This window comes from Pinus tabuliformis, chromosome 7 (genome assembly GCF_031772625.1).
Source record: "Pinus tabuliformis cultivar Carrire ecotype Pingquan chromosome 7, CPIR1, whole genome shotgun sequence".
NCBI lineage: Eukaryota > Viridiplantae > Streptophyta > Pinopsida > Pinales > Pinaceae > Pinus > Pinus tabuliformis.
Genome location: NC_142293.1, coordinates 1,152,713,433 through 1,152,857,611, shown reverse-complemented (window position 1 = coordinate 1,152,857,611; position 144,179 = coordinate 1,152,713,433). Strand labels below are relative to the sequence as shown.

The 144,179-nt window shown below is 38.3% G+C and overlaps 1 protein-coding gene across 1 annotated transcript; it reads left to right on the top strand.

The window, feature by feature from the left end:
* Window positions 1-95,674: 95,674 nt before the first annotated feature.
* On the top strand, window positions 95,675-98,224 carry LOC149251574 (transcription factor bHLH95-like). Its single transcript, XM_089456543.1, has 3 exons — window positions 95,675-96,395; window positions 97,235-97,636; window positions 97,878-98,224. Exons 1-3 carry the CDS (start codon window positions 95,886-95,888, stop codon window positions 97,950-97,952), a joined length of 987 nt encoding a protein of 328 aa, XP_089312669.1. The 5' UTR covers window positions 95,675-95,885; the 3' UTR covers window positions 97,953-98,224.
* Window positions 98,225-144,179: the final 45,955 nt, after the last annotated feature.

Below are 144,179 nucleotides of genomic sequence, written 5' to 3'. Positions count from 1 at the left end.
ACACCATCAATAAATAGTAGGATAATGTCACGCATTCAATCAATTGCTTCTCCAAGCACACCACAAAGTGCAACACCAAGTGACATATCAAGCCCATCTTCAGCAAGCATAAGAAGACCAAAATTCAGAAATTTGAATGAAATATATGAGCAAGATGAAGTTGATAGCAATGCTGGCTTGAATTCATTATTTGCTATGTTTTGTCATGTAGATGACCCAATTCACTTTGAAGAAGCAATCAAAGATGAAAAATGGGTTGCAGCAATGGAGGAAGAAATGGAAGCAATAGAAAAGAATGACACATGGGAGTTAGTGGACTTGCCGTAAGGAAAACAAGTCATTGGAGTGAAGTGGGTCTATAAGACCAAGAGCAATGTTGATGGAAGATTGAAAGGCACAAATCAAGTCTAGTTGTCAAAGCATACAAGCAGTAGCATGGAAGAGATTATGAGGAGACATTCGCACCAGTCGCCAGGATGGAGACAGTGCGTACAACTGTGGGGATTTCCGCGCAACATAAATGGAAAGTGTATCAAATGGATGTAAAGTCAACGTTCTTGAATGGAGTGCTGAAAGAGGAAGTGTATGTTCCGCAACTACCTGGTTATGAGGTAGAAGGCGAAGAAGACGAAGTGTATCGGTTGAGGAAAGCTCTTTATGGGCTGAAGCAAGCACCACGTGCATGGTACAGCAGGATAGATGCCTACTTGTTGGACAATGGTTTCGACAAGTGTGACGGTGAGCCTACTCTCTACATCAAAGAGAATGATGGTAAGATTCTCATTGTTGTCTTATATGTAGATGATTTGATTTTTACGAGCAGTGATGATTTTCTCATCGCTGATTTCAAACAAGTCATGAAGAATGAATTTGAAATGACTGACTTGGGATTGTTAAGATATTTTTTGTGCATAGAAGTGAAGCAAACAAAAATTTGCATTTTTATTTCTGAAGAAAAGTATGTAGCAGACATTTTGGAGAGGTTTAAGATGCAGAACAGCAAGCCCACACCAAATCCAACTATCATGGGGTTGAAGTTGAGCAAAGAAGATTGCAACAACAATGTCAATCCGACATTATACAAAAGCATAATAGGCAGCTTGATGTATTTGACCGCCACTAGGCCAGATATAATGTATGCAGTGAGTTTGATGTCAAGGTTCAAGGAGACACCCAAGGAGACACATTGGTAAGTAGCGAAAATCATTCTAAGGTATGTCAATGGGACAAAACAATATGGCGTTTTGTACACTACAACAAATGATTTCAGGTTGGTTGGTTACACTGACAGTGATTGGGCAGGGAGTTTTGATGACAAAAAGAGCACGTCGGGTTATGTTTTTCATTTGGGCTCTGGAGTCATTTCACGGGCCTCCAAGAAGCAGCCAATAGTGTCACTGTCAACAATAGAAGCTAAATATGTCGCTGCAACAGCAGCAGTGTGTCAGGCAGTTTGGATGAGAAAGATGTTGAGGGATCTTCACCGCGACCAAGAAGAAGCGACAACTATTTTTTGCGATAACACATTTGCAATTGCATTATCAAAGAATTATGTTTTTCACAAGAGGACCAAGCATATTGATGCTAAATATCATTTTATTAGAGAGTTGATTAACAATGATGAAATTGTGTTGCAGCACTGCAGGTCAGAGGAACAATTTGCTGATATTTTCACAAATCCATTGGCACGAGAAAGATTTGTTTATCTCAGAGACAGTTTGGGAATTGTCAATTGCGGCAATTGCGATTAAGGGGGAGTGTTGGAAATAATAATCCCAACCACCACCTTAACACACTGACAAACACCATGCTTTCCTAGTCAACCACTGCACAGTTGTCATTTTGTTTGCAGGTAAAAAGACAGAAGTCAGAATAGAAGTTTAGAGCGGACCATTCCGCAACACATCATAGAAGTTAAGACATTTAATGAAGTTTATTAAATAGATATGGGCAAACATTCATTCCGCGACTATTGCCCACACTCCACAACACCTGCAAGTTCAAAAAATCATTTACTATGTAAAATCACCCATGTTGTGTATTAAATATTTTGTCTGTCATGTAATTAATGTGAAATTCCTATGTTAGGATAAATATGCAAGTAAAAGTCATTTGTAATGTTGGGCATGTTGGGCATGTTGGGCAAGTTAGGAAGTGAGAGTCTGTGAGGTAGTGAGGAGAAAATCGTGGAGGAAATATTGGTGGGCACGTGAAAACCAGTTTTATGGAGTTTTACAGAAGTTTACTCTGCAACCCAGTAATGCGTAAATCGCAGTAAGTTTGTTGTGTTTTTCACTTGGAGCTACAGCCTCCATTTATCAAGCGAATGTAATTTCTTTATGTTTTGACATATAATATAAAGTGTGGTCAATTGCGTTATGGTTTTAATTTTACTCAAGTAAATTTCTACAACCTCTTTTATTTTAGTCTGTTTTGTCGTGTGTGAACTATGTGTTTTAATTAGGTACAAGTGTGGTTGTGATATTCTCACCGCAACCTAATATTTACCTTTCCACAACTAAAGTTGACTTTGCCTACTTGTCACAACCGATTTATGAGCTCCTCTGCCCCCTAAATTCATTTTCTAACATTTCTCTTCCTAGCGGGGGTGAGAAGTCAAAGAATGGGAGGAACCATGTGAGGAATAAAAGAGAGTAGCTTGGGCCCTTTTCTTCTTGTTACTTGTAGGAGGTTGGGCAGTGGCTACAAGTTTGGAAGACTGAGCAACTAGATTGGCCGGTATAGTAGGTTGCTTTGAAACTTGGCCAGGAGGTTGATCAATAGGTATAGAAGGTTGAAGTGTTTCTTGTGAAAATGTATAATGGATGAAGTGGTAGAATACAAGTGGTGAGATATGTTCACTTTAGGAGGAGGAATAGTTAATAAAACAATAGGCCAACCTTTAGTAAAGGTTTTGTTGGAATCGCATTTTGTCATCCATCATTGTTGGAAACAGCGAGATGTACATACATGTGAAATGGGACAGGAATTTTGATGCTTGCTATATTATAAACAGAGGGTTGTTGGGGCTGAATCATAGGCTGAGGGATAGGCTAGCATGCAAGGTTAACTACCCTATCCGGTAGTAACTATCTTATTTCCTTTGAATCTCCATAAAAATGAACTAACACTTTGGGCCTACTTTCTCTTCTTATTCCCCAGTTCTGTCTCTATTTCTTTTTCCTCTATGTCTTTCTATGAAAGAAACTCATGCTGGAAATATATTTATAATAACTACTTGCATTTAATAAATGATAAGAAATTCATAATCAATAAATTAATAAATTATCTGAGTAAAAAAAAAACACAAACAAAGGGAAAAGAATTTGTGAGGAAAAAGGAACTTGCATGGGTAGGTCGACAAAGTTAATCAACTCTTTTATTTTTTTTAAGAAGTGCAAATACTTGTCGTGGAGGCTAAAAGAATGGAATTTGAATTTTATATATATATAATTTTACAGAGATAGAACAGAAAATAGATTTTTGCACATATATACGTTTCGATTCTTTTCTATCTGACATGAAGTAGAAACAATGCCAAAATAAATGAGTATGCTATGTGCACTGTAAACATCACGAGACACAAATGTTTTTCCTACATAAAGCAATGCTATCTTAATGTGCTTTTTTTAAAGGTTAAATGGTCTATAATTGTCGTAGGTGCAACAATGTTTCCTCCTAATAATTGTCTCCAAACAAAAAAAGAAATATTCATTCATCGAAAGGAGACTAAAAGCCTTATAATGCATGGTCGAACGTGCTGAGGGAGAGAAGCTTATGCACCTTTTTATAATTATTTTATTCAAAAGAGATAGAGACAAGGAGCATATATATTCTTTATAAAGCCCGTGTATACCAAATATTTATGTAAGATGGACTGCAATGTAATAATAAGGATGAGTGTATTTCCCAACTCGTGTATGACAGAGAAAACAAATCCTTGCACACTAGTGGTGTCACATACTTTTTTTCCCAAGACAACGCAGTCTCAAAGGCTCCCATGGACAAGGATTAGGTTAGGTAATCATGATTTTATGGTTTTACTAACAAAATTCCTGTAATGAAACCCTTATTAATGTTAATTAAGATTTTAAAGAACATAAAACTAATTTCAACTTTAAGGAACCCCTTAGTAAAGATTTTGTAGGGACAAACGCATATTAATTTGACGAAAATATGATACTGATTGTCGCATAAATAAAAGAGGAGTTTAAACCCTTTTAAAACAGATAGAGTTCTAACCTTTTCACGAGAAACCACAAGTAAAGATTATAACGATTTGTGAGAATGCATGTTAATTCTGGAGCTTTAAAGCAGGTGTCAGGTGTTTTGTTCCAAAGGATTAACATTGAAAGCTAGCACCATAATGTGTAAGGAGACGAAGCGAAAAACCTAACTCTGGAACAAAAGAGACATGAACATTTTGACATAACCCTCCCGTTTTTTTAGATGCGGGTAGACTTGCAATTTTATGAACAAGAAAAACATATTGTTAAGTCTCAGTGCATTTGTTTGAATTATGAGGCGCAGAAATAATTTTGGACCAAAACCACAATTATGCCAAGTAGCATTAACCGAATACAAGGAAGAGGGTAATGCAGGGATGAGCAACCTAGAAAATATTCCAAATTCGTTAATGCATGAAAACCAGTTATGGCATACTTGGTAACCTGATATGCAAAGGAGAAAAAATGGCTGCAACACAATAGAGTTCAATTCTCATCTCGTTCTCCTATTCCAGAGCAAGGGTTTCAAAAATTTCATTGCAGAATAACTGAACATGCAAATTGAGGATGCAAATTGCCCCTGAAAGCTCAGGAGAGGGTAAAAAATGAAGTGTGAAGGCCAAGGACATCGACGTGGTGGGAGAGTTAATGCAAGAGTAAAGCTCCGTGCAAAGGGTGGTGAGTTGTATTAACAGATCAATATTCAACATGGGTTATACCTTGTCATGTTAGACTTGACAATGAATGCAATGATGCCACGTTGGTAGGGATAAAACACATGAAACAAACAACTCAGTAGGGAAATAAAAACAGTTGGGGCATCGGGTCGTCGGGAGGAGTGAAATATACCTTTAAATGAGGACCTTGAACAATGGGCTATGCATTTAGCACGAAGCACGAGTTATAACAATGTGGAATTTCATACAGCCTTGGATGGAAAATGACAAGGTTAGATGGACCAAACCCGTTGGAGAACAATACATGCATCAATTGTCAGATCGACTGTTATATTGATCGTCATAACCAATTTGCATCGCACTTTAATAATAGTTATAAGCATCATAATCTACAACATGTCAACATTACAGACGCTTGTTTTCTCATTTAATACTATTGCCTTGGCTAATATGCGCATAAATAAGATATCAAATAACTGATGAACATTGTCACAGATTATACAATGGAAACCTTAATAAACCATCACCTTTGTTTCCACTTATTCCACACTGTCCAACATTATTATATATATATATATATATATATATATATATATATATATATATATATATATATATACCCATTTATGCTTTATTTATTTTATATGACATATTTCAACCATGTATTGAGTAGTATGAATCATGTTAATGCTCATTTCATAATAAAACATGTGACCTAACAAAAATGGGACTTCAACCTCCTTGCATACTTCGCAAAGCACATATGCACAAGTGTATTTTTGAAATTAGCATGATGGGAGCACAGGGCCCATTCTTTTTTACTTCAGAAGAACTCATAGTAGTAACCTTCTAATGCATTCATTATATAATTCTATAGATGACAGGGTTTCCTTATGGAAGCGTCCCACCTACTAGTTTCTATATATATATATATATATATATATCTTTCAGAACTTGGGTTTTTAGGGAATGGGAAGACACTCACAATGAATTGCGAAAAAATTGAATATTGATGTCCATCAACACTAAGCATGTTATCCATTGCGTTGATTTTATTCTCCCGCATCGGCTAAATGTCTTTTTATTCAAGATGCTTCCTCAGCATGATAACCTCAACCTCAACCTCTTCAACTTGGCCCTCCTTCTCTTTCAACTAGCTTCCCTTCACATCTTCAATCCTTCTAGCCTCCTACAACTGGACTTTTAGATTGGGGATACCTTCTCTTGGCTCATTCTCCTTCTCATCAAAAATATACAAAATATTTTCTTGATCTTTACATGCATCTATCATCCTACTTCATTATTTATTTTATCAATAACCACCATGGTGGACTCAAGTTTATCTTTGAGAATCATAATATCATCCTCATCATCACTATGCAACACAAAATGACTAACATCAGAACCATATAATACACACTTAAAAATTGACGCATGATCATTATCACCTTCAGATCTACTTCGTTGGAGCACACCAAGTTCTTTTCAGTCTTCAATTTTTTTATTTGTCTTCTTGATGATCCACTGCAACATTTTCACTAGGGGAACGAATCTCATTGGGTTGAGACTCTTACTTCTATAAGCCCTTCTTATTTTTCTTCTTCTTACTCTTCTTCTCGATCTCTCCATTATTTCTATTGGTATCTCCTCCAATCAATATCTGCAATTTGTCCCATATCTCTTTAATGGATGTCACATCCACTATCTTTTCTAGATATGTGTTATGAAGATTCTCGTATATCATGCACTTTGGTTGAGCACTCTACCACATCACTTTTGCTAGAATAGTATCCTTTCCACAACCTTCGCAAACTAACTTCCAAGTGTCAAATATATAATCCAATAACTAAGATTTAAATTTGTATTGCCATACTTAGAAATTTGTAGCAATGAAAATAGGGACTCATTGATGATCTACTTAGAAAAAAAATTTACCTAGATCCACTTTCCATTGGTCAAGTTGCACCTAAAAAAACTGGCTCTCATATCAATTGTTGGAATCGCTTATAGAACTTTTTGGGAGCTTGAAAATATTAAGGAGGGGGAGGGCAGCAAGAGGGGGGTGAATAAATATTGTGTGGATTGATCAATTTCACACTATTTACCCTTACACTTTCACATTAACTAAATATACAATGAGAGTAACACATATGAACAATTGGTCACATGTAAATTATATGAAAAACAATGCATGTATACAATAAACCATAAGAAACTTATAAATCATCAAGGCACATAAGAGCAACCATCAACACATGAAACAATGATATAAGGTGGAAACCCTTCCGGGAGAAAAACCACCATTTATTTGTCTTTTTCTACTTCTTATTTATTATTAAAATATTGTTTACATCATATGATTGGCCACCACTAGTGTGCAAGCCATGACTTATGATGCATGTGAGAAGCAACTCACTCTAGGCAACTACCTGATGCAAGCCACCACTTCCTAAACTTTGCAATCAATCACCTTTTGGAATCCACCACTCCCTCAACTATGCAGGTCACCACCTATTATAGGGCACAACTTGTTGGATGCTCCAACACCCAATAGTTTTTTGGAAACCACTAGAAGGAAGCCACCACTTCCAATTTCTCAAGCCACAACCTAAGGAAGCCACCACTTCCAATTTCTCAGGCCATAACCTAAGGAAGGCACTACTCCCTAAATCTACAAGTCACCAATTGTCAGCAAGCTACCATTCACCCACTAAAGGCCCAAACTTTCAAGATCTTGTGGACCACTTTTCATCCATTTTAAAACTAGGATCCATGCAACACAATATAAGTAATGTAGGCCATGTTTCATCTATTTTCACGTTGGACCCATGTATAACTCTAATATCATCAACTGAATACAAAAAATTGAGCAAACATCTCTCTGTAACAAACAATCAACCTCTAATCTCATACTCAACAATAACTCAAAAACGCACTCCTCAAACCCCTAGCATACATGCACTCAAAAATACTCTACCAACAGCATACTCATAGCCATGACAATAAATCTGAACCATACGCAGACTCAACAGCTAACAACAAAAATCTCTCACTCTGACTCAAATAATACTACAAGACTTCAATATAAATATAAGACATGTATTTAAACTTTGCAGTATGGAATAATCAACCATATATTCAACATTTTCTTCCATACAAATATGTAAGTATCATAAACATCTAGCACCAACAACTCATAATTAACTTTTCCTTTGCAACCACAAAAATTAGCAAAACCAAAACTCAGTTACATACCACTTGGTCTTTATTCCAATGCACTAGCATGACATTGTATCTCTATTTAACACAACAGTTGTAGGCATTGATCATGAACATATAACTTTGTCTCTGAATCACATCAAGGATGGATCAATATTGCATCCTACAACTACACATACCATTGATATGCATACACACTTTCATTCCATATGCTCACACACAACATCTAATCCTCTGTCTCTACCATTGCTAACACACAGATGTATATTCAGCTTCAATTTCACTTTCTCTAACCTTAGATCTAACCATAGTATGAAAATTTAAACTGATTTCCTAATCAATCAAATCATACTAGATCAATTGAAGAGGGCCACATCAAATAATCAATGCATTCCACTTTTCTTTAATGACCAAATTAATCATGAATGTTTTAGTCTAAATAAAATGACTTGATCGATGACAAAACTTTGGGAAAAAATCATGGAAAATCCCATTGTATTTTATTGTGCACATGATCTAGGTGGATATTGGTGGCCACCCTCCTTTTCCACTTGGACCCCCACCATTGTTTCTTTCAGTTTTTCAGTTTCCTTAATTGTAGCACAATTTACTATTTTTGGTAGTTTTTTGGGTCCTAAACCTCCGGAGTCGTTTTGAGGCCCTAAACGACATTTTTTTGGAAACTCACCAGTGGCTAATATGAGTTTTCAACTCAATATTTTTTGCCAATAGTTGTAGTCCTTGGATAGATCTTTCTAACGAGGTATTGTGTGCATCAAACGAAGATCGTATGCCAAAGTTACGACCCCGGGAAGTTGATGTACCAATTTATCCCAACAGGGCCCATAGTTTGGGTTTCAACCCCTAGGGTTAGGTTTTTGGATATTTGGTGTTTTCCATTGTTTATCAATAACAAATTGGCCCTCAAGCCTCTTTGTAACATAGTGAAGAAGCATGTAGCCACAACATCTCTTCTCAAAGATAAGCTACCATCGCCCAAGCTAGTCTTATTTCCATTCTGTTTGTAAGCATATTTCAATATCTTATATTAATGAAATGAAATATGATTTCTGCTACATCTCTATATTTATGGTTATATCTATAATTTGTTGTGTTACTGTTTAAATTTGGATTTTTGGTATCAGAGCGGTCTGCTCTTTCTCTTTTTTTCTTTGCATGTCCCCAATGAGGTCGGGATATAAGGAGTTAGGACTTTAACTAATCGAACCTTTGAAAGACCAGCCTCGCAGGAGATCCTTTCAAAATCTTGCTTGAAGAAGCCATCGACCAAAGAGGAACGCGATGATGGACAACTTCGCCCAAATCCTTTAGCAGCTACCCAAGGGCGATGCATCTACTTCTAGCGGCTACTCTGAAGTGCCACATCCTTTAAGGTATAAGTTAACTTTGACATTTCCATATTTGAGGGTCAGATAGATGCGGACACTATATATAAATGGTTAAATTTTCTAGAAGGATATTTTTTGTTCACATTTTTCTAGTCGGGAAAAGATTACTTTTGCTCTGCTTAAAGTCGTCCCCCGTGTCAAGGACTGGTGGGAAACCTATTGTGAGAAGAAGGATGAAACTATGCCCTCACTATTTTGAGTCGCACCCACTTGGGATTCGTTCTAGGATGCTATCAAGGATAAGTACTACCATGTCAGGAGCTATGAGGATAAATATATAAAATGGACCAAGTTGCGATAGGGAAGGGACCAAGATGTGCTGGAGTTTACAATTTTTTCATACCCATCGCACGAAGTTGGGTATCAAATATTCTGAGAAACATTTGGTACTCAAGTACTGCGGTTTCCTACATAGGTACATCCAAGATGAGATGGAATTCCTAGAAATATCCTTGCTCTGTAAGATGTATCGATATGCTGTCAAGATCGAGCAAAAGTTTAAACAAAAAAAGAGAGACTTTGGATCTGTGAATCTGAAGAAAGGAAAAGGCACCCCCAAACCACAAAGCAAAGGGCAGAGCCAAGGCAGGATGACCCAGGATAACCCACTAAAGTTGTAAGAAAATAAAAACACCATGAAGACAAAGAAGGACATGGGAAAGTGGTGTGAGTTTCGTAAGATCTCCACTCACAACACAAGTGAGTTTCGAGACAAATAGTCATTGGTGGCTGAGCTGAAGGCTTCTAAGTATGATGCATGTTCTGACTCTAAGTTAGAACTCGACAAGGGGAATGACAAAGGGAAGCAAATCATTAATGTGGAGCCCAGTGCCATTGTGGCAACCACCAAGATCCAGAAGATTGAGTCTGAAGATCCAGAAGAGGGGGAATGCCTATTCCACTCACATATGTGGGTGAAGGGTTCTCCTCTACAGTTCATTGTCGACAATGAGAGCCAAAAGAACCTCATTTCAGCAGAGGTCACGAAGCGGTTGAGCCTACCAACTACAACACATCCACAATTGTACACCATCGGGTGGCTTCACCAAGGACATGATCTCCGCATGAGCCAGTAGTCATGCCTTCCCTACAACATCAAGCCCTTCACGGATGAGGTATTTTGTGATGTTGCTCCTTTTGAAGTATGTGATGTATTATTAGGTCAACCATACTTATGGAAGTGGCATGTTCTATATGAGTCTAGAACCCACTCTATTATTATTTCTTTGGGTACTAAGCTATACAGGATACCATATTGGGGGAATTTTGAGGTCTAAAATGGGCCTCCTAAGGAAATTATAAAATAATAGTGGAAATAATAAAATAAGATTAGATTACATCATCAAAATTTATAGGAAAAAAAGGAAAAACTATTTTTTCAACTCGTATTCTCAACTTATCTCCCTATGGGTTTACTCAAATTTCAAGCAGCAACACTTATTGGATGAAAAATTGGATTCCTCATCCAAGGAGTACCCATGTTGCATACTTTCGATGAACCCTACTACATGAAAAAATAGAAGTACATGGAAAATGTGATTGCAATCACGTTTTCTCATGTATTTCTCATTTTTCGTGTAGCAGGGTCCATTAAAAGTATGCAACATGGGTACTCCCTGGATGAGGAATAAAAATTTTCATCCAATGAGTACTCCCACTCGAAATTTCAGTAAAACCTTAGGGAGATAAGTTGAAAATATGAGTTGAAAAAGTAGTTTTATTATTTTATTATTTTTTAAACTTTTTACTTTTTTACTCCAAAAATGATGAATCATCCCCCATGGTTGACATCATCATACTGAATCCCATTGATTCTTATAAAGTTTATTTTAGTTATACATTTTTCGTAGGAGGCCCATTTTAGACCTCAAAATTCCCTTAATGGAGGTAGCCCCACCTACCACCACCTCTTTGATCTCTTCTAAGCAATGCAGTAAGGTCATCTCCCAAACTGAGAAATTTGTTTTCTTTCTGATTCACTCTCAAATTAAGGGGAAGGTCATAGCCACATCCATGGACCCCGATAGGGGTTCCTCCAAGCAGTAGAAGCAAGTGGATGCGGCCATGGAAGAATACAAGGACATCTTCCCCTCACCCACAGGGGCACCCTTGCATTGTCAGGTCAAGCATCCAATCGATCTAACTCTTGGAGCACCGCTACCCAATGGGCCAATATATCACCACTCCATTCTAGAAAATGAAGAGATCAAGCGGAAAATCTAGGATTTTGTGCAAAAAGGGTACATCTGACCAAGTTCCTCACCTTGTGGGAGCCTGATTGTACTTCTACAGAAGAAGGATGGGACTTGGAGGAATTGCATCGATTATCGAGCAATAAACAAAATCAATGTCAAGAGCAAGTATCCAATCCCACAGATTGATGACCTGTTGGACCAACTCAAGGGGCCCAAGTATTTTAGCAAGATCGATATGAAGTCTGATTATCACCAGGTTCCAATCAAGCCCATGGATGTATGGAATACCACCTTTAAATCCAAGGAAGGGATTTTTGAATGGTTGGTTATGCCCTTCGGGTTGAAAAACACCCCTGCCACTTTTATGAGGCTAATGGATGACACCTTGGGGCCCTTCACCAACTCATTCGTGCTGGTTTATCTGGATGACATCCTCATCTTCAACAAGAGTTGGGAAGAACACTTGTAACAAATTCGGTGGGTCCTGCAAACCCTTCGGTGGCATAAATTGTGTGCCAAATTAGAGAAATGAAGCTTCGAAATGAGCCAACTCCAATACTTGGGTTACATCATAGATGAGCATGGTGTGCATGTGGACCCGACCAAGATCCAATTCATTCGGGATTGGCTAGCCCTGACCACTCTAACTGAGCTTCATAGCTTTTTGGGCCTTGCAAATTTTTATCGAAGGTTCGTGTTGGGATTTTCCCATATCACATGGTCGTTGAGTCATATTACTAAGGGCAGGGTGAAAGAAAATTTCTCCTAGTCTGAGTCCCAATAGAAGGAATTCGTTGAGTTGAAGCATCGCCTCTGCTCTGCACTGATACTCACATTGCCAAAACTGCAGCATCCATTTGAAATCGAGACGGACACCTCAAACTATGTTATTGGTGTAGTCCTCACCCAACACGGGCATCCAGTGGCCTACCATAGTGAGACAGTTTCCGATACAATTTGAAAGTACCCCACCTATGATAAAGAGATGTATTCCATCATGCAGGTTTGCTGATAGTGGAAGCATTACGTTTTGGGGAAGGAGACAGTCATCCACACCGATCATTGACCTCTTCAGTTCATACAAACACAAGGGAAGTTGCATAACAATCACCATCCGAAATGGTCTACATATTTGCAACAATTCCACTTAAACATTTAATACAAAAAGAGCAGCATCAATCATGTTGTGGACTACCTCATCCGGCCCCCAGTTGCAGCACTGACTACTATTCTCAAATCTTGTGGTCACGAGACCTCTTGATGGTCGCAACTATACAAAAATGATCAATATTTCCCCTCCATATACCAGATGCTAGTAGATGGAAATAAAGTTCATCATTTCCACATCCATGATGCATTATTATGCTACCTGAGCCACATTTTTGTTCCTTCAAATGAACGTGCCAAGTTAATCTGGGAGGCACACTACAGTCAGGTAGCAAGACACTTTGGTGTGGAGAAAATTGTGGTTGTATTACAAAAGTGATTTTATTGGCCCAAACTCAGACTGGATGTTGGGCAATATATCAGGTCTTGCACTGCCTGCACCATCGCCAAGCCAACCATCAAGAAGCAAGGCATGTACACTACGCTTCCTACTCCCAGCCAGTCGTGGGAATCCATCTCCATGGACTATATGTTGGGCCTCCCTTCTCCCAAGCATGGTAACAACTGTGTATTTGTGGTCATGGATATATTTTCTAAGATGATATATTGGCAGCCTACAAGAAGAGTATCATAACAGAGGACACTACCAAACTCTTCTTTGAACGAGTATGGGTACATTTTGGGATCCCGCATACCATTATATCAAATCGGGATAGCAGGTTCCTAAGCATATTCTGGTCAAGCCTCTAGACACGATTCGACACCAAGCTCACAAAATGGACTGCCTTCCATCCTCAGATTGATGGTCAGACGAAGGTCGTTAATAGGATGATAGTGCACATACTCCACATGTACAACTCCAATCATCCTCAAACCTAGTATGAGAGTCTTCCATATGTGTAGCATGGTTATAATAGAGCCCTCCATAGCTCAATTGGTCGCAGTCCCTTTCAAGTGGGTCTCGGATTTCAACCACTGTCTCCAATTGATGTTTCCATGCCTCATGCAACTACGTAGACCGAATCCACACATGTATTGTCTGAGGCTAATAAAAAGGCCATATTTATTGAACGCATCTAACACATATTCCAGCAAGTCCACAACATTCTGGAGAAATCAAATGCCAAGTATAAGCAGCGACATGATCAACATCGAGTGCCAGACAAGTTTTAGGTGGGCGACAAAGTCTGGTTGCATTTGCAAAAGGAACGCCTTACTTGATCCTATCAAAACTTAGACCACTCTAATATGGTCCTTACATCATTACCAAGGCTGTGGGAGACAATGCATTTGAGCTCAGCATTCCCCCATTCCTTGGCATGCACTGAGTGTTCAATTTGGACCGCCTTCGACCATACTTCCCACCATTGGTGGACACATCAAACATTGCAGAACAACTCACACCTACAGAGTTAAATCCAGGCTGCATGGAACAAGCCACAACTGATCAGATCATGGACACATATATCAAGAACACTTGACAGCAAAGAGTCCAACTATATCGAGTTGTCAAAGAAGGCCAACTCCTTCACCAAGGCAAGTGGCTCACCAGGGAACAAGTTTAGCAGAAGTTTCCTCATCTCATGGAGGAACTCAACGCAATGGGGACCATTGCTTCCTAAGAGGGGAGGAATGATCTAGGTGGATATTGGTGGCCACCCTCCTATTCCACTTGGACCCCCACCTTTGTTTGTTTCAGTTTTTCAATTTCCTTAATTGTAGCACAATTTACTATTTTTGGGAGTTTAACGGGTCTTGAACTTCCGGAGCTATTTTGAGGCCCTAAACGACATTTTTTTGAAAAATTACTAGTGTCAAAAAAGATTAATATTCATTGTCGGTAGTTTTATTCCTCGGATAGATCTTTCTAATGAGGTATTGCGTGCGTCAAATGGAGATCGTATGCCAAAGTTATGACCCCAGGAAGTTGATGTACCAATTTACCCCAATAGGGCCCATAGTTTGGGTTTCATCCCCTAGGGTTAGGTTTTTGGATGTTTGGGGTTTTCCATTGTTTCTCAATAATAAATAGGCCCTCAAGCCTCCTTGTAACACAATTGAGAGCCATGTAGCCGCCACATCTCTTCTCAGAGATAAGTTACCATCGCCTGAGTTAGTCTTATTTCCATTCTATTTGTAAGCATATTTCAGCATCTGATATTAATGAAACGAAGTGTTATTTTTCCTGCATCTCTATATTTATGGTTATATCTATAATTTGTTGTGTTCCTGTTTAAATTTGGATTAGCACACATAGGCTTCACAGACGTGGATTTCTTCACCTATAGGACTACGAAAGCTGGTTATGAAATGATAATTTGGGTTACAAATGCAAGTTTTCATTGGTTAATCTATGTCCATCCCTTAAGGATGTGAGTTGTGAATGGCTAATCTGAGTCTATCCTCTAATTTGGAGGAAACTAAAATTTCTTTGCTTAGATCTGCAACAATTTCCCTTTAATAGCTTCACACACCATTATAGCACCCCCAACACTCATCACATAGATTAAACCATCATGGATAAGATCATCTAGCCTATTGGCATCAATGCCAAATTGGTTGAATCCATGTTTAACATCAATTCCAACACCAAGTTTCCAATAATGAACCAACCTGTTTGTGTTTCCCTCCTTATATTTCATCACTAAATGATTTTTTTCTAGAAACCCCATCCACTTGTAATGTATGGTCTACTATAGCTTACTCTAGGACAAAAGGTATTGTAGTGGTTGGTGATCTGAGTCGATTGCAATCTCCTTTCCCATCAAATGTTGTTTCCACTTATTCATAGCTTGCACTAGGGCATAAAGTTCCTTGTCATAAGTAGGGTAGTTAAGAACTGCCCCATTAAATACTTTAGAATGGTAGACTATAGGCCTACCTCACTTCATGAATACTACTCACATAGCACACTCACTCACATCTGTCTCCACTTTGACTGGTTATTGCAAGCTTAGTAATGCTATAATTGGTGCTTGACTGATATTCTTCTTTAACTCCTTAATTTCCCTCTACTACCCCTTTCCCCATAGAATTACTTATCATTCACTGTTATGGCATGGAGTGGTTCATCTACCACTAAAAATGAGGCTATGAACTTCCTCAAAAATTGTGTTGTCCTTATGAAACTCCTAACCTTAGAAACATTAGTAGGAAATGGCCATTTAAGATGGCCTCCATTGTGGTGGGATCTAGCTTCAACTGTCCTCCACCTATCACATACCACAAATACACCAAAGATTATTGTAAAAATTCACATTTCTTGAGATTCACTAACAACTAGTGTTTCTTTAATGTCTCCAAAACCTACATCAAATGTTATATTTTCTCCTTCCAACTAGAACTATATACTAGTATATCATCAAAAAAATAATCAGATATAAAAGGGAGCAATATATCATTCATTAACCTCATAAACATAGCTAGTGCATTGCACTAGACAAATTGCATGACTAACCACTCATACCAACCTTTCCTGGTTTTGAATTCAATGTTACAAGTATCTTCTTCTATGTCTTGAACTTAGTGATATCTCGAATTTATTACTAGCTCAGTGAAGTATTTTGGTTGCTCCACCTCATCTAACAAATAATTTATTCTAGGAAGGGGGTACTTATTCTTTAGCGTAATTTTTTCAACACCTTGTAATCTATACGCATTTTCTAAGTCCCGTCCTATTTGGCACATGGATGATGGGTGAACCACATGGTGATGTACTCAGTTGAATGACACCTTGTTCTAGTAGTTGTTGCAATTGTTTCTTCACCTCACTTGCTTCTATAACAAAATTCCTATATAACCCAATCTTTGGCAATGGGAGTTTGGAAATAGTTGGATCTCATGCTCCACTTTTGTTTTAGGTGGTAGCCCTTTAGGCTCCTAGAATACATCCATATATGCCTGAAGCAGTTATTTCAATTGTTATTTCTGTTTCTTTGTACACCCCTCTAGGGATGCCTTTTCTCTCACCACCTCTTCTACAGATTGATTTTCTCTAAAAAAAGGTAAAATGTACTTCTTGCTAGAACTCGTTAGTTCCTTGGCTTGGTTGGCACTTACCAGCGAATTTTTTTACTTTCTCTTGCATATGTTGATGGTGAATGATTTTCCATCCTTGACAAGGAAATGTTAGTTGGATATCTGTATGAATATTTCCTCTCAAATGTACATAGAGGGACTTCTAAACACCAATCCACATACATCAAGGGAAACTACATCTAGTTCTACTTAATCAATAAAATCAACATTGATAACAAATCTAATTTTGCAATATTTTGTTACCTTTATTTCTTCATCCTTATTTACCAATCCTAATGGATATGGGCTTGGATGATCATGAACATATATTCCTAGTTTGTTGACCAGCTCTACCAAAATAATATTTTCCTTTGATCCTGAGTCGAATAGAGCATCAATCTTAGTCTTTTAAAACCTATTTCTTTATATATAAGAGTCTGGTCTTTTCTTTCTATTCATGTTACTAAAGGCTACTCATATTCACCTTCTTCTGCACTAATGTACATATGACCTTCTCAACCATATCCAAGTTACTTTCAATATGATTTCTTAAATCAGTAGTGATGATATTCTTCTTCTTATTATCTTTCTTTTTGTTCTTCTAGTTAAGATTTGGATGCAACTTCTAACACTTCTACTCTGTATGACCATTAATGTTATAATGGTTGAAGTTATTGTTGGTATCTTTGCACTCGTGTGTTGTTGTTGGCATCCTTTTATATTTCCTCCAATTCCACTTCTTCTTCCTCTCCTTAGAAGAATCTTGACGCTCCTTCTACTTCATCCCATTTGATTGGCCTTTCTTTTGGCCTATTTTCTCCACGTATTTTGCCTCTACACAAGCCCCTCAACTAAAGTAGGTTTGAACAACTTCACTTGATTTTGTAGATGGTTGTGTAGACCCACTAGATGTAACATTCCCCTATTCTATCCCTGCTATTATGATTGCCACACTAGTGTGGAGAAAGAGAGCCAAAACTAGTCGAAACTGTAAACTAATATTTGATATTAATTAATTTTAGAAAATTAATTAATTACTGAATTCAGGATCCTGTCGTTCATATTTTCTCAAGAAATTATTTTCAGTAAAACTACATTCAAAAGAATTCTATCGACACATTTCGAACCATAAAATGTGGTTCATCATCAGGACTAAGATGGTTCAAAATGCATCAAATGAATTCTTTTGAATGTGGTTTTGTTGACACCTAATCATTAGGATTGGGTGAATAAATACAATTGATGTAAATAAATAATAAGAAATATGAACAGTCATCGGGAGATGAAGTGAACAGTCTCCCTCATGTATATAATAAAGACCAACCTGAAGGAATAATATGAATTGAATTCGTGGAGTTACTACCTGGCCTAACATGGTATCAGAGCATAGGTCCCAAGTTCCTAAAATTAGTTGTAACTCCTTGTCTGTGCCCTCTGCGCTCCCTGGGTTGTGCATAATTGTCCTTTCTGCATTCGTTGGCACGGTTTTTCTGAATGGTCATAATAGCCCTCTGTCGTAATGTTTTCTTTACCTGTTACTTGCTCCTCTCGTTGGCCTGGCCCGGAGGAGAAACAAGTAAGCCCTTTCAAGATTGCCTCTGTGCTTGTCTGACCGGCACTTAAACTCCCTTCTCTCTTAGAGGCTTTTGCTCCAACCATTGATGCCGTCGAGTAGGGGCTTGATGAGGTTGTAGAGCTGGACGGGCGGAGGAACAATCCATGTGGGAGTTAGGCGTTGTCTTATGAGAGACCCCTTGTGCAATTTAAATTTGATTTCGAAGGCAGAAATGGCTTCCCATGCGACCTGAGTGCTGTGAGAAGTGTTGCCGCTAAGGATTGTGTATGGTATAGAATGTGTGCCTGAGTCTGCTACGTGAATGGTGCTGGTGAAGGACCACCTGTATTGGAACGTTGCTGTGTGAATGGTGCTAGTGAAGGACCACCATACCTGCATGAAGGACCACCGGTATTGGAACGCTGCTGCGTGAAGGATCACCATACGCTTGGTATTGCATAGAATTGGCATTGAAAATGTTGAATGCAGTCAAAGGGAGTTGCTAGATAACATTTTTGTGTTTGGATGAAAACATAAGCATGTTAATTCTTGTACAGTTGTTTTTGAGAGTAATTGCTTATTTATATATTAGCAAATGTTAAGCGCTATATATACCTCAGTTGAATGCGTTGTCTAGTGGAGCACTGTCCAGTTGAATGCGCTGTCTAGTGGAGCACTGTCTAGTTGAATGCACTGTAAAGTTTTGTGTATTTACGTTGTCCAGTTCAAAGCGTTGTCCAGTTGAATGCACTGTACAGTTTTGTGTATTTACAGTCTTGCATATTGACATTTGAATTTGTTGTCCAGTCATATCAGAATTATATTTTTTCCCATTAGGAGTAAAATTTTGCAGCAGAAGTTTTTGTTACAGTATGCATTCAATCATATCCATTGTGGGAATAGTTCTCACTGGCAAGGAGAACTATCCTAAGTGGTCTCGGATGATAAAACACACCCTCATTTTCAATGAGTTGTGGAAAGGAGTGTGCATTGAAGATGGAGACAAAGATCCAAAATAGCCTAACTCAGATAAAGAGCTTTCCATTTGGGAAAATAAGGACAGCAAAGCTTATGCATTAATCGCAGCATCTGTAAATGAAGAGGTGAGTCACCATATTTCGCCATTTTCAACTACTTTCGAAGCCTTATAAAAACTGAAATAACTCTATGACTCACATTCTTCACTTGAAGTTGTTCAACTCATGATTAAACTCTGCACTCTTGAATTGCAAAATAATGATCCTCTTTCTCTTGCATCCGAAGAAAAATCTATAATGCATGATATCAAATCCATTAAGGTTGAAACGGATATTCCTCTTATCACTTTTCTCAAGGCACTTTATCCTACTTACTCCAATTATCTTGAGTCATTGCAAGCAAGTGGAAATCTCAAAGATATTACCTTTGACTCTCTTGTGAAAAAATTTGTTGAAAGAGAGGAAGCTTTTGGAAAGAAGACAACCCCTGAATCTTCTGAAGAAGTTTTGTGCCTTGCTCATAAAGAAAAGAATCTTGCTCAATATTCTTCCAAAGGAATAGGTGGTCGAAGAGGAAGAGGAAGATACAGCAGAGGAAATGGGGGCAGACACCCTCAAGGAGAAAAGGCATATTCGCTCTGCATACGCTACAAAGGAAATGGATCACACGATGCCTCTACATGCAAGTTACCATGGGACAAAATTGAGCAGAAAATAAACCAACAGAAAGGTAAAACTAATGACACAAACAAAGGTAAAGCACTTGAATCTGCTCATTATGTGGTGGCACAATGTAATATTGGAGTAAATGAAGATTTATTTAATGCTTCACTTGCTTATTGGAAAAATGATTGGTTTCTTGATTCAGGAGCAACTTGACACATGACTCATAGAAAATATTTTTTTAAAGAATTTACTGACAATGTTGATGGAGCAGTATACTTTGCAGACGAATCAAAAATCAAGCCATCAGGGCTTGGCACAATCAGGCTTAAATTGCCTGGTCTTCCAAACTTTCTTCTGCATCATGTTCTATATCTCCCACAGCTGAAGAGAAACTTGTTTTTTTGGTCCACATCCGCCAGCAAGGTCACTCCATTCATATGTTTGATGGCAAGCTTGAGGTGAGAAAAGCATCTGACCACTCACTTGTCATGAGGGGAATAGAAGAAAAAAGGCTTCTCAAGCTACAAGGTACCTCTACTCGTGCACAACATTTTTCATAAAATTCTCATTATGAACAAGGTACACTTCCATCAAGTTTATTATGGCATGCTAGATTTTGACATTTGAACTATGACAGCCTCCGCTTGTTGAAGAAAAATGGTGTTGATGGTTTGCCTACAATTCCTAGGAAATTTAAGCAATGTGATGCTTGCATTCTAAGAAAGCATAGCAAACAGTGTTTTCATGATTCACATTCAAGAGCACATAGAAAACTTGAACTCATTCATTCATATTTATGTGGTCCAATGCCTGTTCCTTCTGCAAATGGAAATAAATATATGATGACATTTATTGATGACTACACCAGAATGTGTTGGGTTTATTTATTGAAGAACAAATCTGATGCTTTTCAAACATTCAAGAACTTTCATAAATGGATTGAAAATGATGCACATTCTCAAATTGGGTCTATTCACACTGATAATGGAAAAGAATACACATTCAATGAATTTGAAAACTATCTTTGCTAACATGGGATCAAACATCAAACAACTGTACCTTATAATCCCCAACAAAATGGTGTAGATGAAAGAATGAATAGGACAATCTTAAATATGGTACGCTCCATGCTCTTCTTCAAAAATGTAAAAATAATGTTTCAGGTTGATGATGTTCTATGTGCTGCATATATAAAGAATAGATGTCCATCTAATGCTATTAGAAACAAGACTCCATATGAAATTTGGTATTGGCAAATTCCTTCGGTAAAGCATCTCAGGGTCTTTGGTTACACCTGTTATGCCTTGATACCAAAGGTACATAGAAATAAACTTGGTGCAAGAAGTCGTAAGTGTATCTTCCTGGGGTATTCAAACACCTCCAAAGCATATCGTCTATATGATGAAGTCAATAAAAAGTTTGTTGTATCTAGAGATGTAATTTTTCATGAATCATCCAAAACTGACAATGTTGTTGAGCGGCAACTTGATCGCTTGGATAGATTCGCAAATGCAAAATCATTTCAAGAATTTGATAATCATATACCACATCTCGAAGGGGGGATTCTTATACTAGATCAACATGTGGAATCTTCTTCTGAAGAACACTCTCCCTCGCATGAAACTCCAACAACGGATGATGCTTTAAGTGAAGTGATTGATAGAATTGGGAGACTCAATCTTAATTCAGTCCCAACTCAATCAACGGAGCAACCTAGACCATCTGAGAAAGGTCCCCCAAAGTGGCTAACAAAGACACTTGAAAGTGTTCATCCTGATGAGGTTGGAAAGACAACTAGAAATTCAAACTGACAAAAATGGAGGTGATGAAGATGACTCTAATTCACCTATTGATATGGATGTTTCTTATGATTGTGAATTGAACTTGTCTACATATTTTGAACCAACTTCCTTCAAAGAAGCTGCTTCTCATGATGAATGGAAAGAAGCAATGCAAAAGGAGTATGATGCTCTCATAAAGAATGGCACTTGGAAGCTGGTTGATCCTCCATTAGGAACCAAACCAATTGGCTACAAGTGGGTCTACAAGAACAAGTATAAAGCTGATGGCTCACTTGACAAGCACAAAGCCAGGCTTGTGGCAAAAGGTTTTGCACATAAGGAAGGGGTTGATTATGAGGATACTTTTTCCCCCACAGCAAAATGGGCTACCATCCAGACACTCTTTGTCTTAGCAGCTCAGAATGGTTGGAAATTCCATCAAATGGATGTAAAAACTGCTTTCTTGAATGGAGATCTAAAGGAGAATGTTTTTATGTCCCGACCTAAAGGATTTGCTATGAAAGGACATGAACATAAAGTATGAAAACTTGTGAAATCCTTGTATGGCCTCAAACAAGCACCACAAGCCTGGTATGAAAAACTAACTGAGCATCTTTTGAAACTCAAATTCAAACATTATGATCTTGATTATGCAACTTTATTTGTCAAGAAAGTTGGCAAACAGTTGTATATCTTGTGGTGTATGTAGATGATCTTTTGATGACAAGGAACAATGAAAGCTACATTGCATCCATAAAGAAGGAATTGGGGAAAAGTTTTGAAATGACTGACTTGGGCTATGTTCATTACTATCTTGGTATTGAAGTAACTCAACATCTGAAGTCGATATTTCTTTCTCAAAAGAAATACATTGGAGATCTGTTGAATAGGTTTGGCATGAAAGAATGCAATCCTCTTACTACTCCAATGGAACAAAACTTAAACCTCACATCTATTGAAGGAAAATAATTTGAGGATGCAACAAAGTATAGACAGCTTGTAGGAAGTCTCAACTACCTAACTACTACTAGACCAAACATTTCGTTTGCTGTTGGAATCCTCTCCAGGTTTATGAAAAAGCCTTGTGAAGGACATTGGTTTGCTGCAAAATGAATTCTAAGGTACTTGAAGGGAACTCAAGACTTTGGAATCAAGTATACACAGGTGGACGACTTCAGTTTGATTGGATACTCTGATTCAGACTTCGATGGAGACAAAGAAACTGGCATATCTACTTCAGGATATGCTATGAGTCTTGGATCAGGAGCTGTCTCATGGAGATCATGCAAACAATCAGTTCCAACAGATTCCACAACAGAAGTAGAATACGTGGCAGCAGCTGAGGCAACAAAAGAAATTGTGTGGCTCAGGAAAATTCTTGAAGATTTGCAGGTAAAACAAGTACAATCAACTCCACTCATGATTGCCAATACCTTTGCAATAAAGTTGGCCAAGAACCCAAAGTTCCATGATCGAGCGAAGCACATCAATACTAAATAGCATCTGATTCGACATCATGTTGAGGCTAAGACAATCCATCTCCATCATTGTTCCACTAATGAGCAAATTGCAGACATCTTCACCAAAGCGCTTGGAAGAGAAAAGATTGAACGATTTAGAATGATGCTTGGACTCACCAACATCCCTTCAGATTAAGGGGGGGGAATGTTGACACCTAATCATCAGGATTGGGTGAATAAATACAATTGATGTAAATAAATAATAAGAAATATGAATAGTCATATGGAGATGAAGTGAATAGTCTCCCTCATGTATATAATAAAGACCAACCTGAAGGAATAATATGAATTGAATTTGTGGAGTTACTATCTGGCCTGATAGGTTTTACTGAAAATACTTGCTTGAGAAAATAATTAATTAATGCAATTGAAGGTTTGATTGCCTTACATATCCTTAGTCTAAGGGATTTTTTCTAGTTTTTCTTGCATGCTATCAAAAATTCATAACCTTTTCCTACCATATTTAATTCTGGAACCACTGGCAACTAAGAAAAGCCACTTATCCTATCAAAATTTTAGTGAAATGTGGTTGGACCAATTTTTAGAGTCGATAGACTCAGCTAATTTTTGGAATTGTAAAGGGATAGGTCCATTGGGCGGTGCTTAGCATTATATATGTCACTAAGTGCTTACTTTGGCTATGAAACCACTCAGTGAGCTAGACTTAAAGACAAAGATAGATAAATAATGTGTGGAGCAATATGTTTTCCACTAAGTGCTTGCTTCAGCTATGAAACCACTCAAAAAGTTGGACTTAAAGACGAATTTGACCCAATACTGCATGGAGATAAGGAGCATATATGCCACTCAGTGCTTTTTTTTTGTGAAAACACTTAATTCATATTAGAAAATTAAATCACACCACTAAGTTCTTGTTTGGTCTGTTAAACCACTTAGTGCTTGTGAAGCTAGAGGAAGCAAAGAGTAACTATAGAGATAAGTATTCGCTATCTATTTAAATAATTTTTATGTTGAAATTGTGGTTAGGTGAGCTTATGAACCATACAACATGAATATATGAAGCATTATCGGCATGGTAATATTAGAGTGCTTTGCAGAAACATAATGGAGTTAAATACCTTAGAAGTTAGGCCATTTCAATGGCATTGGAACCCTATGATATGCATTGATCATCATGAGAAATGTTGTGACTAAGATGTTGTGTTATTATAACAAGCCAAATGGATGCCTTGGCTATGAAGACTCTTCCTATGTGAGGAAGTATTGCCAAGTAATGGATCACCCAAAGAAATAGGGAGGAAAAGAAGGGGATGCCTAAACTTGGAAGGTGTGTGACTACAAGGAAGAGGAAACCAAAGTAATTTGGTTTTCAAAATTTCATGTGCATACCTTGTGGAATCTTAAATTCATTAGATATGTTCAAGGAGTAAATGAGTTTAATTTGTTCATATGAAGACATTGAATGACATGGTTGGGCTTGATAAATGCAAGACATGGAAGTTGTCACTAATGTAAGGATATGTCACTATATGGCTTAGTTATCTTTGTTCTCTATTAAATAACATCAAGGACAATGTTCCTTTAAGGGGGTGGGGTTTGAAATATTCCCCTATTCTACCCCTGTTATTATGGTGGTTGCACCAGCATGGAGAGAGAGAACCATGATTGGATGAAAACATAAATTAATATATGCTATTAATTAATTAAAAGAAATAATTAATTAACATAGTTAATGGTTGGAGTTCCTTATGAATCCTTGGTATAAAGGAATATTTATGGTTTAACTTACATGCTCTAAAAAGGCCATAACCTTATTTCGTTGTATTTAATTCTAAAACCACTTGCAATTAAGAAAAGCCACTTCTCCTGTCAAAATTTTAATGAAATATGGTTGGATTGATTTTTAGAGTTGATATACTTAGTTGCTTTCTCGCATTGTGAAGGGATAATTTGGTTGGGCGGTGTTGACACTCATTTTCCCTCTTTATGATTTAAAGACACGAGGTGTAAAGGTAAAGGAACTAGGAATCTTAGGCTAGTGCCCTCTTGGTATATGCATTGGATGCGACATTAGAGAAATTTTGAGGTCTAAAATGGGGCTCCTAAGGAATATTATAAAATAATAGTGGAAATAATAAAATAAGATTAGATTACATCATCAAATTTTAGAGGGAAAAAGGAAAAAACTACCTTTTCAACTCGTATTTTCAACTTATCACCCTATAGTTTTACTCAAATTTCAAGTGGGAGCACTCTTTGGATGCGAAAGTTAATTCCTCATCCAAGGAGTACCCATATTGCATATTTTTGATAGACCCTACTACATGAAAAATGAGAAATACATGAAAAAAATGTGATTGCAATCATGTGTTTTCATGTATTTCTCATTTTTCTTGTAGCAAGGTCCATAAAATGTATTCAACATGCATACTCCTTGGATGAATAATTAAATTCCATGTCCAACGAGTGCTCCCACTCGAAATTTGAGTAAAACTATAGGGAGATAAGTTGAAAATACAATTTGAAAAAATAGTTTTTTTTATTTTTCAATTCTTTTACTTTTTTACTCCAAAAACAGTGAATCAACCCCCATGGTTGACATCATCAACTTGAATCCTATTGGTTCTTATAAATTTGATTTTGTTGTACATTTTTGTTTTGAGGCCCATTTTAGACCTCAAAATTACTCTAATGAGAGTGGTATAAATACACACCCACACAACAAATGGTGGTAGCCTTTGTATCCTCCTATGCTAGCACTAGTCCAATCTTACCATATATTTATCTTGTATTGGCACCAACCCTCTCATAGCTATGATCTATCACATCATTTCTTTTCGACGATGCTTGTACTAACTCAGTGCTCTAGTGTGTCCACCTAGCGCTCACTCAAATTGCATGCTTCATCTCTTAAAGTACTAATTGGCAGGCCTTTATCATGCTTTCTATCACTTTATATTTGGAACTGAATCATGGACTTGAGTGCTCATCCTTTGTAAAATATTTGATATATCCCTTACTTAAATCAAAGTTTGTCAGTGAGGAAAGTAGAGACTAAATTAGGTGCTTGCTAATTTTCTTTCAAACCCCCTGCAATTTCATCAGACCTTGTATATGGCTCGACGGTAGTCAGATGCAAGAAAGTTTACATTGCAGCTAGTCTGCAGTTCGGAGGAGAGTGGAATTCCCTAGTTTAGTTTCCCGTAAAACCATTCAGATAAGTAAATTAGTCTATGCTCTTCAATTATGAAACTTCAACAATGTTTAACAAGATGACCATTGTATCTATGTATGTGTGAAATATGATTGAAATTTTATTAATTATATAATTTCTGGTGGTTATCAAATTAAGTTATTCATGAATTAATTGAATCATATTGTCTTGTGAAATTCTATTGAATAATTTAGGATTACAACTTCTATATCATGTTGAGCAAATGACAAAACGATGTAATATACCTTGTGCGCCTAGGTAAGAAAAATTGTATTATAATTATAAAATTTAGGACATCCCAGATTTAACATTTGAAATTTCTAAGTGTACATTTGAGAATGACAGGATACAGGCCACTAATTCATGGCTATATTGAACACTCAACTTGTGAAAATATCTACCACCATATGAATTCATAATCAAAGTTAAATAAACCTCACTCATTTATTTTATTAAAAATGGATTGTGCACGCCTAGAAGTTAGACCAAAGCTTTCCTTTTTTAGCACTAATGGTTTATGACGCTTGTTAAATAGTACATTATAATAATGGTATAACATGTTGTTAGCCTATTGTATTATAGCATTGTTATTCGAATTTAAGTGTATAAGTGCTCACTATATTCAAAACAAATGTCCCATGAGAATTTTATATATTAATAGGGTAAAGTATTTTGGGGTCATGTCTTCTTCACGGCTAAACAAGACTACCAAGGTGATTATCATCACCCTAGATTACACACATCATTGAGTTTGGTGTCTCATTATGAATATGGGGTCACAAAAAAATCCTCCTTCACAAAATCTTGTGTAATTAATTTTTTATATCACCATCCTAATCAACTTGTTAAAATCTTTCCAACAATATAAACTTTTCCTCAATATGATACCTAGATTGAAAGATATGTTCCTTCAAGTTGGTCCAATCATATGGCACCACATCAAAACCACACTACAACATGAAGCCCATGTAGACTCAGGGACATATGGTCCCACCAAACTCAACCTACAGTGCTTTGCGTAGCTATACTTTATATCATATCTCACAAGAAAATACAGTGTGCACAATATTTACTATGGTTCATTATTTCTCGAAACCTGGATTTCTTAGACTCCATATTTCCTCCCTCACGAGACATATTGTGGAGCCCACAAGCATCCACATAACCTTCCCTTCTAGTATGGAATTCTCCAATTCAACTACCTTCGCAGGTGCCATAGCATTTGCGCCTTTCACGCCTTGAATATTTTCCATGTTACACCCAAATTATAGGATATATTTGGTGTGTACACAAGAGTACACCTTTGTTACACACCTAGATCCCCCAGATCCTAGATAACCTATCTGCTAGTTTTGACATTCGACTTCGAAAAATTTGTGATATGCATGAACTTCTAGATTCTTTGAGTCTCAAATTCTATTTCTAATGATTATCATTGAATTTTCCCAAGCGAAGCCTCACAATATGTTTCCACTTACTTTCCTTTTCTGGGAGACATTCCAATTTTTTCAAATCTAATGCATTCCCAAAATGCATAGGATTATATCTAGTTGGACTCCTAGATTCCTAAATACATCTTCTAGATTTAAGTACATCATATCGTTTTTCATATCTAGATGCACTAAATGACGAAAGCCTAAAAATTTATTCGACCATGATAGATGGTCTTTCCAATAAGCCATTCGGCCCTGAATACAAAATCCAACCTCTACTATACTTAAACCTAAATAAAATAAAATGAGAACTTCAAGGAACATTACCATAATTTTCCTTGGAGAAATGCATTTCTCAGAACACGAATTCTATAGGAATGAAACCCTTAGCCAAATATTGAATGTTCTAAATGTTATACATAGCCATAATGCAATTAATAGATTCAATCAACATACGTAATATGAAGCATTGAAACAATCTATTCCATGGCTAATACTTCTCTATAACTTTAGATATAGTAGCATCATACCAACAATAGAATGGATCCTGAACAAGAAATATCAAGTATATTGATTCATAATACATTGCACCAGTTCCATTCCTTTAGCGTTAGGACAATCAATAGTCTTAAACAAACAGAGATATATGTTACTCATAGCATATCAAACAATGGTAATCACACAATATGATAGTTTAGTTGAGCACATCAAGAAATCATACATGTCCATATAATTAGCCCTACACTCATGAAAATATTAGCAAACGTAGAGGCCTCCAAGCCTCTCATAACCATGAAAACATACATATAAAGACTCTCATCATAGACAAGTAGGAATATCACATTCATACATCAATAATGTTGAATACACTATCATAACACATACCAATCATTATTCATCATTCATAGTGCAATATATTTACAATTAAATAAATTTATTTGTTTAACTTGAATAATTGGAAATTGAGGGAGGGACTTCAACTCTCCACCCAATCATAGGCCAGCTACCACTACAATATTTCTTGTAGCTGACCACCCATGAGCTAGATTCAAAGTAAGAGGAGTTAAGTTCTCAAGGAATGTAATGTGCTTATGATGTATTATATTGAGAATTTTTGGCACAAATCATGAGGATATCAAGTAATAGAAACTTATAGGACTAGTCCCTAGTTGTAGCAAGATCAAACTCAATTGGCTTGAAGCACTAATTACTCTTCCATATAGCTATGAGGTCACTGAAGGAGCATGATCTTGTTTTTTAGGAGTATTGGAGGGCTCAAGTAGTTGGTCGGGGAGTCAACAAAAAGTGAGAATATGCTCGTAGTAGTCGAGTTAGTACAGCCATTATATTAGAAGTTCTAGTTTTCATCTTTTCATGTAAAAGCACTTTTACTGATTAATGAAAGACATCGTTGGTTCTTAGACAATTGCCCATTTAGGGATATTAGCCTCCTTGGGTTAGGTCCCACCCTAGGTTCTCAAGACCCTATTGCGATATTATCTTTCATGCACATGTGTTCATTTATTTATTTCTAAAAACTCATTTCTAAATATTGTTTTATGTAGGGTTAATTATTAGCTTGTTTGCAATTATTTCTTGCATAGTACTTTGAAGAACTAGATGAATCCCTGGAAGTGATTATTTTTTTCAGTTAACACCTCTTTTCATGCATTAAAGTTCACTTTGGTTCCTCATCTGTAGCTTTTATTCATCATTTTTGTGTTTTGTAACTATACAGTTTCTTGTTTTGCAGAGCTACAGGAGACTCTACAGTCACTCAATCATTAACATAAGGACATGGAAATGAATGTTTTATCATCCTTTATCCTTCCCATAGATAATTTTTCCATCAAACCACATCCTTAGTGCATTTTAAAACTCATTAGACTGTCTCTTGTAGAAAAATAGGAACTCCTGTAGCTGTTTTCGTTTTGCATCCAAAACTTATATAAACATGCATCCAATGTCCAATGCATATTTCATCTTATTTGATGAGTTAAAACATCCCAAATACCCTAAAGATTAAGTTTAGAAGCCAAGAGATCAAGAATATTTCTTGACATAGTTGTTATAGAAAATTTTCTTTACCTACAAAATTAAGGTTTGATATTTACATGCTTTATTTAAAGTGTGAGTTTTCTCTTTACATACTAGCTTATACATGCTTTTATTTCATCACAGTTAAAAACATAGTTACCAATCAAATGGGAACTATTACCTCAAAACGGGTACTCGAGCCCAAAAATCCCAAAAAAACATTAAAAAACAACCCAAAAATAAAAAGTGTTGATTCTGCATCACCATTTTTTTTTCAAAGTAAAATTTCAATATTTTTTAAAGATAATAGTAAAGAACAATAAAATCCATTTTGTTTGGTGCAAAAAACACCTTGAAATCGAAAAGTGTTGATGTCGGAATAACATCTTTTTCTTAAGGGTACATTTTCAACATTTTTTAATAATGACATTAAAAATAAAATATCATGACTCTAAAAAACTTTAAATCTTCAACAATGTTCAAGCATGACATTAACGATAAAATATCAAGTCTTTGAAAAGTCCTGAAATTCCAACGATTTTTAAGCATAACATTAAATTTAAAATATCACTTCTTTGAAAAACCTTAAAATTCCAACAATTTTCAAGCATGGTGCTAAGAAAAAATATTTTTAACTATTTTTAACCATAATATTAAAGATAAAATATCATGACCTAGAAAAATATTAAAATCTTGACAATTTTTCAACCATGGAACTAAAACCAAAGATTATGACTACAAAACAATCTTAAATTTTCAAAATATTTCAAGCATGACATTATGGAAAAAATTTATGACTAAAAAAACTTTTAAAATGAACACTTGAATGAAAGAGTTATTATACCAAGAGTAATTTTTTTTAAATGCTATATGTATAGCGATTTTAAAATCTTAGCCTAAGACAACTTGATACAGTGCAAAAAAATAAATAAATAAATAAAATTTAATTTAAAAAAAAAAAAAAAAATCAACTATTAAATTAACAGGCAATGTAGGTGTGTTCAACCCATTGTAATGAAAACTTAAAGACCAACCATGAAATTAACACATTGTGAGGCAGACTCGATTCATTATAATGAAAAATTTAAAATCAACTATCAAATTGCACATAATGGGATCGGGTTGCTAGACAAACATCGACATGGACCCTACAAAATGATGATATATATATATAAGAAAGATACATAAGAAAACAAAAAAATCAAATATTGAAAAAAAAAATAATAATAACAAGTAATAAAACATGAGAAAAAAATCAAATATAAAAAACACATAGAAATGCAAAAATTCAAATATTGAAAAAAAACACACACACACACACAAAAAATTCCAAAGAAAACAAAAATTCAAATATTGATTAAAAAAAATAATAATAATAATAACAAGTAATAAAATATGACAAAAAAATAATATAAAAAATATATAGTAATGGCGTAAAATAAACTATAAAATGTAAAAAAAAAAAAAATAATCATACCATGTAAAATTTAAAAAGTGACGAAAAAAAGAGTTAAATTAAAAAAAAATAATAATAATAATAATTAAAATTACAAAAATAAAATACAACATTAAAAACAAATTCCTCAGCCACCCGAGGCCCAACCAGCCATGGGTTGCAAGGGGACGATTCGTGACACAAAACAAATTAAATTTCAAAAAAACAAAAAGCAAAACAAAACAAAACAAAAAACAAAAAACAACAACAACAACAACCACCATAAAAATGAAAAATTCAAGTAAAAAACAAAACAAAACAAATATATATTTAAAAAAAAAATCAAACAAAAAACAAAAAATTAAATATATATATATAATTTAAGGAAAAAAACAAAAACCATTTTTTAAAGTTAAAAATAAAAAATAAAAATATCATTTAAAATAAAAGTTAAATAATTAGCAAAGAAAAAAATCTAAAATTACAAATAAAAATTAAAAATAAATAAAAAAAATAAAAAATAAAAAAATTGAATATATATATATATATATATATATAAGTTATTTAAATTAAAAGAATATATAATATATATATATATATATATATATATAATTTGAAAAAATAAAAATAAAACAAATTAAAATAAAATAAATTCAAAACAAATTATTGAAAAATAAATAAATAAATAAAATTAAAAAACTAAAAAAATGAAAAAACGAAACAAAACAAAAAAAAATAAAAAAATAATTAATTAATTAATTAACGGTAAAACCCCTCCGCCTCCCCTGGCCACCCCACCTCCTCCCTCCCTTCCTGGCCCACGCCTCGCTCCTCGCCCCACTTACCCTTGCCCCCCCGCTCCGCTCCCTAACCCCCCCTCCCCTCAAAGAGGGGAGGGATGGGGGGCAGGGAGAGGGTGTGGTGGGGAGGGGAGGAGGGCGAGAGGAGAGGAGAGGAGAGGGCCAGGTGGGGAGGGGAGAGAGGGCAGGGAGGGGGAGAGTGAGGGGAGATGCGAGGGCAGGGGAGAGTAGGGTGGGAAGGGGAGGGCGGGGGGAGTGCGGTGGGCAGGAGGGGCAAGGGAGAGTGGAGAAGGCGGGCTCGAGGAGTATGAACGGTTTTTTTTTTTTTAATCGTTTCATTTAACATTTTCTTTTATGGTTTTTTTTTTTACATTCTTTTAATTTTTTTTAAATGTTTTTATTAATATTTTTTTTAATGTTTTGAATTTTTTATTTTTTACGTTTTTTTTTTTATAACTTTTTTTTTTTTAATTGTTTTGAATTTTTTTTTATTATTATTATTTTTTTGTGTTTTTCTTTATTTTTATAATTTTAATTTAAAAAAAAATAATTCTTAATTTTTTTTGTTTATTTAAATTATTTAATTTAAATATTTTTTAATTTTCTATTCTAATTGATTTTATTTTAATTAATTTTTTTCTTAATTTTTTATTTTTTATTTTCTTTTTGGTAATTATTGTAAAAAAAAATCTAATGAGGTTTTCTTCATGTGATTTTCACCGAAACTCTTCTTATAATTGATATGGATCACAGAAGCCTCAATTCAATAATCTAATGAGGTTTTTATTTTTTATTTGTTTTTAACTTAAAAAAATGTTTTTAAATTTTTTTTTGTTTAATTTGTTTTTCTTTAAAATATATATTTTTTGAAAAAAAAAAAAAAAACATTTTATTTATTTTTTATTTTTTTCGGTTAATTTTTTATTCAATTCTTTTTTTTTTACGAGGTAATTTTGGTAGTTTTTAAACATTTTTATAGTTTTTTTTCTTCTTTTTTATATATTTTTTGTACTTGATATTTTTTTGTCATGTTTTTTTTATTTTTATTTTTATGTTTTATTACTAACATGAAAATCACCAACATTTAAAAAATATATATCCACACTTAATTCATTAGAAAATTTAAAGTGTAAAAACTAAGCCCTTTAAACAAAACGTGTTGATGCTCATCAGCACTTTTCAAAATCTAGATGAAAATCACTAACAAAAACAAAATGTTCATACTTGATACATAAAAAATTTAAAGTGTCAAAAATAAGCCCTCTAAAAAAAGTGTTGATGTTGCATCAACACTTGTCAAAATCGGCATGAAAATCACTAACATTTAAAAAAAATGTTCATACTTGATACATAAAGAAAATTAAAGTGGCAAAAATATGCTCCAAAGAAAAGGTGTATTCTGAATCACCATTTTTCAAAATCGAGTGATTTTTTGCTCCCTAAAAAAAAATGGGTACTAGGTCATTTTCTTGTTTGATCGGTAACTATGTTTAAATATGGTTTGATTAATTTCCATGAAGATAGCATAGATTTTGTTATTTCCTTTCATTTCCTGCAATTCTAAATTTTACCTCTAGCATAGAATAGTTAGTATAGTCTCTCAATAACTAGATATCATCTCACTGTTTTCATAGTATTCACCAAAGGAAAAAGATAAGTACATGTTAAGTTTGTACAAACCTTAGCTTGACAATTAAACCCTTGTGAGTTGTAGTTTTCTTGTTGCAATACTAAGGGCCATCATTTTGTGGCACTATTGCCGAGGAGGTGTCAAAGTAGGTATTGTCTTATTCCTAGTTGATTTACTCTTTCTCTCATTTCACTTTCTACAAAAGCATCAAAATTTTCATTATAAATTCTTTATTTTAAAAACAAAAAATTGCATTGCATCAACATTTCCATTCACCAAAAAAAAAAAAATTATAGAAAATCATTTCTTTATTTACGCCTCAAAGAAAAAAGGAAAACGCAAGAATTTTTTTATCAAAAACTTTCACTTCCACAAGTAGTCAGCCTTATTTTGCTTACTATGAGCCTCTTATCCTGTCCATAGGGCATATTGAGGCTTTCTTCAGTGAGAAAGTGAGGATCTCTTAGGAGCTTGTAAAAGGAGAATTACCTTTACAACCCACCAATACCATGGTTGGAAATAGGCAACCTAAAGTTTTCATATCAAAGAGACAAACAAAGAAGACCAAATGAAAAACATCATCCTTCGTCACTTCTATGGTTTGACCACTGAATACATTGACACTTTTATGTTTGATTTTGTTGTATTTTGCAAGAAATATGATTAAATAAAAAATGATAAGAATCTCAAAATTTTCCCTTACACTCTCAAGGATGGAGCCCGTTGTAGCGGCTACAACACCCTCCAAAATTTTGGCCTGCATCCAAATTTTGAAGCCTTCCTTGGTTTTTCCCTATTGGTTGCAAACACTCAAGCTCATTCCACAAGCTCTTGTCGAGTCTTTACACCATTTTGCTTAATTGACCACGAGACGTATTTTGGCATGTTGATTGCTATGTCATGCTTGCGAGTTTGTTCTAACAATTTTGAAGGTTTTTCTTTGTGTGCATGACCTATTTTCTCTTTATGAACATTGGTCATACTCACACACAAAGTTGCAAGCACTGACGTGAAAGTGTCATCGGGGTCGTTTGAAGATCTAACTCAAGTGTCACACTCGTCGCTCTTAACCTTTAATTCAATCTCACGAAGCACATGTTTTTCTTGTTGGTTTGAGGTGTCTTGTCATCAATTCCTGCTAAGTGTGTGATCACAATGTCATGTATCCACACATTCACTTGCTTTCACACTTAGCCATTTTTCTTGAAAATCTTTCGACCGGAAAACCCTCCTTCAACTAGACCCAGACTGAGCTACACTGCGTAGTCTCAGCTCTCAGTGACCCTGCTCTAATGCCTAGAACTACGCAGAGCTTGAGGTTGTCCTTCGGGGCAGCCTACACTGCACAATCCTAGAAGTGAGAAGGCTTACTGTCTCCCAGAATTGCACAGAAGTTGTCCCAAGTCTGATCTAATCTGTACTTCCCGTAAAATCACTCATCAAGCCTCCCTCTGGTCTACCGGAAAACTTGAACTGCATTGTGACCTGGGGCTACACTTCTCCCCAAAACTACACAAAAGTTGTACAGCGGCCTGCCCTGTACTGTATGCATAAGCTGCACAGTCATGTGAGTCAAGCCTCTGTTGCTTGTCACTGCACTGTTCCAAGGAATTGCGTAGATCTAACTGGCATGCCCCCCTGGTAGCTTGCCCTAATCTCCCTATGAAAATTGCACAGTTTCGACTAGCACTCTCCCCGCTGACCCACTCTACACTCATCTTGGAAACTGCACAGTTATGACCAACAACTCCACGCAGCCTGATCTAGCCTTGCTTTGGAAAACTGCACAAAAATGTCTGTCAGTGCTTCGTACTTCCTGCTCTGTCTTCCTAGTAGAAACTACATAGATTCCCAGCTAGACCTCGGATGACCTGCCCAGTCCTCATCCTAAAAACTACACAGAATTTCCCAACAGTTCCTCTCGAAACCCTGCCTTTCCTTCCTCCTAGGAACTGCACAATTCTACCTAGCTGGGTTCTACCTTGCAGCTGTCACTGCTATCCTGGGTTGTGCAAATATGCCTCCCAGTGAAATCTGCACAGTTTTTCCTGACAATGCTCCAGAGCCTCTCATCCCGACCGGAGCTATGCTCTACACAGTTTCAGTTCCTTGTCCTCTCTCCCAGTCACCTGCACCTGAAACAGAAAAAAATGCATCATGCTAGACTAGGATATTTTTGGATTTTATTTTGTCTCGTCATGAGTAATTGCAAGAACAGGTACATTGATGAAACATGGCACGACAACGAACATGATGAAGGAGCATAATCTAGAATATTTTTCACAGTTGAACGAATGTATGAAGCACATCAAGAAGCAAGTGAAAGGGAAATAAACATGTGCACCATCAAGAAAAGACCAAGACCATCAAAGACCCCCCCGCACACTTCCATGCGAAGGTGAAGACATAATACACCGAGATCACACCCATCACTCAGCATCATAGTAGCTCGACATGGATACCACAGTTAGCCAGTATATGTCAGCAATGTCATGTTGGGTTGTGTCATGAGTTGTCTCGGCCACATCAGTACTATGGGACACACTTGTTGTGATCAAATGTAATGTAATGTGAAAGTCCAAGAGACACACATAGGAAGTCAAACAATCATGAGGGAAATTGAAGAGTCAGAAGGGTTAGTTATCCCCCTTAGCTATATATACCCCCTCATTATATGAGAAAAGGACTTTTCACCTTGGCTCCTCCCACATAGTCATGAGAGTTTGTAGTCTGTTCTTTGAGTTGCGTGGGGTGGCTCCAATGTCCCACTATTGGGGCTAGTGATGTATGGTGTACAAATGTGTCTTGGAACATTTTCTTACTTCAGAAGCCTGTCTCAGGCCAGCATGTTTTCACACATGTTTTGTATCCGTTTGTAAGACTATTCTTTAAATGTTTGTAATGCATGTTTTCTTAACATGTACTACTTCGGTTATTTTAGTACTTACATTGTTGAAGATTTGTTGTATTGTGTATCACTGTTGTCTTGCCCATGTGGACTACTCTGCCAAAAATTAGACAAAACATCCTTGTGTTTTCTTGGATTTAACGACCGTCATCCCCTTGTGGACTACTCCGTTGGACGGTGTACGTGTTTTCCCTTGAACTTTGGTTTTAACGACTATCGCATCTGTTGTAGACTATTTCGTTGGATGTTGGACAGACCCTTGTTATTTTCGCATGTGTCTCTCCCTGAGTGGTACTACTACCTCTCATCTAGAGGCTCACTTTTACCCTCTCCCTTATAGTAAGAGAACTCGGACACAAATTTACATTATGCACTCACCAGACGTACTCACCTCACCTTCTTGAAGTTAGAAGCATAACACTCTCATGTGCTGAACAACAAGAGCTAAGGCAAATCTCTAAGATAATGGAAACCAGACCATCATACCAAATGGGACTCATACACCAAACTCTGTGAGGTCTATTTGGGACTTCATACCAGGGAGATCCCCTGAATGTTGCGAGTCCAAAACCATCAACATTTTCGGTGCTAGAAAGAGGGTCTCGAGTCATTTATGGTTGAATGTATTCTCAACCCCACTTATATCATCATGTCTGTGTTGTCCATCCCATCACCCCTCAGTTTTCTAAGGTTGTTGGACTGATTCTAGGAGTACACACTCTTCCCTCTTCGCAAAGGAAGCAAAAGACTACACCCATAGGAGTGGTAGTCTCGTCTGTTGAAGAAGTAATCCTCACCACTCTTGAAGAGCTGGCAGAAGTTGTTGAGAATGAAGAAGAACCTCATGTTTTCCTAGAAGGAGAAGAAGTTAACAATTTACTCTCGGTCTCAAGTTCTTGCGGAGGTAGTAGAGGAGGTGGATGTGGGGACGAACCAATAAATTCGGAGGTTGAATTATCAGATTCAAAAGAGGAGGAGGACGACGAAGAAGAGGAAAATATGGTTGATCAAAATCTGGAATGGATGACACAGGGCCCATCAGCACTCTAGAGTGTCTTGTACAAGATGCTAAGACACGTAGAGAAGTTTTTAATGAAGTATGACCCTGACAGAACAGTGAAGGAAGAAGACCATCTAAACATGTTCTACCTACGTCTACAGACACTCGAGGTACATTATGACAATGTTGCATGTAGATTGTTTCCATGTACCTTAGATGGTAGAGTAGTCGTATGGTACCATAGCCTTCTTGTCAACTCCATTCAGAACTGGGGGATGTTCAAGAGAATTTTCCTTGATAAATTTGTTGAGGACAAAACCCCCACCATGTTGTTGAAAGAGTTTAACTGTAAGATGGAGCAGAAAGAAAAAGTGAAAGATTTTAACCAGAAGTTTAACTGTATCTTGAATAATTTCACTACAAACACTAAACCTCGTGAATCCATCACAATTGACTACTACACGTCTGCGCTTCCAACCAGTATTGCGCAGTTCGTCAAGCGAGGTGTGAAACCAACACTGTTTGAAAATTTTGAAGAAGCAATTGATGTGGAGAAATACCTGCATGCGATTGGAGTCATTGTAGATGATGAACCAGCTAAGGACTCCAAAGACATGGGCAGGAGGTCTCAGACTGTTGTGAGTAAGGTAAAGGAAAAGGAAGCAAGTGAAATTGAGAACCTTACTCATATCCTCAAGTCCTTGATAACCGAAGTAGTTGAAATCAAGAAATGGATGACCGAGACAGCAGTGAGTAGCAGACCTCCCAAATTTGCACAGAAGAATAATGTGAAATCAAGTAGCAGCAGTAGCCACCTGACTAAATCTGCGCAAAGCTCCAACGTTATGTTTCAAGTGGACCAAATTTCGAAGGATAACTTTTGTGCGATCCACAAAGAATGACATTCAGAGAATTCCTATCTAGAATGGAATTCAGCAATATGGCTTCAAGGTTGAATGATCATTTTAAAGCCAATGAGCAGGTTCAATTGGAGGATGAAGATGAAGAAGAGGATGTTGCATCTAATGAAGATCCAAGTTTTGGGCATGTAATTAACATGTATCAATGTCTTAATGTTGTCGAGAAGAAAACAACCACCTAAAGAAAAACAGTAGATACAACTTGAGAAGTCAAGGGGCTCATGCTGTGATTGAGATACCGAAAGAAAAATTCAAACAACTGCTCAGAACAATTGATCCACTGGCATCTTCAACACATAAAGCACAAAGCAAGTCCGAGAATATAGCTACAGTGAAGGATACGCTCATGAGTTGCAAATTTCAAAACTCTCCACCGGACAGTAAAAACACAAGTATTCCCCTGGACAACTCGGTGAGTCTTCCTGCTTTGAATTACAATATTGTTGAAGATATGAAGAAGACATGTGTAAACATTTCTTTGTACGAGCTAACCAAACTCACAGGTCAATGGGATATTCTTTTGTGCACACTGCGGCAAACCTCCACAGACAATGTTGCCTCTTCTAGAAAGGGACCAAGCAGGTCTCTCGGATCACTCACATCTCTGCTCAATGCACTTCGCATGGAAGAAGCAAACTCACTTTTCCAAACAATTTTTGTTATCATTTGAAATATTCAACTTCAATGTCCCTTGTGCATCAGTCAATGTCATGCCTCTCCATTGTTAAACAGATAAATGTGCAAAGGAGTAGTACAACTGCACAGATCATCCAACTTGACCGAACACGTGTACCATCCATTGGTGAACTCTGGGATGTGATCATCTTGTTATCATCCAACAGATGAGTTAACAAATGCATTAACATTGTGATCATGGACATCTCAGAAGCATATGGCGTATTTCTCAGCAAACACTGGTCTAGTAAGTTGCAAGGATATTTTGCTACAGACTGGTCACACTTATGGCTTTCGTACTAGGGCAGAAACAACTAGATCCGGGTGTTGTCGGAGAGATATATGAAACATAATGTTACTCCCTTGAATGGTTAGAATGAACCATTGCCTTTCGCAGAACTTTTGTTTGGCAATTGCTTTCTATAAATGTAGCTGGTGTGTTTTCTTGCACAGTCGATCCCCACCCCACCAGATACACGTTTGGGTCTCCTTCCTTGCCCAACTAATGGAAATGAAACTTGTACAGTACATTGTAACAATAGTACCAATAGTGTTAGAATTACTAGCGTGACAAGTGGTCCTTGTACGGATGACTTGTGGACCTTGTATTTCGATGGATCCAAAACACAAGATGGCTCTAGAGCCGAGTGTGTTTTGATAGACCCAAGTCAAAGGAAACACTTAACCTGAAGCCGCTTGGAGTTTGAGTGCACAAACAATACTATCGAATATGAAGGACTCATTTTGGGTTTACAAAAATCCCTCAGCCTCAACGTTGTTAAGCTGAAAGTGGTAGGTGATTCATAGATTGTGGTACATCAGGTACGTAACACCATACACTGTGTTTCACCTCGTCTTAAGAGTTACCAATAAGAATTATGGTGGCTTATGTCTAATTTCCAAGCTTTTAATATCATCTTTTTACCAAGAACGCACAATGCAGCTGTAGATGCTCTGGCAAATGTAGCTGCTAGGATGACACCGCTTAGGGATATATTTACTATTGAAATTTTGTATAAGACATTTATCCCTAACAAAATCACTAATTTGTGTGTTTTTATGATGATGAACAGATACTGCATTTTATGGCCAACACTGACGTCTTCAAGGATGTAGCGATAGACGCAGAAACTCGGAAAAGTCCATCCATCACTTGAACCCCTCATATAGAAGAATTGACTAAGTTTTTGGATGCTCAGATCATTTATAAGGTTCATCATTCTACTTGGGTTTCAAACTTAGTTCCTATTAGGAAGAAGTCCAGGGAGATCCGCCTATGCGTAGATTTCTAAAATCTGAATCAGGCCTCGAAAAAAGACAATTACCATATGTCGTCTATGGAGCACATCTTGTAGACAGTATCTAGAGAAAAAATGTTTTCTCTGCTTGACAGTTTTTCCAGATATAACCAGGTTTTGGTAGCAGAACATGACAGACTTAAAACTACATTCTATACCAAGTTGGGTATGTTCAAATATCAAAGAATGCCATTTTGGCTGGTAAATGTAGGCACTAATTTTTAGTGCGCTATGGAGGTCGCCTTATGTGGGATCATCGGACAGAGTGTGCTGCTTTACCTTGATTATGTGACAGTCTTTTCTAGAAAATGGTCAGACCCCCTGCACCATCTCAAGAATATCTTTGAGCGATGCCACAAGTACGGGATATCATTGAATCCCAAGAAGAGCGTCTTTGCAGTGTCTGAAGGGAACCTCCTTAGGCATATCATCGCCAAGATTTAGATAAAGGTCGATCCAAGCCGAGTTTGGCCTATCACGCAGATTCCTTGCCTAGTGAACAAAAAAGTTATGCAATCCTTCTTAGGGAATAACAACTTCCTCCGGAATTTCATCTCAGATTATACATAGATTGTCAAACCTACACAAGACATAATCAAGGAGGATGCAGTTTAAAACTGAGAAAATAAAGAAAAAGTTGTGTTCGCCCATATCAAGCAGGATATAGTAGAAGCACCTGCATTGTACAACCCAAATTTCAATAGAGGTTTCTTGCTTCACACACTTGCTTCCAACAATTCACTCGTTGCAGTGCTCACTTAGAAGGATGAGCTGAACAACAAACATCCCATCTCCTTCATGAGCGCGAGCATGTAAGGACCTGAGCTCAACTATCCTGGTGTGGATAAACAAGCATATGTTGTATACAAGGTGATGAAACGTTTCAGACCCTACCTACTAAAAAATCATTGCATAGTCTTTATGCCACACCCAGCAGTCATATCACTGCTTGTTCAGTAAGAGTTGGGTGAAAGACATGTGAACTAGATGACAGGACTACAAGAGTATGATTTTGATATCAAAGATAGTTCACACTATCAAGGGTCATGATCTCTACATACTTGTAGCAGAAGCAGTACATGCACAAAAGCAAGAAGAAGAGCTCGTTGGATGGGAGGAAGAAATGTATAATGTAGAGAGAGCACCACCCACTTCGTACAGAAACTCTTGGTACAAAGAAGTGCACCAGTACCTTGAGTACAGCACCATGTCCTCTCACTTTTCCATGCGGCAGAAGAGAGCACTCCAACTCAAAGCCTTATCTTACCAGTTTGTGCAGGGAGTGCTTTACAAAAATCACAACAATGGAATTTTTCTCAGGTTCCTGAAAGCACAGGATTCAGAGAGAGTGTTATGTGATCTACATGACAGACTAGCCAGGGGTCACTTCGTGGGTAACACAATAGTGCATAAATTCATGAGAGTTAGTTTCTACTGGTCCACATTGTTTAAAGATGCACGCGCTTATGCCAGCAAGTGCACGATCTGTCAGTGATGCGCCGACAGAACTCGAAGGTCAGCAGCCCCGTTGTAGCCTGTTGTAGTGGACGAACCATTCCAATAGTGGGGCTTAGACATCATTGAGGAAATTTCACCACATTCATCAAAGTAGCACCACTATATCTTGACTGCTATAGATTACTTCACGCGATGGACGGAAACACTTCCACTCAAACAAGTGAATGACCAGGAATTCATCAGCTTCCTTCAGCAGATCATCATTTTGAGGTTTAACATTCATGTATCACTTGTTTTTGACAATGTAACTTACTTCTCTTCATTTAAACTTTAAAATTTTACGTTGCAATATGGTATTGTGCTTAAATATTCAGCTAACTACTACCTGCAAGGAAATGGTCTTTTCGAGCCTACAAACAAGAATCTCATTCACATCATAAAAAACACCATTTATTCTAAAAAATGAAACTGACATTCTGCTCTAGTGAATGCTCTTAGGGTTGGCCGAGTTATACCCAAGCCCTCTTTGAACACATCTCCATGCTTCCTTGTATACGGAAAAGAAGCAATCCTCCCACCAAATATCTACTTGCCTGTTCTCCAGTTATCCCAAGAATCCCAAGGCAAGCCATGTATATTGGTTCAGCATAGGATGGACACATTACACAACTTACAGGAAGAACGAATGAAAGAAGAAGAAAAAAATTAACTCCACCAGAACCGTATCAATAGATGGTTCGATCAAAAGTATATAGGGAACACCAACTTTGTTGTGGGTAACTTAGTATTGAAGTGGGATAAACCCCATGAAGACAAAGGAAAACACATGAATTTCCAGTCCCTGTGGATTGGTCCTTTCACGATCCACAAAAAACTTGGCCAACACATGTATTGTCTACAATCACTTGACGAGAGGATTGACAAACTTCTTGTCAATGGCCAATATTTAAAATGTTATTTTCAATGATCTAGGGCCACGCCCTGCCCTATGTACATAGTATTTTCATTGCTTCTTTTGTTGTTTTACTTTGTTGTTTTCACTTTGCTTTGCTTTGCTTTTATGTCTTGTCATTTTCTTTTTGTAAATAAGTATAGTCCTATACTGTGCTCTGTATTTTAAATAAGTATGTCGTTGAAGTCAAAGAGTCTTGTGACACTGCAGCACTTGGCGATTCATGTGTTCATCTTCTATGTGCTTGTTTGTAACTTTTAGCCGATGAAGTCTAGATGGAAAATATGATCCATCTATAAGGGAAGCTCTGGTCAAACCATGAACCTATGTCCAAACTAGGAAACCCCATGTCTGTACTCAGTCTTCTGCTCTGTGTGTTCAAGCTTATCCAACTAGTAGAAATAAAGAGGGGGGGGGGAATCTAAACGAGCAAACCTAAATCAAAGGTATTACATGCTTCTCTAAAGGAACAACCTCTTATGTTCTCAATAACTCAGGATCCCTCTTCCACCCAAAAATAAATAAGTGCCTATGCACAGTTCTCTTTCACAAAAAAAAAAAATATAAAGGCGAAAGAAGAGAAAGGCTTCCTACGCAGAGAGGTGAAGTAGGCAACTCCACTGGGGTACTAACCAGGCTCTCTGTAAATGGAGCAAGGCTTGTGTTCTTGCATGACTCTGCCAGGGTACTATTGAGGCCTACTGGCATTAGAGAAAAAACAGAGATGAAAACTTATACTCTGAAAATCTTAAGCTCGCGAGCCAAACTACCCTTCCCGATTTTGAAACATTGTGATCTAGCTGAAAATTTCGTTGTGTTTGACTGAGTTGGCACAAGGTGAACCATGTTTGCACTATGATGTAGCCTTGCTGATCCGGATTTAAATAGGAATGCAATAGATTATATATATAACCATACATATAGAGATGCAGCAGAAATAATTCTTCATTTCATTACTGTAAAATATTGAAAAATGCTTACAAACAAAAATGGAAATAAACTAGCTAGGGTGATGGTAGCTTATCTCTGAGAAGAGATGTGGGGGCTACATGCCTCTAAATTGTGTTACAATGAGGCTCGAAAGCCTATTTATTGTTGAGAAACAATGGAAAACCCTAATCCAAAAACCTAACCCTAGAAGATGAAATGCCAAACTATGGGCCCCGTTTAGGTAAATTGATACATCAACTTCCCGGGGTCGTAACTTTGGCATACGATCTCTGTTTGACGCGCACAACATCTCGTTAGAAAGATCTATCCGAGAAATACTACTTTGGGAAGAGAAACATCATTCCATGGACCCATGTTTCTCCTAGTTTTCCCAAAAAAAACATCGTTTAGGGCCTCAAAACAGCTTCGAAAGTTCAGGACCCGAAAAACTGTTAAAAATAGTAAATTGTGCTACAATTAAGGAAACTGAAAAGCTGAAAGAAACAATGATGGGGGTCCAAGTGGACTTGGAGGGTGACCATCAAGATCCACCTGGATCATTCCTCCCCCCTTAGGAAGTAATAGTCCCCATTGCGTTGAGTTCCTCCAAGAGATAAGGAAACTTCTGTTGAACTTGGTCCCTGGTGAGCCACTTGCCCTGGTGAAGGATTTGGCCTACTTTGACAATTCGATACAGTTGGATATTCTGCTGGCGAGTGTGCTTGATATGTGTGTCCATGATCCGATCAGTTGCAGCTTGTTCCAGACAATCTAGATTTAACTTTGTGGGTGTGAGTTGTTTTGTAATGTCAGATGTGTCTAGTAATGGTGGAAAGTATGGTTGAAGGCAGTCCACATTGAACACTGGGTGCAAGCCAAGGAATGGGGGAATGCTGATCTCAAATGCATTGTCTCCCACAACCTTGGTAATGGTGTAAGGGCCATATCATAGTGGTTTGAGTTTCCGATAGGCTCCGGTAAGGCGTTCCTTTTGCAAATGCAACCAAACTTTGTCACCCACCTAAAACTTGTGTGGCACTCGATGTTGATCATGTCGCTGCTTGTACTTGGCATTTGATTTCTCCAGAATGTTGTGGACCTGTTAGCAAATATGTTGGATGTTCTCAATGAAGTTGTTTTCCTTATCTGTTTCAGATTGGACATGAGCCGAATCTCTGTGAGTAGCTGCAAATGGCATGGCCACATCAATGGGACATAGTGGTTGGAATCCCAAACCCACTTGAAAAGGGTTATGGACAGTCAAGCTGTGGAGAGCTCAGTTGTAGCTGTGATGAACATAGGGGAGGCTCTCATCCCACGTGTGCAGACGCTTTGAGTTGTACATGCACAAAATGTGTATGATCATCCTATTGACAACCTCTGTCTGGCCATCAGTTTGAGGATGGAAGGTTGTTGACTTAGTGAGTTTGGTGTCCAGCATCGACCAGAGACTGGACCAAAATGTACTGAGGAACCTGTTGTCCCGATATGAGATGATAGACTGTGGGATTCCAAAGTGTACCCACACTCATTCAGAGAAGAGTTTAGCAGTGGCTTCTGCTATGATATTCTTCTTGCAGGCTTTCATAATGGCCATCTTCAAGAACCTGTCGACAACCACAAAAACATAGTCATTTCCATGCTTAGTAGAAGGAAGGCCCTATATGTAATCCATGGAGATGGATTCCCAAGGTCGACTAGGGGCAGGCAATGAGGTGTAGAGGCCTTGCTTCTTGATGGTCGGTTTGGCAATAGCGCGGGCAGTGCATGATCTGATATACTTCCCGACATCATGTCGAAAATTTGACCAATAGAAATACTTCTGCAGTACTGCCACCATTTTCTCGACCCCAAAATGCCCAGCAGCCTGACTGTAGTGTGCTTCCCAAATCATCTTGGCACGCTCGCTTGAAGGAACATAAAGGTGACCCAGGTGGCATAACAGGGCATCCTAGAGGTGAAAATATGGGACATGATAACCCTTCAAGAGCTTCTGGTATGTGTGGCTAAATTCTGGGTCACTTTTGTAGAGAAGTGGCCAATCAGAAGTCTCATGCCCACAAGAGTCGAGCACGGTGGTTAATGCCATGATTGATGGTCAACTGAGGCAATCTGCAACATTATTGGTGTTGGCCTTCTTATACTTGATATTCAAATGGAACTATTGCAGGTATGTGGACCACTTCTAATGGTGATCATTATGCAATTTCCCTTGGGTCTGTATGAACTGTAGGGGTCGGTGGTCTGTGTGGATGACTGTTTCCTTCCCCAAAATGTAATGCTTCCAATGTCGACAAGCCTACATAATGGAATACATCTCTTTGTCATAAGTGGGGTACTTACAGACTATGTCTGAAAATGTCTCACTGTGATATGCTACTGGATGCCCATGTTGAGTAAGGACTACCCCAGTAGCATAGTCAAAGGCATCTGTCTCGACCTCAAATGGTTGTTGCAAGTCTAGTAATGCAAGCACTGGTGCCGAACAGAAGCAATCTTTCAATTCTGTGAATGCCTTCTATTAAGATTCATACCAAAATAATTTTTCTTTCGCGCCTCCCTTGGTGACTTGACTCAAGGGCCAAGTGATATGAGAAAATCCCAAGACGAACCTACGGTAGAAGTTGGAAAGACTTAGAAAGTTACGAAGCTCTATCAGAGTGGTTGGAGATGGCCAATCTAGAATGACTTGGATCTTGGATGGATCCACATGCACCCCCCATTCATTAATAATGTAGCCTAGGTATTGAACCTAGGTCATGCCAAAAGTGCATTTCTCCAAATTTTCACATAACTTGTGTTGTCGCAGTGTTTGGAGAACCTGTCAGATGTGGTGGAGATGCTCTTCCTAACTCTCGCTGAAGATCAAGATTTCATCCAAGTATACCACTACAAATGATTTGGTGAATGGCCACAAGATGTCATCCATTAGCCTCATGAAGGTTGCAGGAGCATTTGTCAATCCAAAAGGCATAACCAACCATTCGAAAAGGCCCTCCTTGGCTTTGAAGGCAGTATTCCACACATCGGAGGGTTCGATTGGTACCTAGTGATATCCTGACTTCAAATCGATCTTGCTGAAATATTTTTCCCCCTTCAGTTGGTCCAGGAGGTCATCAATCCATGGGATTGGGTACCTACTATGAACAGTGATCTTGTTCAGCGCCCGATATTCAATACAGAGTCTCCAAGTCCCATCCTTCTTCTGTACCAATAATATCAGGCTCCCACAGGGCGATGAACTCGGACGGATGTGACCTTTCTACAACAGCTCTTGAATCGACCTATTGATTTCATCGTTCTCCAGAATAGAGCACTAATAGATTGGTCCATTGGGAAGCGGTGCACCTGGGGTCAGATCGATGGATTACTTGACCTGATAGTGCAGAGGAACCCTTGCGAGGGAGGTGAAGATGTCCTCGTACTCCTCCATGACCTTGTCCATCTGTAGTTGTCGTGTAGAGGGGCCCTGTCTAGAGGTCTTGGCCATCGTCTTCCTCTTTCCTTGAGGGCGTATCATCAAGAAAACAAATTTCCCGGTTTTGGAAATGAGCTTACTGCATTGTTTTGCAGTAACTAAAGAGATGGTGGTAGGCGGTGCTACCCCCGGTATCATGTACAACTTATTTACCAAAGTAACAATAACAGCACAAGGCCTTGACTCATACACAGCATTTCACTTCCACAAGTATGGTTGTCCTAATAATACATCACAAACATCAAGGGTAGCAACGTCACACAATACCTCATCCATGAAGGGCTTGATGTTGTATGGAAGGCGACACTGCTGGCTCACGCGAAGATCGCGTCCTTGGTGAAGCCACCCGATGGTGTATTATTGTGGATGTGCTGTGGTCGGTAAGCCCAACCGCTTCACAACCTCTGCCGAAATGAGGTTCTTTTGGCTCTTGCTGTCGACAATGAAGTATAGCGGGGAGCCCTTTACCCACATCTAGGAGTGGAAGAGACACTCCTCCTCCTCTCTATCTTCGGGTTCCTCCTTCTAGATCTTCGTGGTGGTAACAGTGGCGTTGGGCTCTGCATCGATAATTTGCTTCCCTTTGTCATTCCCTTTGTCGGGTTCTGAATCAGAGTCAGAACATGCATCTGATTCTAAAACCTTTAGCTCAGCCATCAGTGACTGCTTGGCCCGACACTCACTTGTGTTGTGATTGGAACTCTTATGGAACTCACACCACTTTCCTGTGTCCTTTTTCAGCTTCGTGTGCTATTCTTTGCTTGCATCTTTGGTGGGTTGTCTTGGGTTGCCCCGCCTTAGCTTTGTCCTTTGTTCTGCGGTTCGGGGGCACCTTTTCCTTGCTTCAGATTCGTAGATCCAAAGTCTCGCTTCTTTTGTTTAAACTTTTGCTCAATCTTGATGGCATATCAGTATGTCGTGCCGAGCGAGGGGATGTTCAGGAATTCTATTTCTTCCTGGATGTACTTGTGCAGGCAGCCACGGTATTTGAGTACCAAATAATGCTTTGAATCCTTAATACCCAACTTTGTGTGAAGGGTATGGAAAATATTGGTAAACTCTGACACATCTTGGTCCCTTCCTTGCCACAAGGTGGTCCACTTTATGTATTGATCCTCATAGCTTCTGACAGGGTAGTACTGCTCCTTAATGGCAGTCCAAAATGAATTCCAAGTGGGTGTGGCTGAAAACAGTGAGGTCGTACTTTCATCCTTCTGCTCATAGTAGGTTTCCCACCAGTCCTTGACGTGGGGGGTAGCTTTGAGAAGAGAAAAAGTAATCTTTTCCTGGCCCGAAAAATCATGAACAGAAAAATACCCTTCTAGCAGATTTAACCATTTATCTACAGCATCTGCATCTACCTGACCCTCAAATATGGGAATGTCAAAGTTAACTTATACCTTAAAGGGTGTGGCACTTCTAGAGTAGCTGTTGGAAGTAGATGTGTCACCCCTGGGTAGCCGTTGAAGGATCTGGGCAAGGTTGTCCATCATCGCGTTCCTTTGTCGCTCGAGGGCCTCTTCAAGCAAGATTTTGATAGGATCTCTTGCCCCCTCATCTTTCTTTTCATCTACCATGGGAGGCTGTCGGGATTTTTGAGCCTGGTCTTGCAAAGGTTTGACTAGTTCAAGCCCTAACTCCTTATATCCTGACCTCGTTGGGGACATGCAAAGAAATATAGAGAAAGAGAAGACCACTCTGATACCACTGATTTAGATTTAAAAAAGAACGCAACAAATTACAGATATAACCATACATATAGAGATGCAACATAAATAATTCTTCATTTCATTACTGTAAAATACTGAAAAAATGCTTACAAACAGAAATGGAAAAAAACTAGCTAGGGCGATGGTAGCTTATCTCTAAGAAGAGATGTGGCGGCTACATGCCTCTGAACTATGTTACAATGAGGCTCAAAGGCCTATTTATTGTTGAGAAACAATGGAAAACCATAAACATCCAAAAACCCAACCCTAGAAGATGAAACACCAAACTGTGGGCCCGTTTGGGTAAATTGGTACATCAACTTCCTAGGGTCATAACTTTGGAATATGATCTTTGTTTGACATGCACAATATCTCGTTAGAAATATCTATCCGAGAACTACTAATTTGGGAAGAGCAACATCAATCCATGGCCCCATGTTGCTCCTAGTTTTCCCCAAAAACGTCGTTTAGGGCCTCAAAACGGCTCTAGAAGTTCAGGACCCGAAAAACTGCTAAAAATAGTAAACTGTGCTACAATTAAGGAAACTGAAAAGCTGAAAGAAACAATGGTGGGGGTCCAAGTGGACTTGGCAGGTGACCACCAAGATCCACCTGGATCACTTGCTCTAGAAAACTGCTCAGAAATGTCTGACAGTGCCTCTGCTTCCTGCTCTGTCTTCCTTGGAGAAACTGCACATATTTCCAGTTGAACCCCTGGATGACCTGCCTATTCCTCATCCCAAAAATTGTGCAAAATTGCTCAGCAGTTACTCCCGACACCCAGCCTTGTGATGCAGGAGCATTAAACAAAAGGAAAATCATTGTAAATTAGTAAACATAGGGGGGTCATGTATTTTAAGGAATTTGGATATCTAAGTGATGAATTATGTAATATTTAGGCTTTTGAGTGCATAGAATAGAAATTAATTAGATAATGTGAGATATCGTGTAAATGTTATCGAATAAAGGAGAACATGAGTGGTTAGTAATGAAAAAAGAGTTAGAAGTCAATTATAACTCTTAAAGAAGTTCATGATTCGAGGAACTAGAGAGAGTTCTTAGGAATTAAATGAAGTTAGAAGTGAACATAGAGGATAGAGGACATTTAGGAGTCAGTTCAGTAGATATAGGGTTTGAACCAGAATTAGTTCAACAGAACCTTTCTGGTATAAATGTAAGCCTATGGGCAGAGTCAAAAAAGGAGGCCATTGATATCGAAGATCAGGCCTGAGAGACAGAGAGTCTCGACATGTAATCAGTTGTTCATATATATATAGAGAGAGAGAGAGAGGTTCATTCGGGAATTGTGTAATGTGTGAAATAAGTATGTAATGATTGATTTATGCGTGAATTCGTAGGTTCTGTAACAAAGGTTGTAGGTAGAGTTCTGTAGAACTACGTAGAGGAGAAGAGTGATTCAGAGGAATCATAATGGATCATTGAATCCACTTGAAGGATCAAGAAATGCTCTGAAGTGACATCGATCAAAGGAGCATGCAAAGTTAAGCTCAGGAGGAAGAGTGCGCAGCAAAATAGCAGAAGACCCAGAACCTTTTGAAGAAACCCGAACCACAGAGAAAAATTGAAGAAACAGCGTAAAAACCAAGTGAAAGGGACGAACAGAGAAGTGAGGTGCCAGTACACAGCAACCATTGGATCTTATAGATCAACGGTCTAGATCATGTCACATGGGGTAGTGTTGAAATATCACATCGGTGAATTTTAACAAAGAAAGGCAGGTTAAACACACAAGTGGTATTTCAAACGAGTGAGAAGTGGTAAGTTGCATTGAGGAATGAACACCCAATCCCACTAGCCGAGCAACACATAGCAACGAAGGAGAGAGGGAAAATCACTTTTTCGAGCGGTTATTCTTCATGCCTATTGTCTATCCGAAGTCATCGTGGACCGTTGGATCTACTAAGTGTAGATCAACGGCAGAAGACCGTCAAGCGACTTTTGGAATGGGGAAGGATCTCGACTGTTGGATCGATTGCTAGATCAACAGTCAAGATTTAATCGGAGCTATTGGAACGAGGTTGGAACGACCCTTTTAAATATGGCAATAGTGATAGTGATTTAATCGCAACCATCGGATCGGAAGCTAGATCTATGGTCCTGATTGGATCGGAGATCGGAGGAAGGAAGGAGCAGCGCTTTGGAAATGGTTGAAAGGCGCGGACCCAAAAGTTTATAGAGGTGGACTCAATTCCATTTGAGTTCCGGCCTTAAGCGTTGGAGCGGGGTTCCATGTGTTTTCTGTGTAATGCGGAGATCGGAGGGGAAATGCAACAAGCGATATGAAGTGGACCCGACAGGGTTATATGGGCGTGTTTGTTATATTTGAAGTCCGACAGTTTAATCACATATCAGATGTAGAGGAGGTGTGTATTAATGTGACCCGCAGAGGAGCCGATACCCGATTGCGATAAAGGTGTACCTCGGAAACTATGCAAAGGCTTTAAAAAGGCAGAAAAGGTAAGTTTATGTCGTTTATGTGTATTTCTATGTATAATAGAAATAAAGCGTCGATTGAAGGTTTGGTGGTTAAGTCTGCATTTACCAAAGGTTAAAGAGGGGTTTGTTATATATATGCAGCAACAATGCTATGAAGGCCTAAAGTGTGGATAAGGCTTAAACTAAAGTTTATAAGGGGTGATTGAGTTCTGATATAAAGGAAAAGGTGAGTTAAGGGTTAGACTTTATTAGTCTATAAATCATTCCACTTGAGACTATGAAAGGGGCCTAAAACCTTAGTAAATGAAGATTGGACTCCTTAGAGAGTTAAATTCCTGGGACTAATGTGCTTATGCATTTTATATGCATACTGTGGGTGTAAGTGGGGGTAACCCTGCGTCACCTTGTCTTCCTCCAAGGAACTACGCAATTTTTCCCAGCTAGGTTCTACCTTGCAATTGTCATTGTTGTCCTGGATTGTGAAAATTTGCCTCCCAGTGACATCTTCACAGTTTTCCCCGCCAGTGCTCTGGAGCTTCTTATCTTGGCTTGAGTTGTGATCTACGCAGTTTCGGTGCTTTTTCCTCTCTCCCAATCACCTGCACCTGAAACGGAAAATAATGCATCATGCTAGACTAGGAGATTTTTGGATTTGATGTAATCTCGTCATGAGTGATTGGAAGAATAGGTACCTTGATGAAACATGGTGCGACGACAAACGAGATGAAGAAGGAGTGCATGCTAGAAGATTTACTCACAGTTTAACAAATGTATGAAGCACATCGAGTAGCAATCGAAAGGGACACAAACACATGCACCATCAAGAAAAGACCAAGACCATTGAAGGCCCCACGCACTTTGCCATGTGGAAGTGAAGACATAATACACCAAGAGCACATCCATCACTCAGAACCATAGTAGCTCGACATGGACACCACAGTCAGCCAGTACATGTCAGCAGTGTCATGTCGAGTTGTGCCATGAGTTGTCTCAGCCACATCACTACTATGGGCCACACTTGTTGTAATCAAATGTAATGTAATGTGAAAGTCCAAGAGACACACATAGGAATTCAAACAGTCATGAGGGAAGTTGAAGAGTCACAAGGGTCAGTTATCCCCCTTGGCTATATATACCCCCTCATTGTATGAACAAAGGAATTTTCACCTTGCCTCCTCCCACATAGCCTTGAGAGTCTGTAGTATGTTCTTTAAGGAGCGAGGAGTGGCTCCATTGTCCCACTACTAGGTCTAGTGATGTATGGTGTACTGATGTGTCCTGGAACTTTTTCTTAATTTAGAAGCTTGTCTCCGGCCAGCACATTTTCATGCATGTTTTGTATATGTTTGTAAGACTATTATTTAAACATTAGTAATGCATGTTTTCTTAACCCATATTAAGATAGTTGAACTACATTGGTTATTTTAGTACTTACATTGTTGAAGATGTGTTGTATTGTGTATCATTGTTGTCTCACCCGTGTGGACTACTCCACCAGACATTAGACAAACCATCCTTGTGTTTTATTGGTTTTAATGACCGTCACCTCCATGTGGACTACTTCGTTGGGCGGTGTACGTGTTTTCCCTTGCACTTTGGTTTTAACAACTACCGCATCCATTGTGGACTATTCTGTTGGATGCTGGATAGACCCTTGTTGTTTCCATGTGTGTCTCTCCCTGGGTGGTACTACTGCCTCTCATTTAGAGGCTCACTTTTACCCTCTCCCTTACAGTAAGAGAACCCAAACACAAAGTTACATTACACACTCACCAGGCGTACTCACCTCACATTCTTGAAGTTACAAGCATAACACTCTCATGTGTTGAACAGCAAGAGCTACAGAAAATCTCTAAGATAATGGAAATCGAGCCATCCTACTAGATGGGAATCCTACACCAAATGGTGTGAGGTCTAGTTGGGACTTCATACCAGGGAGATCCCCTTAACGTTAGCGGGTCTAGCACCATCAACAGAGCCCTTCGTCAATTCATGAGCCTAGAATGGGTTAGCATCACTGCATGGGGAAAGATGCAACAAGCCTTCAACAACAAGTACCAATACCATCACAGAGCAAGATACATCAAATATGAGATATTCAGAATGTATCAAGGAGTAGATGAATCTCTAGAATATTTCGAGGAAATATTTCAGCTAAGTTACATAAGAGAACATAACTACACACTTGATCCAGAACACGGAGGCTTCACTAGGAGAGTAATACCATACCACATACATTCATATTAGGGGATATATATTGAGGAAAAAATTACATAATATATTGAGCATATAATAGGGGTAAAGGGTTTTTATATTGGCGGGTATAAAAAATGGAGCTCAAAGTTAATGAAAAAATATAAAGGGGTATAAAAAATGTTAATGAAAAAATGGATACCTACAATATCTAGTGAAATTAGGGGTTTTTTAAATTGGGAAGGTGTATTGGGTTTGTATTGTTAGGGTGTTAAATAATGTTACTTTTAGAGGTATTTTCCAATATGTAGTCAAATTAAGGGTATTGTTTAGTATGCCACGAACGTACATGATATGTCATAGGTTCATTTAGTGAAGCCTCTATGATCCAAATTCCTTGAAATTAGTATTTCTATTGGAATTCAAAGAATAACTTATGGAAACACTCAACCTTATGGTGAATGGAGACATTTATCAACTCAGTTATGATGACATCAAAATGGTATTCAAAAATAATTCTAGAGATGCTAAGAAAAGAGGTAGAGCAAACAAAGGTTTGGTAAGTCCCTCTTCCTCCTCTATAATTAATAAGAATGAGATAGAAGGTATGTTAGAGGACCTAGAAACCAAGATCTTGCATACCTTTTCTATGCAAATGGACACACTACAGATTAAGAGAAAACAAGAAGAAGTAGAGAGGGAATTAGTTATATGTTTCCTTAGATGCACTAAATGACATCCTAGGAATGAGTGTCCTTTAGATGCCATAGAGATATGTTTTGTATGTGAAAAAAATCACTCTGTTGACAAATATCCATCTTTTCCTGGTTTGAAAGTTACACAAGGGTTTTACTCAATGAACCTCTGACATAGCATGTGTGTTTGTGGCATACTAAACAATACCCTTAATTTGACTACATATTGGAAAATATCTCTAAAACTCACTTTATTTAACCCCCTACTTATTTGAACCCAATACACCTTCCCAATTTAAAAAACACATACTTTCACTAGGTATTGTAGGTATCCATTTTTTCATTAACATTTTTTATGACCCTTTATGTTTTTTCATTAACTTTGAGCTCCATTTTTTACACAACATATAAAAACCCTTTATCCCCTATTATATTCTCAATATATTATGTCATTTTTTCCTCAATATATATCCCCTAATATCAATGCACGTGGTATGGTATTGCTCCCCAGTGAATCCCCCATGGAAAGTTGTATACCAAGGATAAGAAGGGAGCATGGAGCAGCCTTTTCTTTGTTAATAAAAAAGGCCACAAGACTATAGGAAGTGTCAGAAAGGTACGAACTACCCATCTTCTTTAAACACAAATTACAATGCACATTTTTAACCTTGGTGTCCTCCTAACACTTCACCCTGGTCTATGCCCACTCCATGGCCTTATCCTCCCCAAAATTCCTTTCCTCATTTTCAGCAATATATACACCAACTTCCTCATTAGGATAATCCACCTTCTAGATGGAGGTCTTAGGCATCCCAACCACCTAATTTTATGCCTCCTCCTCGTCAACTGTAAGTACCCCAAAATAATCTTCCAAAACAACATCAATTCCTTTCCCAACCAAATGTAAATCCTAACAACAAGTAGGCTCAACCAATCTGCAGTGGAGAAACTACTTATCCAACAAGGATTATTTTTCACCTCAAGTCACAAAGTCTCCCTATCCTAAAAGGTTGACCACTCACATAGCACACAACCCACAAGAAGCTTAACTTCTGGGAGAATTAAAAAAATTGTGAGTCAAAATTCCTCTCCATCAAGCTCTTAAGGATGTTTCTATATACAATAAATTCATCAAAGAGGAAAGTCTTATAAGGCCAAGGAAGATAAAATAGATGCCCCTACTATCATTACCATAGTGTAGCTAGTTGATCTTATGCTTGGGAAGTTCATCATCCCCAAGTACTTGGATCCTAGAAGCCCATTAGTAGATGTCCTCATTAATGGTATTGTAGTTCCTGACACTCTCATTGAGTGTGGAGATGCAATAAATATCATGACAAAGGATACTATGATTAAACTTAATCTCCACAAATCCCTTAGAAAGACCACCATAGTTCTACACTTTTTTGATACATCTATAGTCGAAATTGATGGCATCATTGAAGATGCCATGGTCTCCATTGTTTCTTTGGAATATAATGAATATTTTCTTGTTCTTCATTCCAATACCAAGTTTAATGGATACCATCTTATCTCGTGAAGGCCTTGGTTGGCCATTGTTAATGCTTACATCATCTATAGGGATGGAAATATGACTATCACTAATGGGAAATCTAAAAAATAGCTTGGAATTTATCACCCTTCTCAAACCATAATTGAGCATGGTTCTCATGTTTAGGTAGAAGAGGAAGGAGAATAATACCTTTATTTTCCATCCCCTTACCCCGTATGTACATTTGAAATTACCATTGGCAGCAAACAAATGGATGAGGATAATCTTACTGATATTTTTTTGCAAAATAAGTACGTTATTGCCATGAATGTTGATGGCTTAAATGATGAATATACAGGACAACCTAGTTGTTCTCAAGATAGTTCATGGGAATATTTGATAATTGTTGGTTCTAAGAAAATAATGTAAAAACCATAGAAATCAACCCTTCCAAAACATTGAAAATCAACTCCTTTCTTTATGTTGAACAAGACGACAATTTGCTCACTATTTTGAGATAGTGAATGGTAGTCTCCATTAGTCAATGTCCCTAAAAGAAATGGAAAATGGAGAATTTGTGTCAATTACAGAGAACTCAACAATGCAACCAGAAATTACCATTTCCCCTTTCCTTTTATTGACCAAGTTTTGGATGTATTTGCAAGGAAAAAGTTGTTCTCATTTTTGGATGGATTCAATGGGTACAATCAAATTCAGATCAACCATGAGGATCAGGATATGATCATATTCACATGTCCATGGGGAACCTTTGCTTACTGGTGTAATAGCCCTAGTGAAAATTCCATGTAATAAAAGTAAATAAAGGAAAAATAATAACCACAGTTGATGGGACACTTATTCCAAGCTAAATATTGGGAAAAATCCTAGCGATGGGGATCACTTGTGATTGTTTATGGCTAATAAAGTTGGAAAAGGAAATGGCTAATGCTTTGGAAAGGAAAAATGGCATTTTTGGCACATTTATTTATGAAAATAATGGAAATTAGGAGAAAATGGAGGTGAAAGGTCACAGGTTGCATGTGAGGAGGAAATTGAAGGAAAATAATGGAAAATGAAGAAAATAGAGGCCTCATTCATAAACTTCTGAGGATTAGTTGGTCACCTATTTTCAGTTCAGTTTTGGAGATCTCTCATTATTCTCTCTCTCACACATACTCTTGGAGACTTAGATTTTTCTTGGAGCACTCTTGGTGGGTGTGGCATACTATGATTCTTGGAGCAAGAAGGCAAAGGAAGAGCAGGAAAGCACAAGAGGGCATCAGGATCAGAAAATACATCATATTTTCTTGCAAGTACCGAGTTGCATGTATGTTTTCTTCACTAGTTTTGGCATGCATGGCAGATGCATGTGGATTCTTGGTCATGATCTATCATTAGCATGGAGGATTACCTAGATTGACAGTGGATTGTCGAGCCTTTCCATTTCCAGTATAGCCATGGTGATTGTGGTTTTACTTTCATTATTTTTTTTTGGTTGGTTCTCATGTTTTCTTAGGTTGGGTTGAGTTATTAGTTCCTGGAAGCCCTGGTTGGAAAAACGTTTTGGAAGCCCTGTAACAGCTTGGGTTGAGTTACTAGTCCTGGAAGCCTTGGTTGGACAAACACTCTGGAATCCCTTAGTGAGTTGAGTTGCTAGTACTGGAAACCTTGGTTGGACAAACACTCTGGAAGCCCAGTGGCAGTTGTGGGTTGATCCGGATTTAAACAGGAATGCAACAAATTACAGAGATAACCATATACACAAAGATGCAGCGGAAATAATACTTCATTTCATTAATGGAAAATATTGAAATATGCTTACAAACAGAAATGGAAATAAACTAGCTAGGGCGATGGTAGCTTATCTCTGAGAAGAGATGTGATGGCTACATGCCTCTGAACTATGTTACAATGAGGCTCGAAGGCCTATTTATTGTTGAGAAACAATGAAAAAAAACCTTATCATTCCAAAACCTAACCCTAGGAGATGAAACGCCAAACTGTGGGCCCCGTTTGGGGGTAAGTTGGTACATCAACTTCCCGGGGTTGTAACTTTGGCATATGATCTCCGTTTGACGCGTACAATAGCTCATTAGAAAGATCTATCTGAGCACTATCAAAAAACGTCATTTAGGGCCTCAAAACGGCTCTAGAAGTTCAGGACCCGAAAAACTGCTAAAAATAGTAAATTGTGCTACAATTAAGGAAACTGAAAATGCTGAGAAAGACAATGGTGGGGGTCCAGGTGGACTTGGCAGGTGGCCACCAATATCCACCTGGATCATTCCTCCCCCCTTAGGAAGCAATGGTCCCCATTGCGTTGAGCTCCTCCATGAGATGAGGAAACTTCTGCTGAACTTGTTCCCTGGTGAGCCACTTGCCCTGCTGAAGGAGTTGGCCCGCTTTGACAACTCGAAACAGTTGGATATTCTGTTGGCGAGTGTTCTTGATCTGTGTGTCCATGATCCAATTAGTTGCAACTTGTTCCATGCAATCTGGATTTAATTCTGTGGGTTTGAGCTGTTCTGCAATGTCGGATGTGTCTAGCAATGGTGGAAAGTATGGCCGAAGGCGGTCCACATTGAATACTGGGTGCAGGCCAAGGAATGGGGGAATGCTGAGCTCAAATGCATTGTCTCCCATAGCCTTAGTAATGGTGTAAGGACCATATCGGAGTGGTCTCAATTTCCGATAGGCTCCAGTAAGGCATTCCTTTTGCAAATGCAACCAGACTTTGTCGCCCACCTGAAACTTGTGTGGCACCCGATGTTGATCATGTCGTTGCTTGTACTTGGCATTTGATTTCTCAAGAATGTCATGGACCTGCTGGCAAATATGTTGGATGCGCTCAATGAAGCTGGTGGCCTTATCTGTTTCGGACTGGACATGAGCTGAATTCATGTGAGTAGCTGCAAGTGGCATGGCCACATCAATGGGGCATAGTGGCTGGAATCCCAAACCCACCTGAAAAGGGATATGGCCAGTGTAGCTGTGAAGAGCTCGGTTGTAGCTGTGCTGAATGTAGGGGAGGCTCTCGTCCCATGTGCGTGGATGCTTTGAGTTATACATGCGCAGAATGTGCACAATCATCCTATTGACAACCTCTGTCTGGCCATCAGTTTGAGGATGGAAGGCTGTGGACTTCGTGAGTTTGGTGTCCAGCATTGACCAGAGACTGGACCAAAAGGTGCTGAGAAACCGACTGTCCCGATCTGAGATGATAGACTGTGGGATCCCAAAGTGCACCCACACTCGTTCAAAGAAGAGTTTAGCAGTGGCTTCTGCTGTGATATTCTTCTTGCAGGCTATCATAATGGCCATCTTTGAGAACCTGTCGACGACCACAAAAACACAGTCATTTCCATGCTTAGTGGAAGGAAGGCCTGACATGTAATCCATGGAGATGGATTCCCAAGGTCGACTAGGGGTAGGCAACGGGGTATAGAGGCCTTGCTTCTTAATGGTCGGTTTGGCAATGGCACAGGCAGTACATGATCAGATGTACTTCCCAACATCCTATCGAAGATTCGGCCAATAGAAATAGTTTTGCAGTACTGCCACTGTTTTCTCGACCCCGAAATGCCCAGCAGCCCGACTGTAGTGTGCTTCCCAAATCATCTTGGCACGCTCGCTTGAAGGAACACAAAGGTGACCGAGGTGGCATAACAGGGCATCCTGGAGGTGAAAATCTGCAACCTGCCGACCCTCCAAGAGTGTCTGGTATGTGTGGCCGAATTCTGGGTCGCTTTTGTAGAGAAGTGGCCAATCAGAAGTCTCGTGCCCGCAAGAGTTGAGCACAGTGGTTAGCGCCATGATCGGTGGTCGACTGAGGCAATCTGCAACATTATTGGTGCTTCCCTTTTTATACTTGATATTCAAGTGAAACTGTTGCGGGTATGTAGACCACTTCTGATGGCGATCATTCTGCAATTCCCCTTGGGTCTGTATGAACTGCAGAGGTCGGTGGTCTGTGTGGATGACCGTTTCCTTCCCCAAAATGTAATGCTTCCATTGTCGGCAGGCCTGTACAATGGAATACATCTCTTTATCATAAGTGGGGTACTTCCGGACTGTGTCTGAAAGTGTTTCACTGTGATATGCCACTGGATGTCCATGTTGAGTAAGGACTGCCCCAATAGCATAGTCAGAGGCATCTGTCTCGACCTCAAATGGCTGTTGTAAATCTGGTAACGCGAGCACTGGTGCCGTGCAGAGGCGATCCTTCAACTCCCTGAATGCCTTCTGTTGAGATTCAGACCAAAATAATTTTGCTTTCGCCCCGCCCTTGGTGACTTGACTCAAGGGCCAAGAAATATGAGAAAATCCCAACACAAACCTGCGGTAGAAGTTGGCAAGACCTAGAAAGTTGCGGAGCTCTATTAGAGTGGTTGGAGAGGGCCAATCCCGAATGACTTGTACCTTGGCTGGATCAACATGCACCCCCTGTTCATCAATGATGTATCCCAGATACTGAACCTCGGTCATGCCAAAAGTGCATTTCTCCAAATTGGCACATAGCTTGTGTTGCCGCAGTGTTTGGAGAACCTGTCGGATGTGGTGGAGGTGCTCTTCCCAACTCTGGCTGAAGATCAGAATGTCATCCAAGTATACTACTACAAAGGAGTTGGTGAATGGCCGCAAGATGTCATCCATTAGCCTCATAAAGGTTGCAGGAGCATTCGTCAATCCGAAAGGCATGACCAACCATTCGAAGAGGCCCTCCTTAGATTTGAAGGCAGTCTTCCACACATCTGAGGGTTCAATTGGTACCTGGTGATATCCTGACTTCAGATCGATCTTGCTGAAATATTTCGCCCCCTTTAGTTGGTCTAGGAGGTCATCAATCCGCAGGATTGGGTACCTATTACGGACAGTGATCTTGTTCAGCGCCCGATAGTCAATACAGAGTCTCCACGTCCCATCCTTCTTCTGTACCAACACTATCGGGCTTCCCTTTTTCATACCCCTTATCGGGTTCTGACTCAGAGTCGGAACATGCATCTGATTCTGAAACCTTTAGCTCAACCACCAGTGACTGCTTGGCCCGACACTCACTTGTGTTGTGAGTGGAGCTCTTATGGAACTCGCACCATTTTCCAGTGTCCTTTCTCGGCTTCGCGGCGTTGCTCTTTACTTGCAGCTTCGGCTGGTTGTCTTGGGCTATCCTGCCTTGGCTTTGTCCTTTGTTCTGTGGTTTAGGGGCACCTTTCGCCTGCTTTGGATTCGCAGATCCAAAGTCTCGCTTCTTTTGTTTAAACTTCTGCTCGACCTTGACGGCATACCGGTATGCTGCGCCGAGCGAGGGGATGTTTAGGAACTGTATTTCTTCCTGGATGTACTTGTGCAGGCAGCCACGGTATTTGAGTATCAAATGTTGCTCTGAATCCTTGATACCCAACTTTGTGCGAAGGGTATGGAAAAGATTGGTGAACTCCGGCACGTCTTGGTCCCTTCCCTGCCGCAGCGTGGTCCACTTTATGTATTCATCCTCATAGCTTCCGACAGGGTAGTACTGCTCCTTGATGGCATCCCGGAATGAATCCCAGGTGGATGCGGCTGAAAATAGTGAGCCAGTACTTTCATCCTTCTGCTCGCAGTAGGTTTCCCACCAGTCCTTGACGTGGGGGGCTGCTTTGAGAAGAGCAAAAACAATCTTTTCCCGACTCGAAAATTCATGAACAGAAAAGTAACCCTCTAGCAGATTTAACCATTTATCTACAGCATCGGCGTCTATCTGACCCTAGAATATGGGGATTTCAAAATTAACTTGTACCTTAAAGTGTGTGGCGTTTCCAGAGGAGCTGCTGGAAGCCGATGCGCCACTTCTGGGTAGCCGCTGAAGGATCTGCGCAAAGCTGTCCATCATCGCGTTCCGTTGTCGCTCGAGCGCTTCTTCGAGCAAAATTTTGATGGGATCTCCTGCCCCCTCGTCTTTCTCCTCCTCCGCCATGGGAGGCCGTCGGGATTTGCGAGGCTGGTCTTGCAAAGGTTCAACCAGTTCAAGCCCTAACTCCTTATATCCCGACCTTGTTGGGGACATGCAAAGAAAAACAGAGAAAAAGTAGACCGCTCTGATACCACTGATCCGGATTTAAACAGGAACGCAACAAATTACAGAGATAACCATATACACAAAGATGCAGCGGAAATAATACTTCATTTCATTAATGGAAAATACTGAAATATGCTTACAAACAGAAATGGAAATAAACTAGCTAGGGCAATGGTAGCTTATCTCTGAGAAGAGATGTGATGGCTACATGCCTCTAAACTGTGTTACAATGAGGCTCGAAGGCCTATTTATTGTTGAGAAACAATGGAAAAAACCCTTATCATTCCAAAACCTAACCCTAGGAGATGAAATGCCAAACTGTGGGCCCCGTTTGGGGGTAAGTTGGTACATCAACTTCCCGGGGTCGTAACTTTGGCATATGATCTCCGTTTGACGCGTACAATAGCTCATTAGAAAGATCTATCCGAGCACTATCATTGTTGTAATGGGCAACACCAGTCCATACCATGGACTCGTGTTGCCCTCGGATTCCCCAAAAAACGTCGTTTAGGGCCTCAAAACGGCTCCGGAAGTTCAGGACCCGAAAAACTGCTAAAAATAGTAAATTGTGCTACAATTAAGGAAACTGAAAATGCTGAGAAAGACAATGGTGGGGGTCCAGGTGGACTTGGCAGGTGGCCACCAATATCCACCTGGATCATGGGTTGAATTACTAGTCCTAAAAGCCTTGGTTAGAAAAAAATTCTCTCGAAGGCTTGGATGGAGATTGATTAGATGATTGTTTTGTGATTTCCAACTGTGAGGTGGAATCATTGTTTGATGGGTTAAGGTGGATGGCATATGGAAGCCCTGGATGAGCTTTTATTGATGTGTTCTATGAGATCCCCACATTCATGCTTGGAATATGGTACGGGGGTGAATGGTTGAAGAGAGATTTGACTCAGTGATTCTACGATTAGGTGGAATGTGGAAGTCCCATCCCGGGTTTGGATTTTTCATCATTAATGAAAGGTTATTTCTCCTTGTATTTATATGAGCACTTTGATGGATTATATGTGGTCTATATGGTTATACTTTCATGAGTATTTTTGTTGCTATTATGCTAGTTATGTATGCGTTTTATGACAGCTTCCATGTATGGCTTTCATCATGTTTTTACTTGTAGCTGAATGATTAATGTATCTATGACCTAATGGAAGGAATGGAAGTTAATGTATTAAGGCATTAATGGTTCTTAGCGATTCTCAGCTAAGTATGAGACCCCTATGCTCAAAATTGTTATTTACACCTGTAAATTACATATTCGTGATATGTTTGAAGAAATGCCTTTCATTGCTAGTAGGGGTCCAATCAAGGTATTAAACAAGAATTTTCTTTAATACTATCATTTCCATGTTATTTTATTATTCTGAAGATATGGTTCAATTCTGGGCAGTGACCTAGGCTCTGGGCCTGAAAAAGTGGCTCAAATCTCGAGGTCGTTGGCATAGAACTGATAAATTTAGTCTCTGGTCGCTAGAAGACAAGCCTGTGAGAGCGAATTTGGGTTTCTGGATGTTTTCATGCCTATAGCATGAGAAAGAATGAGGCTTAAGTTTTCCAAAAGTTCAGTGGTACCCAAGGGAAAGTTTTCTAAAGTATTGGATTGGTTCATGAGGGTCTTGTAGCTGATGTTGAATGTCTGTAGGATGTGTTTCCATCAGTTCCACTTCCTTAATGTGACTTAGGAAGTCGGATCATATCATAGTGGACTCTTATCGCATGTTTACCCTGGCTAGCTTTTTGCTTGGGTGGATGTGGGAGGAGGGTGTTACATAGTGGTATCAGAGCATGGTTCACCCCTCAAACTAGATGGGCTATGTGTTGGTCATGCATGTGTGTCTCTCACCCTTTGTTGGGAACAGGTCCCCTAGGGTCAATTTTGGGGTTAAATCCCAAGTTTTGGGGTTAAAGGCCCAAGTTTTGTATAAAGAATGTAAAGTCTCCGGATTTTGTGGTCACGGAGTGTGAAGATGTAAAGAGTCATCAAGGGTTTCCACCCTTAGTTTAGGTAACTTGTGTCAGCTTTATGAGATCCACCCTTGGTCCGTGGACCATGGATTTGTATAAAAGGGGAAGTCTTAGAAGAGTTTAAGGTAGTCTTGGAGTTCATGGTTGATGTTGATTAATGTAATGAGTCTGTGAGAGCGAAGAGCGAAGAGTCTTAGCATAGGAAAGAGGCTTTCCAGCTGAGTGCACAGAGGCCTAGGGTAGAAGTCTGCAGCTGAGTGCACAGACCCTTGCAGCTATGTGCACAAGGTAGTTAGAGTCTGTAAGAGAGATCTGAACAATAATAAAGAGAAGTATTCTGGAATTACCTATGTATGAGCTATTTTACTTCTGCTATGAATGCAAGTGATTATGTTATGTTGAATACTAGGTTTATGATTTAATGTTGTATTGATGCACTAATCTATATGTGTTGCTTCGTTATATGGATGCAAGTAAGAATATTTGTTTACGTGAAGATAATCATAATGCATGTAAAACTTATCCAATACTTAAGCTAACTTGCGTAAATATAGAAGTAAGAGTAATTACAGAGGCGTGTAAGTGCCTGATCTACCCATTTAGGGTACGCGAGGGACAATCGTAGACCTTTGCAGAGGTCTGAAGGGCGATTAAGAGAAGTATATCGATAAGCCTTAAAGGGCTTATCATTCTGTGTGAAGGAAAAGCTAGGGTATAAAACGATATCACAGCCATCTAAGGGTGTGGAAACTTGGTTCCTGCATCCCCCCATACTGCTTTGGGTGAGACTTCAGTCCGCACTCCGTGGATTGATGCCGAAAGGGACAGTAGTGTAGGGATTTGCTTGACTAATTAATGTTGAACCTAGGTTAGGGCCCATCAAGCCAACCAATTGTTCCGTTTCCAGGACCAAGATCAGCATAAATGAGGTGTGATGTTGCATCACTGGAATCCAACTAAGAAGGAGATCGAAGACTGGTTGGATAGAAAGATCCATGAATTCATGGAACAAGAGAATAGGAATCCGCGATTGATGAAAGAACAGTGGTTGGACAGATATATGTACACAAAGATACACAAAATCTTCTTCTGTTCCTTCCCGGTTAAGTTATACGAGTGGATCGCGAAATTGGCAGACGGACAAGGAAGGTGGAGGCTTGATGGTCCAATAGTCTGGACCCTAGAGTTAGTGTGGAGATTAGAAGCATCTAAAGATAAGATCGCACACATTTTCAATTATTGGCTTGATCGTATCATAGGAGGGTTTGTGACAGAGTTCGTAGTTGACACCTCAATCAGTTACAACGAGGTAGAGTGCTGCTTCTTCAAGGAGCCGCAAGGTAAGTATTTAAGGTCTTTAAATACCTAAATTAAGATGTTATTGTGTGAAAAGTGGGTTATGAAACTACCCTATGTTTTGGGCTGCGTGAAGTGGAAGGAATTTCAAGAACAAAGGAAATATAGGCCCTGAATATAGCCTGTTAATTGAACCTCCTTTGAGTGATGACGAGGGAGCAGCACAGGTTTCTCCACATAGAGTTGTTCAATTGATTAGGTAGGGGTTCACACGAATACCCCATCCACCCACACCACCTCCATATTCACCTCCACCACATACACCTTCGCCTACACCACCACCACCTCCGCTACCGTTCAGTATGGCGAACTCAGTAAAGCTACCTGTGATCAAGGACTTGGGAAATGAAGATTCGAACCAATTTTGGTTTGTCATGAAGGTTGTATGGGAAGCTCAGGGTATCACAGATGATCAAATGAAGAAATAAATGTTGGTTAGTGCTTTGCAGGAATGCGCGCTAACATGGTACATTAAGTACTCCATTGATAACCCGACGTCTGTGTTGGCAGATATTCAGAACGCGCTAAATAAGGAATTCAGTAGGCCTAAGTCTAAAGCGCGATCAATCATTGGATTCAAGGAAATCACGATGAGGCTTGGCGAGACGCCCTAGGAGTTGGATCAGATATTGAAATGTAATATCCGTGAAGCTAACATGAATCTGGCTGATGGACAGCACCGCAAATGGTTTGTGGCTTCGCTCCTGCCTCATCTAAGGGTTGCGCTATCACAACAAAATATTGGGACTCAGGCAGAAGCTCTGGAGATTGCGATGAGATTGCATGAGACATTGATGCGATATGCTAATTTGGGGGTTCAGTAGATTCATGCACAGTTGCAGAACCTTTGCCAAGAAATGCAGAGTCTGAAGAACGATAGAACAGTTCGGCCAGAGGTGTGTGAAGAAGTTTGGTTCCTAAAATGCAAAGGTCAGTGACATGAAAAAGATCACTGCCTAGTCTTCGTGAATTATGTTGCGGCAGGAGGACCAATGCCTTTGAGGCCGGAAGCTCAAGCAGGGCCAAGTGCAGGACCTACGCTATGGTGTGAAATCTGTCAGGTAGCGAGAAAACATGTGACAGATAATTTCCATTTGCTGTAGAAATTTGTACAGACACTGCAATAGCTCTTCTGCAACTTCTATCAATCGGTGGGTCATGATGAGCGCAATTGTTGTAGTTACAAGTTAATGATGGATAGAACGCCCACATATAGGTTGCAGGAAGAAACCCAGCCTCAAGAACAAGGCAATGTGGGAGTGCGAGGCGAATATCAGGGGTGCAGACGAGGCTGAGGTGGAGGAGGACTTGGTTGAGGTTGGGGATAGGTCATTTATTACAACTGTGGAGGACAGCGACACTATGTACGAGACTACCCGAATCCGACGCGTCCATCATGCCGATATTGTACTCAGTTTGACCATGCATCTGAAGATTTCCCAGTATTGCTAGCTAAGATACGTGAAAAGGGGGTGTAGCCCCCGCAGCCGACTCAAAACCTACAGATGATGAGAGCTGAGCCTCGTGAAGAGGATCCCAATGTAAATATTGTACTACAGAGTGGGATGACGACTAGCGAAGATAAGGGGAAGCAGCCTGAAGAAACTAAATGGATCCATAGAGCTCTAGAAAAAGAGGTCGATTTTGATCTGAAGTGCACATGGTAAACATTTATGGAAGCAAAGAAAAGGTTCGCTGAGGCCTCTACTTCAGGAAGTCGAGATAAGCCAACTGAAGAGATGGATCCTTCCATGCTTACTACTTTCTTGGAGACCTGTATGAAGTTTTTGTCGACAGCAAGGCTGTGAAAGGACTACAAGAACTGATAAATAAGTGTGTCGGGAAAGAAAAATTTCCTGATGGACCGCGCGTAGTCAAGAAGATTGGTAAGCATAGGGTAAGAACAAGGCGTGAGATGAGGCTCACTGCACAGATAGGAGAATATGAGATGGATCAAGTAATCCTAGATCTGGGGTCAGACACGAATGTTTTGCCTAAACAGACATGGGAAAGGATGGGGAGACTTGCGCTACAGTGATCTCTGATTCAATTAAGAATGGAAAATCAGCAGAAAATCATCCCCATGGGAAGATTGCAGGGAGTGATAATGGATATTGAGGGTGTGAGTGCATTAGCTGATTTTGAAGTGATAGAGATTTTGGATGACAGCAATCCCTACCCTGCGCTCCTTGGGATCGATTGGGCCACTGACATGAATGGGGTAATCAATTTGAAGAAGCGGAAGATGATATTTGAGAAGAAATCGCTTCGCGTAGTAGTGCCCCTAGACCCTGCAGAAGGACCACGCTATACTGAACCGGTCCATGATTATGAAAGTGATGATGATTTGGACTAGATTTATAAGATAACGGCGCATGATCAGGATTGGGTGAATCCGACAGCAGATGGACGCATTTCCTGGGACCGCGAAAGCTCCTGCAATTCAGATTTAGATGAGGAGTTGGAACACTAGCAGAATTGACTGCATTAAGTATCTACACTGCATTGTAATATGATGACCAAGCCGTTGTTTTGTGTATCATCGGAGGTAAGGAACCTACCCTATTATGATTGTTTAACTGATGTCGATAACCTTTTGGATGCATTCGAAAGGGAAGTTCTAGAGAAGCATCGCTTCCAGGCCTTGGATTGGGTGTTGCTCGCTACCTGCCAAATGGTGGGGTACGCTGGTGAACTCTAGTATCACAGCAATAATGTTGCAACTCCTGGGGCTCCCTACTTTACTTTTATCAACCCGGTAGTTCGTAACAAACTTGGAAGCGATGGTGCTATATGCACAAATACTAGCTCTTACTACAAGCTGTCACTTGATCAGTTGGCACAAGTTCACTAGGTGCTTAAGCCAACTTCTATGAGTTCTCAGAAGAAGTTTTTAACTATGATGGAAGAAAGCTAACTCGAAAGAGGCTATTCTACTTGCAGAAAGAGAATGAAAACTGAGGTGAAACGCAAACCCTAGTTTACCCATTAACCCTACTTTTGCAAGAAAAGAGATGCAAACTACTGAAATGGGTACCATTGACAATAGGAAAGGAAAAATGCATGTATTCAAGCTACTTTGGAAGAGAAATGAGAAGAAATCATCTTTTTGTACTTTTGAGCAATTTTATGTGGAATTATTATGCTTGTGTTTTAACTAGTTGTGATTGTGCAAAGGTTTGGTGGTGAAGGGAGATGGAGTTGGCTTTTGAAGAAGGTGAGGAAGGTATGGAGGGGTCCTAAGAAGTCCCTAGTACCCTTCTGGAGACTTCCATTGCGATCAGACTTCGAAAATCACTCGCATTCAACTTCTACAGGAGGAGGCCGAAAGTGGTTTTTGGAGATCTGAAGGTGGAAAATGATGGGAAAAGGGGAATGAAGGCTGCATGATGGTGTGGAATGGTCTAGGACTCTGTTGATGAAGATCAGGAATGAAGGAGATGGTTGGATTTATTCAAAGGTCGAGAAAGCAACTTTATGGAAAAATGCAGGAATTAGGGCAGATTGGAGAAGTGTGACGAATGAGTGGGGAAATCTTGAGAGATAGACTAGTACAGGCTATGCTATGGAGGAATGATAAGTTGGAGTGTTCTACAAGTGAGCCACACACTTACTTCTCAAAATTGACCCAAGCAAAAACCAAAAAAACAGAGTTTGTTTATTTTGACCTAAAATCTGACCTAAAAACAGAGAACTGTTGAACATAACTTTATGAACAGAAAGTTATGTGAGAAAGCCATGGTAAATGAACAAGAAAGGATCTAAGCATGTGAATCCAAACTAATATCAACTCTTCCAACTCAAAACATCACACTAGCAATTGCATGGGCAAAGCAAAAACAGTGTTTTTTGTGGCAGCAGCAGTGCCTTGACCTCAAATCATGGTCCCAAGGAGGGAGAAAGGAGATCAAGACCTGTTGGTAGCCTTTTTTGGATCTTTCTATGTTACTACAACAAACTACTTAAGCAAATTGAAGCAAGAACAACTATTCTAACCATTAAAAGCAACCTAATTCACCAAAGCAAGATTTAACCTAAACAAAATGATCTTATGAATGCAAGAAAAAAGCATATAAATACACAAAGGAGGTGTTGGGAACTTGGGTTGGGCCCTACCCCAAGAGCTTCAGCCTTCTAGAAAATATTAGTGCTGGTTCAAAACTGGATTCATCTTCATTGATCAACAAAAAGTAGTTACATCACAAAATTGTCTTCAAAAAGAGCTCGAAAATGAGCTGAGTACAAGGCTGCACAAAAGTGCGAAAATATACTATGAAATGGCTAACCTACTGAGGCTTGAAGCCTTCTTATTTATACAAGTGGGGACTCCCAACAGTCCTCCTAAACTTAAGGAACTCGGCTACCTAAAACTAAAGATAACAACAACTTTACTAGACTTGCTCGATTGCCCCTTGGAATCATCATTGTGGGCCTTTGTACTCCGAGCTGCTAATGGAGAACTCGAGGAAGGGGTCATTAATGAAGGAGACACCCCTCCTATAAGTCCTTAGCCCTGTTTCCTCGAGTTTGGCTGCCAATTTGCTCATAAATTCCTGGTCTTTGTCCAAAAATGTCCAAAAATCTGCAATAAACACTCATTAGACTATGTGGAAAAGTGACTATCCCCATTCACTCTATTGACATAAATATATTCAATAACATGCACAAAACTATGGAGAATGGTGGATTAAATGAAAATAATGGGCAGAATGAGCCCATATAGTTACCCATTTCTGGGGCTCATCATACGCACAAAGATAGCTTTGATGGATGGTGCATGTACAGAAAGATGATGAGATTGCGATTTGGTCACCCACAAGTACGACTAATAGAGAAATATGATGGAAGGAATGACCCGCGCGATCACCTGGCCAAATGGACTAAGCTTTATGGAGAGGAGCCTCGGCATGAATGGGTGCATCTGTTTTGTCATACTTTGGATGTGATACCGCTGAACTGGTACTTCGAAATAGAGCTCTACCATGGCACAAAAGAATGGGATGTTTTGCGACAGGGATTCTTGCTTATGTTTAGCTTTGAGGACGGGTTTGATAGTATTAACGAGGCATTGCAGGAATTTTAGGCAGCAATCTTGAAAGTACTGCAGGATCCCTTGGACTTAATTCAACCAGATTGGACCATCCAGCTGAGCCACGTGCTGAAGTGCTATAATGTGACTGTCGAAGAAGAGGACGAGAACCCAAGGAACATTAACATCCCAGAGACTAAATTTCACCGCAAATTTGAAGGACCACAAATTGAAAATCCATATATCACCGCGCCGCTAAAAACACAACAAGTGAACATTGGGACAGAGGCGGAGCCGAAGTTTGCAAAGATTGGGGACTACTGGGATGACGCAATAGTAGATAAGGTTGCTAAATTGCTCCATGAATACTAAGACTTGTTCCCTATGAAGTTCTCAGACCTAAAGGGGATAATAGGAGACCTAGGGGTGATGAAAATTATGTTGAAATCGAACACGAAGCCGATCAAGTAGAGGCCTTACCACCTCAATTTGAAGTATAAAGAAAGGGTCTGCTTAGAGTTGGATAAAATTCTTGCGGCGGGCATCATTGAACCAGTAGAAGAGTCTGATTGGGTAAGCCCAATGGTAGTTCAGGACAAGAAACAGAAGGATGAAATAAGGATATGCGTAGATCTTAGGAAGTTGAATGACGCCTACGTACATGATCCCTTTCCAACTTCGTTCACTGACAAGGTGCTGGATAATGTAGGAGGACAGGAGGCATATTCATTCACGGATGGATTCTTGGGGTACCATCAGATCAAGATCGTGCTGGAGGATAGAAGTAAGATGACCTTTGCCATGGAGTGGGGGTGCTTCCAATATACAGTAATGCCTTTTGGGTTGAAGAATGCATCGATGATCTTTTCACGCATGGTCATCGCGGCATTCAAGGACTTCATTCACAAGTTTTTGGAGGTATACTTCGATAATTGGACAGTGTTTGGATTGGTAAAGTGCCACGTAGCTAGTCTATGCTTGATGTTGGATACATACCGGAGGTACCAGATCGCGCTCGGTTTGAAGAAATGCTTGTTTTGTGTCCCTTTTGAGATCTTGCTGGGTCATATGGTATGCAGAAAAGGCTTGATGGTAGACCCTGCTAAGATCACAATTATAATCAATTTGGAGGCACCAAGAAGCGTGAAACAGCTGCGCGCAACGCTGGGGCACACTGGATATTATAGGAAGTTCATCAAAATCTATGCCTAGATTACCGCACCAATGGAGAAGCTGCTAAAAAAGGATGCTATGTTCTATTGGAATGAAGAGTGTCAGCAAAGCTTAGATGTGTTGAAGGAAAAGATGGTCACTGCGTCGATCCTAGTCTTCCCAGATTGGAAGAAGGAATTTCATGTGCATGTGGACGTGTCATGTATTGTGCTCAGGGCAGTACTGACACAGGCTAGTGAGGGATAATTAGACCATCCTATAGCATTTGCAAGGAGGAAGTTGTCTAAGGCTAAGAATATTATTCAACAATAGAGCGCGAAGGGTTGGCTATGGTGTACGCGCTCCAGAAGTTCAGGCACTATTTGTTAGGCGGACACTTTAAGATGTATACAAACCATTTTGTGTTGAAATACATGGTCAACAAGCCTGTGTTGGGGGGGAAATATGCAGGTGGATGTTTTTGTTCCAGCAATATGATTTGGAAGTTATCGTGAAGTCAGGACAATTGAATGCGGGTCTAGATCATCTGTCGCACATTGAAACAGGAGAGGAACCTACTAATTTGGAGGAAGGACTACCTGATGCACAGCTCTTTGCAATGCGCGTCGCGAACAAACACTTTGAAGATATTATACACTTCTTGACGACAGGAATAGCTCTAGAGAGGTATACTTGCCAACAAAAGAAGGAATTGGTGGTGCGTGTGGAAGACTTTTCTGTCATTGCAGGTTATTTATATAAAATGGGATCAGATGAAATTTTGTGACATTATGCACCTGACTTTAAATGGAACAGCAACCTTGTTGAAGCTCATGGAGGAGCCGCGGGAGGACATTATACAGGAAAAGCTACACCGTAGAAGATTTTATGACTGGGCTACTGGGCTATGGTGGCCGACGCTTCATAAGGATTCCAAGGCTTATTGTAAGGCATGTGATGCATGTCAAAGGATGGGCAGGCGATCATGAAGGGATGAGATTCCTCTGGATCCGCAGATGTCATTACAGTCATTTGAAAAGTGGGCAATTGAATTTGTAGGACCAATTTAGCCTCTAGGAAAGAATACGGGTGCGCGGTACATCATCACCGCGACTGAGTATTTGACCAGATGGGTAGAGGCGTAGCGTGTGAAGGACTGTATAGGGGCAACAGCAGCAAAGTTCATCTTTGATTATGTACTGACTAGATTTGGTTGCTTGAACATTTTGATGAGCGATCGCGGTACGCATTTTCTTAATGAAACTATCAACGTGTTGACGGAGGAGTTCTAGGTTTATCATCAGAAGAGTATGCCATATCACCCGCAGGCTAATGGGATGGTGGAATCATTTAACAAGATATTGGAGAATGCACTAATGAAGGTTTGCAATGCACAAAGGAATGACTGGGATGTGTGCGTACCCGCGGTGCTATGGGCTTACAGGACGACTTGCAAAAAGTTGACTGGACAAATGCCTTTCAGGCTAGTTTATGGCGTAGAAGTTGTGATGTCGATGGAGTACATTGTACCTAGTCTGCGCATAGTGGCATTCACAAGAATGGTGGATTGTGGAGCCCTAGAAGAAAGGCTCGCGCAGCTGACAGAGCTGGAAGAAGATAGGTTTTTGGCTGGATTCCATCAACAAGTTCAAAAGGAGCACGAAAAGGCATGGCACGATCAGCACATCAAACTGTGCACCTTCAAGGTAAATGATTTAGTGTTATTATATGACAGTAAGTTTGATAAATTTCCAAGAAAATTTCGGATGCATTGGCTGGGGCCCTATGTCATCAAGGAGATTACCGATGGTGGAGCAGTTCAGTTGGTGAAGTTGAATGGAGAGCCATTTCCAAGGAGGTGAATGGTAGCCGATTGCAACCATACACCAGGGATCCATCCAGATGACTATATGGTGGAAGTACAATCTCAGCGCTCCAGGTAGCTGAAAGGAGGTGCAAGACTATAAACTACACTGCCCAGGTTGTGGAGCTGTGTGACTGGGTGACAATGAGAAATGAAGGAATGTTACAACGTCAGCAGATGTGCGAAGGGAGTTGTGCTCTTAAAGGAGAGATTGCACAGAACAGCCAGAAAGTGACCGTTATGGTCACTATTCATGGTTTGACAGTGGAAAATGGTTAAATGGAGCAGTGGGGTGGCATTTAAGTCGGAATTTAAGAGTAAGGTCCTTGAAAATTTGTCGCCAATCTAGCAGGTTAAGCAGGTGACGACGCAGTGTACCGCCGAGGTTGCAGTAGTACAAGTGAAGCTAGGAGGTATTCATGACAAGATCTCCGCGCTAGCAGAGTGACTCGAGGGTGAGTCACCAGATTTGTGTTGGGGGCTTGTTGAGAATGGGTCCCCTAGGGTCAATTTGGGGTTAAAAGCCCAAGTTTTGGGGTTAAAGGCCCAAGTTTTGTATAAAGAATGTAAAGTCTCCACATTTTATGGTCGCGGAGCGTGAATATGTAAAGAGTCATCAAGGGTTTCCGCCCTTAGTTTAGGTAACTTATGTCGGCTTTATGAGATCCAACCTTGGTCCGCGGACCATGGATTTGTATAAGGGAAGTCTTAGAAGAGTCCAAGGTAGTATTGGAGTTCATGGTTGATGTTGATGGATGTAATGGGTATGTGAGAGCTACGAGCAAAGAGTCTTAGCGTAGGAAAGAGGCTCTATAGCTGAGTTCGCAAAGGCCTAGGGTAGAAGTTCGCAGCTGAGTGCACGGACCCCTGCAGCTATGTGCGTAGGGTAGTTAGAGTCTGTAAGAGAGATCTAAACAACAATAAAGAGAAGTATTCTGGAATTACCTATGCATGAGCTATTTTACTCCTATTATGAATGCATGTGATTATGTTATGTTGAATACTAGGTTTATGATTTAATGTTGTATTGAAGCACAAATCTATATGTGTTGCTTTGTTATATGGACGCAAGTAAGAATATATTTTTACTCAAAGATAATCATAATGCATGTTAAATTTATCTAATACTTAAGCTAATATGGGTAAATACAGAAGTAAGAGTAATTACAAAGGCGTATAAGTGTCTGATCTACCTATTTAGGGTACGCGAAGGATATTCGTAGACCTTCACGGAGGTCTAAAGGACGATTAAGAGAAGTATATCGATAAGCCTTAAAGGGATTATCGATCTGCATGAAGGTAGAGCTAGGGTATAAAATGACATCACAGCCATCTCAGGGTGCGAAAACTTGGTTCTTGCATCCCCCCATACTGCTTCAAGTGAGACTTTAGTCCGCGCTCCGCGGATTGATGCCGAAAGGGCCAGTAATGTAGGGATTTTCTTGGCTAATTAACGTTGAACCTAGGTCAGGGCCCATCAAGCCAACACCCTTGCAATCCATGTGTTTGTTGCATTTGCATGATGTTGGTCATGGTTGTAGTGATGTCATCATGTGAAATTTGAGGTTTTTATTGTAGAATGCATCGTTGTGAATGTATGACTAGTTACATGTTGATTTATGTCACTTACATGTATCGTTGCAGTACGCTTGTTTACATTCTTGCATGTTTGTTTACATTCTTGTATGCTTGGTTGTGTGTATCATTCTTGCAGGTTTGATTTCAAGTATCATTCAGTCATGATTGATCATATGTGCTTATGCGTATGTGTAGTTGGTTAGGTATTGCTTATGCATGTTCATTTTTGCATGTGGTCAAGATTACAATGATGTAGTGATTGTTGTTATGCATGAGGTCGTGGTGTGTGTTGTTGTTAAGGTCATGCATTGATGACGAGACCCTAGCTAGAATGACGGTTGCATGGTCATATGCTTATGTATTAAGTTTCTATATATTATCATGATTATGTTACACATGTATCATGCTAATTGTTTGATCTTGTAGACAAGGTATCCTCCCCAAGCTATGCTAAGGTACGTTGGTTTATCGTGACTTGGTTTAGCTGACATGATATACCTTGTAGGAAAAAATATCAAATGGCTAGCAAGATGGTTGACTACAAAGACTCTCCCTATGAATCTGAAGGGTAGTATGTTGTTGGGAACTCTTCCGATTTGGCAGTTACACTAAGAATCTTAAAGGAAGAAATAAGGAGTTGTAAGGCAGATAATAACATAATCATGCAGGCACAGGAGAAACAAGTAGAGGTAAATGTAGTGATACTTCAGAGTTTGTTATATTTGTAGCAACAGGGACCACATCGGATCAGCTATGAATAGGAGGATATAACTAAAGGGGCATACGGCAATAAGTTGTATGGTGGTCATAGATTAGATAGAGATGACACAATTAGAGACGGAAGATTTTTGGACACTCCGAATAGGAGAGGGGATAGACATAGGTATTGTTCTAGTTCTGATTCAGTTAGGCATCATGACAGTTATTGTTATCATCCTTACAAGAGGAGTGATAGGGGATATTTCCTGGATGAGTTTAAGAAAGAAAAGCCACCAACATTTTATGGAGAGATGAAGGAACCGCAAGATGTAGAGGAATGGTTTCTTAGCATGAGGAAATTCTTCAGATTGCATGACTATTCAAATAACATGAAAGCTAGAATGGCTACATTCAGTCTCAAAGGTAAAGCATACATTTGGTGGGAATATGTGAAGAATTTTAGATGAATTCATGAGGAGGATTTGACTTGGAGTGAGTTTGAGCGGCTATTCAAGAAGAAGTATTTTTCAAAGAGATACTTTGATGCCAGGGCAAAAGAATTTTATGAGCGAAAGATGGGTTCCATGACAGATGATGAGTACACTAGAAGATTCTTGCAGTTGCTGAGGCATGTGCCTTATCTCATAGAGAAAAGGGCCAAGATTCAGAGGTTCATTAGTGGGTTACCAATTGCATTTAAAGACAAGATTGAGTTCGATGAGCCTAGACCATTGGAGGAGGCCATACAAAAGCTAAGGCATTGCTATGAAAAATTGAAGTGCAGAACTGAGACTAAGATAGACTAGAGAGGTAATGCAAAGAACAAAGGAAAATGGGACAAAAAGTGAGCAAGACCTTAGGATACAGGTAACAAGGAGAATTTTGCACCACCTAATAAGTTTAATTCATCAGATAAAGGATAGAGATTCTGATCACGAGAACAGAACAAGGAGACAGGATGGAAGCCCATGAAGTGTTGGATTTGTGGCAAGGATCATCACAAGAGAGATTGTCTACAGAATTAGGGTGGTAGGCCTTAGATATACAATGAGTAGGAGGCACAGACTGTTGGGTATGTTGGTCACAATATTCCACGTATCTATGCAGCATTGGATAACAAACATGCAGATCATCAGGCGTCTATCATTGAGATGGACAGTAAGCTTTATAATCAAGTTATTTCTATTTTGATTGACCCTGGATCTAATTATAGATATGTTAGTCCTGACTTGGTGGATAAGTGTGGTTTGATTAACGAATTGCATACAGAGTCTTAGTTAGTGCAGTTGGCTATAGGTATCAAGAAGCGAGTTCCTCATTGAGTAACAGCTTGTGCATTTGATTTGAATGGTATGCCTACCGTAGCACATTTGAATGTATTACCGTTGGGATCATATAGTATGTTGTTGGGAATGGATTGATTGTATCTTCATAGAACCAAGGTAGATTGTTATGACAAATCCATTGAGTGTGTTGATGACAATGGAGAACCAAGAGTCTTACAGGGTAAGAAGAAAGCCACATCAGTTAGGATGGTGACAATTATGCAAGCAAAGCATAGTCACAAGAAAGGGTGTAATTTGTTTGCAGTGCACGTTTCTAGTGATAAGAGGAAGGAAGTTGAAGATGCAGATGTGTTGAGCAGGTACCCAGTTTTATAGCAATTCAAGGATGTATTCCCTGAGGACGTCACATAGTTGCCACCTCATAAGGAGGTAGACTTTTCTATTGAGTTAGTGCAGAGGGTAGCTCCAACATCAAAAGCACCTTACAATATGAGCACACCTGAGTTGGTTGAGTTAAAGTTGCAAGTGAAGGAAATGTTGGACAAAGGGTACATTAGGCCAAGTGTATCACCTTGGAGCTCACCAATATTGTTTTTAAAGAAGAAAGATGGTACCCTCAAATTATGCATTAACTACAAGAATTTTAACAAAGTGAACATCAAGAACAGGTATCCATTGTTGAGGATTGACGACTTGTTTGATCAACTTAAGGGAGAAATAGTGTTCTCTAAGACCAGCTTGAGATTTGGATATCATCAGGTACGCATCAAAGAGGAGGAAATTTACAATACCGCATTCAGGACCAGGTATGAGAATTATGATTTTGTTGTTGTTACATTTGGCTTAACTAATGCTCCAACTACATTTATGTGCTTGATGAATAGTGTGTTGCGTCCATTTTTGGATAAATGTGTTATTGTGTTCATTCATGATATATTGGTATATTCTAAAATGAGGAAGAGAATGTTGAACATTTAGCAACAGTGTTGAGGTTGTTGAGAGAGCATCAATTGTATGCTAAGCTCAACAAGTGTAGTTTCTTTCAAACTGAGGTACACTACTTGGGGCATGTTGTCTCCAAGGAAGGAATTGCAGTAGATCCAGAAAAGATAAGATCCATCATGGAGTGGGTAACTCCTAAGAATGTGGATGAGGTGAGATCCTTCATGGGTTTGGCAGACTACTACAAGAGGTTCATCAGGAACTTCTCACAGATTTGTTATCCTATCACATCCTTACAGAGGAAAGGTAAGAAGTTTGAATGGGTAGAGGAGTGTGAGGCTAGTTTTGAGCAGCTCAAGCAATTGTTAACACATGCACCAGTGCTAAATATTGCAGATTCAAACAAAGAGTTTGGAGTATGCATAGATGCTTGCAAGAGAGGACTTGGTGGCGTCCTTATCCAGGATGGATAGGTGGTATGCTTTGATTCGTGAAAACTGGACGAGCACAATCAGAACTATCCCACTCATGATCTTGAGTTGGCAGTGATTATACATGCATTGAAGATGTGGAGACACTATCTTTTGGGCAAGAGGTTCACATTAATGAGTGATCACAGTGGTTTGCGATATCTATTTTACCAACCAAATCTGAATGGTAAGAAGGCTCGATGGATGGCTACGATCAGTGAGTTTGATTTTGAGATCAAGTATATGAAAGGTAAAGAGAATAGAGTAGCAAATTCTCTTAGCAGACGGATACAGGTAAATCACTTAGAATCTATGATCTCCTATGGGACAGATCTATAGGATAGGATCTTGCAGGCAGGTCAGCAGGATGTCAAATATATGGATATTGTGCACACGTTACAACAGAGTATTGGTACAAGTACAGGTAGTGGTACAGGTGAAGGTGGACAGGATGTGGATTATTTCCTTACAACAAATGGATTGGTCATGTTCAGAGATAGGATATATGTGTCAAATAGTAGTGAGCTCAAGAAGATGATCTTGAGCATGTTTCATGCAAAACCTTATTCAGGTCACCCAAGTTATCAAAATACACTGACCGCAGTGAAGAGATTTTACTATTGGCCAAATTTGAAGAGGGATTTACCAGAGTTTGTGGCTAGGTGTTTTAATTGTTAGCATGTGAAGGCATAATGTAAGCATCCAAGTGGACTAATACAACGGATCGTGATCCCATAGTGGAAATGGGAAGTCATTTACATGGACTTCATTACAGTTTTTCTAAAGATAGTGAGATAACATGACTACATCATGGTTATTATGGACAAGTTGACGAAGGTTACACATTTCATTTTGGTGAAGCCTACATTTTCAGCTAGCGATGTAGCACAATTATTCATCTAAGATTTGGTCAGATTGCAAGGTGTTCCATAGAATATTGTGTTAGACATGGATGCGAAGTTCACTTCCAAGTTTTGGAAGGTGTTATTTGCAGGTTTGGGCACAGATTTGGCCTTCGATATGGCTTATCATTCACAGATAGATGGACATATAGAGAGGGTCAATAGGATATTGGAGGACATGTTGAGGATGTATGTGATGCATCAACAGTGAAAGTGGGAAGAATGAGTCCTTTTCAGGAACCTTTGAGAATGAGTCCTTTTGAGGCATTATATGGGTGGAGTTACAATACTCCCATCAGTTGGAGTGATCTGGTTAATAGGGTATTGATTGGACTAGATATGTTGGCAGACATGGAACAAGAAATACGGGTTACAAATAAAAATCTAAAGGCAGCATAGGATAGTCAGAAAATCTATGCAGATAGGCACAAGTTTTTCAAGGAGTTCTAGGTTGGGGAATAGGTGTATTTATGCATCAAAACGAAGAAGAGCTCCTTGCGGATTGGATTATATGACAAGCTGACACCATGGTTTTGTGGACCCTTTAGTATCTTTGAGAGGATTGGGCTAGTAGCCTATCGACTTACACTGCCTCCGATAGTGAAATTTCATGATGTTTTCCATGTGTCATTGCTTAAGAAGTATGTTAAAGATGTTGATCATGTGATTAACTGGTATGTATTGCAGGTCAAACTAGATGGATAATTCTAGCCAGAGCCTTAGTGTATGTTGCAGAAAAAGGTGCTCATGCTCCATAACCGAGCAATAAAAAAATTTAAGATGTAGTGGAAGCACTTTGGGCCCAATGAAGCTACATGGGAGGTGGTAGATCAGGTGTGGGCTATGTATCCTTCCTTCTTTTCCAGTTGAGGAAAAGCAATTTTGGATTGGTGTTTTGGTCTGGTTTGTGGTATATGTTTTGATGATGATGGTTTATGTACATATGTATATGGATGTAAAAACAACCATGATCTATGTTATAAATCTCCAATAAGTGGTATGGGTGTCATAAGATGATGATGTTATGTTTCATTTTGGTTTGCTTCTCAACAGATTGATCATTGTAAATACTACATCGATATAAGTTATAAAGCTCCATCGACAGTATATTTTGCTTACAACAGTTTTGTGGTTATAGGTGTTGTTGAACACCGAGGACGGTGTTCCCCCAACCGGGGGGGGTATATAACAGCCCTGGTGAAAATTCCATGTAATAAAAGTAAATAAATGAAAAATAATAACCATGGTTGATGGGATACTTATTCCAAATTGAATGTTGGGAAAAATCCTAGTGATGGGGATCACTTGTAATTGTTTATGGATAAGGAAATTGGCAAAGGAAGTGACTAAGGCTTTGGAAAGGAAAATGGGAATTTTTGGCACATTTATTTATGAAAATAATGGAAATTAGGAGAAAAGGGAGGTGAAAGGTCACAAGTTTCATGTGAGAAGGAAAATGAAGGAAAATAATGGAAAATGAAGAAAACAGAGGCCTAATTCATAAAAATACTTTTGAGGATCAGTTGGTAACCTTTTGTCAGTTCAGTTTTGGAGCTCTCTCATTATTCTCTCTCTCTCTCTCACATACTCTTGGAGACTTAGTGTTTTCTTGGAGCACTTTTGGTGGGTGTGGTATACTGGTATTCTTGGAGCAAGAAGGAAAAGGAAGAGTAGAAAAGCATAAGAGGGCAGGATCAGCAACTACATCATATTTTCTTGCGGGTACTGAGTTGCACGTATGTTTTCTTCACTATTTTTGGCATGCATGGCATATGCATGTGGATTCTTGGTCATGATCTGTCATTAGCATGAAGGATTTCCTGGATTGACAATGGAGTGCCTAGCCTTGCCATTTCCTCGATAGCCATGGTGATTGTGAGTTTACTTTCATTATTTGTTTTTGGTTGGTTCTCATGTTTCCTTAGCTTGGGTTAAGTTATTGGTTCCTGGAAGCCTTGGTTGGACAAATTATCTGGAAACCCTGTAATAGCTTGGGTTGAGTTACTAGTCCTAGAAGCCTTGGTTGGACAAACTTTGTGGAAGCCCTCAGTGGGTTGAGTTACTAGTCTTGGGAGCCTTGGTTGGACAAATGCCCTATAAGCCCTTAGTGCGTTGAGTTACTAGTCTTGGAATCCTTGGTTGGAAAAACGCTCTGGAAGGCTGACGTCAGTTGTGGGTTGAGTTACTAGTCTTGGAAGCCTTGGTTGGAACAAAAGCTCTAGAAGCCCTGGAAGGCTTGGATGGAGACCGATCGGATGATGGTTTTTTGATGTCCGACCATGAGGTGGAATCACTATTTTATGGGTTGAGGTGGATGGCCTCTAGAAGCCCTGGATGAGTTTTGATTGATGTGTTCTATGCGATCCCACATTTATGCTTGGAATATGGCACGGGGTAAATGGCTGAAGAGAGATTTGGCTTAGCCATTCTACGGTCGAGTGGAATGTGGAAGTCCCATCCCAGGTTTGGATTTTGCACCATTAATGAAATATTATTTCTCCTTGTATTTCTATGATCATTTTAATGGATTATATGTGGTTTATATAGTTGTACTTTCATGAGTATTCTTGTTGCTATTATGTTGGTTATGTATGTGTTTTATGACAACATACATGTATGGATTTCATCATGTTTTTACTTGTAATTAAATGATCAATTTATCTAGGACCTAATGGAAGGAATGGAATTTGATGTATTGAGGCATCAATGGCTCTTAGCGATTCTCAACTAAGTATGATACCCCTATGCTCAGAACTGTTATTTACACTTGTAGTTTACATATTTGTGATATGTTTGATGAAATTCCTTTCATGGCTAGTAGGGGTATAGTCAAGGTCTTAAACAAGTATTTTCTTGAATACTATCATTTCCATGTTATTTTATTGTTCTGAAGAGATGGTTCAATTATGGGTAGTGACCTGGGCTCTGGGCCTGAAAAAGTGGCTCAAATCCTAGGGTCGCTGGCATAGCACTGACAAATTTAGTCTCTGGTCTTTGGCAGACAAACCTGTGAGAGTTACTTTGGGTTTCTAAATGTTTTAAGTTGTCAAAAAGTTCAGTCAAACCCAAGGGCAAGCTATCTAAAGTATTGGATTGGTTCCTGAGGGTCAGGTAGATGATGTTGAATGTTTGTATGGTGTGTTTCCATTGGTTCCACTTCCTTAATGTGACTTAGGAGGTTGAATCATATCATAGTGGCCTCTCATCGCATGTTTACCCTAGCTAGCCGATTGCTTGTGTAGATGTGGGAGGAGGATGTTATAGTCGTGTTCTTCCATTTTTTCTATTCAATGCCTCTGCTTACTTCTAGAGAGTTTTGTTGAGTATTTTCTCTGACATTGTGCATGATTCAGTATAAATATGCATGGAGTATTTTAAACCCTACGAGAATGATTTCCAAGAGGCTCTCTCCAACCGATGCAAAGTTTTACATAGTTGCAAAGAGATGAACCTCTCCCTAAGCCATAAAATGTGCCTATTTTTAATGAATGAATGAATTTCCTTAGGGAACTTTCTCTCTAAAAATGGAATCCAAGTATATCCTAGAAAACAATCCATCATCAAAAAGTTTTTTCTTCCTAAAAAACATAAAGAAGTTAGAAGTTTTCTAGGTCTTGTTGGATATTATCAAAGATTTTAGCAAGATTGCTTCTCCTTAATTTTCTTTACTAACAAAGTATTTTAAGTTTTGTTGGATAGATTTGTGTCAAAAAGAATTCGAAGAAATTAATGACTACCCTTGTCCTCAGAGGTCCAAATTAGAATTTTCCTTCCATATCCATATAGATGCATCAGATAAAACAATTGGGGTAGCACTGGGACAACTTGAGGATAAACTTCCTTATGTCATTTATTTATTAGCAAGAAGCTTTCCAGATTTGAGCTTAACTATACAGTTACTGAGAAAAAATCTTAATCATTGTACATTCTTTGAACAAATTTAGGCACTTGGCTACCAGGTCTTTGTACATACTAATCATGCAAAAATTAAGTACTTAATGAACAAATTAGATGTGAATGTTCGCATAATTAGGTGGTTATTGTTACTACAACAATTTGAGCTTACTATTGTTGACAAACCTACAAAAGAGAATGGTGTTGCATACTTTCTTTCGAGGCTGACCTTGTCTACAAAGGATGAATAAATGGTGGATAACCAACTCCCTTACAGCCATTTTTTTTCCATCTCACTCTTGTCTCCATGGTTTTTTTACATAGCCAATTTCTTACTTGTCCAATTTCTCCTCACTTATCCTCAAAGGAGAAAAGAAAACATGTTAGAAAGAGTTCCTCTTACACTTGGATTGGGGGTAACCTCTTCAAGTTAGGGCCTAACCATATCCTGAGAAGACATGTGAAGGATGAGGTCTTTGACATCCTCTCATATTTTCATGATGTATCCTCTAGGGGCCATTATTTTTCTTAGAGGACTGCCTACAAGATCCTAAAAATAGGATACTATTGACCAACCATTCACAAGGATGCCTAGAGATACATAGCACAATGTGATGAATTCCAAAGGAAGGAGAAACCCACTCAAAGGGATGTAATTATTTTACATCCTCAAGTGACTTTTGAGCCACTGAAGAAGTGGAGTATGGACTTCATTGGTCTTATTGATCCTCCATCCAAAAAAAAGAGATACTGTTATGCTCTTAACCTGCAAAATGATACCCAAATACAGAATATGCGAAGAAAAGATACCCAGAACACAAAATAGCAATGATTTTATTATTCAGAGAGTAATGTTCACTTGCCTCTTCGAGGGGGCAACCTCCAATAGAGCAGAGCTCGATTACAAAATAAGACACGATGCTCCTCGCAGGGAGTCTCTATCCTTTATATATGACTCATACATGCAATACCATGGACCAATACCGTGGGTTTTATTAATACCATCTATCTAATACTATGGCCCATTTGCAACTAACTGTGGTTCCGTCATTAATTTCTGATTAACCACTTACAATTATTAATATGGACTTTATTGACTCTTGACTATGACGTGATCCCATTACATAAATAAGGGGGTTAGGGTGGGACCCTAACATGCCCTCCCCCTTAAGACTAGCCTTGTCCTCAAGGCTGAAGCTGCGGAAACTGCTGAAGAATAGTGGCTGGTTCCCAAGTTGCATCTTCCGGAGAGGTGTCTTTCCATTTGACGAGGACTTCCTTAATCAGGCGGCCGCGCAGTTGCTTGTCTCGTGTGTCTAGGACCTGTTCAGGTTGAAGCCAAATGGACCCTTCTTCGTCCAATTCAGGTAGACTGGTCTGAATTCTGCAATTGTTCCCAATCAATTTCTTGAGGCATGAGACATGGAAAACTGGATAGATTTTTGCAGTAGGTGGCAAGGCCAACTTGTAAGCCACTTCTCCAATGCGCTGAAGTACTTGATATGGTCCATAGAATTTGGGAGATAGTTTCTGACACCCCTTGTCTTTGAGTGATGTTTGCTTATATTGTTGTAGCCGTAAAAAGACCTGATCCCCTTCTTGAAATTGGCGCTCGGAGCGATGCTGGTCTACTTGTTGCTTCATGCCGTTCTGAGCTTGATGAAGATTCTCTCAAAGATGGGCGAGCATGGTTGCGCGGTGTTGTAGGAGTTGATCCACTGCTTGTACTTTTAAGCACCCCTTGAGATACGAAGTAGGTGAAGGCAGGAGTTGACCATATACTTCTTCATAGGGAGTCATTTTGGTGGTGGCATGATAGTTGGTGTTATACCACCATTCAGCCAGAGGTAACCACTGTACCCAAAGGTGTTGCTTTTCTGAAGTGAAACACCTAAGGTAGGTTTCTAGACATTTGTTGATGGCTTTGGTTTGACCATCCGTTTGTGGATGATAGGAAGTACTGAGTTTTAGTTGAGTGCCTTGTATCCTAAAGAGTTCCTGCCAAAAATTACTGGTGAAGATCGGGTCACGGTCGGACACAATAGAAGTGGGCATGCCATGCAATTTGAAGATCTAATCCATGAAAGATTGAGCGACCAACGTTGGTGTAAACGGGTGGGGTAGGGCGCAGAAATGAGCATACTTTGACAGTCGGTCCACAACCACCATGATGACTGACTTGTTCCCTGACTTTGGAAGACCTGTAATGAAATCCATAGAAACCTCCGTCCAAATTGATGCCAGAATGGGCAATGGTTGTAATGTGCCTGGTGTGTTGACGGTTTCCCCTTTGTGGCGTTGACAGACATCGCATTCTGCTATGAAAGTAAGGATGTCCTTTTTCATGCCTGTCCAAAAAAATGATCTTCTGGTGCGAGCATACGTCTTCTAAAAGCCCGAATGTCCTGCAATGGGAGATGAGTGCAATTCTGCCAAAATGTGACTTTTGAGGGTGGATGTTGGTGATATTACGACTCGGTCCTTGTAGCGAAGAATATCATCCTGCCACGAGTAGCCCTTGGTGGAATTTGGATCTACCTGCAATTGAGAAATGAGTTGGGAGAGCCCGGGGTGTGAAAACCATTCCCTGCGAGCCTCTTCAATCCATTCTGGAATGGGGAGGGAAATTGCTAGCAGAGTACTTTCCTCCTCAAATTGGCGAGATAATGCATCTGCTACACTATTGTATTTCCCTTTCTTGTAAATGATCTCATAATCATATCCCAACATTTTGGCGAGCCGTTTATTTTGTTGTGGGGAGGATAGGCGGTGCTCCAAAAAATATTTAAGACTGTGATGATCTGTGCGGATTTGGAAATGTCGCCCCAATAAGTAAGGTCGCCAAGTCTCGATTGCATGTAAGATGGCCATCATTTCCTTCTCGTAGGTAGATTGGCCCAGATTCCTCCCACTTAGTTGTTGGCTTGTGAAGGCCAACGGTCGCCCTTCCTGCATTAAGACTGCCCCAATACATGTACCCGAAGCATCACATTCAATAACAAAAGATTTGGTGAAGTCAGGTAGTGCTAAGACTGGAGTGGAACACATGGCATTTTTTAGAGCTGTAAAGGCCTGTTGTGCTTCCTCATTCCAGAAGAATGAATTTTTCTTTAGGAGTTGGGTGAGGGGCTTTGCTATGCGACCATAGTTGCGGACAAATTTACGATAATAGCCTGTGAGACCCAAAAATCCTCTCAAGCTCTTCAAGGTCTTAGGTTGAGGCCATTTTTGCATTGCCTGGATCTTTTTGGGGTCCACTTTGACACCATCACACCCCACAATGTGGCCCAAATACTCTACTTCTACCATGCCAAACGAACACTTGGACATCTTGACAAATAATTTATGCTTGCGGAGCAGTTGCAAGAGTAGATTTACATGCTGAAGATGTGTGGCCCAAGTGCAACTATAGATGAGGATGTCATCGAAGAAGACAAGGACAAATTTCCTGAGATATGGTTTGAGAATGTGGTTCATAAGGCTCTGAAAAGTAGAGGGGGCATTACAAAGACCAAATGGCATGACCAGGAATTCATAATGGCCTTCATGAGTTCTGAAAGCAGTCTTGGGAATGTCGACTTCCTTCATGCGAATTTGGTGGTAGCCTGAGCGAAGATCCAGCTTAGTGAAGAATTGAGCCCCATTGAGTTCATCTAGCAAATCATCAACCACCGGGATGGGAAATTTATCTTTGACTGTCAACTTATTGAGGGCCCTGAAGTCGGGACACATCCGCCACTCCCCATCTTTCTTGAGCACCATGACCATTGGGGATGAATAAGGACTAATGCTGGGACGAATGACACCTGCTTCCAAAAGTTCCTTGATGATTTTTTCTATTTCATTCTTTTGGGTGAACGGATATCTGTATGGGCGAACATTTGGGGGTTGGACCCCTGGAACCAAGGTGATGCTATGATCATGTTCCCCTGGCGAGGGTGGAAGCTCATGAGGCTTGTCAAAGACCGGCAGATGGTTATTTAAAATCTGTTGCATCTCAGGATGAATTGGCAGAGGCTTGGTTTTGACTACTTGGATGGCATTAAATTGAGCTACAACTCCATGCTTGCCCTTTTTTAACAATTTTTCCATCCTATGCGAGCTGATGATAGAGGGGGCTCCCGCCTGGAGTCCACGGAGGGTATGTGTGTAGTTGTTCTGCTTAAAACTCATATATAACTCCTGGAAATCCATTGTGATTGTCCCAAGAGTGCGGAACCATTCAGCGCCGAGGACAATGTCACAACCCCCCATGTGTATGGAAAACATGTGGGTTTTCAACTGATAATCCCCCATTTGAAGTTTGACATTTTCACAACGGCCTTCACATTTCATTGTGCCTCCATCCGCAATTTGAACTTGGAAGTTAGAAACTGCTCATACAAAACAATGCACTGCTTCTACGACTTTTTGATGGATGAAATTATGTGTACTTCCACTATCAATCAAGACTACTACTGAGCGATGTTTAATAAAACCTCTGATTTTGAGAGTTTGAGGGGAAGAAATCCCTGCCAAAGCATGCAACGAAATAACTAGTTCGTCAGAGACATTGTCCTTTTGGTTGTCTTCTTCTAGCGGCTCATGTTCCTCAAGTGGTGGATCTTCCTCTGATGAGTTGTAGTCAGTGGCATCAATTTGAAAAAATTTGGGCTCCTTGCATTTATGACCTGGGGAGTATTTTTCATCACAGTAGTAACATAGTCCTTGCTTTCTTCTGTCGGCCATTTCCGCAGGGGACACCTTTTGGACCTAAAGTGTTTGAGTCGGGTTGTGAGCCTGTGGGGGGCGACCTTTAGCAGAGAAATTTGGGCGACTGTATTGGGCTGCTAATGCACGTTCCACGTTACGAGCTACCTTGCAAGCCTCCGTCCATGTGGGAGGGTGGTGTAGTAGGACTTGAGCTTTGATGGCTTCTTTAAGACCACTGATAAAACATTCCGTGTAGAACACATCTGAGAGACCCCAAGTGCGGAAGGCTAAGGCTTCAAAAGCTGTAATATATTCATCCATTGTACCAGTCTGTCGGAGCTTAGTAAGACGACCCAAAAAAGATGATTCCTGGTCAAAGCGGTCTTGAAGAGCTTTGGTGAATTTGGTCCAAGTCCTAAAAGGCCCAGTGCAACGTTGATGCCATTCCCACCATTGCCACCTTTCATTGTACAAGTACATGCTCCCCAACATAAGCTGAGTCTCATCATCTAAGATGTGATTCAGTTTGAAATACTGCTCCATTTGTGCTATCCATGCCGACGGGTGAGAACCATCAAATTTATGCATATCCAACTTGGGAGGTCGCTGACTGGGTTGTTGGTGGGTGTGCCAGACGTGAGGAGAGTGGCTAGACTCACCCTCATTGTGTCCATTGCCATTATACTCCTCCTCGTGGGCTTGCTCCTTGCCCTTCGGGATTATTTTCTCAACCATGCTACATAGTCCGCTAAGCTGAATTTGGAGGGTTTGCACTGATTCTTCAAGTTTGTCCATCCTTTCATTGGCCATCGCTTGAGCTCTAGTTTCTACCATACACCAACCTGATTTTTTGAAAATTGGGACCGCCTAAAAAAAATTTCCATTAAGAAGTGAATGGTACCACCGTGCTCAGCTCGTCGTCCTGATTCTAATGGGCTAGATCACCAATAAGCGCCCCGAAAACTCCTAACGGAGTTTTACTCCTTCCTTATCAATACTGCAGTCGCCAAATCCTCAAAATGTCAATGCGGCCAAAAGTCCTGCGAAAATTATACCCCGGTATAGGAACCCTTCACAACGACTCCGATCTGGTGGATCTGAGAGATCTGAATGGCAAATCTGATAGCTCTGGGCGGCGGAACGGACTGCTTCTGCGGATCTGATGGATCTAATAGATCGGAATGGCTTATCTGCGAACTCGAGACTGCGGGACTGATGTCTGTTGCTGCTGCACCCCTTTGCACAAGCGGACTTGGAAGAGAGGATGTGTGATCCCCCGATAGAAAAGGGAACTATGGTCTTGAGGAGTGTCAGGTGCTACAGATCGCAATATACATAAGGGTCTGGCAGTAGTACTCGGCCCAATGTTTCAGGGCTCTAACTAAGGAGGATCGACCGTACCCTTAGCTGTACAACCCGACTACCCTATCGTACGGGCAAGTAATCTCTCCGAGTGCTGTTCTCGGTGTACTGTAGCCGCAAGACGACCGACGGTTTATCTATGGCGAGGCTTCAAGGGAGCCTAGGGGGCTTCCGATATACCCAGAGGGTACGTGGAAGACAGTCCGTGCGCGATTCTGTCTAATGCGCTACTACTCGAAGGGGTGCCCACAGGGGTTACAAGGGAGTCCAACAGACGTGACCACCTCTTGTATTTCCTGCATGCATGCCTCCCCAAATCCACAGGTTTATGCGCTCAACGACAGATCCCGTGGTTTAAAGATGCTGGAACACGTCTCTAGCCAAAAAAAAAAAAAATTGCTAAGAAATGGAGATCCCACCGGCCCTGGAAAGTGCTCTGATACCACTTGTTATGCTCTTAACCTACAAAAGGATACCTAAATACAGAATATGCGAAGAAAAGATACCCAGAACACAGAATAGCAATGATTTTATTATTCAGAGAGTAATGTTCACTTGCCTCTTCGAGGGGGCAACCTCCAATAGAGCAGAGCTCGATTACAAAATAAGACATGATGCTCCTCGCAGGGAGTCTCTATCCTTTATATATGACTCATACATGCAATACCACGGACCAATACCGTGGGTTTTATTAGTACCATCTATCTAATACTACGGCCCATTTGCAACTAACTGTGGTTCTGTCATTAATTGCGGATTAACCACTTACAATTATTAATATGGGCTTTATTGACTCTTGACTATGACGTGATCCCATTACATAAATAAGGGGGTTAGGGTGGGACCCTAACAGATACATCATCGTGTGTACGGACTACTTGAATAAGTGGGTTGAGGTGAAAGCAGTAAAAGCAACAATCGAGCAAAAGATAGTTGAGTTCCTGAGGGAAAACATTTTTTTTAAGTCTAGATTCCCAAGAGAATTAGTGACAAAGAAAGTCTCCTAGTTCACCTCTAATTTGTTTAAGGTGATCATGAGGTAACATCATATCTGACACCGAAATTCTACTCTGTATCACCCTTAGGAAAATAGGCAAGTAGAGTTGACTAACAGAGAATTTGAAAGCACACTTACCAAGGTCCAAATATATATATATATATTCATCAGCCTTAGAGGCGAATGAACCCTACGCTAAAAGACATTATGAAAGATGAATTGCAAAAAATTGTTGGATGTAGGATTGATTTATCCAATATCAGATAGTGAATGGGAGTCTCCCTTAGTAAATGTCCCTAAAAGGAATGGCAAATGGAGAATCTGTGTCAATTACAAATAACTTAACAAAGCCACCAGAAAGTACCATTTTCCCTTTCCTTTTATTGACCAAATTTTGGATGTCTTTGCATGTAAAAAGTTCTTCTCATTTTTGGACGGATTCAGTGGGTACAGTCAAATCCAGATCAACCCTGAGGATCAGAATAAGATCATCTTCACACGTCCATGGGGAACCTTTTCTTATCTGGTTCTTCCATTTTTTCTATGCAATGCCTCTGCTACCTTCTAGAGGGTTGTGTTGAGTATTTTCTCTGAGCTTGTGCATGATTTATTGGAAATATGCATGGATGATTTAACACCCTACGGAGATGATTTCCAAGAGGCTCTCTCCAACCTATGAAAAAATTTACAGAGTTGCAAAGAGATGAACCTCTCCCTAAGCCATAAAATGTGCCTATTTTTAATGAATGAATAAATTTATTTAGGGCATTTCCTCTCTAAAAAAGGAATCTTGGTAGATCCTAAAAAAAATTAAATCATCAAAAAGATTCTTCTTACTCAAAAACATAAATATGTTAGAAGTTTTCTAGGTCATGTTGGATATTACAAAAAATTCGTCAAAGATTTTAGCAATATTGCTCCTCCTTCATTTTCTTTACTAACAAAATATTTTAAGTTTTGTTGGATATATTTGTGTCAAAAACAATTTGAAGAAACTAAAGATAAATTGATTACTACCCTTGTCCTCAGAGGTCCAAATTGGAATTTTCCTTCCATATCCATATAGATGCATCAGATAGAAAAGTTAGGGTATCACTGGGACAACTTGAGGATAAACTTCCTTATGCCATTTATTTTATTAGAAATAATCTTTCCAAAGTTGAGCTTAACTATATAGTTACTGAGAAAGAAATCTTAACCATTGTACATTCTTTGAACAAATTTAGGCATTACATTATTTCCTACCAGGTCTTTGTACATACTAATCATGCAAAAATTAAGTACTTAATGAACAAACTAGATGTGAATATTCACATAATTAGGTGGTAATTGTTACTGCAACAATTTGATCTAACTATTGTTGATAAACCTAGAAAAGATAATGTTGTTGCAGACTTTCTTTCGAGGCTGACCTTGTCTACAAACCAATGCTCCTCATGTGTTTCATGACAAGGACTAATCGCCTCTCGTGGATCCTTATCTCTAGCAATGCAATGGTTGACTAACACCTACGGATTTTGGTCTAATGGCAATCATGATTCCCAACAAGTGGTATCAGAGCGTAGGTCACGAGTTCCATACACACTCGGCTCGCGTTGGGGGGGATATTGTTGGACATTGGATAAACCAACGCTCCCTATGTGTTTCGCAATATGAACTAACCGCCTCTTGTGGATCCTTATCTCTGGTGATGCGATGGTTTACTAACACCTGTGTGTTTTGGTCTAATGGAAATCATGATTCCCGACATGGTGGATGACCAACTCCTTGACAACCATCATTTTTCCATGTCACTCTAGTCTCCATGGTTTGTTGACATAGCCAATTTCTTACTTGGCCAATTTTTTCCTCACTTATCCTCAAAGGAAAAAAGAAAAATTGTCAGAAAGAGTACCTCTTACACTTGGATTGGGGGTAACCTCTTCAAGCTAGATCCTAACCAGATCTTGAGAAGACATGTGAGGGAAGATGAGGTCTTTGACATCCTCTCAACATTTCATGATGGATCCTCTAGGGGCCATTTTTTTGCTTAGAGGATTTCCTACAAGATCCTAGAAGTAGGATATTATTGGCCAACCATTCACAATGATTCCTAGAGATACATAACACATTTTGATGAATTCTAGAGGATGGGGAAACCCAATCAGAGGTATGTAATTATTTTATAGCCTCAAGTGACTTTTGAGCCATTTGAGAAGTGGGGCATGGACTTCATTGGTCCTATTGATCCTCCATCTAGACAAAAGAGATACGTCATCATGTGTGTGAAATCCCTGACTAAGTGGGTTGAGGTGAAAGAAGTAAAAGCAACAATTGAGCAAAAGGTAGTTGAGTTCTTGAGGGAAAACATCTTTTTAAAGTCTAGATTCCCAAGAGAATTAGTGACAGACAAAATCTCCCAATTCACCTCTAATTTGATTGAGTGATCATGAAGTAACATCATATCCAACACTGAAATTCTACTCCATATCACCCTTAGGAAAATGAGCAAGTAGAGGTGACTAACAGAGCATTGGAAAGCACACTGACCAAGGTGATCAACAACAACAAAAAGGATTGGGCAAAAATACTTATTGAGGCCACTTAGGCCTACAACACCACTTAGAAGACCACTACTAGATTCACACCCTTTGAGCTAATATATGGAAAGAAAGTATTGTTACCTATTGAGTTTGAGTACAACACACTAAGGATGACAGCCTCACTTGACATGGATCTCACCAAAGCATAGGAAGAAATTGAAGAAATTAAATGCATTTGATGAATGCATGATGCAAGCCCTATTTCATACCAAAGTAGTTTAGCTACAAAGAAAAATATGGCATGAAAAGCATATCAATATTAGAGCCTTCTAGGAGGGAGATTGGGCCTTCTTGTATGACTTTAGTTTTAAAAACTTTGAAGGAAGCTCATGACCAGATGGTTGGGACCTTATCTAGTTGAAAAATGCTATGATAATGGTTAAATCCATATCAGAAAAATAGATGAAGAGTAGATTCCACTTTTGGTAAATGGTCATTCGTTTAAATTCTACAAGAAGCCCTCTCGAGGGTTAAATTTACTAATTCAACAAGAAAGATAGTGAATTTGATCAAGAGCAAGAAAAGAAAGAAAAAAAAAAAAAAAAACCCTCAATTGAAAACCTCCTTTGAGACACTTGTTCGATAGAAAAACTTCCTCACTGAGCTTGGTATCCTCTTTCATCATCCAAATTTCTTCTACTGTAACAGTCAAAGCACACTACATTTTTGTAGAGATCTAGTGTTGCTACACTGAAAAAACAAACTGAGGTCATCATGTATTACATTTGAGGATTGATACATGATGGAGTCATTGACCTATTATATTGTCCCACTTCTGAACATACTGATGTCATTTTCACAAAGACTTTCACTTAGCAGAAGTTTCACTTTTTGCAAGACCACCTTCAGGTGAAGGACACAACTTCGTAGTAGTTGTATTTCTCTTCCAACAAAGTTTTTTTTTTTTTTTTTTTTTTTGGGGGGGGGGGGGGGGCAGAGGGGAGCAGTGTTATTCCCATGTGATGTTACTTAGATGAATTATGAAATGGGTACATTACATGGCTTCTTGCCAGGAGCCACTCATTGTGTTTTCTGTAGTAGTCCTTCAAGGTGGGCTTCAAGGTGGGTATTAAAGATATTACATACACTTAGTTTTTCTTCACTGAGACTAGTGGAGTGGAGTCATCCATGGAAACTTTGTTATTATCACCAAGAGGGCACTGCACAAGTGCATCCATGAGTTTTACTTATCTCCACCTGCATGAGACAGTTAAGTGATATTGCATAGTCAATTATGTAAGACTAGTGTCATGTCCACATCTTTTTAGATTCACTATTATGACACATTATTTCAACCATTATATATATATAATGTAATTTTTATTCTCTATTTATTTTTGTGTGTTGAATAAAACTCATTTCATTCTCTCTCAAATTTCTTTTTCTTTTCTACTTTGCAAATTTTGTTTATTATTTTTTAATTAAATCCATTATGTAGAAATTCAACTACATTTTAACATAGAACATACTTCTTCTTAATGAAGAAATAAACAGTGATAATGTTTCAAACATCATAAATATGCACATCTTAGAACTTTTGAAATTTTGCTTCTCTTGCTTCCGGTAATGTGATGTTGTTCTTCCTTTCCTAATAAGAGTGAGTAAAACAATTAGAAGTATGACAACTCTTTTTTTCTGATTGAAAAAAAAAAGGTAGAAAGCCAGTCGCACACTCCTCTGCAAATAAACCGGGCATCTATCATTTGCATCTAGATGCAGAGCTATGTCTATGGGTAAATAGTTGACTCTGGAGTAGAGACCGGGAGTTTGCATAGGTAATGACAATAAAATTATTCTCATGCGCGTCTGGATTTTTGGATTTGCGGACGCGTTTTGTGCCAATCTTGGACCGTTATCAAGTAGAAGGAGGCATTCGGTTTTTGGGATTTTGCAGGGTAATGAAGACAAAGTAGAAAAGAGGTCAACCTGTAGCTACCTTTGTTGTATGCCCGCCGGTATAAACACGATCATCTGAAACTTTTTTTTTGGTTGGGAGGATGGCAATGTTGAGGTGGCATGGAAACAGGGAAGAAAGAAGAGATTCATTGTGATGTGGCGATATTAGATACGCACGCATGGACGAAGCAAAGCGCGTTCTCTCCTATCTTGTGATCTGTTGCAGGAAATTGTAGGGAATCTCCCTTCAGTCCGCCGTGTTGAACAATTAATTCTACCAAATATTTATAATCTCTGAAAAAATTGGTATAATTTAGACTAAATTTGGTGGAAAGTTTGGAAATTAGGTTACCGGCATCCAGCTTCACAATTTTGGGTGTTCTGAGAGTGGGTTCCCAATTCATTTTCACCATAAAAAATTGTCAAATTCCAACTAAATTCAGTGAAATCATAGCCTAGGCCAATATTATCCATGGCCCTAGTTGATAAAAGGACAGATTCAATTTTTATTTTCCACAGAAAAATCAGTTCAGAAATATCTCTTCAAACGCAAGGTTGAATGGTGAGCGGAGAGAAGTATCCCCATCCCTGAGCCTCGCCTTTTCTAACGCTTACGCCTTTGTCCAGTTTGGACCCACAAAGATTAATTTGGCTAAAAATATTTCTCAGTGCAGGTGTTCTTTCTCTCTCGCTTGCTTGCTTGGGAGGTTTTCATCTTCTGCCCTAAATTAATATTCCGTTCGCATTACGCACGAAAAGTAAGAGGAAAATAAAGGAAACCCATGATTGCAAACTACTGTTTTGTTTGTTGATATGCGCCTCCGGGCCCGCCCCGTCTGACAACGTGCAAATCTTGCAGTCATGCGTGCTGCTTTTATTCGGTGGCGCAACAAAATCCTTTCCCCCACCTCATATTCCTCCAAAACTTCATCATTATCTTTGTTTTTCTTGTCTGAAGGCATCGCTTTAGTTTGTTTTCACACCCTCCATTATCTCGGACATTGATCGACCCTATCATTCTCATTGCACAATCGCAGCATAATATCTTTATTTGCCCGTCTCACGATCGAGTCTCATCGAGGTTTTTCTTTTTAATTTCATATTAAACACATCCGCTGCAGCAGAGGTGTACTAGGCATGGCAGATGATGATCAGTTACTGCCTGCTCCATCCGATCGCCTCTCCTGCGAGGTCTGGGAATTTTTCCCCGATGATGATGATACTGATAAGGTCGATTTTCATGCTGCCCAAACGCATGAGCTGCATGCAGGTAGTGGTACTGAACAGTACTCATGGCCTCTTCCTTCGGAATCCTGCGGTGTTGATGCAGACATCATGTCCTCTTTTAATTCACCCCCCACCAGAAAAGTCTCTGCCTCCAACAGTCCCTGCAGTGTCTCCCCAAACAACACCAACACCAATACCACTACCACGATTGGTGGAAGGAGAGGAACTCATGATAATACAAACCAGTCAACTTCAAAGGGCGCCAACGATGCTTCTGTCTCCTCCAAAAAGAGATGTCTGGTCCGAATCAATATGTCCTCCGATCACGACACTCATATCTGGACAGAGCGTGAGAGGCGTAAAAAGATGAGGACCATGTTCTCCACTCTCCACTCTTTGTTGCCGCACTTGCCCCCTAAGGTACCTACGAATTACTACATGGTCTGTAACAACTACAGCTCGAAACCAGTCCTTCCTGAAATTAGATATATTGGATTCTTTAGTATATAAAATATTCACTAGTCAATTTATCTCTTCGAAGAATTCTTGATAATGTTTTCAAAGATTTGTTTAAGTATCCTTAACACGTTTTTATAGTTAGAAACTCCCCTTTTGAGGTTCCATAATCCTTACCGTTAAAATACTACTATCTTAGTTCTGAGTGGTTAAGATGGCGGTTTTCCATCCCATCGTCAGGTTTCAAGTGTACAGCTACCACCATGGAAGGTAATAATAGGGCTGGAAGGATAGTCAAGTTCAGGACTCCAGCTCCCGTCCTTGTGGTTGTCTAGATATCTGGGTAGTAGACTGAACTATGAATGTCTAGACATCTTGGTCCAGGCTGAACTATGCGTTTATGATATATGTGATTTCTGTTGTTGCATATATCTCTAAATTGTTAGTTTTTATCAACCATGGTTTTCTTTTAAAAATATATATAAAAAATATTACTATGCGTATGGAAAAATGTTTTACATGCTTTTATGAAGTTTGAAGCTTATGATTCTATGAAATTAATGTTAGATATTCTCATGCTAGAACAGTAGACTAATCCTTCTCAGTACAAGGCCCAATTATTGATTATCCTAACAGATTATTTCTTCCCATGGTGCAGTTAGGCTGTCAATTAGCACTATTGGGCTAGTTTGTATTTCATGCCAATCTCTTCATGTGCCTGTCTCTCCATTAGCAATTCCCTTATAATTGGCTGGCGTGTGATCTTCACTGACCTCAATAACTCTAATGAATTTTGGCAACAGACAGACAAATCCACCATAGTAGATGAGGCTATTGGCTATATCAAATCTCTCCAGAAGTCACTGCAAGCGCTACAGAATCAGAGACTAGAAAAGACTCAATCTGCTGCCACGAAGGAATTCAGATCATTCGAACTGCAGGACTCCATGGAGCCAGTTGTGGACAGCTGGAGACGAGCTTCTCATTCAATATCAACTTCGATTGATCATACTTTACAAACCTGGTCATCCCCAAATGTTGTGCTCAGCGTTTGTGGTGAGAATGCTCAGATTGGAATATGCAGTGCACGTAGGCCAGGACAGCTCGCTACAATATTTTATACTCTAGAGAAGCACAACGTTCACGTTCTCACTGCTCATATATCCGGTGATACCTACAGATGCATGTACATGATCCATGCCCATGTGAGTTCCTCTTTACTCTTAACCCTTATGTCTAGGGTACTGCACCCACTGTTAATTTAGACAATTCATCAGTATCTACAAGTACTGAAATAGTGTATAACCTTAACTGCCAATCCTCCACAGATAAAATGCATAACTTATTGCGTAATGATAGCATGTAAATTTATTTTTTTGGTAGCAGCAGAAGCAGCCATTCTATTCTACGATTCTAATGACGTGATATTGGTGAATGTATATGCAGGCAGCAGCAGAAGCAGCCATTGAAGCATTTAAACTGGTGATTGGGGACTTAGTTATGTATTTTTCATCCTTCTAGTGGCTCATATAGTCTGCAGTTAAATTGGCAATTTAGAACCCTTTATAGCCATTCATCTCCTCTGGACAAAGTTAAATAGTCCATTGATAGATGGAGACTCGCTCTCTTAACTTGTGTATGTCATATCCAAGTGGAGCTTCTTCAAAGTTAGAATTCCATCGAATCAAGTGTATCGTTGGCTCTAAAGCTTCCACTAATATTTACAGTTATTTACTTTCAAATTGGATTTTCATTACTGGAAGATAAAATCTAGAAGCAGATAACTTACTAAATTTGAATTGCACTTACCAGTGGCTTATCCCATATACCACTTTCAGATTATCTGTATAAACAACATATAACTGATCTGTGCATTCCCACTTTTGGAATGGCGGATGTCATTAATGATGAAGAGCAGTTTAGTACATTATATATAGTTTAACGATCACTTATTTTTAAGTGAAACTATGAGCTGAGATTTGTCATTATAAATAAGTAAATGAGCTAGCACAGCAGGTTAAGACGTGGTTGGTGAAAGCCATTAGGCATCTGCATCAGCTAACCTTTCATAAGAGCAGAGTGGAGAGGAGCAGAATTAGGCATTCCACTTTTCACTAATCTAATATGGTTATTGGAGTCTGCAATAACTAAGCTTTCATAAGATTGGAGTGAAGAGGAGAAGAACTGGGCATTCCACTTTTCAATAAAAACAGAGTGGAGAGGAGGAGAGTTCTCAGTTAGGCATTTGAGTTTTTACTAACAGAGTGGAGAGGAGGAGAGTTCTCAGTTAGGCATTTGAGTTTTTACTAACAGAGTGGAGAGGAGGAGAGTTCTCAGTTAGGCATTTGAGTTTTTACTAATTTGATTATAGGCTATCAATCTGTAATATTTTAAATTTATTATCAAATTAAATAAATGTGAAGATATAATCATCTGGAAATTTGTTTGAAAATTCCACCCATTAATTATTACAGAGGATACAACTAAAATATATCTCTAATTCCTAGTCTTACTAAAAGCTTATTATGCAAGTATTCATTAGAAGGAGGCCTATCTGATGAAAACCTGTGCCTCCCTCAATTTATGGAGTTTTATTTACTTGTTTATCTTTCAATCTGATCTCATGACTTATAATCGCTGCGTAGAGCTTATCTGTTAGCAATTTTTTTTAGGTTTATAGTCCCATAATTTTTCGCTTTCCAATTTTCCTTATACACTGATCTTTATAGTTATGGTTTGATTCGCAATCCGAACATTTCCTCCAGATATGGGATACCCTTGTTCTGTCTGCGTGTCTAAATCGCTGGCCTTTGGATATGGTTTAATCTGCCATGGCTTGACCTTCACTGCTTTTCTTTTCCATTGTTGCCGTTCTTAATAACGACAAACGTTGACTTGTAAAGACAAAAAGCTGAATTATTGAGAACATCGATGAGTAACTCCGGACTTTCGCTGCAGTCTCTCCATTTATGGAATCACTCTCTAACGTTTTTCGTTTATAATATGATTTTAGGAGGCGTTGTAGATGCTCATGAGGCATGCCGGGTCCGCTTTCTAGTGACCCTATTGTATTAGCGTGCGTAGTTTTTGTCAGGAAATAGTGGAATTTTGGTAAAATTTTGGATGAAAATTTAAGTTATAATGGTTTATTTTTTAAGTTTGTGATGGTACCCAATCTATTTTGGCCATAAAAACCAAAATCAAAGAAAAAAAATTGACCATCCCAACTAAATTGAAGCCTCCATAGGCAATGCCGTATGTATTTATATGTACGTTTAACTGTATGTATTTTCAGGAAATGGTACGTACGAAAAACCGTTGCCGTTTTAAATTTGTTGCATTATGCTTCAGACAGGCTGATCGATATTTGCCCTAGAGTCCGCACGCTGTTTCGATCATGTTATCATGTCGGAGGGAAAGGAGGTGTGGCAGTCCTGGTTTACCCCCACCTTGCGGATGCTATTGCAGAATGAGCACTGATTCTTCGGAAACACTGCTGTTGATTTCACTGAATCTTGACAATGGGGTCTTCCTTTTCGTTTATACATACGCTGTAAATGATTATGGTAGCCTGCAGTCTTATGCTACTTGCTTGCGGATTAGGTGTGTTTGCGGATTAGGTGTGTGAAGCATCGGACCGCATTTGTGCTGGTTCCGAATATTAGGAAGACCGTGAAAACAACGAAGGGTTATTTTATTTCCCGTCATTGGGAAAACCAACGATAATACTCTGTTGTTTGATCGTATAAGTAATCTTTACCTCTAAGCAATAATACATGGTCCCGTGTATGTTTCTTGAAATATTGTTCTGGTTTTACCATGTAAATCTGGGTTTTTGCTGAATGCTGTTTAGTTATTTTATTTAATGTGTTTGGTTTTTTTTTTTCAAAACTAATTTATGGTAAATTTATATGATTCTGTACTTTGATATTTTTTTTAATTATTTTATTTTTGGAGTTTGGTATTTGCTTCAAATTATCAAATACTAAAAGTTTTGAATGCAAAATTTCAGTTAGAGAGGGCTAACGAAAAATAATATTGAGCAATAAAAACTTAAGATGCATTATCTCTTGGTGTAGTCTTTGGACTGTACAAGATAATATTGAGCAATAAAAGCTTAAGATGCATTATCTCTTGGTGTAGTCTTTGGACTGTACAAGACATTAGCAAGCAAACGAAAGAAGTTAAGATGCATTATCTCTTGGTGTAGTCTTTGGACTGTACAAGACATTAGCAAGCAAACGAAAGAAGTCTTAGAGCTAGGAAGATCTGGATACAAGAGTTTTCTAACACCATTTAATTGTGTTGGGTAGATAATGTTTTCTTAATATTGTTGAAGAGGAAGAAACGACAAGGGAATCCAGAGCTTTTATACGATGAAATATGTGTTAAATAAAATTTATTTGTAACGATTCAGAAAGTACCAAAATTGTGGTTCATTTAAATATTTCAATACTAGATTAACTGCCAATTAACTAGTGAGCGTAAAAATAAAGATGAATGCAAGAAATTCACATTATTTTGTTTATTGCTTTAATATTGAAACGACTTAATTCTATTAGCTTTATCACAGCATACACTCTTGCTTATCATTCTATTATGAGATCCTTGCTTTGTAAGGAGACAAGGTGTAAATCCACTATTAAGAAAAACCCAGACCAAAGACAATAGTGGCTAGGGGTTGATCCAAAAAAAAGTAATTTGAGAGGTAGAATAAGATCGAAGTCAAAAGGAAAAACGAGTAAAGAAAAAAGTTGGTATTTCAATAAATCAAGACATTTCAAGAAAAACTTTTGGAATAAACAAGACTTAAAGGATGATTATAATATCTCACATTATTATAAGGGAATGATTATTATACTCTAGTGCTTTGCATCATGTGTGTCCACATGGGAGTTGGTTTTCTTCTTACCAAGCTATTGGTGTAGTATTGTTTTTATGTGAAACATTGTTTCTTGTAATACTATTGGGATTGGAAGCATTAAGATTAAAATATTTAATGATATTCTACATATGTTGGTAGAAGTAACTCATGTTCTAGAACTAAAAAAGAATCAAATTTACTTGGGAGTGATTTTGGAGGCTATAAATTTATAAGTGAAGATGGAACATTAAAGGTATTTGAGTGTGTTTTGGTGGTAATGAGGGATACAGTGATTGAAAACTTTTAAAACTAGAAGTGCTAAAATAAATGAAGTAGCAATGGAACTTGAGGAAGAAAATGAATTTACTTGTTTATGGCATGAATGACTAAGTCATATTAGCAAGAAACAACTAAAGATGTTAATAAAATATAAGTTATTTCAAAATTTAAAATCTTTGAATTTGAATTTTTGTAGGCATTGCATTTTTGGAAATCAATGTAGACATATGTTTAAAATAGGAAGTCGTACATGTAAGAGAATCTAGATTATATTCATTTAAATGTTTGGGTTCATCCCCTTTAGTATATTTTAGAGGATCATCCTACTCTATGAAATTTATAGATGATTATTCCATAAATGTGTGAGTCTATATTTTCAAAAGAAGAGCTAATGTGTTTAATGTATTTAAGCAATTTAGAGTTTTGGTTGAAAATGGAACAAGTAGGTCAATAAAGCGTTTAAGAATAGATAATGGAAATGAATTCACATCTTCAGAATTTGAAAATTATTGCAAGGGAGCTAGGATGAAAAGGAATAAAACCACAATTTACTCTCCACGGGAAATTGGTGTGGTTGAATGGGTGAATAAATCTCTTCTTAAAAAGACCAAGGAATGTTCTTAGTAATGCCAAGTTGTAGCAAGAGTTGTGGGTACAAGTAGTTACTACAACTTTCCATCTAGTAAATTGGTCACCATTAGTTGTAACTATCTAGTAAATTGGTCACCATTAGTTGTAACGAACAATAATATTCCTAAAGAGGAATAGATAGGTCATTCTTATGATTAGTCAAATCTAAAAAAAATAGTTATGATACTTATGCTCTTATTTATAAAATTATCATTCTAAGTTATACCCCTTACTACAACTTGCTATCTAGTAAATTGGTCACCATTAGTTGCAATGAACTATAATATTCCTAAACAAGAATAGATAGGTCATTCTTATGATTAGTCAAATCTAAAAAAAATAGTTATGATACTTATGCTCTTATTTATAAAAATTATCATTCTAAGTTAGACCCCAAATCAAAGAAATATATCTTCGTTGGTTATGGTGATGGATTTAGGGATACAAATTGTAGGATCCTACTTCCTACAAATTCATCATTAGTAGACATGTAGTATTTGATTAATCTCCTCTCATAAAAGAAAATATAGTAGTATTTAAACTGAAGTAGTAATAAGTACCACAAAATCAAAACATTTTAGTTGGAAAGTCAACCATATATACAAAATAAGAAGCAAGAAGAAGCTTTTCAAGAAGAAAATGAAAATGTAGAAAATATAAAGGAGAATGTGGAAATGCCACAACCAACTCTAAGGTGACCTATACAAGCCAAAAACTCCTTCTAAGAGGTATGAAGACTATATCTCATCTTTGATTTCTAATTACAAGGAACCTTGTCGTTATCAGGAAGTGATGGATGTTATTGAAAGTGTTAAATGGAAGGCCCTCAAGAAGAATAAAACATGGGAATTAGTAGAACTCCCAAAGGGTAGGAAAATGGTTAGTTGTATATGATTTACATACTAAAAAAATGTGTTGATGATAAAGTTAAAAGGTACAAAGAAACATTGATAGAAAATATTAATCTCAAATGGAAGTTATTCATTTCCATGAAATATTTTCACAAATTGTTAAGCTTGTTTGTATTCATGTATTATTCACTCTAATTTCTTGACTTGATCTTCAATTAGAGTAGCTAAATGTTAAAACAACATTTTTGCAAGGGGTTTGGATGAAGAAACCAATATGGAATAGCTAAAATGGTTTTTTTAGTATCACAAAGAAGATTTGTTTGTAAACTTAAGACGTGATTGTATGACAAAAATCATTGTCCCACACAATGGTACAAGAATTTTAATTCCTTCATGATGAACTGAAATATTACAAGAAGTGAGTATGACCATTATGCTTGCTTCAAAAAAAAATGGCATATTTATTTTCTTGGTGTTATATGTTCGTAATATGTTTATAAATGATAAAGCTAAAAGGTACAAAGTAATACTAGTAGAAAATTTGTATTCTCGAATGGAAGTTATTCATTTCCATGAAATATTTCCACCAAATGTTAAGCTTGTTTCTATTCGTGTAGTATTACCACTAATTGTTTTACTTGATATTGAATTAGAGGAGCTAGATGTTAAAAAAATGTTTTTCATGGGATTTGGATGAGGAAATACATATGGAATAGCTAACGAGGTTTGTTTAGGAACACAAAAGAAGATTTATTTGCAAACTCTAAGAAGGGATTGTATGGCCCAAAGAATTTTCCCAAACAATGGTACAAGAAGTTTGATTCCCTCATGGAGAGCCAATATATTATAATGAGTATGATTATTATGTTTACTTCAAGAAATGTTAAAATGGTATATTCACTATCTTGGTGTTATATGTTGACAATATGCTTATATATGATAAAGTTGAATGGTACAAACTAAGATTGGTAGCAAAATTGTATTCTCAAATGAAATTTATTCATTTCCATGAAACTTTTTCACCAATTTTCGATCTTGTGTCTATTCATGTGGTACCAGCACTAATTTCTTTAATTAATCTTGAGTTAGAGTAGCTAAATGCAAAACAACATTTTTACATGGGATTTGGATGAGGAAATAAATATGGAATAACTAAAAAGGTTTGTTTAGGATTGTAAAGAAAATTTATTTGTGAACTCAAGAAGGGATTGTATGGTCTACAACAATGTCCCAAACAACGGTACAAGATGTTTCATCCTTCATGGTGAGCCAGAATATTACAAGAAGTGATATGACCATTGTGTTGGTTTCAAAACAAAAAAAATGGTATATTCATTATCTTGGTATTATATGTTGACAATATTCTTATAGAAAGAAAAATCATGGTTGAGATCAATATGTTAAAGGCTTTGTTGACTAGGACATTTAGTATGAAGGATATAGGAGAAAAAAATAAATCTTGGGCATAGAAATATATTAAGATGGGAAACAGGATAAGATTTGGTTATCACAATAAAACTATGTGGAGAAGATACACATGGGATCCAATATAAATAATGTGAAATTAGTAAATATCCCTCTAGGTTCCCATTTTAAGCATTCTTCAATTTTACATCCTAGTAATAAATAAGAAAAGGATTGTGTGTCTCATGCACCATATACTAGTTTATTAGGAATTTTACTTTACGTGACGGTATTTACAAGACCATATATTTCACATACAATTGGTGTTGTCACTAGATACATGGAAAATTCATATAGAATGCATTGGGCAATAGTGAAATGAGTACTTTTCCATCGGGATTTGAATTGACTATGAATGTATGTATTGTTAAGACACTCCTTATGAAAATATCACAGTGTCAAATCTCCCTATGGGTTAGCCAACAAAAAAAATAGTGAAATGGATACTTCAATATCTTAGAGGGAGAAGTAATTATTGTATCACCTGTAATGGTTGTAGTGATTTAATCTACGGTTATATTGATTCATATTTTGTAATGCCTCTTCCCACATTTACCCGCTTTCACCAGCTTTCCCGGGGTAAACATGAGTTGAGGGTCACTATGATATGACTCAACTTCCTATGTGACCTTAAGGAAATGGAGTCAACAACTAAAGACCTTACTAACTTCCCTCAAGTTCCATAGGACCTCCAGGAGTAACCCAACCCCTCCAAGAAACCCCTGAGACAACTAACTTTTTCCTTGGCCTTGAACCCCAATCGCTTCCTTGTTAAGGCCTCCATGCGACTATGGGTTCCCAGTCACTCTCATAGGCTTGCATCAGTGCGACTATGCCCTTTTTCTACTAGTGACTGTGAGAATTAAGGTTACTTTCGAGGGTTGGGGCTAAGCCTATACCCAGAAATCCATGAAACTTCTAGAACTCATAAAAGGTATGAAGACAATGCTTACAAACTAGGACTTAACCTGATCGTCCCTAACTGGGACTGACATTTTGTCAAACACTTGGTAGATATGCCACCTATAGGTCATGAATGCAAGTCTTAACATAAGGGACTGAAAAGTTAACTGAGGTTTAACAAGAAGGGTCTCTACCTCCTCACATTAGTTGGCATATCATAAATTAGGTCTTGCATTCATTATTTATTCAATTACAAGTAAAAACATGAATGGAGACATCACTGAGAACTTTCATATAACCATGCTTATGACCAACATATAACCAGATAAATAACCATAAGATAACATCCATTCAAGCAACATAATAACCAATACATTTCTTTACCAAAAGCAAGAGAAACTTAGCTTTGATTAACCTTTGGCAATTACCAATTAGGTTCGGGACTTCCACGTTCCACCTAACCATAGATTGGTTGAACCATATCTTTCTTTCAAATAATCACCCCTGTGCCATATGCCAAGCACGAATATGGGATCTCATGGGATAAACCGATCCAAAGACAACCAAGGGAATCTAGAGTTTAAACCACCTCCACCCTCTCCATACCATGATCACACCTAAACCAGTGTTGAGATCACAAAACTAAACCGAGCTTGGATGCCTCAGAATTTCTTCACCGTCCTTGAGAAAATTTCTCACCCTCGGGATTTACCGTGTATCTCGCCATTACCAATCAAGGGATTCCTAGGCCTTTGGGAATTTTCCTAAGACCACCTCACCCCAGATTCCAAAACCATCTAGCAATCTAAAGCTAAAATTGAGAACATTCCCATCACACCATGGCTATCCGAAAATGGAAAGGCTAGGCTAAAATCCATTTTTAAATCCTGAAAAAATCCATGTCAACGACAAAAAAAGAACCATATACCAACATGCACATACCATGCATGTCAAAACCAGGTAGGAAATAACACATGTAATCCATTACATGCAAGTCTTCATTTCCTTTGCTTGCTTGCTAGCTAATTTCCTTTGCTTTCTTGCTTACTAATTTATTTCTCCTCTTGGTTCTCTTCTCCTCTCTGAAGCTAATTCCAAAACTAAACTAACAAAAGGTGACAAAAAGATACCGACTAATGCTCGAAAACCGTTTTATTAGTGAGGCCTCTATTTTCTTCAATTTTGCTTTATTTTCCTTCATTTTCCTCCTCACATGCAACTTGTGACCTTTTACCTTCCTTTTCTCCTAATTTCCATTATTTTCATAAATAATGTGCCAAAAATTCAATTTTTCCTTTCCAAAGCTTTAGCGATTGTCTTTCCCAAATTCCCTTATCCATAAAACACAACAAGTGATGCCCACTAGGGTATTTTTCCCAACATTCAGCTTAGAATAAGTTTCCCTTTCCTGTGGTCTTATTTTACCTTTATTAACTTTTATTACATGAACTTTTCAACCAAGGTTGTTACATATTTGTAGGTAATTTGGACAAAAAGAGATTTACTTTAAGTTATGTCTTCACTATTGGAGGATAATCTATTTGTTGGATGTAAACGCTTCAATAAATAGTCACTTTATCCACTACTCAGGTAGAATATGTAGCTATCTTGTATGCATGCAAGGAGGACTTCTTGGGCTTGATGCGCAAATACACCTTCTCCCCAACCTGAAACTCCTTAAATTCCCTGTGATGGTTTGCATAACTTTTCTGTCTGTCCTGTGTTTCTTTTATATTCTTCTTCATAACCTTGATTTATTGTTCAATGTATACCAACATGTTTGGTCCAATAAGTACCATATTCACTGGATGACTCCAGCTGATGGGAGTGTTACAACTCCTTCCATACAATGCCTAAAATGGACTCATCCTTAGTGATTCTTGATAATCGTTGTTGTATGAAAACTCAACCAATGGAAGGTACTCCTCCCACCTCCTTTGTTGATGCATGACATACATCCTCAACATATCCTGTAGTATCTTGTTGACCCTATCTGTTTGTCCATTTGTCTATGGATGATAAGCGGTGTTGAAGGCCAACTTTGTCCCCAATCCTACAAAAAACTCCTTCCAAAACTTGGAAGTGAACTTGGCATCCCTGTCCAACAAAATCTTCTTTGGAAAACCATGCAATCTCACAATCTCTCTGATGAAGACCTGTTCCACCTCACTCATTGAATAAGTAGTCTTTATTGGAATGAATTGAGCTACATTTCTCAACATGTCTACCACAACAATGATAGAATCATGCTTCCTTGATGTCCTCGAAAGAACTGTAATGGAATGCATGTAAATGACCTCCCATTTCCACTCTAAAATTGGAATAGGCTGAAGCAACCCACCTAGATTCTTACACTCTGCTTTGACCTACTGATAGTCCAATCATCTCACCACGAACTCTACCACTTCCTTATTCAGATTCGGTTAGCAGTAGAATTTATTTATTGTTGTCAACATATTTTGATATCCCAGGTGACCTGAATATGGTTTTACATGAAACTCCCTCAAGATAAGATTCTTGAGTTCTCTATCATCCGGCACATAGATCTTGTCCCTAAATCTCACCAAGCCATCTGTTGTAAGATGATAATTCACATCTTGATCACCTATACCCTATTGTAGCATGTGCATAAGCTCCCTGTGCCTATCATCCTTTTTTCCTACCTGCAAGATATGATCTTGTAAATATGTCCCATATGAGTTCACTGTTGCAACATGGTTCAATTGCACTTTCCTATTGAGAGCATATGCAACCTTGTTCTCCTTTCCCTTAATGTGCCTAATCTCAAAATCAAACTCACTAAGGGTAGCCAACCATTTAGCTTGCCTAGCATTCAAATTATGCTCATCAAATAGATATCTTAGTCCACTATGGTCGATCATCAACACAAACCTCTCGCCACGAAGATAATGTCTCCACATCTTCAAGGCATGAATAATAGTTTACAACTCAAAATCATGAATCACATAGTTCTTCTCATGCTCATTCAGTTTCCTGGACTCATATCATATCACTTTTCCCTCTTGCATAAGGACTCCACCAAGTCCTCTCTTGCAAGCATTTGTATATACTACAAATTATTTATCTGGATCTGTAATCTTTAACGCTGGAGCATTTGTCAAAAACTTCTTCAACTGCTCAAAATTGGCTACACACTCCTCTATCCATTCAAAATTCTTACCTTTCCTATGCAATGATGTAATTGGATATGCAATGTGTGAGAATTTCTTGATGAACCTCTTATAGTAACCTGCTAAGCTCATGAATGATCTGACCTCCTCTACATTTCTAGGAGCTACCCACTCCATGATAACCTTTATCTTCTCTGGATCTAATGCTATTCAATTCTTGGGAACAACATGTCCAAGTAGTGTAACTATGTTTGAAAGAAATTGCTCTTGCTAAGCTTAGCATACAACTGATGCTCTCTTAGCAATCTCAACACTGCTACTAAATGATCGGCATATTCTTCATCATTCTTAGAATATATCAAGATGTCATCATTGAATACAATAAAAAAAGTTTCCAAGTAAGGACGCAACACACTATTCATCAAACACATAAAAGTAGTAGGAGCATTAGTTAAACCACATGGAATTAAAACAAACTCATAATACCTATGCCTGGTCTTGAAGGTAGTCTTGTAGATATCCTCTTCTTTGATGCGTACCTGATGATATCCTGATCGTAGATAAATCTTTGAGAACAATGTTTCTCCCTTCAATTAATCAAAAAAGTCATTGATCCTCAGCGATGGATACATGTTCTTGATTGTCACCTTGTTCAACAGCCTGTAATCAATGCACAAACTAAGAGTACCATCCATCTTCTTCATGAATAATACCGGTCCACCCCAAGGCGATACACTTAGCCTAATTTATCCCTTATTAATCATTTCCTTCAGCCACAACTTTAACTCTACTAATTCTGGAGTGATCATCCTATAAGGTGCCTTTGATCTTGGTGTTTCCCTTGGTACCAACTCAATAGAAAAGTCTACTTCCCTGTGTGGAGGCAACTCTATAATCTTTGTTGGAAACACATCCTGAAATTGTTGCAATATAGGGTAGCTCTTGAAGATTTCTGCATCCTCAACATCCTTAACCTTGTCACTGGAAATATGAACTTCAAACATCACACACCCTTTCATACAATTGCACTTAGCCTACATAGTTGTGACCATCCTAACTGATGTAGGCTTCTTCTTCCCCTGCAAGATTCTCTTCTCTCCATTATCATCCAAGCACTTAAGTGCCTTGTCATAGCAATCTACTTTGTTCCTATGAAGATACAACCAATCCATACCCAACAACATGTTGTATGATCCCAATGAAAATACATTCAAATGTGTTGATGTAGGCATACCATTCAATCAAATCCACAAGCTCTTACCCAATGATGAACTCTCTTCTTCGTACATGTAGCCAACTGCACCAACCAAGACTCTGCATGCACTTCTTTTCTCAAGCTACACATATCCACTAGGTCGGGATTAACATAACTATAATTATATCCAAGATCAATCAAAATAGAAACAACTTGATCACAAATCTTACCATCCATCTCAATGATAGATGTCTGGTGATCTGCCTTCATGTTTTCCACAGTTGCATAAATCCGAGGAATGCTATGACCAACATCCCCAACTATTTGCGCCTCCTGAGAACTATAGATTTGAGTCCTACCTATTTAGTACAATGGAAAATCCTTCTTATGATGATCTTTTCCACATATCCAACATTGTAATGGTGCTCTACTATCACCTCTAGTATTTTGCTCTCCAGGTTGCAACACATCTCCCTTCTCAACTATACTAAACTTCTTGTAAGGAGAAATTTTATCTTTCTCACCTACATCTTGAGGTCTTCCACACTTTGGTGGCCATTTTCCTTTGACTTTCTCATTTCCTTTCAAGTCACGCTCAGGATCATATTTTCACTTTGACTGCTCATAACAATGCTTCAATTTACGGATGGATTCCTCTAACGATATAGGCTCATCAAACTCAATCTGATCTCTATATGTTGCTGGAAATCCACTAATGAATCTCTGGATCTTGGCCTTCTCCTCCTTGAGATATGGCACATACCTCAACAACTCCAAGAATTTGCTAGTGTACTTATCATATGTCATAGAACCCATATGTAGCTCATAGAAATCCTTATCTCTACCATCATAGTACCTCTTCAATAAGTACTTCTTCGTGAAGAGTCTCTTGAACTCTTCCTAAGTCAAGTCTTATTTCCGAATACCTTTGAAATTCTTCACATCCTCCCACCAGATATTTTCCTTCCCTTTAAGACTGAAAGTAGTTATCTTAGCTTTCATGTTCTCTGAGTAGCTATGCAATCTGAAGAACTTCTTCATTCCAAGAAACCATGCCTCTGCATCTTCTGGCTTCTTCATCTCTCCATCAAATGTAGGAGGCTTCGACTTCTTGAACTCCTCAGGCAAATACTCACCCCTCCTATTGGGATGGTGATGATGATCACTGTAATGGTGTCTCATGGATGAGGAACTAGAATGATGCCCATACATACCAGTCCTCCTATCAGATGTATCCAGTGATCTGCCACCTCTAATTGTGTCCCCTCTATCCAACCTATGTCTGGACCGAGATATGCTACCATTGGCTCCATTATTTTTTTCTTCCTGCTCTTGACTAATCCTCAGCTGTCCATGTCTTTGTAACTCTAACAAGATTTGAAGGATTGTTGCATTAACCTCTACCTGCTTCTCCTAAGCCATTGCAAGAATTTCGTGAGCCTCAACCAACCTGTCATTGTCTAATTTGCAACTTCTCATCTCTGCCCTTAATCTCCTCAATGTATCTTCTATACCAGGAGAATATTTTTCTCCTTGTTGCCTAACTGATCTATAGGGGGAGTCGCGGGAAGTGTAGTCTACCATTTTTCTTGTCATCTTGAATTCTCTTTTTCCTGCAAGGATACCATGTCAGATAAACCAAATAGATACCAAAATAAAATCCATACATGAGTGATGTTCAAGGGAGGCTTATGTCATCTGCAAGATCAGCCCGCATTAGCATGTACATGTTATTCATAAGAATATATGTCTAATACATAACACCAAAAAAACATCATACATGATCATACCAACTGTATACCCTGATCCCATGCATGACAACCATAACCTTGACAACATCAAACTTACCCAAAGGGAGGAAAACCATGCTCTGATACCACCTTGTGGTATCATATATGACCCAAATAAGTGAAACCCACTTTGATACCACCTTGTAATGCCTCCTCCCACATTTACCCACTTTCACTGGCTTGACCGGGGTAAACATGAGTTGAGGGTCACTACGATATGACTCAACTTCCTATGTGACCTTAAGGAAATGGAGTCGACAAATGAAGGCCTTACTGACTTCCCTTAGGTGCCACAGGACCTCTTGGAGTAACTCGACCCCTCCCAGTGTCCAACCCCTGATACAACCCACTTTTTCTTTGTCCTTGAGCCCTAATCACTCCCTTGCCAAGGCCTCCATGTGACTATGGGTTCCCATTCACTCCCATAGACCTACACCAATGCGACTGTGACCTTTTTCAGCAAGTGTTGTGCCAGCAACTGCGAGAATTAAGGCTACCTTCTAGGGTTGGGACTAAGCCTCTACCCAGAATTCCATGGAACTTCCATAACTCATTAAATACATCAAGACAATGCTTACAAACCAAACTAGAACTAGGACTTGACCTGATCATCCCCAACTGGGGTTTACATTTTGTCAAACACTTGGTAGATATGCCCCTACTGGTCATGAACACAAGTCTTAATATAAGGGACTGAAAACTTAACTAAGGTTTTACAAGAGACTCTACCTTCTCACATTAGATATCATATCATCAATTAGGTCTTGCATTCATTATTTATTCAGTTACAAGTAAAAACACCAATAGAGCCATCACTGAGAACTATCATATAACCATGATTATGGCCAACATACAACTAGAAAAATAACCATAAGAGAAAAACCATTAAATACACATAATAACCAGTACATTTATTTACCAAAGGCAAGAGAAACTTAGCTTTTATTAACCATAGGCAATTACCAACCAAGTTCAGGACTTCCACATTCCACCCAACCATAGATTGGCTGAACCATATCTTTCTTTCAGCCAATTACCCTTGTGTCATATTCCAAGCATGAATGTGGGATATCATGGGATAAATCAACCCAAAGACAACCAAGGGAATCCAAAGTTTAAACCACCTCCACCCTCTCCATACCGTGATCACACCTAAACCAGTGTCGAGATCACAAAACCAAACCGAGCTTGGACGCCTCAGAATTTTTTCACCGTCCTTGAGGAATTTTCCTATCTCCATCCTTAGGCTTTACCATGTATCCCACCATTACCGATCAAGGGATTCCTATGCCTTTGAGAATTTTCCTAAGACCACCTCACCCCAAATTCCAAAACCATCCAGCAATCTAAAGATCAAATCAAGAACAATCCCAGCACACCATGGTTATCCATAAATAGCAAGGCTAGGCTAAAATCCACTGTCAAATCTCAACAAAATCCATGCCAATGACAACAAAAGAACCATATACCAACATGCACATACCGTCAAAACCAGCTAGGAAATCACACATGTAATCTATTACCTGCAAGTATTCATGTTGAAGTTGCTTGATCCTTGCCTTCCTTTGCTTTCCTTGTCCTTCTTTACTTTTTTTTTCCTTTCCTTGTTTTTTCCTTTCCTTTCCTTGCTTGCTTACTTTCTTTCTCCTCTCTGAAGCTAATTCCAAAACTGAACTGACAAAAGGTGACAAAAAGCTACCAACCGATGATCGGAAGCCTTTTTATTAATGAGGCCTCTATTTTCTTCAATTTTCCATTATTTTCCTTCATTTTCCTCCTCACATGCAACCTGTGACCTTTCACCTTCCTTTTCTCCTAATTTCCATTATTTTCATAAATAATGTGCCAAAAATACCTTTTGCCTTTCCAAAGCCTTAGTCATTGCCTTTTCCAAATTCCCTTAGCGATAAAATACAACAAGTGATGCCCACTAGGATTTTTTGCCCAACATTCATCTTAGAATAAGTTTACCTTGCCTGTCGTCTTATTTTAACTTTATTATCTTTTATTACATGAACTTTTATCCCGGATTGTTACATATTTGTAGGTAATTTGGAGGAAAAGAGATTTACTTTAAGTTATGTCTTCACTATTGCAGGATGATCTATTTGTTGGATGTCAAAGCTTCAAGAAATAGTTACTTTATCCACTACTAAGGTAGAATATGTATCTATCTTGTATGCATGCAATGAGGAAATTTGGTTAAAGGGTATACTAGATGAGTTTGGAAAAGAGAAAGACAAGGCAAATGAATTTTGAGATAATCAAAGTTCTATCCATTTGGATAGAAATCCATCTTATCACAATAATAATGAGTATATTTCTATAAAATGCCATTTTGTAAGATGGGTTATTGAATTGGGTGGAGTAACTCTTAATAAATCCCATACCCAAGAAAATTATGTAGATTTTTTTACAAAACCAATACTATTAGAGAAGTTTATTGTATAAAAGGTGATAAATGGGCTTGGGAAAGGTACCAGGTAAATTATTTTCAAGGTGGAGATTGTTGAAATTGTGACAGTAATTAAAAGAGGTAGAATATTTATGGTAAAAATGAAATTTACTTGAAGTGAAAAATTTGGTGGTTCATGTAACAGTGGTAGTTATGTTAAATACACAATATATCTATGTATACATGAGAGGCATATGTAATTTCCAATGGTTGTTAGGAGAATATTGTAATCTCTACCTCTAAGAAATAATAATACAAATATTTTACCTCGTGAATGTTTCCTTGGCAAATTTGCAATCTATTATGACATAAATTTATGTCTTATTGAATGTTGTTTTGTTATTTTATTTTATATTTCCCATTATTTCTTTGCAACTAACTTGTGTTGCAAATTTATATGATTTTGTGGGATTTTGTTTTTTTAGGAGGTTTTTCCTAGATATTTACATTTATGAACTTACAACAACCATTCATGAAATGGAAAATTACAAGGGCTATGTGACCTTAATGGTTTCTCCTATGAGTTTTACAAGGCAAAGTGAGATTTTGTTGGGATAGAGATGATATAGGTGTATAAAGAAGCTTTTGGAATGGTTATTTGGGGATTAATATTAATCAATACTTTATTATATTTATTCCAAAGGAAAGAAACCCAGAGATTATCACTATTTGAAGACCCATTTCTTTATTATATAATGAAGTTATGGCCAAGGAATTGACTTTGTGTATTGAGCATATTCCTCCAAGTCATATACCTAGAGTAGATGGGATTTACCCATGTGAACTTTATTCTTAATAAAGTAAAAATATCGTGGGAGGGCATGGAATAGGCATAAGCTTATGGCCTAGATATTCTCTCTATCAAGATTGATTTTGAGAAAATTATGACCACTTGGTGTGGCATTTTATCCTAGCTATTCCCCAACCCTTAGGATTTGGGCCTAGGTTCATACATTTTATTAAACCCTCTTGGAAATTTCTCAGAATGTTTATCCTTTGGCATAGATAATTCTAAAGGTTCCACTATGTATATGAGCCACCAAGATTCTTTTGCCACTATGTATATGAGCCACCAAGTTTCTTTTGCCACTATGTATATGAGACACCAAGTTTTGGGGGTATTTTGCCACTATGTATATCTTGGTTATTCTAAAAAACATTTCTCAAGTGCCACTATGTATATGAGCCACTTGTGGTTTACATGAGACACCAAGTTAAATATTTAGCTATGTATATGAGTTATCACATGAGCCACCATGTATATGAACCACTTGGTGTCTATATGAACCACCAAGTTAAATATGCAACTACGTATATGATTTACCGCATGAACCACCGCCACTATGTATATGAGCCACCACACTATGTGTATGAGCCACTTGTGGTCTATATGAGACACCTTTAAATTCCACTATGTATATGAGCCACTTGTGGCCTATATGAGACACCTTTAAACACCACTATGTATATGAGCCACCACACTATGTATATGAGCCATGTGTGGTCTATATGAGACACCAAGTTAAAGGTGAAACAATGGGGATCTTTTGATCAATTTATGAGGTTTTCTTTTGGATTTGTTCATTGATTCCCTTAGATGTATTATCTTTTCTAAATTTGTCATAGGTCTAACTCTTGAGATTCCATTTTGTAAGTCAGATGTTAGATGACATGTTAACAATGATTTTGTAAATGATTCATTCCTTATGATCTTATAGGAACAACTTGTTGGATCATGACATGGAGTGATTGGATACTATATATGTAGACTATGGCTCCAACATCCACTTTGACAAGTCACAATGTTATAGACAAATCCAATACCTCGTTCCTCGCTCGTTGGTCTTATAACAATAGCATTGGATACAACTCTTTTCGTTTTGGGTACAACCTTTATCTTTGATACCTTTCCTCAAGATCTATAGGAAGTGGTTGTGCAAAGAGTTGAAAAGAAAACCAGATCACCAAATCTCTATCCCTAGTGAAATTTCATATTTTTACAAAAAGTATTGGTTTCTAACCATGTTTATTATTATTTCCACTAGATGCTTTCTAAACAAATGTATTCAAAATTAGAGAAAGCACTTAGACATTTTCTTTAGGCCAAGAATGAGAAAAGGTAGGGATTCCATAATGTTCACTAGGAGCTATGTTGAACACCTTGGAAATATGTAGGCCTATGTGTAATTAGAATGTGGACATACATTCAAACCCCATGTGTTAAATGGGTCATTAAATGTGTCTTGGAAGGTGATGATGCCTCAAAATTATTGTTGTGGTGCTAAATCAAAGAATGCCTCCCACGTGGGAAGTGGACCTTATGGGGAGTAAATTTTTAAGGGCCCTCTCAAGTTAAAATTGTGGGCTATTTTGAGTATTTGGAATCCCTATGTTGTTCGAAAGATATTTCTTTCCTAGAAATACCTCTCCCTTTCAGGTAGTCGTTCTTTCAATAATCATTTCATTTATAGGTCACCACTTATCAAATATGAAGGAAAGAATATTGTTAAAAATCAATTGGTTCTTATCCCTCTTGCTATTCAACAAGGGAATTCAATTATTAGTGTGTTTCTTAATAATATGGCTTATTCTTTGCTACCCTGGGTTGAGTTCATGAAATTCTTCACTCTAGCCAACATTTCTAAAATGTACTTAGGGCCTTGCCCTAAGTAAGCTCATACTTAAGCTTGGCCAGCCAACACCTCATACCCAGTGGTGCTATTGGAAGTGAGGTAGGTCCACAACATTCACCATATACAAATTAAACATGGGTTGTAAGTGGTTATTCTTCTGAATATTTTTGGAAGGTTATCTAAATAAGATTTTGCATGTTAAATATTCATAAAAATCTTATTTCACCACCTCTACAACATATAGAAATTAGTTTTATATTCTAAACCATTAATATTTTCATAATGTTTAATTCTACAAAGATTATTTATAGAAAAAACACCTCCATACCTAGGCATGTATAAAGTGCATTATCCCCATTGTGGTCATGAAGAAATAAGAATTTTCTCTTCCCCTTTTTCCAAGTCTACTTGTCATGGGGGAGTCTATATGTTAATAATATGTTAATAATATTTCCTCCTACAATCACATGGAACATTTCCTTATTAGGTGATAAATCTCCTTGAGTTATGGATTCTTATTTTTTTGGATGTTATTTTAGGATACTTATTTTTTTTTTATGTTATTTTAAGTTACTATTACTTTGTCTCAAGAAGAAACTTAATGAAATTTAAATTTATTTTAATCATATAGTCTTATGACATGTCTTTTTATTGTATGACAAAACTCTAATTGGAATTAACTAATCTTTTCAAATTATAGTGCAAGCTTTGTAATATGTTCAAACTCTTGTATGATCCATATTACTATAGTTCCAAATTTATATACACTATGCATTTTCAAATTCTTTCAATCTAGCTCATGCTTTCCATAAATTAACAACTTAGATACCATTAATTATATAATTAAAACATTAAGGATCATATAATCATATGCTCTTCGTGGATTCTTAATTTCATGCCATGGTCATAGGTTATGTGTGTAGAGATCATTGGGAGGAATGGGTGGGGAATAAAACAAAATTCCCTTACCCAAAATAAAATAAAAGAGTTGTGTTTGGCACATGGATTTCTAACAATGTTACTAATTTAATGAGAACTTTATTGAGTTCGCATTTTTCATAGGTTGCATCAAATTATGATTTTCATGTTAATTTGGAAAAGTGGTGATACAAAACCAACTTTTTTTCATTTCAAAGTTAATTTTCCAACATTTTTTAACCGTGCATTAAAAACAATATATCATTATTAAGAAAGACATGAAAAACCATGTTGAAATGCAAAAGTGGTAATGTAGCATCACCTCTTTTTTTCATGGTTAAATTCAATCATTTTTCAATCATGGCATTAAAAACCAAATACCATGACTATGAAATACCTAAAAGAACACTTTAAAATATGAAAGTGGTGATGCAGCATCACCCTTTTTTTAGGGTTAAAATTTAAACATTTTCAACATTAACATGAAAGACCAAATATCATGACTAAGAAAAACTTTAAAATTCGGCACTTAAAGTTTTTTGACCTTTCTAATCTATTTTTATTTTTATTTTTAAATTCATTACTTAAAGTTATATTTTTATTTTTCTTTTTTAATGTTTTTTTCAAGTGTTTTCCAAAGCTATGTATGTGTTCTTTTTTTATTTATTTATAATGAAATTAAAATTACCAATTAATCCACATTATCCATTGGTACCAAAAAATAAAAAACATAAAGTAGACAATAAATCTAAAAGTGGCAATACATATTTTTTTCTAATTATTTACTATTTTTTTAAATAATTTACATGATTGAAAAAAAAAAACTGAAAATAAAGAAAAAACATTAACATACAGGATTGTGAAAAAAATTGGAGGAGAAGATAAATTTAACCCTTTAAAAAAATCCTACAAGAACCTCTTCACGTATATATATATATAAGAACCTCTTCACGTGTATATATATATATATATATATATAAAATTTGTTATTAAAAAAAAAGGGTGCTTTTTCAAAATTTTTAACTAAATAAGTTTTTTTAAATAATTTTCATACAAAGTGTATTGTAATCATTTTGGATCAAAATACTCTTAATTAATTTGCAAATTTTTAGAAACTATTTCTAAAGTTTATTAAAATTTTGGTAAAATTAAATATTAAATTGAAAATTATTTCTTTTAATTTTTAAAATTTGAATTTCTAATTTTTGATTGGTGGATAACTTATTTTATGTGGTTTAAAACCAAATTTTCATAATTAAAAATAGTTAAGAAATAAAAATAGAAAACCGTTAATCTCCAAGTGTCCTCCTAAATTAATTATCCAAAATTTTATTTTCAATATATAGTTTTTCCCATAATTAATATTTTGTTTTCCAAAAAAGAATTAAATATATGGATTTTTTCTATAATTAATATTTTCTTTTCATTCATTATCATACTCATTTTTAAACTTTTCTCTTTGAAACTATTATTGTGTTGGTTTTGGGAAATTGGCTTGTGCAATTTTTTGGTGACTCCTTAAATGTGATAAAGTGGTTCAATGATCATCAGAGATGTCAAAATCACACTTCGATTCCTCTCATTGATGAGATTTTCCAATGAAATAGGGGTTTGACTTCATTTTTGTGTGCTACATATACAAGGAATGAAACTCTGAGGCATGCATCATTTCTAAAGAGGGCATTCAATAGGATTTCGGCACATGGCATATAAGAGAACATATCAACAACCTTTCAATAGTTGATCCTTTTAAGTTTTGTATTATTCCTATCAGATTGTTTATATATGTGTATTTTTACAAGTTATTGCATACAGGCTTATCATGTTTTATCTATTATCTGTACTTTTACTTACTGCTATTTTATTTTTGGAGATGGATATATCATAATACATACTCTATTTTTTGAAAAAACACTTAAAATCTAGACAGTTTTCTCTATGTATAAGGGGAGGTCCATTTTGTGTGGTTTTATACAAATTTATGAGTATGAATATGCTCACGGATATGTTATTTTGACTACTCAGCCACTTTGTGTCTATCTTTTGTGTAAATATTTTGGTTTACATAGATTCATACATGTGATCATCTACACATTTAACCTTTTATTTCCTCAATAAAAAGTTTGATTTTTGTGCGTAAAAAAGTAAAAATAAATAACTAAAATAAAATAAAATATCATATTTAATTTTAACAATAAATATTTATTAATCTATAATCATTCCTTACTTGCTTTCTATTAATTTTTGTATTGTTTCTAATAACATTGTTTATTCTAATAACAATGGTTTTTCACCTTTTTTCCATTAATATATATTATTAATCATAATATTTTTTTATTGTTTAATTATTTAAATGCTGTGAGAAAGATGTTATCATATATCAATAGATTATTAGCAATTTGATTCCCCCTCCACCAAAATTGTGGTGCTTAAATCATGCACTTAATATAATTAAGTTATATGATCACATTCACACCATAAGGGTTTCAACTTTTTTGGATAAAACACAGTTACTAAGCAGCAATGTTATATATTACACTTGTTAATATATATATATTCGAAAATATAGTTTTTTTAATTTTTAATATATGATTTAATTTTTTCCCTTTAAAAAAAATTACTTTCAAAATTGTTTTTTCTTTTTCATTTATTTAATATGTGTGAATTTTATTGGTTTTACTATTAACTTTTAGAAAGATTTTTTAAATCTTGTTTTTTTAACTAATTTTAAAAATTTTAATTATTATTTTTTTTTGTTAAATTTCTTTTGAAAATTACTTTAATTTTTTTCTTTTAATCAAATTTATATTTATTTATTTATTTTTAAATATATATTTTTTAATTATTTAATTGGTTTCTTTTAATGAAATTAAATTTTCATATTTTTAATTAAAAAAATTAAGAAAAAAATTTCTCTACATCATTTTTTTCATTTTTTCTAAATGATGTTTTTCATGATTTTGTGTATAGTAATGATGATTTTATAAACTAGAATTTAAAATATATATATAATTTTAGTGCTCTATTAAAAATGGATCACGTTGCCTTAGATTAGGATCCCCAAAGAGCTATAATTTCAATCTTAAAAATAATTCTCTTGGTAAAATTACTCTATGATGTAGATGTTGATTTTTAAGTGTTTTTTTAGTAATGATATTTGAATCGTAATGTCATGGTTAAAACTATTTAAATTTTAAGGTTTTTTTTATATTTGAGATATTTGGCTTTAATTTCATTTTGGAAAATTGTCATAATTTTAGCTCTTTTTCAAGTCATGCTATTTGGTTTTTAACATCATAGTTGAAAATTGTTGGAATTTTAAGGTTTTCCATGATCATGATTTTGGTTCTAATGCCATGGCTAAAAAATGTTAGAATTTTAACCCTAAAAAAAGGGGTGACGTAGCATCACCACTTTTCAATTTTTGTGTGCTTTTTCATGTTTGTTGCACAAAAATAGAGTTTTTTTGGGTTGGAGTTCATATTTTGAGGTTACAATTTCTCTCTCTTCTTTTTTTTGCCAAGGGGAGGGAATGAGAATATGTAGAGTATCAGTAACTTCGATTACATTGACTGCCACTATTACACTAAATAAAATCATTTCACAAATGCCACTAATGGGTTATTTACAACATGTATCTAGCGACTTGAACCCACAGTTGGGAAAAAACATTATTCACCAAACCACTCAAGCTAAGATCCTTTGACAATAGTTCTCATTTTCTCTTTGTGGGAAAAAAATTTCTATTAACTGAGAAAATATCTCATATTATATTGAAAATACAAAAATCATGTCATCCCCTCATGCGAGAGACCAAACCAAAGCCAAAAGTGGACCCTCAAAGAAATGAGATCCAATTGAAACTGGGGAGTACAAAAAGTAGACATGCTACTTCTAATATATAGGCATAGGTGGCCAATTACAAAAAAGATAGCATCTAGCTAATCATGCATCACAAATATAGAAATTATGCATAGGGATATGAGTCAGATCTGTTAGGTAAACTTGACTCGAGATAAAGAGTCAATGTTGACCAGGTCATTAGTGGGGGTTTTGGGCCCATGGGTTTTTCGTTACCCATGGTAATTTTGCCATGAATTGCATGTAATGGATCCTTCAAATGCCTGGAAGACTTCATTGTAATGGGGCTAAGGAGGTGAGTGGTGAATACTCACTTGGCAAACTTGGCCAAGGTTTTGGCCAAGGAACCTAATGGAATTCCGTCAAGCTAGGTTTTTCCCTAGAGTTGGGATTTTCCCAAGGTAAATATTATGCATTATGTGTATTTTTTATTATTGTTGTCATGTTAATGTTTTTCCTCTTAGTAAATTTAATATCTCTCATGGAAGATATTTTATTTTCTCCTATTATTTAAACATTTGGTATAAGAGTCGGGTATTGGCTTCAAAGGGACACCTTTGTTGCCAAGGGTTTATATGGCCTAATGAATAAAGTGTTGTGAAGGAAATCAAAGATGGTACGATCTCACCGCACACGGAATAAGGAGAACCATTATAGTTTTTATTTGATGTTACGTGGACCATGTGCAGGATGTGCTTCGTGCAACTAGGTGAAGGTTCATGGAGAATTGGAGATCAATTTAAAACTATGTTGGCTTCAGAGACACCTCTGTTGCTAAGAATTTATTTGTCCCAATCAAAAAATGTGGATAATCAAGCTTGTGTGTATGTGAATAATGTTCCCTTGTGTGAAGAGGTTTATGCAGAGGATAGAACAGAGTGATTCAATGCATCTCAATGCTATCGTGGAGGAAAGAAGAAGTTTGGTGTTAGTAGTGTTGAATCACTGAAGAAATTAGATGAAGCATTGAGCTTCGTGCTAGAAGTGTCTGAAACAATTGAATGCCTTTGTTGTAGCTATTTCATCTTTGTGTTTTCTCAAAAACTTAAAAAAATAAATAAAAAAGAAAGAAAAAATACATATTTCAAAAAGAAAGAAAAAAATAAGTACGAGATGTGGGATTCCTTAAATAAATATTTTGTTAGGCTTTATTTTATATTTTGTTGTAAGCCTAATCTTACAAGCTCAAAGTCAAAATTTGGATAAATATATGTATGTTTAAAAGGGTAGGCATCCCACATATACACAAAGTGGAAAAAATATTAAAGAGTGTGCAAGTCTCTAAGCGCATCACCGCAACTCCAAATCAAGTTGCACCCAAAGCAAAGCCCGATGGAACAAAGCAAATGAATGTCACAGCAGGCAATGACCTCGAGGGTCAGTTTCATGAAATAACCATTGGAGATATCGATGGCTTTAATCCACCCCACCAACACTCCAAATCAAAACCACTTACCAGCTAAAGTGCCCCTAAGGGTGGTAAGCAGGTTCCATGGACCTTACCGGAAACAATAAGCGAGTTAGTTATCCTTCCTCATCATCCATCCATGTCAATCTCATTTCATCCGCATCACTTGCCTATTTCCACGTCATTTGACACTTCATCCTTCCATACTTTTTGTCCATATTTTCATAATTCTCATTTTTCCCGCTATATCAACATAAAAACCCTATTTCGCCCATTTCATTTGTATTATTTGTTGTTGTCACTCTTGCTTCCAGTTCTAAATTGTAGTGACTTCATCCCCAAAGAATCCAGGTGATAATACCACTCGATTACCTCCATTTTGCATTAAATATCATAATTTAAAATGTCTAAGAAATTTTCTTTATCTGGGTCATCCAGTCATATACCTTTAATGGACATGGAAAGGGATATCTTCGATTCCATTTGTCATCTAAATCTTATGGAAATTTATTAGAATGTGTTGGTTAATCAAACTGAGTTAGAAATCTCCCTATGAGTAGTAAAATTTGGTCTTGGTGTTTCTATAATTCCCCATACATACCCTTTCCCAGAATTCATCAGTTGGTTTACCTCATCTTAGTATCCTCAAAGGTTTTTCATCATGAACTCAATGGGTTTTAATATTTTGTATGTCTCCTCTTTATTAATCCGCCAAGATTTATATTTCCCGGAATCAAAAAATTATATGAAATTCACTTATGAATCCATTTTATATGTATATCAAAGCCTTTCTGTAGAGGATAGAAACAAATTGTTTAGTCTCATTTTACCTCCCAATTATGTGCTTTTTCCAAAGGCTACTGAGTTTCCTATAGCTTATTTTTCAGAGAATTCCAAGCCAATCATGCATGTGATTATGGGTGTGCTGGGAAGAGATGATACCTCATTCATCAATTGTAAATCCCTAGGGTTTTTCGATATGATGATGCAACCCAATTTTGTGTTTGGTATTCCTACTTATTGGGAGCACTCTATTAAATTACAACTTCTCAATTTTAGCATTTTCAGATGCTTTAGGTTCCCAAGTTTAATGGTCTATCTCTTTTTATATACACGTGGATCAGTTCATGGATTTAGGTTTGAACATTCTTGATTTTCCCAGGGGAAAAATTGCAATTTTCTATTAGAGAAAGAAAATTACATGTTGTAGATTCATGAGTGTCATATGCTTATGTTGGGCCTATGGCCATCAAAAAAATAGTTTTCTACAAAAAACCCTTATAGGGTGGACTAAAAACAGTTCTGTAATAATATATACAAATAAGACTATATCATGTACTATTAGGATCAGACAATATATAATACAAATTTTAGGGCCTATTGGCCCTCAAGTAGTTTTGATCTATGTACGGCCGATGATAGTACTAGAAGTTCTCATCACCCTCTTGTTCCTTTATGACCTAGATTCCCTTGGGCTAGACCATTGCCTCCTTGGATAGTTGGTCAGAAGCCTGATTGTGTTACCTGTAAATATGATGACAAGAAATATATTCAAAATGGGATTTAAATAGCAATGCTTCATCCAATATATTTCTGAGTGAACGCATATGACATGTGGATGCATTGTTGAACCAGTTTATAATGATTTTTGAATCCCCAAAATTTTGAAGATGTCTGCAGTCATGAGCAAGTGCAAAATGGAGTAGGTGGTGAAGTGTTTGTTTGAACATTCTTGATTTAAATAAGAAGAAATATATTATTGCGAATTGGACTGACATTGTTAGATGCAAAGAAACTAATTATGGCTTTACTATATTGTTGACTTCATGTCAGTAGTATAAAAAATCATAAACATGTTAGCTCCTAGAATATTGTCAGAGGCCCAATCTTTGTTACAGTTGAGCAGAGACCTGAAGGTTGGTGACTAGTATATATTTGAAGAGCATGTAGAGATAAGGTTATATGGTGTAGAAATTCCACCATATAAGCTTCCTACTTTTGTGCCAATGAGGATTTTTGCACTAGAATTCATCAGGAAGAGTTTGAATGTGGATCAAGTCCACTTTGTCCCAACTAAAAAGGGGTTTTTGTTCAAGTTTCCTAGAACAATAGGCCCATTCATTGTAAATAACAGGAAAGTTGCAGAAGAGATTGAGAGGATGATGCAAGAGATGAATTTTCAGCATGGCAAGAGATGGAATTATGATCCACACCAAATAATTTCTAAAAGAAGGCTAGAAATATCATGGGATCCATACATTCAAGAAGCAAGACCAGAAATACAAAAATTAGCAAATCTCGGTATGGACGAGTCACAAAAAGGTGTGGATGTGGAAACCCCTCTACCAATAGAGAAGGGATTAAAGATAAATGTTGTAGAAATAATAGACATTGATGGGGAAAATTCTCAAACCAGCAAAAAAGAAAAAGCTCAAGGAGGAGAGACAAAAATGTCATAACTGATACATAAGCCTTCAAGTGATGTTGGATTCTAGTTGGAATTGGGAGATATAAGATGTGCACCTTCATCTCCAATCTCAATGAAGTGGAGTTCTCTTCCTTGAATACTTTGAAGGAGAAATCCCAACAGATTGAAGATAAAAACATCAACGTGAAGAGTAGTGTGATGAAAAAATTAAAAGGTCAATAAATCTCTGGCTACAAGAAAAGGCTCCTCTCAGCCATGGATATTGAGAGGAACCATATTAAATTATATTTTACTCATCCAGTATCCCAGTCCATTCTGGTGTGTATTTCAAGAATGTGAATCCTTTTTTCAATACAAATATATTCCACTACCATAAAAAAGAAACATGCACAGACAAACAAGAGAGCTAATTTACAATGACCTCAATAATACTTCCTTATTAGCAAGTAAGGTAGAGGCACTTCTGGGAAAGGTGATAGATTAAATCAAGCTTGAAAAATCAAATTCCATAACTCTTCATACTCATAATGAAGATTAAAAGAATTCAATTATTAAGCTTTGGGTAAATCCAGACAATAAGACAATTATCCAAGCTTTAATTCAAGGTGCAGAATCAGAGGTTCAATCTTTGAGGAGGAATTGAAAATGTCTGTAGCAAAACTTGTACAGACTCTAGGTTAGCTCAAGTGGAAAAGGAGAAAGAGATCTTGACCAAGGAATTGCTACAAAGAAATCAAGAAGTTTCAACCCTCAAAGAGAAAAATGTAGAATTGTTACAAAAGATAGAAAAACATTTTTGCACAATTGTGGTACCAGTTGATTCAAAGGACCCAACTAACAAGTTAACTAGGGTCATGACAGAATTGAAAATATCAGAAAGTGAGTTGAAAAATTTCTAGAAAGATCTGGATGAAAGAAAGGAGTAACTAAAACATAAGGAGAGATGATTAAATATGGAAAGGGATACTGCAAATCAAAACAATAATAAATATCATTCAACATGTGATGAGGTCAAGGAATTAAAAGAGAATGTTAAAGGAAACATATCCTTGATCTAAGCAAGGGAAATTATATGGGGCGACATAATTTAGCAAATTCGAGCAGTCTAGGATCATATGATTGTCATTGTTGAAGAAAACATTATGAGTAAGGCCTCTGAGGTGATTATCTACACTAATAAAGACCAAGTACAGGAAGTTTCACATACAACAGATAATATTATTGATTATCTGAATGCTAAATCCTCCCAAGAGCTCATAATAATGGATATTTGAGACATGACAAATGTGGTATTAGAAATAAGTAAAATGGTCCAAAGAAACATGTACAGAAAGAAGGCAAAGAGAAAGTTAGAAGAAGTCAGATAATCAGTTACATATTTTAATTCTAACTTTGAAAAAGGGATTAGAGCAAGGCCGCCAACATGTTGGGATTGGAGAGGGAACCTTCTCTCCCGGGAGCAGTATGAAACATTGTTGGTGGAAACTAAAAGCAATATTAACTCCTCACATGAAAATACTACAGCATAAAAGGGATCAATAATTGTCAACTACCTGCAAAGGGATTTTCAGTTGTCGTGGTTAGTAAAGACTTCATTCACTGATAAACCAAGTTACACCGAATTAACAAATTTGAGGATGGCCTACGGTAGGATGCTTCAATGCCTAGTCCTTGATCTAGAGATTTGGAATAAATGTCATTCTCTTGTCACAACACTGAGTGTTCAATTCGTTGAGCATGGGACTTCATCAAACGAATCATAATTATTAAGAGAAAAATAGTCATGAATTTCTAAATAGTACATTTTTAGAAAATTTGAAACCATTTTATTTTGTAATTTTGTAAAAGTATGGAAGTATTTTAGTCTTTAAATGTTTTAAAAGAACCGAGTAGTTTAAAGGTAGTTAAGGAAGTTGAAAAATTTCATAACTTCCTCTCAATATAAACTTTCTTTAAAAGAAGAACAAGGGACCATTTTTGGGGTTCCATTTTTCGCCTGGAGATTAAATTTTGTTGTGTAATGTGCAAATTTTCGTGGAGAACCAATAAAGTTTTTACAGGTGATTCCATATATGTGATTGGTTATAGCATGGTTTTATTATCTTTGTAAGTCATTTATTACGTTATTCTTCCATGGAAAAATCTGTAATGAAGTTGGGAGCTGCTTTTCATCAACAGATTTATTGATGCTTTGATAATAACATAAAGAACCGATATATCTTTATTTAAAAAAACTTTAATCTGCGCTCCACATTTTTCATTAGTTCACCTTCTTGCATTTCATTATTTCAACTAAGGTTTTGTGTAAAGGATTCTATATCATCCCTCTGCATTGAATCTTTTTCCTCAGTATTCTTTCCTACCATACTACAACTTTAGTGAGTTGTATCCACAGACATCTTGGCCATCTTGAAGGGTTTTTTCATTTTCTCCAAGAACATAAATTACATTACATTTTAAAGAAATATCTCTAGTAAATAATGGTTTCAGTCATAAAATAAAATATTTTTACTTATTTTGAATAGATGTCCTAAGCACTAGCCTCCTCTATGCTAGAGGTTGTCACTAGGGTTACAACAGCCTTTATAATGGATCGACATAGAATATATTCATAGTTCTAGGCACAAGGATCTTGATAGAATGGTGAGTGTGGAGTACCACATATAGGAAGATGGATGCTCGAGTGATTAGGCTATAATAGAATGGTTTGAATGGAAAAATGGGTCTGTATGGCCAAGAAAACATCATGGAAATTGAATAGGAGATGGGAAGCACTAGATTTGAAGACTAGTCATGTTCCACAATGAGTGGGTGTCAGTGCACTACTAGTGAATGGAAAATTTAGCTAGGGATTGAAGAGAATAACTATGGTTTGGGAAATGGGTTTGTGGAGGTGCCAAATTGATGTGTTGATGTGGAGGTGAAACATCAGATTGGGTTGAATCTTTGTTAGCTCTGGTTTGGAAATATGGCTAATGTCTCCCAAGTTTTCAAGTTAAGGGTCAATCAGGACTCAATCACCATGGTTGGGATTGTCAAAGCATTAGGGTTTAAGTAAGAATGGGAAGGATGGCTTTCCCATGATGTGATTAACCATGTCTCCAAACATCACTCGATGATAAAAATTTTAAGTCATAAAGGGTTAACAAAATTGTGAATGGGTTATGGTTCACACGCCAATAGAATCTTCAGGGAAACGATTGAGAGCTCACCACAACCATCAGTGGTTAGAATTGTGAGTAGCACCCCCATAAAGAATTACCCTCATGCATATGATATCACCATTGAATGGAAATATTAATGGCTATGGTTGTTGGTGAAATTGAGTCTGATTGAATAAAGTGATAATTAATGAGATGCCTCTCTTTTATGCGGTCATAATGGAGATTACATTGTAGGAAAATATAGATGGGATGTGTTTAGTGGTCTCAATGCAATTGAGGAAACCATCATGATATTATTTAAGAGATTACAAAGAATTTGGATCTAGAAACAAGAGCATCGAGTGAGAGGATGGAAAAGCAAAGCAACAATGAACAAAAAAAGTATTGTAATGGAATCAATTATAACATGTAAATGGGAATATTGTTGTAAGACCTGGTAAGGCATGTGTACCCCGAGGAAATTGTCGGTAAATTATAGTGTTAGACTGAGGTGATAAGGTGAGTGGTAGGTTAACATATACTCCAAGTATAAAATTTGACAGGGGTAAGGGCTAGAGTGAGCGAGGTTGACTCACTTGGCTAGTTTGGCCATATTTGGCTAAGGGAAACCCAAAGTAAAGTTTTAAGGGGGTAATGTTAGGTAAAATTGACTCCAAGGAAAAAGTCAAATTTTTCCCGATCATTAGTGGCAGTTTTGGGCCCATGGTTTTTAGGTTGGTCGTGGTAATTTTCTCATGAATTGTATGTAATGGAGCCTTTAAAAGGATTGGAATACTTCATTGTAATAGGTCCATGGAGGTAAGCGATGAAGGATCACTTGATTGTCTTGGACATGGTTTTCACCAAGGATACTAATGGAATTACATTAGGCTAGGTTTTTCCCCAAAGTTGGGGTTCTCCCAGGGTAAATATTGTGCATTTTATGTATGTTTTATTACTGTTGCTAAGTTAATATTTTTCCTCTTATTAAATTTAATATCTCTTGTGGTCAATATTTTATTTACTCTTCAATTATTTCTATAGGATCTTGATACCATAATAGGGGAAATTGATTGGCGTAGGTATGCCTAGTTGTAGGAGGGATGTCGAGGTGACACTCAATCTACTCCATTCATCTATCCAAATTGCTAAGATGCTTGTGTATGTGCTCAATGGAGTGGGGGATGAAGTAGGATTCATGGTGGTCTAGAATAATCTTTCCCAACATAATTTCAATTTCTAGTATAAATCAATGGCATGTATGTAGTAATTATATCTCCCTCTCTTGTGGGTGGTGTTGGGGACCCAATCAACCTAGTCATCTAAAACTTCAATATCGGAAAAGGAAGATCGATGAAAGGAGGCTTATGCTTCCATACTAGTAAGCTCATATTAAATCTGGGGAGAAGTAATTTCTCTGAAGCATGATACAGAGCCTTGAATTATATGATGCATGTGTTTACAGCCTTAGTAAACTCAGTCTTCAACAGAGGAAATACATGTATAGAACCAAACTCGGTGGTGCGACATGTTGAGGCCAATAATTAGGAAAGAAAGGGCACTATTTTTAGTCTGGAAAGATAATTGAGCTTGAAATCCTCAAGGGGAATGGAGCCAATATAGTAAGAACCCTACCAAAATATCACTAACTAATAACTTGTAGAGAGACACATAGTCCGCCTAAATAAGAAAATGAATATAATCCCCTTCAGACAATGTTTAGAGTCGCACTATTAACCAACAGAAATCCCCAAACCACCTTGCCAAATTCATGCCTCTATAAATATTGCAGACATGGAGTTAACCCAAAGATTTTAAAATGAGACGCAGAGACCAAATATTCTGATCGAATTCTAGGTCATATGCCTAAAACAACACCTAACTGAGTGACCTGCCTGGTCTTGGTATCCACCAGTGTAACAACTAAAGAAAATTATGGTAGAGATGTTGCACAATGATTCTAGGATTGAATTTAAGTGATGGAGGGAATATTTGTAGCTAGAGGCCCGACTGAGATACCCAAGCAGAAAAATGGAAGTTGGAAAATATTAAGCCTTGACACCAGTGAACATGTAGACCAAGAAGAGTTTAATAGTGGAAAAGATAGAACTATCAACATACTTAGAATCTAGCTTCCCATTGAATTATTATGCTCCATTTAGATGGTGAAATACTTGCACAATGATCCCATTCCAAAAGGGGGGGAAGGAAACTCCAATAGTCCAATAGAATTGGGAAATAATATCTTCCAGCAAGATTATGAGTGAGTCCCCAGGACAAGCGAGGAAACACATTGAACCAGAACACCCCCAAAACCAAGCTTATGACTAAACTAGAAATTCTTGAAATAGAAATGAAATACATAATTAAGAAACAATAGGATATCCAGCAAATTAGGGACTAAAATCAAACCAAAAATTGGAGGGAGTCTAGAAATTACCCCTAGAGATGCTCGAGCTCCAGGACTACGTTGTAGCAGTGGTCATTCTCCCTGGAAAGTTTGGGAATTCTGGAGCAAGCATGCTCAATATAATTCATGTCCTCCACCAAATGGAATTCTTCCCTAAGATTGTGCCTTCCATTTGGCCAATGTACCTGACATCAGTTAAATAAAAAACCATTTGAGTCTCACAATACCAACCCTCGAGCTACCTACAAAGATCTACTTGACAATTCGTATTCTATGAGTTGGAGGTGAAATTACGGCCACACGGGTCAAACATTGATTCCAAATGGTGAAGCAGGTTTCCATTGTGTTCTGCAATGTCATCAAGTGGGGTGTTGGCAACCTACCCCCCTTGCACTGGCACATGTCACCCCGTTCAGGGAAATTTCTCTCATTAAGTTGGTAACATTGCTTTCTATGTATTATTAAGAAATTAAGGTTATAATATTATCTGAGTTAATATATTAAAGGGCTTTCGATGACATAGAATCTTATATATTGTATTGTATATGGTGAAGGTAATACAATGAGAGGTGCAAATCTAAACATTTTTTCATTATCCAAGTTAAAGGTTTATAGGGTAAATCTCTCTATGTGATCTCTATTATTTATTTTTATGTTTTATAAAGAATATGTGTATGCATTACCCACTATAAAGGTTTTAAAATTATAACTTTAATGTTAGATTTATATATTTTTCCAATAAAGGTATTTAAACTAGGCACATGTACTATTAGTTAAATATTTGATTTTGTGTCCTTGGGAAGCAACTACGAAGGATTAATTTCTACATAATTTTTCCTTTACTTTAAAAATCACTATGTGGAGTAGAATTTCATCATATATTTAACTTAATGATTTAGTCACTTCTTTTAACTCAATTTCATTATGTATTGGAATTGGTTTGTTGTGTTGGAGATGAAGTTCCATAAAATCATGCAACATTTTATAGGTAAAAATATGAATATCACTTAAACAAAACATATATAACAACTACTTGTACAAAATTAGTTTTCTGATCCATAATTTATGGTTTGTAGGTCTGCCACATTTTTTTGATGTGCCACTCTAATTCTACCATGGCATATTGAACTTCAAATATCATAAAGAATTCTTGGTGGTTTCACCTTTTTTACCAATGTCTTACCATGTTAATTCATAAAGGGGGGTTTTAAATTGAGAAAGATAAATTCAATATCGTGTAGGTACTACAGGGGGCGGGAATAGGATACTAGAATGTTATATATATTGAGGGGAATAAGAAGGGTATCTAGTAAATTAGAGGTTATTTTATTGGGAAAATGTATTGAGATGGGGATTCAAAAAATGATTTTGAAAGGTATTAATACCTAGTGAAATTAAGGATATTCTTTAATATTCCACAAATGCACTTGTTATGTCACAACCTCAATGAGTGAATACTTTGTGAGAACATTCACGATATTGTATTATTATACATATGAATTTCTCAACATGCATGAAAAAATTTGTTTATTCTTTCACTCAATTTGTTTTTGTATTATGACCAACATAAGTCACATTAGAATCCCAAGCAACAATTCACCTTTACTAGGTTTTTTAAATTATAATATTGTTGACGATGCTAGAAATCCTTCAACCAAGCGGGTCTCCCCGATGTGAAATCCCAATTATACAACACATTTTTTGCAATAGGAACCCCATCAGGAGTATCGACCTGGTTTCCATATATTCTTATATATTTTCCTTAGCTTTAGCTATCAACAAGAGAGAGAAGTATGTATGTGCCTTTGCGAAAAGCAAGTAAGTGTGCCTGGTGAATGTTCAGTTGCATGCGTATCAAGGTTCTTCTACTACAGAGGTAGGAAAGGTGAGCCTCTAAGAGGAAGGTAATAGTACCACACTAGCAAAGGCACACACCAATTGTTGGCTTGATGGGGCCTAACCCAAGTTTAGCTTTAACTGCACCAACCAACAAAACCCTAAACTGTCGGCCCTTTCAGCAACAACCCACATAGCGTAGGTTGCAGTCTCACCTAAAGCAGTATTGGGGGATGCTAGAACCAGGTTTTTGCATCCAGAGGCCTTTGTGATGGGTTCCTAAGTTTCATATGGCTTAGATCTTCCTATGCACATCTTTATTCCTTCCGAAATGGACAACTACTCCAACCTATCTAAACGACTTCCATATCTTCGCGAAGGTAGTTAATTATACTTATCATGCTTAAATATTATAGATCTACCAATTTCGCACAGTAAATAAGCATTGATTCATATTAAACAAAGTATAGAGAGAAGATACATAAACTTTGCATAAGTAAATAAAAGGACACAGATGCTTCAATTTCAGCTCAATACAGTCTTTATTAGATATAAACGTTCAGATACAAGATTTTTATCCCTGCGTACTCAACTATAGGGGCCCGCACACTTAGCCTGCGGACTTACCAAAGTCTCCGCACACTCAGCTATAGGAGCCTTCCCCTTTTGCCTAAGTATAGGAAACATACCTTTCCTGCCTTAGCACCTCACCCTTACAATTATTCTTTTTAATCTAGTTATCCCCTAAGACTTGCTATGAATCAACTTTATATAGCATTTGTTTTACAATACCATGGTTTGCGGACCATGGGCAGGTCTCAAAACAACTCTATCACCTACCCACCTAAGGGACTAAAGTCTCTTTGACTTCTATTAGCTTCGCACTCTGTTTTCCACATTTCGAGAGGCTTTACATTCACTACAAAAGATAATACAAAATTGACTCAAGACTTAACAAAATTGACCCTAGGGACCCCATCGCAATAGGCCCCCAACACAAATTTGGTGCCTCGCCCTCAAGTCACTTAGTTGGTGCCTCTATCTTGTTACGGAGGTCACTAAACTCCGTCTTCAACACAGTTATGTCAGCAGAACCTTGCACCATAGCTTGCTACACTTCCCCTACCAGATTTTCTGTAGTTGAGCCTTCCATTGTGAGGTGCATCATCCTTTGAGTCTGTTGCGTTGTCTTCAACTTGTCCTAGACTGACAAAGTAGGCTGAATTTATTCCTCTATCCATGGTTGTATTCTAGCCTTTAATATGACCTCTTTTCTCTATAGCTCTTCAGTTTGTGAATGCAACTTTTTTCCTTCTTACAATCAATCGAGGCATTGGACTAGCACCAAAGTGTGCGCAGTCACCCTGAGTTCATCAAACTTTTGCTGCGTCTCTCAGATATCTGTGCCAATTTTCTACAGGTTTGGGTCCTCCTACAGAGTCATCCAGAGGTCCATTTCCTGTTCAAATATCAGTGTGCAGCCTGTGGCTACCACATCCAAAGTGGCCATGCTCTCCCTAATGGATGCTTCGCACTACTCCCAGACCTTTGGCCGAGTGGTTGGCTGTAATTTCAACTCAAGCTCTGAGATCTTCATTTGGAATTCAAATGTTACTTGGCTGACCTCATCCTTTGATTCTCTAACTGCGATAGCCAACTTTTTAATCTATGTTGTTGTTGTTGCATCTTCTGGAATGCGAAGCTTTGGCAACGTCTGACAAGCCTGTGTAATTGATGCCTCCAAGCTATGGCTTTACGTGGCTAGTTCTTCCTTTTCCTTCAATGTCTGATCCTTTTCGGCAAAGATCTACTCATTGTTCGTATTTACCTCGTTGATAACTGATAACACATGTTGTTCCTTGATCCAGATCTCGTCTAAGACCCCCTGATGAAGTGCGTGGAGGGTATGAATAAGCAGCACGGCTAAGTTGATACCCACCTCCTTGATCTATCCGAGCTGGACTTTGGCTTCATCTGCATTATGCGTAATGATCCCTCTGGTAATGGAAGGACTGTGAGGTCTAAATTCCTATTTGTTTCCATCACATTCATGCTCACTTGAAGCCTGATCACTTGTACCACACTCGCTTGAATTTGACCTATTTGAATCTGTAGCTCGCGCAGATCCTTCTGCATGCTCCCCAGCATCTGCATGTACTGTTGCTCGAACTATTTCCACAGCTCTGTCATTGTGTCATGGACCTTGTCTCTGATCTCATCTAAGTCCCCCTTGGTGAGGACCATTAGATCCGCATGCACATGCTTATCAGATTTTTGTTTCTTTCTAGGCCGGGAAGTGGCCCCTAGTTCGCTTCTACAATTTAAAGGGAGTGCTCTGATCCTAACCACCGCCTCCTTCCTCCTTGGACCCTTCCTTATCCATAGTATGCTGAGAAGAAGACTCCTCAAACTCTAGTGTGGCCCCCTTCGCAGCGTGCTCCTTGTCAGTAACTTCCTTAGCAGCAACTTCCTTCTTTTTTTGTGCTGCGTTTTCTTGGGTTGTTGCTTGCTCAACCTCTTTCTATTTCTATGGTGCCTTCTCTCGAACAGTAGCTTGCTCAGCTTCCTTTTTCTTCTGTGTAGAGGAACTTTCCTTGGCCATGCATGTTCATGCGTCGAGATCAAATGGTTTCTGCCACTCACCTAACCATTTTCCCATGAATTCATGTACATCTACGTTTTTGATTAGGTATGGAAACATGTACCATACTTTCTTAGGATCTCACCTCATGCGGATGGATACGTTGTGAAAATTTGCTTTAAACTCTGCGTAGGCCTCCAATTGCCCAAACAAGGTAGGGGACAGCCTCGACCGCTGGTTGATCATCGTGTGAAGGTCCATCTCGACCAGCACCTAGAATATCATTGTCTCCACGACCCTCTCTGGGTCCTTCGTTGCCCACAGAGAAGCGAACTTCGCTGCCTCCGATAAGTCAGTGTCATGTGGAGGGAACTGGTTGTCCTCTGGGAGCCTCCATGCGACAAGGCCAATCAATAATAGTAACCAAGCATAATGGAATGTCTTTCCGTCATCCTATGCTTCGCGACAATTCAATAAGAACTCTTTTCATAAGTATTGCACCCCCTTCGTGCATTGTGCATCCAATGAAATAACTAGCACGGAACCTCATCCGCACAACACTTTCTCATGATCTCGTAGGCCAATATCTAAGCAGGGAACTATACTGCCTTATCTATTGATGGAGTGGATGGAGTATCCGCGCAACTTCTTTATCAAGCCAAACTTGTTCTTCATTCTATCTGTGAGTTGTTTTTCTTTACTCTTGCCTCCAAAACCCTCAGCTGGATCCATCCCTTGGTAGGGAAACCTTGTGATACGGTGGATCAGAATATCTGTGATGGGGATGGGCTCTCCTAGCCAGAGACACCCATGATGCACCAGCGTAAGAAATTAGAGTACGCACACTGTATTGATAGTGGTTTGGCTAAAGTGTGGTACCCATAACATATTCAGCAACCCGACTTTTTCAACCCCCACAACCTAGTTCATAGTCTCCAGTCGTGTGACTCTGGTCTCCTCATAGTATATCTTCACCAAAAATTTATTTGTCGCTAAATGCAAGAATTTATCGCAATCAGTGGGATCCCAATCCTCCATCTTGAGTGCGGGAATGTGCCCTAAGAGTGTGCCTTCAAAGGGTACTTTCTCCAGCAATAGCGTTGTGGAGACCATAAACTTGCCAAAATCAGGATCCTTGGGTACCTTTGCTTTTCCCTTTCACAGAGGGATATACTTCGGGAGTCGAGTGATACGCTCGCCCTCCTCAGCATCCAACTCTTCAACCCCTTCACGATGCTCCTTTTCGTCAAGATCCAGGGGTTCGTATGGCTGTTTTGCCTTGTCCAGCTTCCCTTTCTGCCGAACCTTCGTAGGTTTCTTTCTTGGTGACTGCCTCACTAGAATAGCCTGTGGTTTCTTTTATTTCTCTTTAGCAGCAAATGGTTTAAGCCTAGGTGACCTCGACGTCATAAGCACAGATGGTGTGGCTTCCATTGTCGACACAATTTTAGGGGCTATGGCTTCTGAGATAGCGGCTTCAAAGACAGTGGCTTCAGAGACAGCTACTTTTGCGGGATCAGTCATTTTCTCAAGGATGATCTTACGGCTCCAATCAGGAAAGTTTTCTCACCCCGATTGTGAAAGAATTTCCTCCAAATATTCTTGATTCATATACTTAAGGCAAGAAAAATCACAAATGATTTTTAGAAGGCAAAGTGTTCTACTACAGGCGAGAATGCCAAATTTATAGGCAGTTTCAAATTCAAATCTGATTGTTCCCTCCAATTTATGATCATAAATGCATCTTTGGCGGCATATTTCCAAAGATTTGCACCATACATGCAGCCTACCAGCTCCTCCTAATGGTATTTTCGCCATCCAATCAGCTACAATGCATCCAACAGCTCTTTTTGTACCCTGTTATATGGCACCCACCTCCATGGCATAGCTCTACCTGGTGCACGTCTGGTTTCCCTCCCCCAGACCCTTACTTTGTTTTCCCAATCTTTGAGGAGTGTAGTTTATAGTCTCGTACTCCCTTGCAGTTGTATGTAGTACTAAGACTGTCTTGTTATCATGTAGTCATTGCACAGGGGTAGGTTCCCCTTGATATATTTTCAATAGACTTCCATTGATTCTTCTCAGAAATAATTCCCCATTTAGCTTCGCGAGTTGAACTGCGCCACCATTTGTAATTTCTTTGACTACATAGGGTCCCAACCAGTGCATTTGAAACTTCCCAGGGAACTTTGTGAACTTTCTATCATAAAGTAAGACCAAATCATTCACCTTGAAGGTGCACAACTTAATATGTTGATCATGCCATGCCTTTTTGTGCTCCTTTTGCACTTGTTGGTGAAATCCTACTAAAATCCTGTCTTCTTCTAGCTCCAACAATTGCGCGAAGCGCTCCTCCATAGTCTCGTGGTCTGCCATATCATTCAATGTTGCACTCTGCAAGCTAGGCACAATATACTCCATAGGCCTCACAACCTCTATCCCATATACCAGCCTGAACAGGGTTTGTCCTGTCAACTTCTTACACGTCATCCTATAAGCCCATAGAACCGCTGGTATGTGCACATCCCAATAATTCTTTTACACGTTGAAAACCTTATTGAATGTGTTTTCTAGAATTTTATTGAATGCTTCAACTGTACCATTTTCCTAAGGATGATAGGGCGTACTCTTCTGATGAAAAACCTGAAATTATTCAAGCATCGCAGCAATAGTTTCATTAAGAAAGTGTGTACCCCTATCACTCACCAGTATCTTAGGACACCCAAACCTTGTCAATACATACTCAAATAGGAACTCTTCAGCTATAGCAGCACTACAGTCCTTCACCAGTTGTGCTTCTTCCCACCTTGTCAAATACTCCGTCGCAATAATAACGTATCGTGTACCTGTCTTTTTTCCTGGTGGTTGTATCAGACCCACAAAGTCAATATCCCATTTGTCAAACACCTGTAATGAAATCAGAGGATTCAAGGGAAATTCATCCCTTCGCGATGGCTTTCCCTTCCTCAGACATGCATCGCATGCCTTGCAATATTCCTTATAATCCTTACGTATCGTTGGCCACCATAACCCTGTGCGCAAAATTTTATATGTGGTTTCTCTACTCGCATAGTGTCCTCCCACCTCTCCTCCATGTGCTTCAGCGAGGATGCTAGAGTTTTCGAACTCTGAACATATCGGTGTAATACTTCATCGATACCCATCTTATACAAGTGCCCTACAATTATAGAAAAGTCGGCATCGCGAACCACCAATTCCTTCTTCTACTGAGTAGAATATCCCTCCAGGCTATTCCAGTAGGAAAAAACTGGATTATATCAGCAAAATGATAATTCGTGACACACACAGCAAAGAGTTGTGCATCCAGTAATCCTTCTTCCAAACTAGTAGGTTCTTCACCTTTCTCAATTCTAGATAGATGATCTGGTCCCGCATTCAATCATCTAGGCTTTACAATCACTTCAAAATCATATTCCTAAAACAGAAATAACCACATACATATATTTCCCCCCAACGCAAGCTCATTGACTAGGTACTTGAGAGCAGAGTGATCTGTATACATTTTGAAATGTGCGTCTAGCAGGTAATGTTGAAATTTCTGCAGCGCGTAGACCATCGCCAATCCTTCGCGCTCTGTAGTTGAATAATTTTTCTCAGCCTTTGACAGTTTCCTGCTCGTGAAGGATATAGGGTGATCTATCTCGCCTTCGCCTGGCTGGGTCAATACTACACCCAACGCAATACAGGAGGCATCCACATGGACATGAAACTCATTCTTCTAGTCTGGAAACACCAAAATGGGCGCAATCACCATCTTGTCTCTTAACACATCCAGATTGCGCTGACACTCTTCATCCCAGAAAAAAGTCGTGTCCTTCTTTAGTAATTTCTCCATTGGCACAGTTATCTAAGCATAAGCTTTGATAAACTTTCTATAATAGCCAGTGAGTCCCAACGTTGCACGCAACTGCTTTACATTCTTTGGAGCTTCTAAATTGACAATCATTGTTATCTTCGCAGGGTCTACCATTAGTCCTTGCTTGTAGACCACATGGCCGAGCAATATCCTATAAGGCACACAAAATATACACTTCTTAAAATTTAACGTGATTTGATATCTACAGCAAGTATCCAAAATAAGGTGCAAACTTGCAATGTGGTGCTTTACCAATCCAAACACAGTCTAGTCATCAAAATACACTTCTAAGAATTTATGGATGAATTCTTTGAATCTTGCAATTAAAACTCTTGGAAATATCATGGACACATTCTTCAGTCTAAATGGCATCACTTTGTATTGGAAGCATCCCCACTCCGTCGCAAAGGTCGTCTTGTTGCAATCCTCCAGCATGATCTTAATCTGATGGTACCCTGAGAACCCATCAGTGAATGAATAAGATTCCTTCCCTCCAACATTCTCCAAAACTTCATCCATAAATGGTGTTGGAAATAGGTCATGAACACATGCATCATTGAGCTTCCTTAGGTCTATGCATATTCTGATTTCACCCTATTGCTTCTTCTCTTGAACTACCATAGGGCTCACCCAATCAGATTCTTCTACTGGCTCAATAATTCCAGCTTCCAGCATTTTGTCTAGCTCTTTGCGCACCTTCTCCTTATACTTCAGATTTAGGTGGTAGGGTCTCTATTTCACGGGCTTCACATCAGGATTTAAAGTGATCTTCATCACTCCCATATCCCCTACTATTCCTTTCAGGTCCGAGATCTTCGTGGGAAACACAACCTGGTACTCAAGCAGCAGCTCTGCAACTTTATCAATTGTATCTTCATCCCAATAATCGCATATCTTTGCAAAATTTGGTTGCGTATCAGACCCAATGTTTTCTTGCCTGGTCTTCAAAGGTTTTGATATATCAGGGTTTGCTTCTTTAGGACCTTCAACCTCATGTTGTCCTTCGGTCTCTGGAATGCTGATTTTTTGTGGATCTTCTTCTTCTTCTTCTTCTGAAGTCACATTGTAGCATTCTAGCACATGGCACAGCTATGTACTCCAATCTGGTTGAGCCCATTCTACTGGTTCTTCAAGCGTTCTAAATATAGCGGCCTTGATTTCCTAGAGCGATTCATCAATTCACTCAAATCCATCCTCAAAGCTGAAAGTTAATAAGAAACTCTCCCTCAAGATATCCCATTCAGTTGTCCCATGGCGTAGCTCTATTTCTAAATACCAATTCATTGGAATAATATCTAGGGTATGACAAAAGACATGTACCCATTCTAGCTGAGGCTCTTCTCCCCAATATTTATGACATCGCGCCAAGTGATCACACGGATCATCCTTTCCGCTATATTTCTGAGTCATCCAGGTATTAGCGTATATGAACCTCAGCTTCATCACCTTCTTGTATTCCCTCCATTTAGCAAATTTTTCCTTACGCATACCCCACCAATGAGTAGGCGTAGCACGTAGTGCTAATTCAAGTGCATGGAAATGATGCTCTTTGGGAACCTCTCTTTCAAATTCATCCAAAAATAAATTAACATCATTTAAGCCATCATAATGCGGGAGTTTTCTTACCTCCATAGATACGCACCATAGTGATAATGTAGCGTACAGACCTCATGCAACCTATTCTGCCAATATTCGAGTTCTTCATCTGAGTCTAAGGTAAAGGAGTTGTCTCTATCCCACGTGATCCACCCATCTACAATGGGATTGATACAATCTTCATCACGCACAGTAATCTTGCATATTTGATCCAAGTCATCATCCTCCACATAATCATGAACAAATTCAGTGTATCGCGCCCCTTCAGCAGGATCCAGTGGTATAATAACTCTGAGCATCTTCTTCTCAAATTTCATCCTTCACTTCTTCAGATTAATCACTGCATCCATGTCGAAGGGCAAATCAATTCCTAGTAGCGCAAGGTAAGGATTGTTGTCATCCATTATTTCAATTGCCTCAAAGTCAACCAACGCGCTTGCTCCTTCGATGTCTATTGTTACCCCAAACAGGCACCCCATAGGAATGATTTTTTGTTGATCGTCCATGCACAACTGTATAGGAGACTATTGTAGCGTAAGGATCCCCATTATTTCCCATGTCTGCTTAGGCAGTACATTATCATCAGACCTCAGATCTAAGATGACTTGATCCATCTCATATTCTCCAATCTGCGTGGTCACCCTCATCTCATGCCCCGTCAGCTTCTTATGTTTACCCAGTTTCTTCATAGCACGTTGTTTTGAAGGAATCTTAATTTTTCCCATGCAATTTTTGATCCTAGAGCCCTTCTACTGCCTTCTGATCTCTCAACAACTTCATACAGGTTTTCAGAAAAGTAGCTAACAATGAAGGATCCACATCTTTCACTTAATTGTTTCTAATTGGTTTCTCTTGAATCCTAGACATAGAAGCTTCAGAAAAATTATTCTTGGCCTCCATGAAATTTTCTTTAACTCGGTTGAGGTCAAACCCGACTTCCTTTTCAGCATCCTTGTGCACCCATCCTTCTATTTCCGGCTGCTTTCCCCTATCTTCTCTTGTTTCCATACCACTGTGTGTTACAATATTGATGCTATGATCCTCTTTGTGAAGCTCCGCCCTCATCATCTAGATATTATGCGTAGGTTGTTGTGTCTTTTTCTCCTGCATCTTGGAAATCAGCACTGGGCAGTCTTTTATTACATGATTGAACTGTCTGCAATATTGAGATGATGGATGCGTTGGGTTCTAACAGTCGTGCACAAAATGTCCAGCTTCACCACAGTTATAAAAAATAACCAGTCTGTGACCTCTACCAACCCCGCCTCCTCTTCCTCTTCCATGACCTTGGAATCCTCTGTACGCTGCACCCACGCCTTGATCCTAAGGCCAATTTTCTACCTGCATTCGATAGGTATGGGTCCTTTCCATCATCAATTCGTAACTTCAGCAGTTTCACTCATCGTTTCCAACCTATTTACAGAAAGTACAAAGCAATTGTTGTGGTGTCCGAACAAACTTTTGCAAGAGATGACAATTATTAGTTGTGTGCTTCCTAGCTATCTAGAGGATAGTGTACCATAATGGTACTCCCATGCTCGGTCCCGTGATATTTTCAGGCTTTAGAGGCATAAGACCTCCTCCAATCATGTAATTATGATAGAAAAAGGCAATGATCCTTATCATGTCCCTTTTCCTTACATTTTATACAACAGACTTCAGCGTGCACCTCTGGTTGAACTTCCTTCCCTCTTTTCAAGCTCTACAACTCCATGTGCATACTTTCCAGCTGCGGCTGAATCTATTGTACTCTAACATTTGTATCTTGTACTAGTGAGGCTTCCAACCTCATTGCGATCTCCACAACCTTTGCTTGTGTTCCTATCTTCTGCTATGATAATGGTAATCTTAGGTGAGGCAACAACAAAGCATTGTACTAGTGTTTTTGTTGATCATCCGTGATGTTCATATTAGTCGGCTGATCAAAATCCCACAAGGATTCATTTACCCTTTGTTGTATCTCCTTAAACTTTGTGACAGACTACCCCTAAGACTTAGGCTTCTTAAACTCACTGTTCAACACTTTTTGAGTCTCTTCCAACGTTGAGCTAGGTATATCTTGACATAAATTAATATACCAAGTCAGCGCCCTATCCTGCAGCGTTGTGACCAATTGATCTTTCTTTAGATTATCATCAGTTATCTATTGTGTTGTCCATACATCATTTGCAACGAACTAGAATTGTTCAGGGTCTTCGCTTCCTAACCCTTTAAAAATTGGCAACTTCATTGTGTTTGCCATGTTGAATGGTTGATGTGGAGGTGGAGGTGGACGTGAAGGTGTAGGTGTATGCGGCGGAGGTGGCAGTGGAGGTGGAGTGGACATAAGAGGTACCCTCAGGAGACCTTGACTTATTATCTGCAGCGCATTTCGCAGTGTACCTAGAATTTTCCTTCGTCGTCGCTAGAAGAGGATCCTAACAGCAGACTGTACTCAGACCCTGATTCTTCATTCCTTCTGAAGGGTTTTCCACTTCACATAGTCCCAAACATCAAGGTAATGGCATAACCCATTTTTCACACAAAAACATTGATGAGCCCCAAAAATGGACAATTATTTGGGCTCATTCAACCTCCTAATTTGACTTAATCCACCATTCTCATTAGTTTATTGCATGTTTTTTATTATATTTATGTTAATAGAGTGAATTTGGTTAGTCATTATGCCAACAAGTCTAATGGGTGCTTTGTGTATCCTTTTTGGTCAATTTGGAGACAAAATTGAAGGTCTTAATGAGCACTTGGCAGCCAAATTCGTGGGAAGACAAGGGAGAGGATTTGTAGGAAGGTGTCCCCTTCATTTATGGGCCCTTACCTCGAATTCTCCACCATCAGCTCGGAGTTCAAGGGCCACCGAATCAATCAGCACAAGGGCAGCCAAGCAAGTCAAGTAGGACTGTTGTTAACTCCATGTTTTGGGCAGCCAAGTCCCTAAAGTTTAGGAGGACTGTTGGGTCCTCAATTTGTATAAATAAGAAGGCTTAGGGCCTCATTTTGGTTAGCCAGGTTAGCCAGTGGATGTTAGCTAGTTAGCCAGTAGATAGTAGCTAGTAGTTAGTCATTTCGTAGCCTTGTTGTAGTCATTTTGTAATTCGATTTGTATGCAATAGATTAGCTTTGCTTTCAGCTCATTCTCAAGCTCTCCTTGTGGACAGTTTTGATGTAACTCTTTATTCTTGATTAATAAAGATGAATTCAGCTTTGCACCAGCTCTAAATCTCTCTTGGGAGGCTGTAGCTCTTGGGGTTGGGCCCATCTCAAGCGCCCAGTACCTCCCTTGTTTATCTTTATGTGTGTTTGCTGCGTTCTTAAAATAAAATCTGCTCTTTAGATCTTGCTTTGTTATTTTGGTTGTTTTTGTTGGTTAAAGTAGCTTTTTATGTTTGGGAATCGATTGGTAGGAGTTTGTCATGCATTTAGATCTTTCGGAATGTTCTTGCTCACATGATGTACATGGTTCTCTTTCCAAACGAGGCTGCTGTTTATTCATTTCAT

Coding starts and splice junctions, on each gene's coding strand:
- LOC149251574 (XM_089456543.1), top strand. CDS start 95,886: ATGGCAGATGATGATCAGTTACTGCCTGCTCCATCCGATCGCCTCTCC. Junction 96,396..97,234: donor TGCCGCACTTGCCCCCTAAG/GTACCTACGAAT, acceptor TTTTGGCAACAG/ACAGACAAATCCACCATAGT. Junction 97,637..97,877: donor TGTACATGATCCATGCCCAT/GTGAGTTCCTCT, acceptor ATGTATATGCAG/GCAGCAGCAGAAGCAGCCAT.